Consider the following 142,988-nt stretch of genomic DNA (forward strand, 5'->3'; position numbering starts at 1 on the left):
CAGGCCCGGGGCTGACAGGCTCCCCCTTTCCTAGGGGGCGCTCGGCTGCCACACCCAGCTGACATAGAACCTTTGTGACAATGCCCGCTACCGTGGTGAGGATGCGGGCACTCTGCGGGTGACAGGGACACAGCAGGACTTGGTGTCAGCTCAGCAATTTCTCAGTTCCCCAAAGAAGCTGAATTCTGCAAATTGCTGCTGTTGTTCTTGAAATGACGTCATCAGGTGCGTGTTTTGGTGTAATACACTGAAAACCAGAGCAGAAATGCTGAAATATTCCCATGATATGCATGGTCTTAGGAGCAAAGCACCGTGACTCAGCCTAAGGAGATCTGCCGCTTATTCTTTTGTACTGCCAGCAGATTGTGGAAGTAGAGTATAAAACCCATCCTTATGGAGAGATCTTTGCATTTTAGGCTTAGTCTAAGTGTCTCAAGTAGCCGGGGATTTTGATTGGGCCTAATCCATCAGGTCTGATGGCTTTCCTCCTCGTCTCCAGATGAATGTGGTAGAAAATATAAAACAAGGAAACGTCCTTTGGCCCAGCCTTGCCTTGCCTTATTTCCTTCTCATCCTGTTCTCTGTCCCAGCCTCTCTCACTAAGCCCTCGTCTGGCTGCATGTCTCTTCTTTCCTCTCTCCTTTTCTCAAACTCTCCTGCTTCCTGGGTTTTGTCTTTCCATTCCTCCATTTCATTCCTGCAGCCCGGCACTAGTTATTCCTCTTCCCTCCCTTTGTCTTGCTCCCTTCGCTTTCTCCCTTTGTTCCATATCCTTCTTTCCGACTTGTCTCTTGGAGACTTTTGGCCACGCTGGACCCCAGTCTGGGGATGTTTTGGAAACTTTTCAGGGGCCTCGCTGCTGAGGGGGGAGACAGCAGGCAGTGACAGGCCCGGGGCTGACAGGCTCCCCCTCCCCTAGGGGGCGCTCGGCTGCCACACCCAGCTGACATAGAACCTTTGTCACAATGCCCGCTACCGTGGTGAGGATGTGGGCACTCTGCGGGTGACAGGGACACAGCAGGACTTGGTGTCAGCTCAGCAATTTCTCAGTTCCCCAAAGAAGCTGAATTCTGCAAATTGCTGCTGTTGCTCTTGAAATGATGTCATCAGGTGGGTGTTTTGGTGTAATACACTGAAAACCAGAGCAGAAATGCTGAAATATTCCCATGGTATGCATGGTCTTAGGAGCAAAGCACCGTGACTCAGCCTAAGGAGATCTGCCGCTTATTCTTTTGTACTGCCAGCAGATTGTGGAAGTAGAGTATAAAACCCATCCTTATGGAGAGATCTTTGCATTTTAGGCTTAGTCTAAGTGTCGCAAGTAGCCGGGGTTTTTGATTGGGCCTAATCCATCAGGTCTGATGGCTTTCCTCCTCGTCTCCAGATGAATGTGGTAGAAAATATAAAGCAAGGAAACGTCCTTTGGTGTATTTTGTCTTGCCTTATTTCTTTCTCATCCTGTTCTCTGTGCCAGCCTCTCTCACTAAGCCCTCGTCTGGCTGCATGTCTCTTCTTTCCTCTCTCCTTTTCTCAAACTCTCCTGCTTCCTGGCTTTTGTCTTTCCTCCATTTCAGTCCTGCAGCCCGGCACTAGATTTTCCTCTTCCCTCCCTTTGGCTTGCTCCCTTCGCTTTCTCCCTTTGTTCCATATCCTTCTTTCCGACTTGTCTCTTGGAGACTTTTGGCCACACTCGACCCAAGTCTGGGGATGTTTTGGAAACTTTTCAGGGGCCTCGCTGCTGAGGGGGGAGACAGCAGGCAGTGACAGGCCCGGGGCTGACAGGCTCCCCCTCCCCTAGGGGCGCTCGGCTGCCACACCCATCTGACATAGAACCTTTGTCACAATGCCCGCCGCCGTGGTGAGGATGCGGGCACTCTGCGGGTGACAGGGACACAGCAGGACTTGGTGTCATCTCAGCAATTTCTGAGTTCCCCAAAGAAGCTGAATTCTACAAATTGCTGCTGTTGCTCTTGAAATGACGTCATCAGGTGGGTGGTTTTGTATAATAAACTGAAAACCAGAGCAGAAATGCTGAAATATTCCCATGGTATGCATGGTCTTAGGAGCAAAGCACCGTGACTCAGCCTAAGGAGATCTGCCGCTTATTCTTTTGTACTGCCAGCAGATTGTGGAAGTAGAGTATAAAACCCATCCTTATGGAGAGATCTTTGCATTTTAGGCTTAGTCTAAGTGTCTCAAGTAGCCGGGGTTTTTGATTGGGCCTAATCCATCAGGTCTGATGGCTTTCCTCCTTGTCTCCAGATGAATGTGGTAGGAAATATAAAGCACGGAAACGTCCTTTGGCATATTTTGCCTTGCCTTATTTCCTTCTCATCCTGTTCTCTGTGCCAGCCTGTCTCACTAAGCCCTCGTCTGGCTGCATGTCTCTTCTTTCCTCTCTCCTTTTCTCAAACTCTCCTGCTTCCTGGCTTTTGTCTTTCCATTCCTCCATTTCAGTCCTGCAGCCCGGCACTAGATTTTCCTCTTCTCTCCCTTTGGCTTGCTCCCTTCGCTTTTTCCCTTTGTTCCATATCCTTCTTTCCGACTTGTCTCTTGGAGACTTTTGGCCACGCTGGACCCAAGTCTGGGGATGTTTTGGAAACTTTTCAGAGGCCTCGCTGGTGACAGGGGAGACAACAGGCAGTGACAGGCCCGGGGCTGACAGGCTCCCCCTCCCCTAGGGGGCGCTCGGCTGCCACACCCAGCTGACATAGAACCTTTGTCACAATGCCCGCCACCGTGGTGAGGATGCGGGCACTCTGCGGGTGACAGGGACACAGCAGGACTTGGTGTCAGCTCAGCAATTTCTCAGTTCCCCAAAGAAGCTGAATTCTGCAAATTGCTGCTGTTGCTCTTGAAATGATGTCATCAGGTGGGTGTTTTGGTGTAATACACTGAAAACCAGAGCAGAAATGCTGAAATATTCCCATGGTATGCATGGTCTTAGGAGCAAAGCACCGTGACTCAGCCTAAGTAGATCTGCCGCTTATTCTTTTGTACTGCCAGCAGATTGTGGAAGTAGAGTATAAAACCCATCCTTATGGAGAGATCTTTGCATTTTAGGCTTAGTCTAAGTGTCGCAAGTAGCCGGGGTTTTTGATTGGGCCTAATCCATCAGGTCTGATGGCTTTCCTCCTCGTCTCCAGATGAATGTGGTAGAAAATATAAAGCAAGGAAACGTCCTTTGGCGTATTTTGTCTTGCCTTATTTTCTTCTCATCCTGTTCTCTGTCCCAGCCTCTCTCACTAACCCCTCGTCTGGCTGCATGTCTCTTCTTTCCTCTCTCCTTTTCTCAAACTCTCCTGCTTCCTGGCTTTTGTCTTTCCATTCCTCCATTTCAGTCCTGCAGCCCGGCACTAGATTTTCCTCTTCCGTCCCTTTGGCTTGCTCCCTTCGCTTTCTCCCTTTGTTCCATATCCTTCTTTCCGACTTGTCTCTTGGAGACTTTTGGCCATGCTGGACCCAAGTCTGGGGATGTTTTGGAAACTTTTCAGAGGCCTCGCTGCTGAGGGGGGAGACAGCAGGCAGTGACAGGCCCGGGGCTGACAGGCTCCCCCTCCCCTAGGGGGCGCTCGGCTGCCACACCCAGCTGACATAGAACCTTTGTCACAATGCCCGCTACCGTGGTGACGATGCGGGCACTCTGTGGGTGACAGGGACACAGCAGGACTTGGTGTCAGCTCAGCAATTTCTCAGTTCCCCAAAGAAGCTGAATTCTGCAAATTGCTGCTGTTGCTCTTGAAATGACGTCATCAGGTGGGTGTTTTGGTGTAATACACTGAAAACCAGAGCAGAAATGCTGAAATATTCCCATGGTATGCATGGTCTTAGGAGCAAAGCACCGTGACTCAGCCTAAGGAGATCTGCCGCTTATTCTTTTGTACTGCCAGCAGATTGTGGAAGTAGAGTATAAAACCCATCCTTATGGAGAGATCTTTGCATTTTAGGCTTAGTCTAAGTGTTTCAAGTAGCCGGGGTTTTTGATTGGGCCTAATCCATCAGGTCTGATGGCTTTCCTCCTCGTCTCCAGATGAATGTGGTAGAAAATATAAAGCAAGGAAACGTCCTTTGGCCCAGCCTTGCCTTGCCTTATTTCCTTCTCATCCTGTTCTCTGTCCCAGCCTCTCTCACTAAGCCCTCGTCTGGCTGCATGTCTCCTCTTTCCTCTCTCCTTTTCTCAAACTCTCCTGCTTCCTGGCTTTTGTCTTTCCATTCCTCCATTTCAGTCCTGCAGCCCGGCACTAGATTTTCCTCTTCCCTCCCTTTGGCTTGCTCCCTTCGCTTTCTCCCTTTGTTCCATATCCTTCTTTCCGACTTGTCTCTTGGAGACTTTTGGCCACGCTGGACCCAAGTCTGGGGATGTTTTGGAAACTTTTCAGAGGCCTCGCTGCTGAGGGGGGAGACAGCAGGCAGTGACAGGCCCGGGGCTGACAGGCTCCCCCTCCCCTAGGGGGCGCTCGGCTGTCACACCGACCTGACATAGAACCTTTGTCACAATGTGCGCTACCGTGGTGAGGATGCGGGCACTCCGTGGGTGACAGAGACACAGCAGGACTTGGTGTCAGCTCAGCAATTTCTCAGTTCCCCAAAGAAGCTGAATTCTGCAAATTGCTGCTGTTGCTCTTGAAATGATGTCATCAGGTGGGTGTTTTGGTGTAATACACTGAAAACCAGAGCAGAAATGCTGAAATATTCCCATGGTATGCATGGTCTTAGGAGCAAAGCACCGTGACTCAGCCTAAGTAGATCTGCCGCTTATTCTTTTGTACTGCCAGCAGATTGTGGAAGTAGAGTATAAAACCCATCCTTATGGAGAGATCTTTGCATTTTAGGCTTAGTCTAAGTGTCTCAAGTAGCCGGGATTTTTGATTGGGCCTAATCCATCAGGTCTGATGGCTTTTCTCCTCGTCTCCAGATGAATGTGGTAGAAAATATAAAGCAAGGAAACGTCCTTTGGCCCAGCCTTGCCTTGCCTTATTTCCTTCTCATCCTGTTCTCTGTGCCAGCCTCTCTCACTAAGCCCTCGTCTGGCTGCATGTCTCTTCTTTCCTCTCTCCTTTTCTCAAACTCTCCTGCTTCCTGGCTTTTGTCTTTGCATTCCTCCATTTCAGTCCTGCAGCTCAGCACTAGATTTTCCTCTTCCCTCCCTTTGGCTTGCTCCCTTCCCTTTCTCCCTTTGTTCCATATCCTTCTTTCCGACTTGTCTCTTGGAGACTTTTGGCCACGCTGGACCCAAGTCTGGGGATCTTTTGGAAACTTTTCAGAGGCCTCGCTGCCGAGGGGGGAGACAGCAGGCAGTGACAGGCCCAGGGCTGACAGGCTCCCTTACCCCTAGGGGGCGCTCGGCTGCCACACCCAGCTGACATAGAACCTTTGTCACAATGCCCGCTACAGTGGTGAGGATGTGGGCACTCTGCGGGTGACAGGGACACAGCAGGACTTGGTGTCAGCTCAGCAATTTCTCAGTTCCCCAAAGAAGCTGAATTCTGCCAGTTGCTGCTGTTGCTCTTGAAATGACGTCATCAGGTGGGTGTTTTTGTGTAATACACTGAAAACCAGAGCAGAAATGCTGAAATATTCCCATGGTATGCATGGTCTTAGGAGCAAAGCACCGTGACTCAGCCTAAGGAGATCTGCCGCTTATTCTTTTGTACTGCCAGCAGATTGTGGAAGTAGAGTATAAAATCCATCCTTATGGAGAGATCTTTGCATTTTAGGCTTAGTCTAAGTGTCTCAAGTAGCCGGGGTTTTTGATTGGGCCTAATCCATCAGGTCTGATGGCTTTCCTCCTCGTCTCCAGATGAATGTGGTAGAAAATATAAAGCAAGGAAACGTCCTTTGGCGTATTTTGTCTTGCCTTATTTCCTTCTCATCCTGTTCTCTGTCCCAGCCTCTCTCACTAAGCCCTCATCTGGCTGCATGTCTCTTCTTTCCTCTCTCCTTTTCTCAAACTCTCCTGCTTCCTGGCTTTTGTCTTTCCATTCCTCCATTTCAGTCCTGCAGCCCGGCACTAGATTTTCCTCTTCCCTCCCTTTGGCTTGCTCCCTTCGCTTTTTCCCTTTGTTCCATATCCTTCTTTCCGACTTGTCTCTTGGAGACTTTTGGCCACGCTGGACCCAAGTCTGGGGATGTTTTGGAAACTTTTCAGAGGCCTCGCTGGTGACAGGGGAGACAACAGGCAGTGACAGGCCCGGGGCTGACAGGCTCCCCCTCCCCTAGGGGGCGCTCGGCTGCCACACCCAGCTGACATAGAACCTTTGTGACAATGCCCGCTACCGTGGTGAGGATGCGGGCACTCTGCGGGTGACAGGGACACAGCAGGACTTGGTGTCAGCTCAGCAATTTCTCAGTTCCCCAAAGAAGCTGAATTCTGCAAATTGCTGCTGTTGTTCTTGAAATGACGTCATCAGGTGCATGTTTTGGTGTAATACACTGAATACCAGAGCAGAAATGCTGAAATATTCCCATGATATGCATGGTCTTAGGAGCAAACCACCGTGACTCAGCCTAAGGAGATCTGCCGCTTATTCTTTTGTACTGCCAGCAGATTGTGGAAGTAGAGTATAAAACCCATCCTTATGGAGAGATCTTTGCATTTTAGGCTTAGTCTAAGTGTCTCAAGTAGCCGGGGATTTTGATTGGGCCTAATCCATCAGGTCTGATGGCTTTCCTCCTCGTCTCCAGATGAATGTGGTAGAAAATATAAAACAAGGAAACGTCCTTTGGCCCAGCCTTGCCTTGCCTTATTTCCTTCTCATCCTGTTCTCTGTCCCAGCCTCTCTCACTAAGCCCTCGTCTGGCTGCATGTCTCTTCTTTCCTCTCTCCTTTTCTCAAACTCTCCTGCTTCCTGGGTTTTGTCTTTCCATTCCTCCATTTCAGTCCTGCAGCCCGGCACTAGTTATTCCTCTTCCCTCCCTTTGTCTTGCTCCCTTCGCTTTCTCCCTTTGTTCCATATCCTTCTTTCCGACTTGTCTCTTGGAGACTTTTGGCCACGCTGGACCCCAGTCTGGGGATGTTTTGGAAACTTTTCAGGGGCCTCGCTGCTGAGGGGGGAGACAGCAGGCAGTGACAGGCCCGGGGCTGACAGGCTCCCCCTCCCCTAGGGGGCGCTCGGCTGCCACACCCAGCTGACATAGAACCTTTGTCACAATGCCCGCTACCGTGGTGAGGATGTGGGCACTCTGCGGGTGACAGGGACACAGCAGGACTTGGTGTCAGCTCAGCAATTTCTCAGTTCCCCAAAGAAGCTGAATTCTGCAAATTGCTCCTGTTGCTCTTGAAATGATGTCATCAGGTGGGTGTTTTGGTGTAATACACTGAAAACCAGAGCAGAAATTCTGAAATATTCCCATGGTATGCATGGTGTTAGGAGCAAAGCACCGTGACTCAGCCTAAGTAGATCTGCCGCTTATTCTTTTGTACTGCCAGCAGATTGTGGAAGTAGAGTATAAAACCCATCCTTATGGAGAGATCTTTGCATTTTAGGCTTGGTCTAAGTGTCGCAAGTAGCCGGGGTTTTTGATTGGGCCTAATCCATCAGGTCTGATGGCTTTCCTCCTCGTCTCCAGATGAATGTGGTAGAAAATATAAAGCAAGGAAACGTCCTTTGGCCCAGCCTTGCCTTGCCTTATTTCCTTCTCATCCTGTTCTCTGTGCCAGCCTCTCTCACTAAGCCCTCGTCTGGCTGCATGTCTCTTCTTTCCTCTCTCCTTTTCTCAAACTCTCCTGCTTCCTGGCTTTTGTCTTTGCATTCCTCCATTTCAGTCCTGCAGCTCAGCACTAGATTTTCCTCTTCCCTCCCTTTGGCTTGCTCCCTTCCCTTTCTCCCTTTGTTCCATATCCTTCTTTCCGACTTGTCTCTTGGAGACTTTTGGCCACGCTGGACCCAAGTCTGGGGATCTTTTGGAAACTTTTCAGAGGCCTCGCTGCCGAGGGGGGAGACAGCAGGCAGTGACAGGCCCAGGGCTGACAGGCTCCCCCACCCCTAGGGGGCGCTCGGCTGCCACACCCAGCTGACATAGAACCTTTGTCACAATGCCCGCTACAGTGGTGAGGATGTGGGCACTCTGCGGGTGACAGGGACACAGCAGGACTTGGTGTCAGCTCAGCAATTTCTCAGTTCCCCAAAGAAGCTGAATTCTGCCAGTTGCTGCTGTTGCTCTTGAAATGACGTCATCAGGTGGGTGTTTTTGTGTAATACACTGAAAACCAGAGCAGAAATGCTGAAATATTCCCATGGTATGCATGGTCTTAGGAGCAAAGCACCGTGACTCAGCCTAAGGAGATCTGCCGCTTATTCTTTTGTACTGCCAGCAGATTGTGGAAGTAGAGTATAAAACCCATCCTTATGGAGAGATCTTTGCATTTTAGGCTTAGTCTAAGTGTCTCAAGTAGCCGGGGTTTTTGATTGGGCCTAATCCATCAGGTCTGATGGCTTTCCTCCTCGTCTCCAGATGAATGTGGTAGAAAATATAAAGCAAGGAAACGTCCTTTGGCGTATTTTGTCTTGCCTTATTTCCTTCTCATCCTGTTCTCTGTCCCAGCCTCTCTCACTAAGCCCTCATCTGGCTGCATGTCTCTTCTTTCCTCTCTCCTTTTCTCAAACTCTCCTGCTTCCTGGCTTTTGTCTTTCCATTCCTCCATTTCAGTCCTGCAGCCCGGCACTAGATTTTCCTCTTCCCTCCCTTTGGCTTGCTCCCTTCGCTTTTTCCCTTTGTTCCATATCCTTCTTTCCGACTTGTCTCTTGGAGACTTTTGGCCACGCTGGACCCAAGTCTGGGGATGTTTTGGAAACTTTTCAGAGGCCTCGCTGGTGACAGGGGAGACAACAGGCAGTGACAGGCCCGGGGCTGACAGGCTCCCCCTCCCCTAGGGGGCGCTCGGCTGCCACACCCAGCTGACATAGAACCTTTGTGACAATGCCCGCTACCGTGGTGAGGATGCGGGCACTCTGCGGGTGACAGGGACACAGCAGGACTTGGTGTCAGCTCAGCAATTTCTCAGTTCCCCAAAGAAGCTGAATTCTGCAAATTGCTGCTGTTGTTCTTGAAATGACGTCATCAGGTGGGTGTTTTGGTGTAATACACTGAAAACCAGAGCAGAAATGCTGAAATATTCCCATGGTATGCATGGTCTTAGGAGCAAAGCACCGTGACTCAGCCTAAGGAGATCTGCCGCTTATTCTTTTGTACTGCCAGCAGATTGTGGAAGTAGAGTATAAAACCCATCCTTATGGAGAGATCTTTGCATTTTAGGCTTGGTCTAAGTGTCGCAAGTAGCCGGGGTTTTTGATTGGGCCTAATCCATCAGGTATGATGGCTTTCCTCCTCGTCTCCAGATGAATGTGGTAGAAAATATAAAGCAAGGAAACGTCCTTTGGCCCAGCCTTGCCTTGCCTTATTTTCTTCTCATCCTGTTCACTGTGCCAGCCTCTCTCACTAACCCCTCGTCTGGCTGCATGTCTCCTCTTTCCTCTCTCCTTTTCTCAAACTCTCCTGCTTCCTGGCTTTTGTCTTTCCATTCCTCCATTTCAGTCCTGCAGCCCGGCACTAGATATTCCTCTTCCCTCCCTTTGGCTTGCTCCCTTCGCTTTCTCCCTTTGTTCCATATCCTTTTTTCCGACTTGTCTCTTGGAGACTTTTGGCCACGCTGGACCCCAGTCTGGGGATGTTTTGGAAACTTTTCAGAGGCCTTGCTGCTGAGGGGGGAGACAGCAGGCAGTGACAGGCCCGCGGCTGACAGGCTCCCACACCCCTAGGGGACGCTCGGCTGCCACACCCACCTGACATAGAACCTTTGTCACAATGCCCGCCGCCGTGGTGAGGATGCGGGCACTCTGCGGGTGACAGGGACACAGCAGGACTTGGTGTCAGCTCAGCAATTTCTCAGTTCCCCAAAGAAGCTGAATTCTGCAAATTGCTGCTGTTGCTCTTGAAATGACGTCATCAGGTGCGTGTTTTGGTGTAATACACTGAAAACCAGAGCAGAAATGCTGAAATATTCCCATGGTATGCATGGTCTTAGGAGCAAAGCACCGTGACTCAGCCTAAGGAGATCTGCCGCTTATTCTTTTGTACTGCCAGCAGATTGTGGAAGTAGAGTATAAAACCCATCCTTATGGAGAGATCTTTGCATTTTAGGCTTAGTCTAAGTGTCGCAAGTAGCCGGGGTTTTTGATTGGGCCTAATCCATCAGGGCTGATGGCTTTCCTCCTTGTCTCCAGATGAATGTGGTAGGAAATATAAAGCACGGAAACGTCCTTTGGCGTATTTTGCCTTGCCTTATTTCCTTCTCATCCTGTTCTCTCTCCCAGCCTCTCTCACTAAGCCCTCGTCTGGCTGCATGTCTCTTCCTTCCTCTCTCCTTTTCTCAAACTCTCCTGCTTCCTGGCTTTTGTCTTTCCATTCCTCCATTTCAGTCCTGCAGCCCGGCACTAGATTTTCCTCTTCCCTCCCTTTGGCTTGCTCCCTTCGCTTTCTCCCTTTGTTCCATATCCTTCTTTCCGACTTGTCTCTTGGAGACTTTTAGCCATGCTGGACCCAAGTCTGGGGATGTTTTGGAAACTTTTCCGAGGCCTCGCTGGTGACAGGGGGGACAGCAGGCAGTGACAGGCCCGGGGCTGACAGGCTCCCCCTCCCCTAGGGGGCGCTCCGCTGCCACACCCAGCTGACATAGAACCTTTGTCACAATGCCCGCTACCCTGGTGAGGATGCGGGCACTCTGCGGGTGACAGGGACACAGCAGGACTTGGTGTCAGCTCAGCAATTTCTCAGTTCCCCAAAGAAGCTGAATTCTGCAAATTGCTGCTGTTGCTCTTGAAATGACGTAATCAGGTGGTTGTTTTGGTGTAATACACTGAAAACCAGAGCAGAAATGCTGAAATATTCCCATGGCATGCATGGTCTTAGGAGCAAAGCACCGTGACTCAGCCTAAGTAGATCTGCCGCTTATTCTTTTGTACTGCCAGCAGATTGTGGAAGTAGAGTATAAAACCCATCCTTATGGAGAGATCTTTGCATTTTAGGCTTAGTCTAAGTGTCTCAAGTAGCCGGGGTTTTTGATTGGGCCTAATCCATTCAGGCCTGATGGCTTTCCTCCTCGTCTCCAGATGAATGTGGTAGAAAATATAAAGATGTCAATCCTGCCTCGCTTTTGCTTTGTTGCCTCTACCAAGATAATTTCCCGTTTCTCTCTTCACTGGAGCACGCAGACACAGCCAACGCACATCAAGTGTCAAGAGACACACTCTGCTGAGCTCAACGCTTGTGCAGATGCACATGTGCGACGAAGTCAACACACGTGCTTGTGGAGAGAAAGAAAGGGACTCCCAGGCGTGTGGAGCGACGGGGAGAAAGAGCGGGCGCTGAGGAACACAGTTTCAAACAGACTGTCTCCACACAAACAGGCACCTGTCTGCAGGTATCCTAGATCTTGATTCTTGAACTTGAGGAAACACGCGTCTGAGCAAAACTCCCAAACGCTTCCAGGAAAGACACACGCTCTCCCACAAGCACACAAGTGTTTGCCCTCAGCTATAGATCAGGGACAAGCTTGTGAAGAGATGCCCTGCTATTCTTTCGCCTTATGGCATCATGTGTTTCGTTTCTCTTGGAGATCGATTGTTAAACGTCTTTCCTCGGGCGACTGTGAAGCATTTGCCAGCGGAGGAGAAGTAGCACGGAGCAGCATTCAGTACTGCCTACGAGTGTCTTTGCTACCCTACTAGCGGAGCTCCAAGAACAGGCACACATCTTCAGGTACCTTCCAAATGTGGATTCCCCTGCAGCCCCGTAGGCGGGCGTGCAGTACGCCAACCATCAACGGACGTTTTTCCCCTCAAGCCTGTCAGGACGTTGCTCGTCCGTCTTTCCCTCAATAGATGGGAGTAGGCGCGCTTGCGGATGTGTGCGTGTGTGTGGCCACGCGTTTGCTTAGGCATCAGTGTGTGAAAAGGTAGGTGCTTTTCTCTAGCTGCGTGTGCGTGCACGTGGTGCTGGGTGCACATCCCTGGGTGCTCGAGGTAAGGTTTCTGCATGGTTTTCGCTGAGGAATCGTGTGTGTGCACATGGACAAAGAGAAGGCGCAGCAACCAGGTTCCAGCACCAAAGAAGGCAAAAGGCAAGGTTTCCGGCGCTATCTCCTTCTCTCCGCAGACCTAGTCGCGCAAAGCAAGTCGCTAAGCCGGCGACCGGCAAGAGAGCTACAACGAAGCATGCCGAACGGAGAAAATAGCAGCAGCGCATCTGTTCACACCTTGTTTCTGCCATGTGCTTGAACGCCAAGACATTCGTGCTTCTGTGAGATGAAAGACGTCCTTCTGCATATGTGGTTGCTCACACCGGTGCACTTGTTAGTGTATCCATTCAGTCCTGGGCTGCGGGGCATTCAGAAGTGGCTCTGTGGAGACGTCTGCATAGAGGCAGCTGTCAGAACACGCACACTCGATTGTTCACCAAAACATATGCAGACGCGTCCTTAGCCTGTAGATTTGGATGCACAGAGTTCCCTGTGTTCGCAAGAGACAAGGGAATCGCGTCTGTACGCACAGAAGCAATAGCGGACCGTTTCCCTTGGAGTGAACGCGGAAGAGCCGTCTATGTACTCGGAGACATGGGAACGTGCCTCAATGCGGTCACAGAGGCAGCAGCTTTTGCACAGATGCTCTGGTGATTCTGGCACTTTCCAGGCACACTCCTGAAAGTCGCGCACACTGCTGTTCACTCGCTAAACGACCTCTTGGGAAACACGTCTCCGGTCGATGGACCGCTCAGATTGCTTCTCGTGTAACTGTGAACTGTGTCAGCGCAGGGAATCCGTCTCTGTTGAGCAGATGTCAATCCTGCCTCGCTTTTGCTTTGTTGCCTCTACCAAGATGATTTCCCGTTTCTCTCTTCACTGGAGCACGCAGACACAGCCAACGCACATCAAGTGTCAAGAGACACACTCTGCTGAGCTCAACGCTTGTGCAGATGCACATGTGCGACGAAGTCAACACACGTGCTTGTGGAGAGAAAGAAAGGGACTCCCAGGCGTGTGAAGCGACGGGGAGAAAGAGCGGGCGCTGAGGAACACAGTTTCAAACAGACTGTCTCCACACAAACAGGCACCTGTCTGCAGGTATCCTAGATCTTGATTCTTGAACTTGAGGAAACACGCGTCTGAGCAAAACTCCCAAACGCTTCCAGGAAAGACACAGGCTCTCCCACAAGCACACAAGTGTTTGCCCTCAGCTATAGATCAGGGACAAGCTTGTGAAGAGATGCCCTGCCATTCTTTCGCCTTATGGCATCATGTGTTTCGTTTCTCTTGGAGATCGATTGTTAAACGTCTTTCCTCGGGCGACTGTGAAGCATTTGCCAGCGGAGGAGAAGTAGCACGGAGCAGCATTCAGTACTGCCTACGAGTGTCTTTGCTACCCTACTAGCGGAGCTCCAAGAACAGGCACACATCTTCAGGTACCTTCCAAATGTGGATTCCCCTGCAGCCCCGTAGGCAGGCGTGCAGTACGCCAACCATCAACGGACGTTTTTCCCCTCAAGCCTGTCAGGACGTTGCTCGTCCGTCTTTCCCTCAATAGATGGGAGTAGGCGCGCTTGCGGATGTGTGCGTGTGTGTGGCCACGCGTTTGCTTAGGCATCAGTGTGTGAAAAGGTAGGTGCTTTTCTCTAGCTGCGTGTGCGTGCACGTGGTGCTGGGTGCACATCCCTGGGTGCTCGAGGTAAGGTTTCTGCATGGTTTCGCTGAGGAATCGTGTGTGTGCACATGGACAAAGAGAAGGCGCAGCAACCAGGTTCCAGCGCCGAAGAAGGCAAAAGGCAAGGTTTCCGGCGCTATCTCCTTCTCTCCCCAGACCTAGTCGCGCAAAGGAAGCCGCTAAGCCGGCGACCGGCAAGAGAGCTACAACGAAGCATGCCGAACGGAGAAAATAGCAGCAGCGCATCTGTTCACACCTTGTTTCTGCCATGTGCTTGAACGCCAAGACGTTCGCGCTTCTGTGAGATGAAAGACGTCCTTCTGCATATGTGGTTGCTCACACCGGTGCACTTGTTAATGTATCCATTCAGTCCTGGGCTGCGGGGCATTCAGAAGTGGCTCTGTGGAGACGTCTGCATAGAGGCAGCTGTCAGAACACGCACACTCGATTGTTCACCAAAACATATGCAGACGCGTCCTTAGCCTGTAGATTTGGATGCACAGAGTTCCCTGTGTTCGCAAGAGACAAGGGAATCGCGTCTGTACGCACAGAAGCAATAGCGGACCGTTTCCCTCGGAGTGAACGCGGAAGAGCCGTCTATGTACTCGGAGACACGGGAACGTGCCTCAATGCGGTCACAGAGGCAGCAGCTTTTGCACAGGTGCTCTGGTGATTCTGGCACTTTCCAGGCACACTCCTGAAAGTCGCGCACACTGCTGTTCACTCGCTAAACGACCTCTTGGGAAACACGTCTCCGGTCGATGGACCGCTCAGATTGCTTCTCGTGTAACTGTGAACTGTGTCAGCGCAGGGAATCCGTCTCTGTTGAGCAGATGTCAATCCTGCCTCGCTTTTGCTTTGTTGCCTCTACCAAGATGATTTCCCGTTTCTCTCTTCACTGGAGCACGCAGACACAGCCAACGCACATCAAGTGTCAAGAGACACACTCTGCTGAGCTCAACGCTTGTGCAGATGCACATGTGCGACGAAGTCAACACACGTGCTTGTGGAGAGAAAGAAAGGGACTCCCAGGCGTGTGGAGCGACGGGGAGAAAGAGCGGGCGCTGAGGAACACAGTTTCAAACAGACTGTCTCCACACAAACAGGCACCTGTCTGCAGGTATCCTAGATCTTGATTCTTGAACTTGAGGAAACACGCGTCTGAGCAAAACTCCCAAACGCTTCCAGGAAAGACACAGGCTCTCCCACAAGCACACAAGTGTTTGCCCTCAGCTATAGATCAGGGACAAGCTTGTGAAGAGATGCCCTGCTATTCTTTCGCCTTATGGCATCATGTGTTTCGTTTCTCTTGGAGATCGATTGTTAAACGTCTTTCCTCGGGCGACTGTGAAGCATTTGCCAGCGGAGGAGAAGTAGCACGGAGCAGCATTCAGTACTGCCTACGAGTGTCTTTGCTACCCTACTAGCGGAGCTCCAAGAACAGGCACACATCTTCAGGTACCTTCCAAATGTGGATTCCCCTGCAGCCCCGTAGGCGGGCGTGCAGTACGCCAACCATCAACGGACGTTTTTCCCCTCAAGCCTGTCAGGACGTTGCTCGTCTGTCTTTCCCTCAATAGATGGGAGTAGGCGCGCTTGCGGATGTGTGCGTGTGTGTGGCCACGCGTTTGCTTAGGCATCAGTGTGTGAAAAGGTAGGTGCTTTTCTCTAGCTGCGTGTGCGTGCACGTGGTGCTGGGTGCACATCCCTGGGTGCTCGAGGTAAGGTTTCTGCATGGTTTTCGCTGAGGAATCGTGTGTGTGCACATGGACAAAGAGAAGGCGCAGCAACCAGGTTCCAGCGCCGAAGAAGGCAAAAGGCAAGGTTTCCGGCGCTATCTCCTTCTCTCCCCAGACCTAGTCGCGCAAAGGAAGCCGCTAAGCCGGCGACCGGCAAGAGAGCTACAACGAAGCATGCCGAACGGAGAAAATAGCAGCAGCTCATCTGTTCACACCTTGTTTCTGCCATGTGCTTGGACGCCAAGACGTTCGCGCTTCTGTGAGATGAAAGACGTCCTTCTGCATATGTGGTTGCTCACACCGGTGCACTTGTTAGTGTATCCATTCAGTCCTGGGCTGCGGGGCATTCAGAAGTGGCTCTGTGGAGACGTCTGCATAGAGGCAGCTGTCAGAACACGCACACTCGATTGTTCACCAAAACATATGCAGACGCGTCCTTAGCCTGTAGATTTGGATGCACAGAGTTCCCTGTGTTCGCAAGAGACAAGGGAATCGCGTCTGTACGCACAGAAGCAATAGCGGACCGTTTCCCTCGGAGTGAACGCGGAAGAGCCGTCTATATACTCGGAGACACGGGAACGTGCCTCAATGCGGTCACAGAGGCAGCAGCTTTTGCACAGATGCTCTGGTGATTCTGGCACTTTCCAGGCACACTCCTGAAAGTCGCGCACACTGCTGTTCACTCGCTAAACGACCTCTTGGGAAACACGTCTCCGGTCGATGGACCGCTCAGATTGCTTCTCGTGTAACTGTGAACTGTGTCAGCGCAGGGAATCCGTCTCTGTTGAGCAGATGTCAATCCTGCCTCGGTTTTGCTTTGTTGCCTCTACCAAGATGATTTCCCGTTTCTCTCTTCACTGGAGCAGGCAGACACAGCCAACGCACATCAAGTGTCAAGAGACACACTCTGCTGAGCTCAACGCTTGTGCAGATGCACATGTGCGACGAAGTCAACACACGTGCTTGTGGAGAGAAAGAAAGGGACTCCCAGGCGTGTGGAGCGACGGGGAGAAAGAGCGGGCGCTGAGGAACACAGTTTCAAACAGACTGTCTCCACACAAACAGGCACCTGTCTGCAGGTATCCTAGATCTTGATTCTTGAACTTGAGGAAACACGCGTCTGAGCAAAACTCCCAAACGCTTCCAGGAAAGACACAGGCTCTCCCACAAGCACACAAGTGTTTGCCCTCAGCTATAGATCAGGGACAAGCTTGTGAAGAGATGCCCTGCTATTCTTTCGCCTTATGGCATCATGTGTTTCGTTTCTCTTGGAGATCGATTGTTAAACGTCTTTCCTCGGGCGACTGTGAAGCATTTGCCAGCGGAGGAGAAGTAGCACGGAGCAGCATTCAGTACTGCCTACGAGTGTCTTTGCTACCCTACTAGCGGAGCTCCAAGAACAGGCACACATCTTCAGGTACCTTCCAAATGTGGATTCCCCTGCAGCCCCGTAGGCGGGCGTGCAGTACGCCAGCCATCAACGGACGTTTTTCCCCTCAAGCCTGTCAGGACGTTGCTCGTCCGTCTTTCCCTCAATAGATGGGAGTAGGCGCGCTTGCGGATGTGTGCGTGTGTGTGGCCACGCGTTTGCTTAGGCATCAGTGTGTGAAAAGGTAGGTGCTTTTCTCTAGCTGCGTGTGCGTGCACGTGGTGCTGGGTGCACATCCCTGGGTGCTCGAGGTAAGGTTTCTGCATGGTTTTCGCTGAGGAATCGTGTGTGTGCACATGGACAAAGAGAAGGCGCAGCAACCAGGTTCCAGCGCCGAAGAAGGCAAAAGGCAAGGTTTCCGGCGCTATCTCCTTCTCTCCCCAGACCTAGTCGTGCAAAGGAAGCCGCTAAGCCGGCGACCGGCAAGAGAGCTACAACGAAGCATGCCGAACGGAGAAAATAGCAGCAGCGCATCTGTTCACACCTTGTTTCTGCCATGTGCTTGGACGCCAAGACGTTCGCGCTTCTGTGAGATGAAAGACGTCCTTCTGCATATGTGGTTGCTCACACCGGTGCACTTGTTAGTGTATCCATTCAGTCCTGGGCTGCGGGGCATTCAGAAGTGGCTCTGTGGAGACGTCTGCATAGAGGCAGCTGTCAGAACACGCACACTCGATTGTTCACCAAAACATATGCAGACGCGTCCTTAGCCTGTAGATTTGGATGCACAGAGTTCCCTGTGTTCGCAAGAGACAAGGGAATCGCGTCTGTACGCACAGAAGCAATAGCGGACCGTTTCCCTCGGAGTGAACGCGGAAGAGCCGTCTATATACTCGGAGACACGGGAACGTGCCTCAATGCGGTCACAGAGGCAGCAGCTTTTGCACAGATGCTCTGGTGATTCTGGCACTTTCCAGGCACACTCCTGAAAGTCGCGCACACTGCTGTTCACTCGCTAAACGACCTCTTGGGAAACACGTCTCCGGTCGATGGACCGCTCAGATTGCTTCTCGTGTAACTGTGAACTGTGTCAGCGCAGGGAATCCGTCTCTGTTGAGCAGATGTCAATCCTGCCTCGCTTTTGCTTTGTTGCCTCTACCAAGATGATTTCCCGTTTCTCTCTTCACTGGAGCACGCAGACACAGCCAACGCACATCAAGTGTCAAGAGACACACTCTGCTGAGCTCAACGCTTGTGCAGATGCACATGTGCGACGAAGTCAACACACGTGCTTGTGGAGAGAAAGAAAGGGACTCCCAGGCGTGTGGAGCGACGGGGAGAAAGAGCGGGCGCTGAGGAACACAGTTTCAAACAGACTGTCTCCACACAAACAGGCACCTGTCTGCAGGTATCCTAGATCTTGATTCTTGAACTTGAGGAAACACGCGTCTGAGCAAAACTCCCAAACGCTTCCAGGAAAGACACAGGCTCTCCCACAAGCACACAAGTGTTTGCCCTCAGCTATAGATCAGGGACAAGCTTGTGAAGAGATGCCCTGCCATTCTTTCGCCTTATGGCATCATGTGTTTCGTTTCTCTTGGAGATCGATTGTTAAACGTCTTTCCTCGGGCGACTGTGAAGCATTTGCCAGCGGAGGAGAAGTAGCACGGAGCAGCATTCAGTACTGCCTACGAGTGTCTTTGCTACCCTACTAGCGGAGCTCCAAGAACAGGCACACATCTTCAGGTACCTTCCAAATGTGGATTCCCCTGCAGCCCCGTAGGCGGGCGTGCAGTACGCCAACCATCAACGGACGTTTTTCCCCTCAAGCCTGTCAGGACGTTGCTCGTCCGTCTTTCCCTCAATAGATGGGAGTAGGCGCGCTTGCGGATGTGTGCGTGTGTGTGGCCACGCGTTTGCTTAGGCATCAGTGTGTGAAAAGGTAGGTGCTTTTCTCTAGCTGCGTGTGCGTGCACGTGGTGCTGGGTGCACATCCCTGGGTGCTCGTGGAAAGGTTTCTGCATGGTTTTCGCTGAGGAATCGTGTGTGTGCACATGGACAAAGAGAAGGCGCAGCAACCAGGTTCCAGCGCCGAAGAAGGCAAAAGGCAAGGTTTCCGGCGCTATCTCCTTCTCTCCCCAGACCTAGTCGCGCAAAGGAAGCCGCTAAGCCGGCGACCGGCAAGAGAGCTACAACGAAGCATGCCGAACGGAGAAAATAGCAGCAGCGCATCTGTTCACACCTTGTTTCTGCCATGTGCTTGGACGCCAAGACGTTCGCGCTTCTGTGAGATGAAAGACGTCCTTCTGCATATGTGGTTGCTCACACCGGTGCACTTGTTAGTGTATCCATTCAGTCCTGGGCTGCGGGGCATTCAGAAGTGGCTCTGTGGAGACGTCTGCATAGAGGCAGCTGTCAGAACACGCACACTCGATTGTTCACCAAAACATATGCAGACGCGTCCTTAGCCTGTAGATTTGGATGCACAGAGTTCCCTGTGTTCGCAAGAGACAAGGGAATCGCGTCTGTACGCACAGAAGCAATAGCGGACCGTTTCCCTCGGAGTGAACGCGGAAGAGCCGTCTATATACTCGTAGACACGGGAACGTGCCTCAATGCGGTCACAGAGGCAGCAGCTTTTGCACAGATGCTCTGGTGATTCTGGCACTTTCCAGGCACACTCCTGAAAGTCGCGCACACTGCTGTTCACTCGCTAAACGACCTCTTGGGAAACACGTCTCCGGTCGATGGACCGCTCAGATTGCTTCTCGTGTAACTGTGAACTGTGTCAGCGCAGGGAATCCTTCTCTGTTGAGCAGATGTCAATCCTGCCTCGGTTTTGCTTTGTTGCCTCTACCAAGATGATTTCCCGTTTCTCTCTTCACTGGAGCACGCAGACACAGCCAACGCACATCAAGTGTCAAGAGACACACTCTGCTGAGCTCAACGCTTGTGCAGATGCACATGTGCGACGAAGTCAGCACACGTGCTTGTGGAGAGAAAGAAAGGGACTCCCAGGCGTGTGGAGCGACGGGGAGAAAGAGCGGGCGCTGAGGAACACAGTTTCAAACAGACTGTCTCCACACAAACAGGCACCTGTCTGCAGGTATCCTAGATCTTGATTCTTGAACTTGAGGAAACACGCGTCTGAGCAAAACTCCCAAACGCTTCCAGGAAAGACACAGGCTCTCCCACAAGCACACAAGTGTTTGCCCTCAGCTATAGATCAGGGACAAGCTTGTGAAGAGATGCCCTGCTATTCTTTCGCCTTATGGCATCATGTGTTTCGTTTCTCTTGGAGATCGATTGTTAAACGTCTTTCCTCGGGCGACTGTGAAGCATTTGCCAGCGGAGGAGAAGTAGCACGGAGCAGCATTCAGTACTGCCTACGAGTGTCTTTGCTACCCTACTAGCGGAGCTCCAAGAACAGGCACACATCTTCAGGTACCTTCCAAATGTGGATTCCCCTGCAGCCCCGTAGGCGGGCGTGCAGTACGCCAACCATCAACGGACGTTTTTCCCCTCAAGCCTGTCAGGACGTTGCTCGTCTGTCTTTCCCTCAATAGATGGGAGTAGGCGCGCTTGCGGATGTGTGCGTGTGTGTGGCCACGCGTTTGCTTAGGCATCAGTGTGTGAAAAGGTAGGTGCTTTTCTCTAGCTGCGTGTGCGTGCACGTGGTGCTGGGTGCACATCCCTGGGTGCTCGAGGTAAGGTTTCTGCATGGTTTTCGCTGAGGAATCGTGTGTGTGCACATGGACAAAGAGAAGGCGCAGCAACCAGGTTCCAGCGCCGAAGAAGGCAAAAGGCAAGGTTTCCGGCGCTATCTCCTTCTCTCCCCAGACCTAGTCGCGCAAAGGAAGCCGCTAAGCCGGCGACCGGCAAGAGAGCTACAACGAAGCATGCCGAACGGAGAAAATAGCAGCAGCTCATCTGTTCACACCTTGTTTCTGCCATGTGCTTGGACGCCAAGACGTTCGCGCTTCTGTGAGATGAAAGACGTCCTTCTGCATATGTGGTTGCTCACACCGGTGCACTTGTTAGTGTATCCATTCAGTCCTGGGCTGCGGGGCATTCAGAAGTGGCTCTGTGGAGACGTCTGCATAGAGGCAGCTGTCAGAACACGCACACTCGATTGTTCACCAAAACATATGCAGACGCGTCCTTAGCCTGTAGATTTGGATGCACAGAGTTCCCTGTGTTCGCAAGAGACAAGGGAATCGCGTCTGTACGCACAGAAGCAATAGCGGACCGTTTCCCTCGGAGTGAACGCGGAAGAGCCGTCTATATACTCGGAGACACGGGAACGTGCCTCAATGCGGTCACAGAGGCAGCAGCTTTTGCACAGATGCTCTGGTGATTCTGGCACTTTCCAGGCACACTCCTGAAAGTCGCGCACACTGCTGTTCACTCGCTAAACGACCTCTTGGGAAACACGTCTCCGGTCGATGGACCGCTCAGATTGCTTCTCGTGTAACTGTGAACTGTGTCAGCGCAGGGAATCCTTCTCTGTTGAGCAGATGTCAATCCTGCCTCGGTTTTGCTTTGTTGCCTCTACCAAGATGATTTCCCGTTTCTCTCTTCACTGGAGCACGCAGACACAGCCAACGCACATCAAGTGTCAAGAGACACACTCTGCTGAGCTCAACGCTTGTGCAGATGCACATGTGCGACGAAGTCAACACACGTGCTTGTGGAGAGAAAGAAAGGGACTCCCAGGCGTGTGGAGCGACGGGGAGAAAGAGCGGGCGCTGAGGAACACAGTTTCAAACAGACTGTCTCCACACAAACAGGCACCTGTCTGCAGGTATCCTAGATCTTGATTCTTGAACTTGAGGAAACACGCGTCTGAGCAAAACTCCCAAACGCTTCCAGGAAAGACACAGGCTCTCCCACAAGCACACAAGTGTTTGCCCTCAGCTATAGATCAGGGACAAGCTTGTGAAGAGATGCCCTGCCATTCTTTCGCCTTATGGCATCATGTGTTTCGTTTCTCTTGGAGATCGATTGTTAAACGTCTTTCCTCGGGCGACTGTGAAGCATTTGCCAGCGGAGGAGAAGTAGCACGGAGCAGCATTCAGTACTGCCTACGAGTGTCTTTGCTACCCTACTAGCGGAGCTCCAAGAACAGGCACACATCTTCAGGTACCTTCCAAATGTGGATTCCCCTGCAGCCCCGTAGGCGGGCGTGCAGTACGCCAGCCATCAACGGACGTTTTTCCCCTCAAGCCTGTCAGGACGTTGCTCGTCCGTCTTTCCCTCAATAGATGGGAGTAGGCGCGCTTGCGGATGTGTGCGTGTGTGTGGCCACGCGTTTGCTTAGGCATCAGTGTGTGAAAAGGTAGGTGCTTTTCTCTAGCTGCGTGTGCGTGCACGTGGTGCTGGGTGCACATCCCTGGGTGCTCGAGGTAAGGTTTCTGCATGGTTTTCGCTGAGGAATCGTGTGTGTGCACATGGACAAAGAGAAGGCGCAGCAACCAGGTTCCAGCGCCGAAGAAGGCAAAAGGCAAGGTTTCCGGCGCTATCTCCTTCTCTCCCCAGACCTAGTCGCGCAAAGGAAGCCGCTAAGCCGGCGACCGGCAAGAGAGCTACAACGAAGCATGCCGAACGGAGAAAATAGCAGCAGCGCATCTGTTCACACCTTGTTTCTGCCATGTGCTTGGACGCCAAGACGTTCGCGCTTCTGTGAGATGAAAGACGTCCTTCTGCATATGTGGTTGCTCACACCGGTGCACTTGTTAGTGTATCCATTCAGTCCTGGGCTGCGGGGCATTCAGAAGTGGCTCTGTGGAGACGTCTGCATAGAGGCAGCTGTCAGAACACGCACACTCGATTGTTCACCAAAACATATGCAGACGCGTCCTTAGCCTGTAGATTTGGATGCACAGAGTTCCCTGTGTTCGCAAGAGACAAGGGAATCGCGTCTGTACGCACAGAAGCAATAGCGGACCGTTTCCCTCGGAGTGAACGCGGAAGAGCCGTCTATATACTCGGAGACACGGGAACGTGCCTCAATGCGGTCACAGAGGCAGCAGCTTTTGCACAGATGCTCTGGTGATTCTGGCACTTTCCAGGCACACTCCTGAAAGTCGCGCACACTGCTGTTCACTCGCTAAACGACCTCTTGGGAAACACGTCTCCGGTCGATGGACCGCTCAGATTGCTTCTCGTGTAACTGTGAACTGTGTCAGCGCAGGGAATCCTTCTCTGTTGAGCAGATGTCAATCCTGCCTCGCTTTTGCTTTGTTGCCTCTACCAAGATGATTTCCCGTTTCTCTCTTCACTGGAGCACGCAGACACAGCCAACGCACATCAAGTGTCAAGAGACACACTCTGCTGAGCTCAACGCTTGTGCAGATGCACATGTGCGACGAAGTCAACACACGTGCTTGTGGAGAGAAAGAAAGGGACTCCCAGGCGTGTGGAGCGACGGGGAGAAAGAGCGGGCGCTGAGGAACACAGTTTCAAACAGACTGTCTCCACACAAACAGGCACCTGTCTGCAGGTATCCTAGATCTTGATTCTTGAACTTGAGGAAACACGCGTCTGAGCAAAACTCCCAAACGCTTCCAGGAAAGACACAGGCTCTCCCACAAGCACACAAGTGTTTGCCCTCAGCTATAGATCAGGGACAAGCTTGTGAAGAGATGCCCTGCCATTCTTTCGCCTTATGGCATCATGTGTTTCGTTTCTCTTGGAGATCGATTGTTAAACGTCTTTCCTCGGGCGACTGTGAAGCATTTGCCAGCGGAGGAGAAGTAGCACGGAGCAGCATTCAGTACTGCCTACGAGTGTCTTTGCTACCCTACTAGCGGAGCTCCAAGAACAGGCACACATCTTCAGGTACCTTCCAAATGTGGATTCCCCTGCAGCCCCGTAGGCGGGCGTGCAGTACGCCAACCATCAACGGACGTTTTTCCCCTCAAGCCTGTCAGGACGTTGCTCGTCCGTCTTTCCCTCAATAGATGGGAGTAGGCGCGCTTGCGGATGTGTGCGTGTGTGTGGCCACGCGTTTGCTTAGGCATCAGTGTGTGAAAAGGTAGGTGCTTTTCTCTAGCTGCGTGTGCGTGCACGTGGTGCTGGGTGCACATCCCTGGGTGCTCGTGGAAAGGTTTCTGCATGGTTTTCGCTGAGGAATCGTGTGTGTGCACATGGACAAAGAGAAGGCGCAGCAACCAGGTTCCAGCGCCGAAGAAGGCAAAAGGCAAGGTTTCCGGCGCTATCTCCTTCTCTCCGCAGACCTAGTCGCGCAAAGCAAGCCGCTAAGCCGGCGACCGGCAAGAGAGCTACAACGAAGCATGCCGAACGGAGAAAATAGCAGCAGCGCATCTGTTCACACCTTGTTTCTGCCATGTGCTTGAACGCCAAGACGTTCGCGCTTCTGTGAGATGAAAGACGTCCTTCTGCATATGTGGTTGCTCACACCGGTGCACTTGTTAGTGTATCCATTCAGTCCTGGGCTGCGGGGCATTCAGAAGTGGCTCTGTGGAGACGTCTGCATAGAGGCAGCTGTCAGAACACGCACACTCGATTGTTCACCAAAACATATGCAGACGCGTCCTTAGCCTGTAGATTTGGATGCACAGAGTTCCCTGTGTTCGCAAGAGACAAGGGAATCGCGTCTGTACGCACAGAAGCAATAGCGGACCGTTTCCCTCGGAGTGAACGCGAAAGAGCCGTCTATGTACTCGGAGACACGGGAACGTGCCTCAATGCGGTCACAGAGGCAGCAGCTTTTGCACAGGTGCTCTGGTGATTCTGGCACTTTCCAGGCACACTCCTGAAAGTCGCGCACACTGCTGTTCACTCGCTAAACGACCTCTTGGGAAACACGTCTCCGGTCGATGGACTGCTCAGATTGCTTCTCGTGTAACTGTGAACTGTGTCAGCGCAGGGAATCCGTCTCTGTTGAGCAGATGTCAATCCTGCCTCGCTTTTGCTTTGTTGCCTCTACCAAGATGATTTCCCGTTTCTCTCTTCACTGGAGCACGCAGACACAGCCAACGCACATCAAGTGTCAAGAGACACACTCTGCTGAGCTCAACGCTTGTGCAGATGCACATGTGCGACGAAGTCAACACACGTGCTTGTGGAGAGAAAGAAAGGGACTCCCAGGCGTGTGGAGCGACGGGGAGAAAGAGCGGGCGCTGAGGAACACAGTTTCAAACAGACTGTCTCCACACAAACAGGCACCTGTCTGCAGGTATCCTAGATCTTGATTCTTGAACTTGAGGAAACACGCGTCTGAGCAAAACTCCCAAACGCTTCCAGGAAAGACACAGGCTCTCCCACAAGCACACAAGTGTTTGCCCTCAGCTATAGATCAGGGACAAGCTTGTGAAGAGATGCCCTGCTATTCTTTCGCCTTATGGCATCATGTGTTTCGTTTCTCTTGGAGATCGATTGTTAAACGTCTTTCCTCGGGCGACTGTGAAGCATTTGCCAGCGGAGGAGAAGTAGCACGGAGCAGCATTCAGTACTGCCTACGAGTGTCTTTGCTACCCTACTAGCGGAGCTCCAAGAACAGGCACACATCTTCAGGTACCTTCCAAATGTGGATTCCCCTGCAGCCCCGTAGGCGGGCGTGCAGTACGCCAACCATCAACGGACGTTTTTCCCCTCAAGTCTGTCAGGACGTTGCTCGTCTGTCTTTCCCTCAATAGATGGGAGTAGGCGCGCTTGCGGATGTGTGCGTGTGTGTGGCCACGCGTTTGCTTAGGCATCAGTGTGTGAAAAGGTAGGTGCTTTTCTCTAGCTGCGTGTGCGTGCACGTGGTGCTGGGTGCACATCCCTGGGTGCTCGAGGTAAGGTTTCTGCATGGTTTTCGCTGAGGAATCGTGTGTGTGCACATGGACAAAGAGAAGGCGCAGCAACCAGGTTCCAGCGCCGAAGAAGGCAAAAGGCAAGGTTTCCGGCGCTATCTCCTTCTCTCCCCAGACCTAGTCGCGCAAAGGAAGCCGCTAAGCCGGCGACCGGCAAGAGAGCTACAACGAAGCATGCCGAACGGAGAAAATAGCAGCAGCGCATCTGTTCACACCTTGTTTCTGCCATGTGCTTGGACGCCAAGACGTTCGCGCTTCTGTGAGATGAAAGACGTCCTTCTGCATATGTGGTTGCTCACACCGGTGCACTTGTTAGTGTATCCATTCAGTCCTGGGCTGCGGGGCATTCAGAAGTGGCTCTGTGGAGACGTCTGCATAGAGGCAGCTGTCAGAACACGCACACTCGATTGTTCACCAAAACATATGCAGACGCGTCCTTAGCCTGTAGATTTGGATGCACAGAGTTCCCTGTGTTCGCAAGAGACAAGGGAATCGCGTCTGTACGCACAGAAGCAATAGCGGACCGTTTCCCTCGGAGTGAACGCGGAAGAGCCGTCTATATACTCGTAGACACGGGAACGTGCCTCAATGCGGTCACAGAGGCAGCAGCTTTTGCACAGATGCTCTGGTGATTCTGGCACTTTCCAGGCACACTCCTGAAAGTCGCGCACACTGCTGTTCACTCGCTAAACGACCTCTTGGGAAACACGTCTCCGGTCGATGGACCGCTCAGATTGCTTCTCGTGTAACTGTGAACTGTGTCAGCGCAGGGAATCCTTCTCTGTTGAGCAGATGTCAATCCTGCCTCGGTTTTGCTTTGTTGCCTCTACCAAGATGATTTCCCGTTTCTCTCTTCACTGGAGCATGCAGACACAGCCAACGCACATCAAGTGTCAAGAGACACACTCTGCTGAGCTCAACGCTTGTGCAGATGCACATGTGCGACGAAGTCAGCACACGTGCTTGTGGAGAGAAAGAAAGGGACTCCCAGGCGTGTGGAGCGACGGGGAGAAAGAGCGGGCGCTGAGGAACACAGTTTCAAACAGACTGTCTCCACACAAACAGGCACCTGTCTGCAGGTATCCTAGATCTTGATTCTTGAACTTGAGGAAACACGCGTCTGAGCAAAACTCCCAAACGCTTCCAGGAAAGACACAGGCTCTCCCACAAGCACACAAGTGTTTGCCCTCAGCTATAGATCAGGGACAAGCTTGTGAAGAGATGCCCTGCTATTCTTTCGCCTTATGGCATCATGTGTTTCGTTTCTCTTGGAGATCGATTGTTAAACGTCTTTCCTCGGGCGACTGTGAAGCATTTGCCAGCGGAGGAGAAGTAGCACGGAGCAGCATTCAGTACTGCCTACGAGTGTCTTTGCTACCCTACTAGCGGAGCTCCAAGAACAGGCACACATCTTCAGGTACCTTCCAAATGTGGATTCCCCTGCAGCCCCGTAGGCGGGCGTGCAGTACGCCAAACATCAACGGACGTTTTTCCCCTCAAGCCTGTCAGGACGTTGCTCGTCTGTCTTTCCCTCAATAGATGGGAGTAGGCGCGCTTGCGGATGTGTGCGTGTGTGTGGCCACGCGTTTGCTTAGGCATCAGTGTGTGAAAAGGTAGGTGCTTTTCTCTAGCTGCGTGTGCGTGCACGTGGTGCTGGGTGCACATCCCTGGGTGCTCGAGGTAAGGTTTCTGCATGGTTTTCGCTGAGGAATCGTGTGTGTGCACATGGACAAAGAGAAGGCGCAGCAACCAGGTTCCAGCGCCGAAGAAGGCAAAAGGCAAGGTTTCCGGCGCTATCTCCTTCTCTCCCCAGACCTAGTCGCGCAAAGGAAGCCGCTAAGCCGGCGACCGGCAAGAGAGCTACAACGAAGCATGCCGAACGGAGAAAATAGCAGCAGCGCATCTGTTCACACCTTGTTTCTGCCATGTGCTTGGACGCCAAGACGTTCGCGCTTCTGTGAGATGAAAGACGTCCTTCTGCATATGTGGTTGCTCACACCGGTGCACTTGTTAGTGTATCCATTCAGTCCTGGGCTGCGGGGCATTCAGAAGTGGCTCTGTGGAGACGTCTGCATAGAGGCAGCTGTCAGAACACGCACACTCGATTGTTCACCAAAACATATGCAGACGCGTCCTTAGCCTGTAGATTTGGATGCACAGAGTTCCCTGTGTTCGCAAGAGACAAGGGAATCGCGTCTGTACGCACAGAAGCAATAGCGGACCGTTTCCCTCGGAGTGAACGCGGAAGAGCCGTCTATATACTCGTAGACACGGGAACGTGCCTCAATGCGGTCACAGAGGCAGCAGCTTTTGCACAGATGCTCTGGTGATTCTGGCACTTTCCAGGCACACTCCTGAAAGTCGCGCACACTGCTGTTCACTCGCTAAACGACCTCTTGGGAAACACGTCTCCGGTCGATGGACCGCTCAGATTGCTTCTCGTGTAACTGTGAACTGTGTCAGCGCAGGGAATCCTTCTCTGTTGAGCAGATGTCAATCCTGCCTCGGTTTTGCTTTGTTGCCTCTACCAAGATGATTTCCCGTTTCTCTCTTCACTGGAGCACGCAGACACAGCCAACGCACATCAAGTGTCAAGAGACACACTCTGCTGAGCTCAACGCTTGTGCAGATGCACATGTGCGACGAAGTCAACACACGTGCTTGTGGAGAGAAAGAAAGGGACTCCCAGGCGTGTGGAGCGACGGGGAGAAAGAGCGGGCGCTGAGGAACACAGTTTCAAACAGACTGTCTCCACACAAACAGGCACCTGTCTGCAGGTATCCTAGATCTTGATTCTTGAACTTGAGGAAACACGCGTCTGAGCAAAACTCCCAAACGCTTCCAGGAAAGACACAGGCTCTCCCACAAGCACACAAGTGTTTGCCCTCAGCTATAGATCAGGGACAAGCTTGTGAAGAGATGCCCTGCTATTCTTTCGCCTTATGGCATCATGTGTTTCGTTTCTCTTGGAGATCGATTGTTAAACGTCTTTCCTCGGGCGACTGTGAAGCATTTGCCAGCGGAGGAGAAGTAGCACGGAGCAGCATTCAGTACTGCCTACGAGTGTCTTTGCTACCCTACTAGCGGAGCTCCAAGAACAGGCACACATCTTCAGGTACCTTCCAAATGTGGATTCCCCTGCAGCCCCGTAGGCGGGCGTGCAGTACGCCAACCATCAACGGACGTTTTTCCCCTCAAGCCTGTCAGGACGTTGCTCGTCTGTCTTTCCCTCAATAGATGGGAGTAGGCGCGCTTGCGGATGTGTGCGTGTGTGTGGCCACGCGTTTGCTTAGGCATCAGTGTGTGAAAAGGTAGGTGCTTTTCTCTAGCTGCGTGTGCGTGCACGTGGTGCTGGGTGCACATCCCTGGGTGCTCGAGGTAAGGTTTCTGCATGGTTTTCGCTGAGGAATCGTGTGTGTGCACATGGACAAAGAGAAGGCGCAGCAACCAGGTTCCAGCGCCGAAGAAGGCAAAAGGCAAGGTTTCCGGCGCTATCTCCTTCTCTCCCCAGACCTAGTCGCGCAAAGGAAGCCGCTAAGCCGGCGACCGGCAAGAGAGCTACAACGAAGCATGCCGAACGGAGAAAATAGCAGCAGCGCATCTGTTCACACCTTGTTTCTGCCATGTGCTTGGACGCCAAGACGTTCGCGCTTCTGTGAGATGAAAGACGTCCTTCTGCATATGTGGTTGCTCACACCGGTGCACTTGTTAGTGTATCCATTCAGTCCTGGGCTGCGGGGCATTCAGAAGTGGCTCTGTGGAGACGTCTGCATAGAGGCAGCTGTCAGAACACGCACACTCGATTGTTCACCAAAACATATGCAGACGCGTCCTTAGCCTGTAGATTTGGATGCACAGAGTTCCCTGTGTTCGCAAGAGACAAGGGAATCGCGTCTGTACGCACAGAAGCAATAGCGGACCGTTTCCCTCGGAGTGAACGCGGAAGAGCCGTCTATATACTCGGAGACACGGGAACGTGCCTCAATGCGGTCACAGAGGCAGCAGCTTTTGCACAGATGCTCTGGTGATTCTGGCACTTTCCAGGCACACTCCTGAAAGTCGCGCACACTGCTGTTCACTCGCTAAACGACCTCTTGGGAAACACGTCTCCGGTCGATGGACCGCTCAGATTGCTTCTCGTGTAACTGTGAACTGTGTCAGCGCAGGGAATCCTTCTCTGTTGAGCAGATGTCAATCCTGCCTCGCTTTTGCTTTGTTGCCTCTACCAAGATGATTTCCCGTTTCTCTCTTCACTGGAGCACGCAGACACAGCCAACGCACATCAAGTGTCAAGAGACACACTCTGCTGAGCTCAACGCTTGTGCAGATGCACATGTGCGACGAAGTCAACACACGTGCTTGTGGAGAGAAAGAAAGGGACTCCCAGGCGTGTGGAGCGACGGGGAGAAAGAGCGGGCGCTGAGGAACACAGTTTCAAACAGACTGTCTCCACACAAACAGGCACCTGTCTGCAGGTATCCTAGATCTTGATTCTTGAACTTGAGGAAACACGCGTCTGAGCAAAACTCCCAAACGCTTCCAGGAAAGACACAGGCTCTCCCACAAGCACACAAGTGTTTGCCCTCAGCTATAGATCAGGGACAAGCTTGTGAAGAGATGCCCTGCCATTCTTTCGCCTTATGGCATCATGTGTTTCGTTTCTCTTGGAGATCGATTGTTAAACGTCTTTCCTCGGGCGACTGTGAAGCATTTGCCAGCGGAGGAGAAGTAGCACGGAGCAGCATTCAGTACTGCCTACGAGTGTCTTTGCTACCCTACTAGCGGAGCTCCAAGAACAGGCACACATCTTCAGGTACCTTCCAAATGTGGATTCCCCTGCAGCCCCGTAGGCGGGCGTGCAGTACGCCAGCCATCAACGGACGTTTTTCCCCTCAAGCCTGTCAGGACGTTGCTCGTCCGTCTTTCCCTCAATAGATGGGAGTAGGCGCGCTTGCGGATGTGTGCGTGTGTGTGGCCACGCGTTTGCTTAGGCATCAGTGTGTGAAAAGGTAGGTGCTTTTCTCTAGCTGCGTGTGCGTGCACGTGGTGCTGGGTGCACATCCCTGGGTGCTCGAGGTAAGGTTTCTGCATGGTTTTCGCTGAGGAATCGTGTGTGTGCACATGGACAAAGAGAAGGCGCAGCAACCAGGTTCCAGCGCCGAAGAAGGCAAAAGGCAAGGTTTCCGGCGCTATCTCCTTCTCTCCCCAGACCTAGTCGCGCAAAGGAAGCCGCTAAGCCGGCGACCGGCAAGAGAGCTACAACGAAGCATGCCGAACGGAGAAAATAGCAGCAGCGCATCTGTTCACACCTTGTTTCTGCCATGTGCTTGGACGCCAAGACGTTCGCGCTTCTGTGAGATGAAAGACGTCCTTCTGCATATGTGGTTGCTCACACCGGTGCACTTGTTAGTGTATCCATTCAGTCCTGGGCTGCGGGGCATTCAGAAGTGGCTCTGTGGAGACGTCTGCATAGAGGCAGCTGTCAGAACACGCACACTCGATTGTTCACCAAAACATATGCAGACGCGTCCTTAGCCTGTAGATTTGGATGCACAGAGTTCCCTGTGTTCGCAAGAGACAAGGGAATCGCGTCTGTACGCACAGAAGCAATAGCGGACCGTTTCCCTCGGAGTGAACGCGGAAGAGCCGTCTATATACTCGGAGACACGGGAACGTGCCTCAATGCGGTCACAGAGGCAGCAGCTTTTGCACAGATGCTCTGGTGATTCTGGCACTTTCCAGGCACACTCCTGAAAGTCGCGCACACTGCTGTTCACTCGCTAAACGACCTCTTGGGAAACACGTCTCCGGTCGATGGACCGCTCAGATTGCTTCTCGTGTAACTGTGAACTGTGTCAGCGCAGGGAATCCTTCTCTGTTGAGCAGATGTCAATCCTGCCTCGCTTTTGCTTTGTTGCCTCTACCAAGATGATTTCCCGTTTCTCTCTTCACTGGAGCACGCAGACACAGCCAACGCACATCAAGTGTCAAGAGACACACTCTGCTGAGCTCAACGCTTGTGCAGATGCACATGTGCGACGAAGTCAACACACGTGCTTGTGGAGAGAAAGAAAGGGACTCCCAGGCGTGTGGAGCGACGGGGAGAAAGAGCGGGCGCTGAGGAACACAGTTTCAAACAGACTGTCTCCACACAAACAGGCACCTGTCTGCAGGTATCCTAGATCTTGATTCTTGAACTTGAGGAAACACGCGTCTGAGCAAAACTCCCAAACGCTTCCAGGAAAGACACAGGCTCTCCCACAAGCACACAAGTGTTTGCCCTCAGCTATAGATCAGGGACAAGCTTGTGAAGAGATGCCCTGCCATTCTTTCGCCTTATGGCATCATGTGTTTCGTTTCTCTTGGAGATCGATTGTTAAACGTCTTTCCTCGGGCGACTGTGAAGCATTTGCCAGCGGAGGAGAAGTAGCACGGAGCAGCATTCAGTACTGCCTACGAGTGTCTTTGCTACCCTACTAGCGGAGCTCCAAGAACAGGCACACATCTTCAGGTACCTTCCAAATGTGGATTCCCCTGCAGCCCCGTAGGCGGGCGTGCAGTACGCCAGCCATCAATGGACGTTTTTCCCCTCAAGCCTGTCAGGACGTTGCTCGTCCGTCTTTCCCTCAATAGATGGGAGTAGGCGCGCTTGCGGATGTGTGCGTGTGTGTGGCCACGCGTTTGCTTAGGCATCAGTGTGTGAAAAGGTAGGTGCTTTTCTCTAGCTGCGTGTGCGTGCACGTGGTGCTGGGTGCACATCCCTGGGTGCTCGAGGTAAGGTTTCTGCATGGTTTTCGCTGAGGAATCGTGTGTGTGCACATGGACAAAGAGAAGGCGCAGCAACCAGGTTCCAGCGCCGAAGAAGGCAAAAGGCAAGGTTTCCGGCGCTATCTCCTTCTCTCCCCAGACCTAGTCGCGCAAAGGAAGCCGCTAAGCCGGCGACCGGCAAGAGAGCTACAACGAAGCATGCCGAACGGAGAAAATAGCAGCAGCGCATCTGTTCACACCTTGTTTCTGCCATGTGCTTGAACGCCAAGACGTTCGCGCTTCTGTGAGATGAAAGACGTCCTTCTGCATATGTGGTTGCTCACACCGGTGCACTTGTTAATGTATCCATTCAGTCCTGGGCTGCGGGGCATTCAGAAGTGGCTCTGTGGAGACGTCTGCATAGAGGCAGCTGTCAGAACACGCACACTCGATTGTTCACCAAAACATATGCAGACGCGTCCTTAGCCTGTAGATTTGGATGCACAGAGTTCCCTGTGTTCGCAAGAGACAAGGGAATCGCGTCTGTACGCACAGAAGCAATAGCGGACCGTTTCCCTCGGAGTGAACGCGGAAGAGCCGTCTATATACTCGGAGACACGGGAACGTGCCTCAATGCGGTCACAGAGGCAGCAGCTTTTGCACAGATGCTCTGGTGATTCTGGCACTTTCCAGGCACACTCCTGAAAGTCGCGCACACTGCTGTTCACTCGCTAAACGACCTCTTGGGAAACACGTCTCCGGTCGATGGACCGCTCAGATTGCTTCTCGTGTAACTGTGAACTGTGTCAGCGCAGGGAATCCGTCTCTGTTGAGCAGATGTCAATCCTGCCTCGCTTTTGCTTTGTTGCCTCTACCAAGATGATTTCCCGTTTCTCTCTTCACTGGAGCAGGCAGACACAGCCAACGCACATCAAGTGTCAAGAGACACACTCTGCTGAGCTCAACGCTTGTGCAGATGCACATGTGCGACGAAGTCAACACACGTGCTTGTGGAGAGAAAGAAAGGGACTCCCAGGCGTGTGGAGCGACGGGGAGAAAGAGCGGGCGCTGAGGAACACAGTTTCAAACAGACTGTCTCCACACAAACAGGCACCTGTCTGCAGGTATCCTAGATCTTGATTCTTGAACTTGAGGAAACACGCGTCTGAGCAAAACTCCCAAACGCTTCCAGGAAAGACACAGGCTCTCCCACAAGCACACAAGTGTTTGCCCTCAGCTATAGATCAGGGACAAGCTTGTGAAGAGATGCCCTGCTATTCTTTCGCCTTATGGCATCATGTGTTTCGTTTCTCTTGGAGATCGATTGTTAAACGTCTTTCCTCGGGCGACTGTGAAGCATTTGCCAGCGGAGGAGAAGTAGCACGGAGCAGCATTCAGTACTGCCTACGAGTGTCTTTGCTACCCTACTAGCGGAGCTCCAAGAACAGGCACACATCTTCAGGTACCTTCCAAATGTGGATTCCCCTGCAGCCCCGTAGGCGGGCGTGCAGTACGCCAACCATCAACGGACGTTTTTCCCCTCAAGCCTGTCAGGACGTTGCTCGTCCGTCTTTCCCTCAATAGATGGGAGTAGGCGCGCTTGCGGATGTGTGCGTGTGTGTGGCCACGCGTTTGCTTAGGCATCAGTGTGTGAAAAGGTAGGTGCTTTTCTCTAGCTGCGTGTGCGTGCACGTGGTGCTGGGTGCACATCCCTGGGTGCTCGAGGTAAGGTTTCTGCATGGTTTTCGCTGAGGAATCGTGTGTGTGCACATGGACAAAGAGAAGGCGCAGCAACCAGGTTCCAGCGCCGAAGAAGGCAAAAGGCAAGGTTTCCGGCGCTATCTCCTTCTCTCCGCAGACCTAGTCGCGCAAAGCAAGCCGCTAAGCCGGCGACCGGCAAGAGAGATACAACGAAGCATGCCGAACGGAGAAAATAGCAGCAGCTCATCTGTTCACACCTTGTTTCTGCCATGTGCTTGAATGCCAAGACGTTCGCGCTTCTGTGAGATGAAAGACGTCCTTCTGCATATGTGGTTGCTCACACCGGTGCACTTGTTAGTGTATCCATTCAGTCCTGGGCTGCGGGGCATTCAGAAGTGGCTCTGTGGAGACGTCTGCATAGAGGCAGCTGTCAGAACACGCACACTCGATTGTTCACCAAAACATATGCAGACGCGTCCTTAGCCTGTAGATTTGGATGCACAGAGTTCCCTGTGTTCGCAAGAGACAAGGGAATCGCGTCTGTACGCACAGAAGCAATAGCGGACCGTTTCCCTCGGAGTGAACGCGGAAGAGCCGTCTATGTACTCGGAGACACGGGAACGTGCCTCAATGCGGTCACAGAGGCAGCAGCTTTTGCACAGATGCTCTGGTGATTCTGGCACTTTCCAGGCACACTCCTGAAAGTCGCGCACACTGCTGTTCACTCGCTAAACGACCTCTTGGGAAACACGTCTCCGGTCGATGGACCGCTCAGATTGCTTCTCGTGTAACTGTGAACTGTGTCAGCGCAGGGAATCCGTCTCTGTTGAGCAGATGTCAATCCTGCCTCGCTTTTGCTTTGTTGCCTCTACCAAGATGATTTCCCGTTTCTCTCTTCACTGGAGCACGCAGACACAGCCAACGCACATCAAGTGTCAAGAGACACACTCTGCTGAGCTCAACGCTTGTGCAGATGCACATGTGCGACGAAGTCAACACACGTGCTTGTGGAGAGAAAGAAAGGGACTCCCAGGCGTGTGGAGCGACGGGGAGAAAGAGCGGGCGCTGAGGAACACAGTTTCAAACAGACTGTCTCCACACAAACAGGCACCTGTCTGCAGGTATCCTAGATCTTGATTCTTGAACTTGAGGAAACACGCGTCTGAGCAAAACTCCCAAACGCTTCCAGGAAAGACACAGGCTCTCCCACAAGCACACAAGTGTTTGCCCTCAGCTATAGATCAGGGACAAGCTTGTGAAGAGATGCCCTGCTATTCTTTCGCCTTATGGCATCATGTGTTTCGTTTCTCTTGGAGATCGATTGTTAAACGTCTTTCCTCGGGCGACTGTGAAGCATTTGCCAGCGGAGGAGAAGTAGCACGGAGCAGCATTCAGTACTGCCTACGAGTGTCTTTGCTACCCTACTAGCGGAGCTCCAAGAACAGGCACACATCTTCAGGTACCTTCCAAATGTGGATTCCCCTGCAGCCCCGTAGGCGGGCGTGCAGTACGCCAACCATCAACGGACGTTTTTCCCCTCAAGCCTGTCAGGACGTTGCTCGTCCGTCTTTCCCTCAATAGATGGGAGTAGGCGCGCTTGCGGATGTGTGCGTGTGTGTGGCCACGCGTTTGCTTAGGCATCAGTGTGTGAAAAGGTAGGTGCTTTTCTCTAGCTGCGTGTGCGTGCACGTGGTGCTGGGTGCACATCCCTGGGTGCTCGAGGTAAGGTTTCTGCATGGTTTTCGCTGAGGAATCGTGTGTGTGCACATGGACAAAGAGAAGGCGCAGCAACCAGGTTCCAGCGCCGAAGAAGGCAAAAGGCAAGGTTTCCGGCGCTATCTCCTTCTCTCCGCAGACCTAGTCGCGCAAAGCAAGCCGCTAAGCCGGCGACCGGCAAGAGAGATACAACGAAGCATGCCGAACGGAGAAAATAGCAGCAGCTCATCTGTTCACACCTTGTTTCTGCCATGTGCTTGAACGCCAAGACGTTCGCGCTTCTGTGAGATGAAAGACGTCCTTCTGCATATGTGGTTGCTCACACCGGTGCACTTGTTAGTGTATCCATTCAGTCCTGGGCTGCGGGGCATTCAGAAGTGGCTCTGTGGAGACGTCTGCATAGAGGCAGCTGTCAGAACACGCACACTCGATTGTTCACCAAAACATATGCAGACGCGTCCTTAGCCTGTAGATTTGGATGCACAGAGTTCCCTGTGTTCGCAAGAGACAAGGGAATCGCGTCTGTACGCACAGAAGCAATAGCGGACCGTTTCCCTCGGAGTGAACGCGGAAGAGCCGTCTATGTACTCGGAGACACGGGAACGTGCCTCAATGCGGTCACAGAGGCAGCAGCTTTTGCACAGATGCTCTGGTGATTCTGGCACTTTCCAGGCACACTCCTGAAAGTCGCGCACACTGCTGTTCACTCGCTAAACGACCTCTTGGGAAACACGTCTCCGGTCGATGGACCGCTCAGATTGCTTCTCGTGTAACTGTGAACTGTGTCAGCGCAGGGAATCCGTCTCTGTTGAGCAGATGTCAATCCTGCCTCGCTTTTGCTTTGTTGCCTCTACCAAGATGATTTCCCGTTTCTCTCTTCACTGGAGCACGCAGACACAGCCAACGCACATCAAGTGTCAAGAGACACACTCTGCTGAGCTCAACGCTTGTGCAGATGCACATGTGCGACGAAGTCAACACACGTGCTTGTGGAGAGAAAGAAAGGGACTCCCAGGCGTGTGGAGCGACGGGGAGAAAGAGCGGGCGCTGAGGAACACAGTTTCAAACAGACTGTCTCCACACAAACAGGCACCTGTCTGCAGGTATCCTAGATCTTGATTCTTGAACTTGAGGAAACACGCGTCTGAGCAAAACTCCCAAACGCTTCCAGGAAAGACACAGGCTCTCCCACAAGCACACAAGTGTTTGCCCTCAGCTATAGATCAGGGACAAGCTTGTGAAGAGATGCCCTGCTATTCTTTCGCCTTATGGCATCATGTGTTTCGTTTCTCTTGGAGATCGATTGTTAAACGTCTTTCCTCGGGCGACTGTGAAGCATTTGCCAGCGGAGGAGAAGTAGCACGGAGCAGCATTCAGTACTGCCTACGAGTGTCTTTGCTACCCTACTAGCGGAGCTCCAAGAACAGGCACACATCTTCAGGTACCTTCCAAATGTGGATTCCCCTGCAGCCCCGTAGGCGGGCGTGCAGTACGCCAACCATCAACGGACGTTTTTCCCCTCAAGCCTGTCAGGACGTTGCTCGTCCGTCTTTCCCTCAATAGATGGGAGTAGGCGCGCTTGCGGATGTGTGCGTGTGTGTGGCCACGCGTTTGCTTAGGCATCAGTGTGTGAAAAGGTAGGTGCTTTTCTCTAGCTGCGTGTGCGTGCACGTGGTGCTGGGTGCACATCCCTGGGTGCTCGAGGTAAGGTTTCTGCATGGTTTTCGCTGAGGAATCGTGTGTGTGCACATGGACAAAGAGAAGGCGCAGCAACCAGGTTCCAGCGCCGAAGAAGGCAAAAGGCAAGGTTTCCGGCGCTATCTCCTTCTCTCCGCAGACCTAGTCGCGCAAAGCAAGCCGCTAAGCCGGCGACCGGCAAGAGAGCTACAACGAAGCATGCCGAACGGAGAAAATAGCAGCAGCTCATCTGTTCACACCTTGTTTCTGCCATGTGCTTGAATGCCAAGACGTTCGCGCTTCTGTGAGATGAAAGACGTCCTTCTGCATATGTGGTTGCTCACACCGGTGCACTTGTTAGTGTATCCATTCAGTCCTGGGCTGCGGGGCATTCAGAAGTGGCTCTGTGGAGACGTCTGCATAGAGGCAGCTGTCAGAACACGCACACTCGATTGTTCACCAAAACATATGCAGACGCGTCCTTAGCCTGTAGATTTGGATGCACAGAGTTCCCTGTGTTCGCAAGAGACAAGGGAATCGCGTCTGTACGCACAGAAGCAATAGCGGACCGTTTCCCTCGGAGTGAACGCGGAAGAGCCGTCTATGTACTCGGAGACACGGGAACGTGCCTCAATGCGGTCACAGAGGCAGCAGCTTTTGCACAGGTGCTCTGGTGATTCTGGCACTTTCCAGGCACACTCCTGAAAGTCGCGCACACTGCTGTTCACTCGCTAAACGACCTCTTGGGAAACACGTCTCCGGTCGATGGACCGCTCAGATTGCTTCTCGTGTAACTGTGAACTGTGTCAGCGCAGGGAATCCGTCTCTGTTGAGCAGATGTCAATCCTGCCTCGCTTTTGCTTTGTTGCCTCTACCAAGATGATTTCCCGTTTCTCTCTTCACTGGAGCACGCAGACACAGCCAACGCACATCAAGTGTCAAGAGACACACTCTGCTGAGCTCAACGCTTGTGCAGATGCACATGTGCGACGAAGTCAACACACGTGCTTGTGGAGAGAAAGAAAGGGACTCCCAGGCGTGTGGAGCGACGGGGAGAAAGAGCGGGCGCTGAGGAACACAGTTTCAAACAGACTGTCTCCACACAAACAGGCACCTGTCTGCAGGTATCCTAGATCTTGATTCTTGAACTTGAGGAAACACGCGTCTGAGCAAAACTCCCAAACGCTTCCAGGAAAGACACAGGCTCTCCCACAAGCACACAAGTGTTTGCCCTCAGCTATAGATCAGGGACAAGCTTGTGAAGAGATGCCCTGCTATTCTTTCGCCTTATGGCATCATGTGTTTCGTTTCTCTTGGAGATCGATTGTTAAACGTCTTTCCTCGGGCGACTGTGAAGCATTTGCCAGCGGAGGAGAAGTAGCACGGAGCAGCATTCAGTACTGCCTACGAGTGTCTTTGCTACCCTACTAGCGGAGCTCCAAGAACAGGCACACATCTTCAGGTACCTTCCAAATGTGGATTCCCCTGCAGCCCCGTAGGCGGGCGTGCAGTACGCCAACCATCAACGGACGTTTTTCCCCTCAAGCCTGTCAGGACGTTGCTCGTCCGTCTTTCCCTCAATAGATGGGAGTAGGCGCGCTTGCGGATGTGTGCGTGTGTGTGGCCACGCGTTTGCTTAGGCATCAGTGTGTGAAAAGGTAGGTGCTTTTCTCTAGCTGCGTGTGCGTGCACGTGGTGCTGGGTGCACATCCCTGGGTGCTCGTGGAAAGGTTTCTGCATGGTTTTCGCTGAGGAATCGTGTGTGTGCACATGGACAAAGAGAAGGCGCAGCAACCAGGTTCCAGCGCCGAAGAAGGCAAAAGGCAAGGTTTCCGGCGCTATCTCCTTCTCTCCGCAGACCTAGTCGCGCAAAGCAAGCCGCTAAGCCGGCGACCGGCAAGAGAGATACAACGAAGCATGCCGAACGGAGAAAATAGCAGCAGCTCATCTGTTCACACCTTGTTTCTGCCATGTGCTTGAATGCCAAGACGTTCGCGCTTCTGTGAGATGAAAGACGTCCTTCTGCATATGTGGTTGCTCACACCGGTGCACTTGTTAGTGTATCCATTCAGTCCTGGGCTGCGGGGCATTCAGAAGTGGCTCTGTGGAGACGTCTGCATAGAGGCAGCTGTCAGAACACGCACACTCGATTGTTCACCAAAACATATGCAGACGCGTCCTTAGCCTGTAGATTTGGATGCACAGAGTTCCCTGTGTTCGCAAGAGACAAGGGAATCGCGTCTGTACGCACAGAAGCAATAGCGGACCGTTTCCCTCGGAGTGAACGCGGAAGAGCCGTCTATGTACTCGGAGACACGGGAACGTGCCTCAATGCGGTCACAGAGGCAGCAGCTTTTGCACAGATGCTCTGGTGATTCTGGCACTTTCCAGGCACACTCCTGAAAGTCGCGCACACTGCTGTTCACTCGCTAAACGACCTCTTGGGAAACACGTCTCCGGTCGATGGACCGCTCAGATTGCTTCTCGTGTAACTGTGAACTGTGTCAGCGCAGGGAATCCGTCTCTGTTGAGCAGATGTCAATCCTGCCTCGCTTTTGCTTTGTTGCCTCTACCAAGATGATTTCCCGTTTCTCTCTTCACTGGAGCACGCAGACACAGCCAACGCACATCAAGTGTCAAGAGACACACTCTGCTGAGCTCAACGCTTGTGCAGATGCACATGTGCGACGAAGTCAACACACGTGCTTGTGGAGAGAAAGAAAGGGACTCCCAGGCGTGTGGAGCGACGGGGAGAAAGAGCGGGCGCTGAGGAACACAGTTTCAAACAGACTGTCTCCACACAAACAGGCACCTGTCTGCAGGTATCCTAGATCTTGATTCTTGAACTTGAGGAAACACGCGTCTGAGCAAAACTCCCAAACGCTTCCAGGAAAGACACAGGCTCTCCCACAAGCACACAAGTGTTTGCCCTCAGCTATAGATCAGGGACAAGCTTGTGAAGAGATGCCCTGCTATTCTTTCGCCTTATGGCATCATGTGTTTCGTTTCTCTTGGAGATCGATTGTTAAACGTCTTTCCTCGGGCGACTGTGAAGCATTTGCCAGCGGAGGAGAAGTAGCACGGAGCAGCATTCAGTACTGCCTACGAGTGTCTTTGCTACCCTACTAGCGGAGCTCCAAGAACAGGCACACATCTTCAGGTACCTTCCAAATGTGGATTCCCCTGCAGCCCCGTAGGCGGGCGTGCAGTACGCCAACCATCAACGGACGTTTTTCCCCTCAAGCCTGTCAGGACGTTGCTCGTCCGTCTTTCCCTCAATAGATGGGAGTAGGCGCGCTTGCGGATGTGTGCGTGTGTGTGGCCACGCGTTTGCTTAGGCATCAGTGTGTGAAAAGGTAGGTGCTTTTCTCTAGCTGCGTGTGCGTGCACGTGGTGCTGGGTGCACATCCCTGGGTGCTCGAGGTAAGGTTTCTGCATGGTTTTCGCTGAGGAATCGTGTGTGTGCACATGGACAAAGAGAAGGCGCAGCAACCAGGTTCCAGCGCCGAAGAAGGCAAAAGGCAAGGTTTCCGGCGCTATCTCCTTCTCTCCGCAGACCTAGTCGCGCAAAGCAAGCCGCTAAGCCGGCGACCGGCAAGAGAGCTACAACGAAGCATGCCGAACGGAGAAAATAGCAGCAGCTCATCTGTTCACACCTTGTTTCTGCCATGTGCTTGAATGCCAAGACGTTCGCGCTTCTGTGAGATGAAAGACGTCCTTCTGCATATGTGGTTGCTCACACCGGTGCACTTGTTAGTGTATCCATTCAGTCCTGGGCTGCGGGGCATTCAGAAGTGGCTCTGTGGAGACGTCTGCATAGAGGCAGCTGTCAGAACACGCACACTCGATTGTTCACCAAAACATATGCAGACGCGTCCTTAGCCTGTAGATTTGGATGCACAGAGTTCCCTGTGTTCGCAAGAGACAAGGGAATCGCGTCTGTACGCACAGAAGCAATAGCGGACCGTTTCCCTCGGAGTGAACGCGGAAGAGCCGTCTATGTACTCGGAGACACGGGAACGTGCCTCAATGCGGTCACAGAGGCAGCAGCTTTTGCACAGGTGCTCTGGTGATTCTGGCACTTTCCAGGCACACTCCTGAAAGTCGCGCACACTGCTGTTCACTCGCTAAACGACCTCTTGGGAAACACGTCTCCGGTCGATGGACCGCTCAGATTGCTTCTCGTGTAACTGTGAACTGTGTCAGCGCAGGGAATCCGTCTCTGTTGAGCAGATGTCAATCCTGCCTCGCTTTTGCTTTGTTGCCTCTACCAAGATGATTTCCCGTTTCTCTCTTCACTGGAGCACGCAGACACAGCCAACGCACATCAAGTGTCAAGAGACACACTCTGCTGAGCTCAACGCTTGTGCAGATGCACATGTGCGACGAAGTCAACACACGTGCTTGTGGAGAGAAAGAAAGGGACTCCCAGGCGTGTGGAGCGACGGGGAGAAAGAGCGGGCGCTGAGGAACACAGTTTCAAACAGACTGTCTCCACACAAACAGGCACCTGTCTGCAGGTATCCTAGATCTTGATTCTTGAACTTGAGGAAACACGCGTCTGAGCAAAACTCCCAAACGCTTCCAGGAAAGACACAGGCTCTCCCACAAGCACACAAGTGTTTGCCCTCAGCTATAGATCAGGGACAAGCTTGTGAAGAGATGCCCTGCTATTCTTTCGCCTTATGGCATCATGTGTTTCGTTTCTCTTGGAGATCGATTGTTAAACGTCTTTCCTCGGGCGACTGTGAAGCATTTGCCAGCGGAGGAGAAGTAGCACGGAGCAGCATTCAGTACTGCCTACGAGTGTCTTTGCTACCCTACTAGCGGAGCTCCAAGAACAGGCACACATCTTCAGGTACCTTCCAAATGTGGATTCCCCTGCAGCCCCGTAGGCGGGCGTGCAGTACGCCAACCATCAACGGACGTTTTTCCCCTCAAGCCTGTCAGGATGTTGCTCGTCCGTCTTTCCCTCAATAGATGGGAGTAGGCGCGCTTGCGGATGTGTGCGTGTGTGTGGCCACGCGTTTGCTTAGGCATCAGTGTGTGAAAAGGTAGGTGCTTTTCTCTAGCTGCGTGTGCGTGCACGTGGTGCTGGGTGCACATCCCTGGGTGCTCGAGGTAAGGTTTCTGCATGGTTTTCGCTGAGGAATCGTGTGTGTGCACATGGACAAAGAGAAGGCGCAGCAACCAGGTTCCAGCGCCGAAGAAGGCAAAAGGCAAGGTTTCCGGCGCTATCTCCTTCTCTCCGCAGACCTAGTCGCGCAAAGCAAGCCGCTAAGCCGGCGACCGGCAAGAGAGATACAACGAAGCATGCCGAACGGAGAAAATAGCAGCAGCTCATCTGTTCACACCTTGTTTCTGCCATGTGCTTGAACGCCAAGACGTTCGCGCTTCTGTGAGATGAAAGACGTCCTTCTGCATATGTGGTTGCTCACACCGGTGCACTTGTTAGTGTATCCATTCAGTCCTGGGCTGCGGGGCATTCAGAAGTGGCTCTGTGGAGACGTCTGCATAGAGGCAGCTGTCAGAACACGCACACTCGATTGTTCACCAAAACATATGCAGACGCGTCCTTAGCCTGTAGATTTGGATGCACAGAGTTCCCTGTGTTCGCAAGAGACAAGGGAATCGCGTCTGTACGCACAGAAGCAATAGCGGACCGTTTCCCTCGGAGTGAACGCGGAAGAGCCGTCTATGTACTCGGAGACACGGGAACGTGCCTCAATGCGGTCACAGAGGCAGCAGCTTTTGCACAGATGCTCTGGTGATTCTGGCACTTTCCAGGCACACTCCTGAAAGTCGCGCACACTGCTGTTCACTCGCTAAACGACCTCTTGGGAAACACGTCTCCGGTCGATGGACCGCTCAGATTGCTTCTCGTGTAACTGTGAACTGTGTCAGCGCAGGGAATCCGTCTCTGTTGAGCAGATGTCAATCCTGCCTCGCTTTTGCTTTGTTGCCTCTACCAAGATGATTTCCCGTTTCTCTCTTCACTGGAGCACGCAGACACAGCCAACGCACATCAAGTGTCAAGAGACACACTCTGCTGAGCTCAACGCTTGTGCAGATGCACATGTGCGACGAAGTCAACACACGTGCTTGTGGAGAGAAAGAAAGGGACTCCCAGGCGTGTGGAGCGACGGGGAGAAAGAGCGGGCGCTGAGGAACACAGTTTCAAACAGACTGTCTCCACACAAACAGGCACCTGTCTGCAGGTATCCTAGATCTTGATTCTTGAACTTGAGGAAACACGCGTCTGAGCAAAACTCCCAAACGCTTCCAGGAAAGACACAGGCTCTCCCACAAGCACACAAGTGTTTGCCCTCAGCTATAGATCAGGGACAAGCTTGTGAAGAGATGCCCTGCTATTCTTTCGCCTTATGGCATCATGTGTTTCGTTTCTCTTGGAGATCGATTGTTAAACGTCTTTCCTCGGGCGACTGTGAAGCATTTGCCAGCGGAGGAGAAGTAGCACGGAGCAGCATTCAGTACTGCCTACGAGTGTCTTTGCTACCCTACTAGCGGAGCTCCAAGAACAGGCACACATCTTCAGGTACCTTCCAAATGTGGATTCCCCTGCAGCCCCGTAGGCGGGCGTGCAGTACGCCAACCATCAACGGACGTTTTTCCCCTCAAGCCTGTCAGGATGTTGCTCGTCCGTCTTTCCCTCAATAGATGGGAGTAGGCGCGCTTGCGGATGTGTGCGTGTGTGTGGCCACGCGTTTGCTTAGGCATCAGTGTGTGAAAAGGTAGGTGCTTTTCTCTAGCTGCGTGTGCGTGCACGTGGTGCTGGGTGCACATCCCTGGGTGCTCGAGGTAAGGTTTCTGCATGGTTTTCGCTGAGGAATCGTGTGTGTGCACATGGACAAAGAGAAGGCGCAGCAACCAGGTTCCAGCGCCGAAGAAGGCAAAAGGCAAGGTTTCCGGCGCTATCTCCTTCTCTCCGCAGACCTAGTCGCGCAAAGCAAGCCGCTAAGCCGGCGACCGGCAAGAGAGATACAACGAAGCATGCCGAACGGAGAAAATAGCAGCAGCTCATCTGTTCACACCTTGTTTCTGCCATGTGCTTGAACGCCAAGACGTTCGCGCTTCTGTGAGATGAAAGACGTCCTTCTGCATATGTGGTTGCTCACACCGGTGCACTTGTTAGTGTATCCATTCAGTCCTGGGCTGCGGGGCATTCAGAAGTGGCTCTGTGGAGACGTCTGCATAGAGGCAGCTGTCAGAACACGCACACTCGATTGTTCACCAAAACATATGCAGACGCGTCCTTAGCCTGTAGATTTGGATGCACAGAGTTCCCTGTGTTCGCAAGAGACAAGGGAATCGCGTCTGTACGCACAGAAGCAATAGCGGACCGTTTCCCTCGGAGTGAACGCGGAAGAGCCGTCTATGTACTCGGAGACACGGGAACATGCCTCAATGCGGTCACAGAGGCAGCAGCTTTTGCACAGATGCTCTGGTGATTCTGGCACTTTCCAGGCACACTCCTGAAAGTCGCGCACACTGCTGTTCACTCGCTAAACGACCTCTTGGGAAACACGTCTCCGGTCGATGGACCGCTCAGATTGCTTCTCGTGTAACTGTGAACTGTGTCAGCGCAGGGAATCCGTCTCTGTTGAGCAGATGTCAATCCTGCCTCGCTTTTGCTTTGTTGCCTCTACCAAGATGATTTCCCGTTTCTCTCTTCACTGGAGCACGCAGACACAGCCAACGCACATCAAGTGTCAAGAGACACACTCTGCTGAGCTCAACGCTTGTGCAGATGCACATGTGCGACGAAGTCAACACACGTGCTTGTGGAGAGAAAGAAAGGGACTCCCAGGCGTGTGGAGCGACGGGGAGAAAGAGCGGGCGCTGAGGAACACAGTTTCAAACAGACTGTCTCCACACAAACAGGCACCTGTCTGCAGGTATCCTAGATCTTGATTCTTGAACTTGAGGAAACACGCGTCTGAGCAAAACTCCCAAACGCTTCCAGGAAAGACACAGGCTCTCCCACAAGCACACAAGTGTTTGCCCTCAGCTATAGATCAGGGACAAGCTTGTGAAGAGATGCCCTGCTATTCTTTCGCCTTATGGCATCATGTGTTTCGTTTCTCTTGGAGATCGATTGTTAAACGTCTTTCCTCGGGCGACTGTGAAGCATTTGCCAGCGGAGGAGAAGTAGCACGGAGCAGCATTCAGTACTGCCTACGAGTGTCTTTGCTACCCTACTAGCGGAGCTCCAAGAACAGGCACACATCTTCAGGTACCTTCCAAATGTGGATTCCCCTGCAGCCCCGTAGGCGGGCGTGCAGTACGCCAACCATCAACGGACGTTTTTCCCCTCAAGCCTGTCAGGACGTTGCTCGTCCGTCTTTCCCTCAATAGATGGGAGTAGGCGCGCTTGCGGATGTGTGCGTGTGTGTGGCCACGCGTTTGCTTAGGCATCAGTGTGTGAAAAGGTAGGTGCTTTTCTCTAGCTGCGTGTGCGTGCACGTGGTGCTGGGTGCACATCCCTGGGTGCTCGAGGTAAGGTTTCTGCATGGTTTTCGCTGAGGAATCGTGTGTGTGCACATGGACAAAGAGAAGGCGCAGCAACCAGGTTCCAGCGCCGAAGAAGGCAAAAGGCAAGGTTTCCGGCGCTATCTCCTTCTCTCCGCAGACCTAGTCGCGCAAAGCAAGCCGCTAAGCCGGCGACCGGCAAGAGAGCTACAACGAAGCATGCCGAACGGAGAAAATAGCAGCAGCTCATCTGTTCACACCTTGTTTCTGCCATGTGCTTGAATGCCAAGACGTTCGCGCTTCTGTGAGATGAAAGACGTCCTTCTGCATATGTGGTTGCTCACACCGGTGCACTTGTTAGTGTATCCATTCAGTCCTGGGCTGCGGGGCATTCAGAAGTGGCTCTGTGGAGACGTCTGCATAGAGGCAGCTGTCAGAACACGCACACTCGATTGTTCACCAAAACATATGCAGACGCGTCCTTAGCCTGTAGATTTGGATGCACAGAGTTCCCTGTGTTCGCAAGAGACAAGGGAATCGCGTCTGTACGCACAGAAGCAATAGCGGACCGTTTCCCTCGGAGTGAACGCGGAAGAGCCGTCTATGTACTCGGAGACACGGGAACGTGCCTCAATGCGGTCACAGAGGCAGCAGCTTTTGCACAGGTGCTCTGGTGATTCTGGCACTTTCCAGGCACACTCCTGAAAGTCGCGCACACTGCTGTTCACTCGCTAAACGACCTCTTGGGAAACACGTCTCCGGTCGATGGACCGCTCAGATTGCTTCTCGTGTAACTGTGAACTGTGTCAGCGCAGGGAATCCGTCTCTGTTGAGCAGATGTCAATCCTGCCTCGCTTTTGCTTTGTTGCCTCTACCAAGATGATTTCCCGTTTCTCTCTTCACTGGAGCACGCAGACACAGCCAACGCACATCAAGTGTCAAGAGACACACTCTGCTGAGCTCAACGCTTGTGCAGATGCACATGTGCGACGAAGTCAACACACGTGCTTGTGGAGAGAAAGAAAGGGACTCCCAGGCGTGTGGAGCGACGGGGAGAAAGAGCGGGCGCTGAGGAACACAGTTTCAAACAGACTGTCTCCACACAAACAGGCACCTGTCTGCAGGTATCCTAGATCTTGATTCTTGAACTTGAGGAAACACGCGTCTGAGCAAAACTCCCAAACGCTTCCAGGAAAGACACAGGCTCTCCCACAAGCACACAAGTGTTTGCCCTCAGCTATAGATCAGGGACAAGCTTGTGAAGAGATGCCCTGCTATTCTTTCGCCTTATGGCATCATGTGTTTCGTTTCTCTTGGAGATCGATTGTTAAACGTCTTTCCTCGGGCGACTGTGAAGCATTTGCCAGCGGAGGAGAAGTAGCACGGAGCAGCATTCAGTACTGCCTACGAGTGTCTTTGCTACCCTACTAGCGGAGCTCCAAGAACAGGCACACATCTTCAGGTACCTTCCAAATGTGGATTCCCCTGCAGCCCCGTAGGCGGGCGTGCAGTACGCCAACCATCAACGGACGTTTTTCCCCTCAAGCCTGTCAGGACGTTGCTCGTCCGTCTTTCCCTCAATAGATGGGAGTAGGCGCGCTTGCGGATGTGTGCGTGTGTGTGGCCACGCGTTTGCTTAGGCATCAGTGTGTGAAAAGGTAGGTGCTTTTCTCTAGCTGCGTGTGCGTGCACGTGGTGCTGGGTGCACATCCCTGGGTGCTCGTGGAAAGGTTTCTGCATGGTTTTCGCTGAGGAATCGTGTGTGTGCACATGGACAAAGAGAAGGCGCAGCAACCAGGTTCCAGCGCCGAAGAAGGCAAAAGGCAAGGTTTCCGGCGCTATCTCCTTCTCTCCGCAGACCTAGTCGCGCAAAGCAAGCCGCTAAGCCGGCGACCGGCAAGAGAGATACAACGAAGCATGCCGAACGGAGAAAATAGCAGCAGCTCATCTGTTCACACCTTGTTTCTGCCATGTGCTTGAATGCCAAGACGTTCGCGCTTCTGTGAGATGAAAGACGTCCTTCTGCATATGTGGTTGCTCACACCGGTGCACTTGTTAGTGTATCCATTCAGTCCTGGGCTGCGGGGCATTCAGAAGTGGCTCTGTGGAGACGTCTGCATAGAGGCAGCTGTCAGAACACGCACACTCGATTGTTCACCAAAACATATGCAGACGCGTCCTTAGCCTGTAGATTTGGATGCACAGAGTTCCCTGTGTTCGCAAGAGACAAGGGAATCGCGTCTGTACGCACAGAAGCAATAGCGGACCGTTTCCCTCGGAGTGAACGCGGAAGAGCCGTCTATGTACTCGGAGACACGGGAACGTGCCTCAATGCGGTCACAGAGGCAGCAGCTTTTGCACAGATGCTCTGGTGATTCTGGCACTTTCCAGGCACACTCCTGAAAGTCGCGCACACTGCTGTTCACTCGCTAAACGACCTCTTGGGAAACACGTCTCCGGTCGATGGACCGCTCAGATTGCTTCTCGTGTAACTGTGAACTGTGTCAGCGCAGGGAATCCGTCTCTGTTGAGCAGATGTCAATCCTGCCTCGCTTTTGCTTTGTTGCCTCTACCAAGATGATTTCCCGTTTCTCTCTTCACTGGAGCACGCAGACACAGCCAACGCACATCAAGTGTCAAGAGACACACTCTGCTGAGCTCAACGCTTGTGCAGATGCACATGTGCGACGAAGTCAACACACGTGCTTGTGGAGAGAAAGAAAGGGACTCCCAGGCGTGTGGAGCGACGGGGAGAAAGAGCGGGCGCTGAGGAACACAGTTTCAAACAGACTGTCTCCACACAAACAGGCACCTGTCTGCAGGTATCCTAGATCTTGATTCTTGAACTTGAGGAAACACGCGTCTGAGCAAAACTCCCAAACGCTTCCAGGAAAGACACAGGCTCTCCCACAAGCACACAAGTGTTTGCCCTCAGCTATAGATCAGGGACAAGCTTGTGAAGAGATGCCCTGCTATTCTTTCGCCTTATGGCATCATGTGTTTCGTTTCTCTTGGAGATCGATTGTTAAACGTCTTTCCTCGGGCGACTGTGAAGCATTTGCCAGCGGAGGAGAAGTAGCACGGAGCAGCATTCAGTACTGCCTACGAGTGTCTTTGCTACCCTACTAGCGGAGCTCCAAGAACAGGCACACATCTTCAGGTACCTTCCAAATGTGGATTCCCCTGCAGCCCCGTAGGCGGGCGTGCAGTACGCCAACCATCAACGGACGTTTTTCCCCTCAAGCCTGTCAGGACGTTGCTCGTCCGTCTTTCCCTCAATAGATGGGAGTAGGCGCGCTTGCGGATGTGTGCGTGTGTGTGGCCACGCGTTTGCTTAGGCATCAGTGTGTGAAAAGGTAGGTGCTTTTCTCTAGCTGCGTGTGCGTGCACGTGGTGCTGGGTGCACATCCCTGGGTGCTCGAGGTAAGGTTTCTGCATGGTTTTCGCTGAGGAATCGTGTGTGTGCACATGGACAAAGAGAAGGCGCAGCAACCAGGTTCCAGCGCCGAAGAAGGCAAAAGGCAAGGTTTCCGGCGCTATCTCCTTCTCTCCGCAGACCTAGTCGCGCAAAGCAAGCCGCTAAGCCGGCGACCGGCAAGAGAGCTACAACGAAGCATGCCGAACGGAGAAAATAGCAGCAGCTCATCTGTTCACACCTTGTTTCTGCCATGTGCTTGAATGCCAAGACGTTCGCGCTTCTGTGAGATGAAAGACGTCCTTCTGCATATGTGGTTGCTCACACCGGTGCACTTGTTAGTGTATCCATTCAGTCCTGGGCTGCGGGGCATTCAGAAGTGGCTCTGTGGAGACGTCTGCATAGAGGCAGCTGTCAGAACACGCACACTCGATTGTTCACCAAAACATATGCAGACGCGTCCTTAGCCTGTAGATTTGGATGCACAGAGTTCCCTGTGTTCGCAAGAGACAAGGGAATCGCGTCTGTACGCACAGAAGCAATAGCGGACCGTTTCCCTCGGAGTGAACGCGGAAGAGCCGTCTATGTACTCGGAGACACGGGAACGTGCCTCAATGCGGTCACAGAGGCAGCAGCTTTTGCACAGGTGCTCTGGTGATTCTGGCACTTTCCAGGCACACTCCTGAAAGTCGCGCACACTGCTGTTCACTCGCTAAACGACCTCTTGGGAAACACGTCTCCGGTCGATGGACCGCTCAGATTGCTTCTCGTGTAACTGTGAACTGTGTCAGCGCAGGGAATCCGTCTCTGTTGAGCAGATGTCAATCCTGCCTCGCTTTTGCTTTGTTGCCTCTACCAAGATGATTTCCCGTTTCTCTCTTCACTGGAGCACGCAGACACAGCCAACGCACATCAAGTGTCAAGAGACACACTCTGCTGAGCTCAACGCTTGTGCAGATGCACATGTGCGACGAAGTCAACACACGTGCTTGTGGAGAGAAAGAAAGGGACTCCCAGGCGTGTGGAGCGACGGGGAGAAAGAGCGGGCGCTGAGGAACACAGTTTCAAACAGACTGTCTCCACACAAACAGGCACCTGTCTGCAGGTATCCTAGATCTTGATTCTTGAACTTGAGGAAACACGCGTCTGAGCAAAACTCCCAAACGCTTCCAGGAAAGACACAGGCTCTCCCACAAGCACACAAGTGTTTGCCCTCAGCTATAGATCAGGGACAAGCTTGTGAAGAGATGCCCTGCTATTCTTTCGCCTTATGGCATCATGTGTTTCGTTTCTCTTGGAGATCGATTGTTAAACGTCTTTCCTCGGGCGACTGTGAAGCATTTGCCAGCGGAGGAGAAGTAGCACGGAGCAGCATTCAGTACTGCCTACGAGTGTCTTTGCTACCCTACTAGCGGAGCTCCAAGAACAGGCACACATCTTCAGGTACCTTCCAAATGTGGATTCCCCTGCAGCCCCGTAGGCGGGCGTGCAGTACGCCAACCATCAACGGACGTTTTTCCCCTCAAGCCTGTCAGGACGTTGCTCGTCCGTCTTTCCCTCAATAGATGGGAGTAGGCGCGCTTGCGGATGTGTGCGTGTGTGTGGCCACGCGTTTGCTTAGGCATCAGTGTGTGAAAAGGTAGGTGCTTTTCTCTAGCTGCGTGTGCGTGCACGTGGTGCTGGGTGCACATCCCTGGGTGCTCGAGGTAAGGTTTCTGCATGGTTTTCGCTGAGGAATCGTGTGTGTGCACATGGACAAAGAGAAGGCGCAGCAACCAGGTTCCAGCGCCGAAGAAGGCAAAAGGCAAGGTTTCCGGCGCTATCTCCTTCTCTCCGCAGACCTAGTCGCGCAAAGCAAGCCGCTAAGCCGGCGACCGGCAAGAGAGATACAACGAAGCATGCCGAACGGAGAAAATAGCAGCAGCTCATCTGTTCACACCTTGTTTCTGCCATGTGCTTGAATGCCAAGACGTTCGCGCTTCTGTGAGATGAAAGACGTCCTTCTGCATATGTGGTTGCTCACACCGGTGCACTTGTTAGTGTATCCATTCAGTCCTGGGCTGCGGGGCATTCAGAAGTGGCTCTGTGGAGACGTCTGCATAGAGGCAGCTGTCAGAACACGCACACTCGATTGTTCACCAAAACATATGCAGACGCGTCCTTAGCCTGTAGATTTGGATGCACAGAGTTCCCTGTGTTCGCAAGAGACAAGGGAATCGCGTCTGTACGCACAGAAGCAATAGCGGACCGTTTCCCTCGGAGTGAACGCGGAAGAGCCGTCTATGTACTCGGAGACACGGGAACGTGCCTCAATGCGGTCACAGAGGCAGCAGCTTTTGCACAGATGCTCTGGTGATTCTGGCACTTTCCAGGCACACTCCTGAAAGTCGCGCACACTGCTGTTCACTCGCTAAACGACCTCTTGGGAAACACGTCTCCGGTCGATGGACCGCTCAGATTGCTTCTCGTGTAACTGTGAACTGTGTCAGCGCAGGGAATCCGTCTCTGTTGAGCAGATGTCAATCCTGCCTCGCTTTTGCTTTGTTGCCTCTACCAAGATGATTTCCCGTTTCTCTCTTCACTGGAGCACGCAGACACAGCCAACGCACATCAAGTGTCAAGAGACACACTCTGCTGAGCTCAACGCTTGTGCAGATGCACATGTGCGACGAAGTCAACACATGTGCTTGTGGAGAGAAAGAAAGGGACTCCCAGGCATGTGGAGCGACGGGGAGAAAGAGCGGGCGCTGAGGAACACAGTTTCAAACAGACTGTCTCCACACAAACAGGCACCTGTCTGCAGGTATCCTAGATCTTGATTCTTGAACTTGAGGAAACACGCGTCTGAGCAAAACTCCCAAACGCTTCCAGGAAAGACACAGGCTCTCCCACAAGCACACAAGTGTTTGCCCTCAGCTATAGATCAGGGACAAGCTTGTGAAGAGATGCCCTGCTATTCTTTCGCCTTATGGCATCATGTGTTTCGTTTCTCTTGGAGATCGATTGTTAAACGTCTTTCCTCGGGCGACTGTGAAGCATTTGCCAGCGGAGGAGAAGTAGCACGGAGCAGCATTCAGTACTGCCTACGAGTGTCTTTGCTACCCTACTAGCGGAGCTCCAAGAACAGGCACACATCTTCAGGTACCTTCCAAATGTGGATTCCCCTGCAGCCCCGTAGGCGGGCGTGCAGTACGCCAACCATCAACGGACGTTTTTCCCCTCAAGCCTGTCAGGACGTTGCTCGTCCGTCTTTCCCTCAATAGATGGGAGTAGGCGCGCTTGCGGATGTGTGCGTGTGTGTGGCCACGCGTTTGCTTAGGCATCAGTGTGTGAAAAGGTAGGTGCTTTTCTCTAGCTGCGTGTGCGTGCACGTGGTGCTGGGTGCACATCCCTGGGTGCTCGAGGTAAGGTTTCTGCATGGTTTTCGCTGAGGAATCGTGTGTGTGCACATGGACAAAGAGAAGGCGCAGCAACCAGGTTCCAGCGCCGAAGAAGGCAAAAGGCAAGGTTTCCGGCGCTATCTCCTTCTCTCCGCAGACCTAGTCGCGCAAAGCAAGCCGCTAAGCCGGCGACCGGCAAGAGAGATACAACGAAGCATGCCGAACGGAGAAAATAGCAGCAGCTCATCTGTTCACACCTTGTTTCTGCCATGTGCTTGAATGCCAAGACGTTCGCGCTTCTGTGAGATGAAAGACGTCCTTCTGCATATGTGGTTGCTCACACCGGTGCACTTGTTAGTGTATCCATTCAGTCCTGGGCTGCGGGGCATTCAGAAGTGGCTCTGTGGAGACGTCTGCATAGAGGCAGCTGTCAGAACACGCACACTCGATTGTTCACCAAAACATATGCAGACGCGTCCTTAGCCTGTAGATTTGGATGCACAGAGTTCCCTGTGTTCGCAAGAGACAAGGGAATCGCGTCTGTACGCACAGAAGCAATAGCGGACCGTTTCCCTCGGAGTGAACGCGGAAGAGCCGTCTATGTACTCGGAGACACGGGAACGTGCCTCAATGCGGTCACAGAGGCAGCAGCTTTTGCACAGATGCTCTGGTGATTCTGGCACTTTCCAGGCACACTCCTGAAAGTCGCGCACACTGCTGTTCACTCGCTAAACGACCTCTTGGGAAACACGTCTCCGGTCGATGGACCGCTCAGATTGCTTCTCGTGTAACTGTGAACTGTGTCAGCGCAGGGAATCCGTCTCTGTTGAGCAGATGTCAATCCTGCCTCGCTTTTGCTTTGTTGCCTCTACCAAGATGATTTCCCGTTTCTCTCTTCACTGGAGCACGCAGACACAGCCAACGCACATCAAGTGTCAAGAGACACACTCTGCTGAGCTCAACGCTTGTGCAGATGCACATGTGCGACGAAGTCAACACATGTGCTTGTGGAGAGAAAGAAAGGGACTCCCAGGCATGTGGAGCGACGGGGAGAAAGAGCGGGCGCTGAGGAACACAGTTTCAAACAGACTGTCTCCACACAAACAGGCACCTGTCTGCAGGTATCCTAGATCTTGATTCTTGAACTTGAGGAAACACGCGTCTGAGCAAAACTCCCAAACGCTTCCAGGAAAGACACAGGCTCTCCCACAAGCACACAAGTGTTTGCCCTCAGCTATAGATCAGGGACAAGCTTGTGAAGAGATGCCCTGCTATTCTTTCGCCTTATGGCATCATGTGTTTCGTTTCTCTTGGAGATCGATTGTTAAACGTCTTTCCTCGGGCGACTGTGAAGCATTTGCCAGCGGAGGAGAAGTAGCACGGAGCAGCATTCAGTACTGCCTACGAGTGTCTTTGCTACCCTACTAGCGGAGCTCCAAGAACAGGCACACATCTTCAGGTACCTTCCAAATGTGGATTCCCCTGCAGCCCCGTAGGCGGGCGTGCAGTACGCCAACCATCAACGGACGTTTTTCCCCTCAAGCCTGTCAGGACGTTGCTCGTCCGTCTTTCCCTCAATAGATGGGAGTAGGCGCGCTTGCGGATGTGTGCGTGTGTGTGGCCACGCGTTTGCTTAGGCATCAGTGTGTGAAAAGGTAGGTGCTTTTCTCTAGCTGCGTGTGCGTGCACGTGGTGCTGGGTGCACATCCCTGGGTGCTCGAGGTAAGGTTTCTGCATGGTTTTCGCTGAGGAATCGTGTGTGTGCACATGGACAAAGAGAAGGCGCAGCAACCAGGTTCCAGCGCCGAAGAAGGCAAAAGGCAAGGTTTCCGGCGCTATCTCCTTCTCTCCGCAGACCTAGTCGCGCAAAGCAAGCCGCTAAGCCGGCGACCGGCAAGAGAGCTACAACGAAGCATGCCGAACGGAGAAAATAGCAGCAGCTCATCTGTTCACACCTTGTTTCTGCCATGTGCTTGAATGCCAAGACGTTCGCGCTTCTGTGAGATGAAAGACGTCCTTCTGCATATGTGGTTGCTCACACCGGTGCACTTGTTAGTGTATCCATTCAGTCCTGGGCTGCGGGGCATTCAGAAGTGGCTCTGTGGAGACGTCTGCATAGAGGCAGCTGTCAGAACACGCACACTCGATTGTTCACCAAAACATATGCAGACGCGTCCTTAGCCTGTAGATTTGGATGCACAGAGTTCCCTGTGTTCGCAAGAGACAAGGGAATCGCGTCTGTACGCACAGAAGCAATAGCGGACCGTTTCCCTCGGAGTGAACGCGGAAGAGCCGTCTATGTACTCGGAGACACGGGAACGTGCCTCAATGCGGTCACAGAGGCAGCAGCTTTTGCACAGGTGCTCTGGTGATTCTGGCACTTTCCAGGCACACTCCTGAAAGTCGCGCACACTGCTGTTCACTCGCTAAACGACCTCTTGGGAAACACGTCTCCGGTCGATGGACCGCTCAGATTGCTTCTCGTGTAACTGTGAACTGTGTCAGCGCAGGGAATCCGTCTCTGTTGAGCAGATGTCAATCCTGCCTCGCTTTTGCTTTGTTGCCTCTACCAAGATGATTTCCCGTTTCTCTCTTCACTGGAGCACGCAGACACAGCCAACGCACATCAAGTGTCAAGAGACACACTCTGCTGAGCTCAACGCTTGTGCAGATGCACATGTGCGACGAAGTCAACACACGTGCTTGTGGAGAGAAAGAAAGGGACTCCCAGGCGTGTGGAGCGACGGGGAGAAAGAGCGGGCGCTGAGGAACACAGTTTCAAACAGACTGTCTCCACACAAACAGGCACCTGTCTGCAGGTATCCTAGATCTTGATTCTTGAACTTGAGGAAACACGCGTCTGAGCAAAACTCCCAAACGCTTCCAGGAAAGACACAGGCTCTCCCACAAGCACACAAGTGTTTGCCCTCAGCTATAGATCAGGGACAAGCTTGTGAAGAGATGCCCTGCTATTCTTTCGCCTTATGGCATCATGTGTTTCGTTTCTCTTGGAGATCGATTGTTAAACGTCTTTCCTCGGGCGACTGTGAAGCATTTGCCAGCGGAGGAGAAGTAGCACGGAGCAGCATTCAGTACTGCCTACGAGTGTCTTTGCTACCCTACTAGCGGAGCTCCAAGAACAGGCACACATCTTCAGGTACCTTCCAAATGTGGATTCCCCTGCAGCCCCGTAGGCGGGCGTGCAGTACGCCAACCATCAACGGACGTTTTTCCCCTCAAGCCTGTCAGGACGTTGCTCGTCCGTCTTTCCCTCAATAGATGGGAGTAGGCGGGCTTGCGGATGTGTGCGTGTGTGTGGCCACGCGTTTGCTTAGGCATCAGTGTGTGAAAAGGTAGGTGCTTTTCTCTAGCTGCGTGTGCGTGCACGTGGTGCTGGGTGCACATCCCTGGGTGCTCGAGGTAAGGTTTCTGCATGGTTTTCGCTGAGGAATCGTGTGTGTGCACATGGACAAAGAGAAGGCGCAGCAACCAGGTTCCAGCGCCGAAGAAGGCAAAAGGCAAGGTTTCTGGCGCTATCTCCTTCTCTCCCCAGACCTAGTCGCGCAAAGGAAGCCGCTAAGCCGGCGACCGGCAAGAGAGCTACAACGAAGCATGCCGAACGGAGAAAATAGCAGCAGCTCATCTGTTCACACCTTGTTTCTGCCATGTGCTTGAACGCCAAGACGTTCGCGCTTCTGTGAGATGAAAGACGTCCTTCTGCATATGTGGTTGCTCACACCGGTGCACTTGTTAGTGTATCCATTCAGTCCTGGGCTGCGGGGCATTCAGAAGTGGCTCTGTGGAGACGTCTGCATAGAGGCAGCTGTCAGAACACGCACACTCGATTGTTCACCAAAACATATGCAGACGCGTCCTTAGCCTGTAGATTTGGATGCACAGAGTTCCCTGTGTTCGCAAGAGACAAGGGAATCGCGTCTGTACGCACAGAAGCAATAGCGGACCGTTTCCCTCGGAGTGAACGCGAAAGAGCCGTCTATATACTCGCAGACACGGGAACGTGCCTCAATGCGGTCACAGAGGCAGCAGCTTTTGCACAGGTGCTCTGGTGATTCTGGCACTTTCCAGGCACACTCCTGAAAGTCGCGCACACTGCTGTTCACTCGCTAAACGACCTCTTGGGAAACACGTCTCCGGTCGATGGACCGCTCAGATTGCTTCTCGTGTAACTGTGAACTGTGTCAGCGCAGGGAATCCGTCTCTGTTGAGCAGATGTCAATCCTGCCTCGCTTTTGCTTTGTTGCCTCTACCAAGATGATTTCCCGTTTCTCTCTTCACTGGAGCACGCAGACACAGCCAACGCACATCAAGTGTCAAGAGACACACTCTGCTGAGCTCAACGCTTGTGCAGATGCACATGTGCGACGAAGTCAACACACGTGCTTGTGGAGAGAAAGAAAGGGACTCCCAGGCGTGTGGAGCGACGGGGAGAAAGAGCGGGCGCTGAGGAACACAGTTTCAAACAGACTGTCTCCACACAAACAGGCACCTGTCTGCAGGTATCCTAGATCTTGATTCTTGAACTTGAGGAAACACGCGTCTGAGCAAAACTCCCAAACGCTTCCAGGAAAGACACAGGCTCTCCCACAAGCACACAAGTGTTTGCCCTCAGCTATAGATCAGGGACAAGCTTGTGAAGAGATGCCCTGCTATTCTTTCGCCTTATGGCATCATGTGTTTCGTTTCTCTTGGAGATCGATTGTTAAACGTCTTTCCTCGGGCGACTGTGAAGCATTTGCCAGCGGAGGAGAAGTAGCACGGAGCAGCATTCAGTACTGCCTACGAGTGTCTTTGCTACCCTACTAGCGGAGCTCCAAGAACAGGCACACATCTTCAGGTACCTTCCAAATGTGGATTCCCCTGCAGCCCCGTAGGCGGGCGTGCAGTACGCCAACCATCAACGGACGTTTTTCCCCTCAAGCCTGTCAGGACGTTGCTCGTCCGTCTTTCCCTCAATAGATGGGAGTAGGCGCGCTTGCGGATGTGTGCGTGTGTGTGGCCACGCGTTTGCTTAGGCATCAGTGTGTGAAAAGGTAGGTGCTTTTCTCTAGCTGCGTGTGCGTGCACGTGGTGCTGGGTGCACATCCCTGGGTGCTCGAGGTAAGGTTTCTGCATGGTTTTCGCTGAGGAATCGTGTGTGTGCACATGGACAAAGAGAAGGCGCAGCAACCAGGTTCCAGCGCCGAAGAAGGCAAAAGGCAAGGTTTCCGGCGCTATCTCCTTCTCTCCCCAGACCTAGTCGCGCAAAGCAAGCCGCTAAGCCGGCGACCGGCAAGAGAGCTACAACGAAGCATGCCGAACGGAGAAAATAGCAGCAGCGCATCTGTTCACACCTTGTTTCTGCCATGTGCTTGAACGCCAAGACGTTCGCGCTTCTGTGAGATGAAAGACGTCCTTCTGCATATGTGGTTGCTCACACCGGTGCACTTGTTAGTGTATCCATTCAGTCCTGGGCTGCGGGGCATTCAGAAGTGGCTCTGTGGAGACGTCTGCATAGAGGCAGCTGTCAGAACACGCACACTCGATTGTTCACCAAAACATATGCAGACGCGTCCTTAGCCTGTAGATTTGGATGCACAGAGTTCCCTGTGTTCGCAAGAGACAAGGGAATCGCGTCTGTACGCACAGAAGCAATAGCGGACCGTTTCCCTCGGAGTGAACGCGGAAGAGCCGTCTATATACTCGGAGACACGGGAACGTGCCTCAATGCGGTCACAGAGGCAGCAGCTTTTGCACAGATGCTCTGGTGATTCTGGCACTTTCCAGGCACACTCCTGAAAGTCGCGCACACTGCTGTTCACTCGCTAAACGACCTCTTGGGAAACACGTCTCCGGTCGATGGACCGCTCAGATTGCTTCTCGTGTAACTGTGAACTGTGTCAGCGCAGGGAATCCGTCTCTGTTGAGCAGATGTCAATCCTGCCTCGCTTTTGCTTTGTTGCCTCTACCAAGATGATTTCCCGTTTCTCTCTTCACTGGAGCACGCAGACACAGCCAACGCACATCAAGTGTCAAGAGACACACTCTGCTGAGCTCAACGCTTGTGCAGATGCACATGTGCGACGAAGTCAACACACGTGCTTGTGGAGAGAAAGAAAGGGACTCCCAGGCGTGTGGAGCGACGGGGAGAAAGAGCGGGCGCTGAGGAACACAGTTTCAAACAGACTGTCTCCACACAAACAGGCACCTGTCTGCAGGTATCCTAGATCTTGATTCTTGAACTTGAGGAAACACGCGTCTGAGCAAAACTCCCAAACGCTTCCAGGAAAGACACAGGCTCTCCCACAAGCACACAAGTGTTTGCCCTCAGCTATAGATCAGGGACAAGCTTGTGAAGAGATGCCCTGCTATTCTTTCGCCTTATGGCATCATGTGTTTCGTTTCTCTTGGAGATCGATTGTTAAACGTCTTTCCTCGGGCGACTGTGAAGCATTTGCCAGCGGAGGAGAAGTAGCACGGAGCAGCATTCAGTACTGCCTACGAGTGTCTTTGCTACCCTACTAGCGGAGCTCCAAGAACAGGCACACATCTTCAGGTACCTTCCAAATGTGGATTCCCCTGCAGCCCCGTAGGCGGGCGTGCAGTACGCCAACCATCAACGGACGTTTTTCCCCTCAAGCCTGTCAGGACGTTGCTCGTCCGTCTTTCCCTCAATAGATGGGAGTAGGCGCGCTTGCGGATGTGTGCGTGTGTGTGGCCACGCGTTTGCTTAGGCATCAGTGTGTGAAAAGGTAGGTGCTTTTCTCTAGCTGCGTGTGCGTGCACGTGGTGCTGGGTGCACATCCCTGGGTGCTCGAGGTAAGGTTTCTGCATGGTTTTCGCTGAGGAATCGTGTGTGTGCACATGGACAAAGAGAAGGCGCAGCAACCAGGTTCCAGCGCCGAAGAAGGCAAAAGGCAAGGTTTCCGGCGCTATCTCCTTCTCTCCCCAGACCTAGTCGCGCAAAGGAAGCCGCTAAGCCGGCGACCGGCAAGAGAGCTAGAATGAAGCATGCCGAACGGAGAAAATAGCAGCAGCTCATCTGTTCACACCTTGTTTCTGCCATGTGCTTGAACGCCAAGACGTTCGCGCTTCTGTGAGATGAAAGACGTCCTTCTGCATATGTGGTTGCTCACACCGGTGCACTTGTTAGTGTATCCATTCAGTCCTGGGCTGCGGGGCATTCAGAAGTGGCTCTGTGGAGACGTCTGCATAGAGGCAGCTGTCAGAACACGCACACTCGATTGTTCACCAAAACATATGCAGACGCGTCCTTAGCCTGTAGATTTGGATGCACAGAGTTCCCTGTGTTCGCAAGAGACAAGGGAATCGCGTCTGTACGCACAGAAGCAATAGCGGACCGTTTCCCTCGGAGTGAACGCGGAAGAGCCGTCTATGTACTCGGAGACACGGGAACGTGCCTCAATGCGGTCACAGAGGCAGCAGCTTTTGCACAGATGCTCTGGTGATTCTGGCACTTTCCAGGCACACTCCTGAAAGTCGCGCACACTGCTGTTCACTCGCTAAACGACCTCTTGGGAAACACGTCTCCGGTCGATGGACCGCTCAGATTGCTTCTCGTGTAACTGTGAACTGTGTCAGCGCAGGGAATCCGTCTCTGTTGAGCAGATGTCAATCCTGCCTCGCTTTTGCTTTGTTGCCTCTACCAAGATGATTTCCCGTTTCTCTCTTCACTGGAGCACGCAGACACAGCCAACGCACATCAAGTGTCAAGAGACACACTCTGCTGAGCTCAACGCTTGTGCAGATGCACATGTGCGACGAAGTCAACACACGTGCTTGTGGAGAGAAAGAAAGGGACTCCCAGGCGTGTGGAGCGACGGGGAGAAAGAGCGGGCGCTGAGGAACACAGTTTCAAACAGACTGTCTCCACACAAACAAGCACCTGTCTGCAGGTATCCTAGATCTTGATTCTTGAACTTGAGGAAACACGCGTCTGAGCAAAACTCCCAAACGCTTCCAGGAAAGACACAGGCTCTCCCACAAGCACACAAGTGTTTGCCCTCAGCTATAGATCAGGGACAAGCTTGTGAAGAGATGCCCTGCTATTCTTTCGCCTTATGGCATCATGTGTTTCGTTTCTCTTGGAGATCGATTGTTAAACGTCTTTCCTCCGGCGACTGTGAAGCATTTGCCAGCGGAGGAGAAGTAGCACGGAGCAGCATTCAGTACTGCCTACGAGTGTCTTTGCTACCCTACTAGCGGAGCTCCAAGAACAGGCACACATCTTCAGGTACCTTCCAAATGTGGATTCCCCTGCAGCCCCGTAGGCGGGCGTGCAGTACGCCAACCATCAACGGACGTTTTTCCCCTCAAGCCTGTCAGGACGTTGCTCGTCCGTCTTTCCCTCAATAGATGGGAGTAGGCGCGCTTGCGGATGTGTGCGTGTGTGTGGCCACGCGTTTGCTTAGGCATCAGTGTGTGAAAAGGTAGGTGCTTTTCTCTAGCTGCGTGTGCGTGCACGTGGTGCTGGGTGCACATCCCTGGGTGCTCGTGGAAAGGTTTCTGCATGGTTTTCGCTGAGGAATCGTGTGTGTATACATGGACAAAGAGAAGGCGCAGCAACCAGGTTCCAGCGCCGAAGAAGGCAAAAGGCAAGGTTTCCGGCGCTATCTCCTTCTCTCCGCAGACCTAGTCGCGCAAAGCAAGTCGCTAAGCCGGCGACCGGCAAGAGAGCTACAACGAAGCATGCCGAACGGAGAAAATAGCAGCAGCTCATCTGTTCACACCTTGTTTCTGCCATGTGCTTGAACGCCAAGACGTTCGCGCTTCTGTGAGATGAAAGACGTCCTTCTGCATATGTGGTTGCTCACACCGGTGCACTTGTTAGTGTATCCATTCAGTCCTGGGCTGCGGGGCATTCAGAAGTGGCTCTGTGGAGACGTCTGCATAGAGGCAGCTGTCAGAACACGCACACTCGATTGTTCACCAAAACATATGCAGACGCGTCCTTAGCCTGTAGATTTGGATGCACAGAGTTCCCTGTGTTCGCAAGAGACAAGGGAATCGCGTCTGTACGCACAGAAGCAATAGCGGACCGTTTCCCTCGGAGTGAACGCGGAAGAGCCGTCTATATACTCGGAGACACGGGAACGTGCCTCAATGCGGTCACAGAGGCAGCAGCTTTTGCACAGATGCTCTGGTGATTCTGGCACTTTCCAGGCACACTCCTGAAAGTCGCGCACACTGCTGTTCACTCGCTAAACGACCTCTTGGGAAACACGTCTCCGGTCGATGGACCGCTCAGATTGCTTCTCGTGTAACTGTGAACTGTGTCAGCGCAGGGAATCCGTCTCTGTTGAGCAGATGTCAATCCTGCCTCGCTTTTGCTTTGTTGCCTCTACCAAGATGATTTCCCGTTTCTCTCTTCACTGGAGCACGCAGACACAGCCAACGCACATCAAGTGTCAAGAGACACGCTCTGCTGAGCTCAACGCTTGTGCAGATGCACATGTGCGACGAAGTCAACACACGTGCTTGTGGAGAGAAAGAAAGGGACTCCCAGGCGCGTGGAGCGACGGGGAGAAAGAGCGGGCGCTGAGGAACACAGTTTCAAACAGACTGTCTCCACACAAACAGGCACCTGTCTGCAGGTATCCTAGATCTTGATTCTTGAACTTGAGGAAACACGCGTCTGAGCAAAACTCCCAAACGCTTCCAGGAAAGACACAGGCTCTCCCACAAGCACACAAGTGTTTGCCCTCAGCTATAGATCAGGGACAAGCTTGTGAAGAGATGCCCTGCTATTCTTTCGCCTTATGGCATCATGTGTTTCGTTTCTCTTGGAGATCGATTGTTAAACGTCTTTCCTCGGGCGACTGTGAAGCATTTGCCAGCGGAGGAGAAGTAGCACGGAGCAGCATTCAGTACTGCCTACGAGTGTCTTTGCTACCCTACTAGCGGAGCTCCAAGAACAGGCACACATCTTCAGGTACCTTCCAAATGTGGATTCCCCTGCAGCCCCGTAGGCGGGCGTGCAGTACGCCAACCATCAACGGACGTTTTTCCCCTCAAGCCTGTCAGGACGTTGCTCGTCCGTCTTTCCCTCAATAGATGGGAGTAGGCGCGCTTGCGGATGTGTGCGTGTGTGTGGCCACGCGTTTGCTTAGGCATCAGTGTGTGAAAAGGTAGGTGCTTTTCTCTAGCTGCGTGTGCGTGCACGTGGTGCTGGGTGCACATCCCTGGGTGCTCGAGGTAAGGTTTCTGCATGGTTTTCGCTGAGGAATCGTGTGTGTGCACATGGACAAAGAGAAGGCGCAGCAACCAGGTTCCAGCGCCGAAGAAGGCAAAAGGCAAGGTTTCCGGCGCTATCTCCTTCTCTCCCCAGACCTAGTCGCGCAAAGGAAGCCGCTAAGCCGGCGACCGGCAAGAGAGCTACAACGAAGCATGCCGAACGGAGAAAATAGCAGCAGCGCATCTGTTCACACCTTGTTTCTGCCATGTGCTTGAACGCCAAGACGTTCGCGCTTCTGTGAGATGAAAGACGTCCTTCTGCATATGTGGTTGCTCACACCGGTGCACTTGTTAGTGTATCCATTCAGTCCTGGGCTGCGGGGCATTCAGAAGTGGCTCTGTGGAGACGTCTGCATAGAGGCAGCTGTCAGAACACGCACACTCGATTGTTCACCAAAACATATGCAGACGCGTCCTTAGCCTGTAGATTTGGATGCACAGAGTTCCCTGTGTTCGCAAGAGACAAGGGAATCGCGTCTGTACGCACAGAAGCAATAGCGGACCGTTTCCCTCGGAGTGAACGCGGAAGAGCCGTCTATATACTCGGAGACACGGGAACGTGCCTCAATGCGGTCACAGAGGCAGCAGCTTTTGCACAGATGCTCTGGTGATTCTGGCACTTTCCAGGCACACTCCTGAAAGTCGCGCACACTGCTGTTCACTCGCTAAACGACCTCTTGGGAAACACGTCTCCGGTCGATGGACCGCTCAGATTGCTTCTCGTGTAACTGTGAACTGTGTCAGCGCAGGGAATCCGTCTCTGTTGAGCAGATGTCAATCCTGCCTCGCTTTTGCTTTGTTGCCTCTACCAAGATGATTTCCCGTTTCTCTCTTCACTGGAGCACGCAGACACAGCCAACGCACATCAAGTGTCAAGAGACACACTCTGCTGAGCTCAACGCTTGTGCAGATGCACATGTGCGACGAAGTCAACACACGTGCTTGTGGAGAGAAAGAAAGGGACTCCCAGGCGTGTGGAGCGACGGGGAGAAAGAGCGGGCGCTGAGGAACACAGTTTCAAACAGACTGTCTCCACACAAACAGGCACCTGTCTGCAGGTATCCTAGATCTTGATTCTTGAACTTGAGGAAACACGCGTCTGAGCAAAACTCCCAAACGCTTCCAGGAAAGACACAGGCTCTCCCACAAGCACACAAGTGTTTGCCCTCAGCTATAGATCAGGGACAAGCTTGTGAAGAGATGCCCTGCTATTCTTTCGCCTTATGGCATCATGTGTTTCGTTTCTCTTGGAGATCGATTGTTAAACGTCTTTCCTCGGGCGACTGTGAAGCATTTGCCAGCGGAGGAGAAGTAGCACGGAGCAGCATTCAGTACTGCCTACGAGTGTCTTTGCTACCCTACTAGCGGAGCTCCAAGAACAGGCACACATCTTCAGGTACCTTCCAAATGTGGATTCCCCTGCAGCCCCGTAGGCGGGCGTGCAGTACGCCAACCATCAACGGACGTTTTTCCCCTCAAGCCTGTCAGGACGTTGCTCGTCCGTCTTTCCCTCAATAGATGGGAGTAGGCGCGCTTGCGGATGTGTGCGTGTGTGTGGCCACGCGTTTGCTTAGGCATCAGTGTGTGAAAAGGTAGGTGCTTTTCTCTAGCTGCGTGTGCGTGCACGTGGTGCTGGGTGCACATCCCTGGGTGCTCGAGGTAAGGTTTCTGCATGGTTTTCGCTGAGGAATCGTGTGTGTGCACATGGACAAAGAGAAGGCGCAGCAACCAGGTTCCAGCGCCGAAGAAGGCAAAAGGCAAGGTTTCCGGCGCTATCTCCTTCTCTCCCCAGACCTAGTCGCGCAAAGGAAGCCGCTAAGCCGGCGACCGGCAAGAGAGCTACAACGAAGCATGCCGAACGGAGAAAATAGCAGCAGCTCATCTGTTCACACCTTGTTTCTGCCATGTGCTTGAACGCCAAGACGTTCGCGCTTCTGTGAGATGAAAGACGTCCTTCTGCATATGTGGTTGCTCACACCGGTGCACTTGTTAGTGTATCCATTCAGTCCTGGGCTGCGGGGCATTCAGAAGTGGCTCTGTGGAGACGTCTGCATAGAGGCAGCTGTCAGAACACGCACACTCGATTGTTCACCAAAACATATGCAGACGCGTCCTTAGCCTGTAGATTTGGATGCACAGAGTTCCCTGTGTTCGCAAGAGACAAGGGAATCGCGTCTGTACGCACAGAAGCAATAGCGGACCGTTTCCCTCGAAGTGAACGCGGAAGAGCCGTCTATGTACTCGGAGACACGGGAACGTGCCTCAATGCGGTCACAGAGGCAGCAGCTTTTGCACAGGTGCTCTGGTGATTCTGGCACTTTCCAGGCACACTCCTGAAAGTCGCGCACACTGCTGTTCACTCGCTAAACGACCTCTTGGGAAACACGTCTCCGGTCGATGGACCGCTCAGATTGCTTCTCATGTAACTGTGAACTGTGTCAGCGCAGGGAATCCCTCTCTGTTGAGCAGATGTCAATCCTGCCTCGCTTTTGCTTTGTTGCCTCTACCAAGATGATTTCCCGTTTCTCTCTTCACTGGAGCACGCAGACACAGCCAACGCACATCAAGTGTCAAGAGACACACTCTGCTGAGCTCAACGCTTGTGCAGATGCACATGTGCGACGAAGTCAACACACGTGCTTGTGGAGAGAAAGAAAGGGACTCCCAGGCGTGTGGAGCGACGGGGAGAAAGAGCGGGCGCTGAGGAACACAGTTTCAAACAGACTGTCTCCACACAAACAGGCACCTGTCTGCAGGTATCCTAGATCTTGATTCTTGAACTTGAGGAAACACGCGTCTGAGCAAAACTCCCAAACGCTTCCAGGAAAGACACAGGCTCTCCCACAAGCACACAAGTGTTTGCCCTCAGCTATAGATCAGGGACAAGCTTGTGAAGAGATGCCCTGCTATTCTTTCGCCTTATGGCATCATGTGTTTCGTTTCTCTTGGAGATCGATTGTTAAACGTCTTTCCTCGGGCGACTGTGAAGCATTTGCCAGCGGAGGAGAAGTAGCACGGAGCAGCATTCAGTACTGCCTACGAGTGTCTTTGCTACCCTACTAGCGGAGCTCCAAGAACAGGCACACATCTTCAGGTACCTTCCAAATGTGGATTCCCCTGCAGCCCCGTAGGCGGGCGTGCAGTACACCAACCATCAACGGACGTTTTTCCCCTCAAGCCTGTCAGGACGTTGCTCGTCCGTCTTTCCCTCAATAGATGGGAGTAGGCGCGCTTGCGGATGTGTGCGTGTGTGTGGCCACGCGTTTGCTTAGGCATCAGTGTGTGAAAAGGTAGGTGCTTTTCTCTAGCTGCGTGTGCGTGCACGTGGTGCTGGGTGCACATCCCTGGGTGCTCGTGGAAAGGTTTCTGCATGGTTTTCGCTGAGGAATCGTGTGTGTGCACATGGACAAAGAGAAGGCGCAGCAACCAGGTTCCAGCGCCGAAGGCGGCAAAAGGCAAGGTTTCCGGCGCTATCTCCTTCTCTCCCCAGAGCTAGTCGCGCAAAGGAAGCCGCTAAGCCGGCGACCGGCAAGAGAGCTACAACGAAGCATGCCGAACGGAGAAAATAGCAGCAGCGCATCTGTTCACACCTTGTTTCTGCCATGTGCTTGAACGCCAAGACGTTCGCGCTTCTGTGAGATGAAAGACGTCCTTCTGCATATGTGGTTGCTCACACCGGTGCACTTGTTAGTGTATCCATTCAGTCCTGGGCTGCGGGGCATTCAGAAGTGGCTCTGTAGAGACGTCTGCATAGAGGCAGCTGTCAGAACACGCACACTCGATTGTTCACCAAAACATATGCAGACGCGTCCTTAGCCTGTAGATTTGGATGCACAGAGTTCCCTGTGTTCGCAAGAGACAAGGGAATCGCGTCTGTACGCACAGAAGCAATAGCGGACCGTTTCCCTCGGAGTGAACGCGGAAGAGCCGTCTATGTACTCGGAGACACGGGAACGTGCCTCAATGCGGTCACAGAGGCAGCAGCTTTTGCACAGGTGCTCTGGTGATTCTGGCACTTTCCAGGCACACTCCTGAAAGTCGCGCACACTGCTGTTCACTCGCTAAACGACCTCTTGGGAAACACGTCTCCGGTCGATGGACCGCTCAGATTGCTTCTCGTGTAACTGTGAACTGTGTCAGCGCAGGGAATCCGTCTCTGTTGAGCAGATGTCAATCCTGCCTCGCTTTTGCTTTGTTGCCTCTACCAAGATGATTTCCCGTTTCTCTCTTCACTGGAGCACGCAGACACAGCCAACGCACATCAAGTGTCAAGAGACACACTCTGCTGAGCTCAACGCTTGTGCAGATGCACATGTGCGACGAAGTCAACACACGTGCTTGTGGAGAGAAAGAAAGGGACTCCCAGGCGTGTGGAGCGACGGGGAGAAAGAGCGGGCGCTGAGGAACACAGTTTCAAACAGACTGTCTCCACACAAACAGGCACCTGTCTGCAGGTATCCTAGATCTTGATTCTTGAACTTGAGGAAACACGCGTCTGAGCAAAACTCCCAAACGCTTCCAGGAAAGACACAGGCTCTCCCACAAGCACACAAGTGTTTGCCCTCAGCTATACATCAGGGACAAGCTTGTGAAGAGATGCCCTGCTATTCTTTCGCCTTATGGCATCATGTGTTTCGTTTCTCTTGGAGATCGATTGTTAAACATCTTTCCTCCGGCGACTGTGAAGCATTTGCCACCGGCGGAGAAGCAGCACGGAGCAGCATTCAGTACTGCCTACGAGTGTCTTTGCTACCCTACTAGCGGAGCTCCAAGAACAGGCACACATCTTCAGGTACCTTCCAAATGTGGATTCCCCTGCAGCCCCGTAGGCGGGCGTGCAGTACGCCAACCATCAACGGACGTTTTTCCCCTCAAGCCTGTCAGGACGTTGCTCGTCCGTCTTTCCCTCAATAGATGGGAGTAGGCGCGCTTGCGGATGTGTGCGTGTGTGTGGCCACGCGTTTGCTTAGGCATCAGTGTGTGAAAAGGTAGGTGCTTTTCTCTAGCTGCGTGTGCGTGCACGTGGTGCTGGGTGCACATCCCTGGGTGCTCGAGGTAAGGTTTCTGCATGGTTTTCGCTGAGGAATCGTGTGTGTGCACATGGACAAAGAGAAGGCGCAGCAACCAGGTTCCAGCGCCGAAGAAGGCAAAAGGCAAGGTTTCCGGCGCTATCTCCTCTCCGCAGACCTAGTCGCGCAAAGCAAGCTGCTAAGCCGGCGACCGGCAAGAGAGCTACAACGAAGCATGCCGAACGGAGAAAATAGCAGCAGCGCATCTGTTCACACCTTGTTTCTGCCATGTGCTTGAACGCCAAGACGTTCGCGCTTCTGTGAGATGAAAGACGTCCTTCTGCATATGTGGTTGCTCACACCGGTGCACTTGTTAGTGTATCCATTCAGTCCTGGGCTGCGGGGCATTCAGAAGTGGCTCTGTGGAGACGTCTGCATAGAGGCAGCTGTCAGAACACGCACACTCGATTGTTCACCAAAACATATGCAGACGCGTCCTTAGCCTGTAGATTTGGATGCACAGAGTTCCCTGTGTTCGCAAGAGACAAGGGAATCGCGTCTGTACGCACAGAAGCAATAGCGGACCGTTTCCCTCGGAGTGAACGCGAAAGAGCCGTCTATATACTCGCAGACACGGGAACGTGCCTCAATGCGGTCACAGAGGCAGCAGCTTTTGCACAGATGCTCTGGTGATTCTGGCACTTTCCAGGCACACTCCTGAAAGTCGCGCACACTGCTGTTCACTCGCTAAACGACCTCTTGGGAAACACGTCTCCGGTCGATGGACCGCTCAGATTGCTTCTCATGTAACTGTGAACTGTGTCAGCGCAGGGAATCCCTCTCTGTTGAGCAGATGTCAATCCTGCCTCGCTTTTGCTTTGTTGCCTCTACCAAGATGATTTCCCGTTTCTCTCTTCACTGGAGCATGCAGACACAGCCAACGCACATCAAGTGTCAAGAGACACACTCTGCTGAGCTCAACGCTTGTGCAGATGCACATGTGCGACGAAGTCAACACACGTGCTTGTGGAGAGAAAGAAAGGGACTCCCAGGCGTGTGGAGCGACGGGGAGAAAGAGCGGGCGCTGAGGAACACAGTTTCAAACAGACTGTCTCCACACAAACAGGCACCTGTCTGCAGGTATCCTAGATCTTGATTCTTGAACTTGAGGAAACACGCGTCTGAGCAAAACTCCCAAACGCTTCCAGGAAAGACACAGGCTCTCCCACAAGCACACAAGTGTTTGCCCTCAGCTATAGATCAGGGACAAGCTTGTGAAGAGATGCCCTGCTATTCTTTCGCCTTATGGCATCATGTGTTTCGTTTCTCTTGGAGATCGATTGTTAAACGTCTTTCCTCGGGCGACTGTGAAGCATTTGCCACCGGCGGAGAAGTAGCACGGAGCAGCATTCAGTACTGCCTACGAGTGTCTTTGCTACCCTACTAGCGGAGCTCCAAGAACAGGCACACATCTTCAGGTACCTTCCAAATGTGGATTCCCCTGCAGCCCCGTAGGCGGGCGTGCAGTACGCCAACCATCAACGGACGTTTTTCCCCTCAAGCCTGTCAGGACGTTGCTCGTCCGTCTTTCCCTCAATAGATGGGAGTAGGCGCGCTTGCGGATGTGTGCGTGTGTGTGGCCACGCGTTTGCTTAGGCATCAGTGTGTGAAAAGGTAGGTGCTTTTCTCTAGCTGCGTGTGCGTGCACGTGGTGCTGGGTGCACATCCCTGGGTGCTCGTGGAAAGGTTTCTGCATGGTTTTCGCTGAGGAATCGTGTGTGTGCACATGGACAAAGAGAAGGCGCAGCAACCAGGTTCCAGCGCCGAAGAAGGCAAAAGGCAAGGTTTCCGGTGCTATCTCCTTCTCTCCCCAGACCTAGTCGCGCAAAGGAAGCCGCTAAGCCGGCGACCGGCAAGAGAGCTACAACGAAGCATGCCGAACGGAGAAAATAGCAGCAGCGCATCTGTTCACACCTTGTTTCTGCCATGTGCTTGAACGCCAAGACGTTCGCGCTTCTGTGAGATGAAAGACGTCCTTCTGCATATGTGGTTGCTCACACCGGTGCACTTGTTAGTGTATCCATTCAGTCCTGGGCTGCGGGGCATTCAGAAGTGGCTCTGTGGAGACGTCTGCATAGAGGCAGCTGTCAGAACACGCACACTCGATTGTTCACCAAAACATATGCAGACGCGTCCTTAGCCTGTAGATTTGGATGCACAGAGTTCCCTGTGTTCGCAAGAGACAAGGGAATCGCGTCTGTACGCACAGAAGCAATAGCGGACCGTTTCCCTCGGAGTGAACGCGAAAGAGCCGTCTAGATACTCGCAGACACGGGAACGTGCCTCAATGCGGTCACAGAGGCAGCAGCTTTTGCACAGGTGCTCTGGTGATTCTGGCACTTTCCAGGCACACTCCTGAAAGTCGCGCACACTGCTGTTCACTCGCTAAACGACCTCTTGGGAAACACGTCTCCGGTCGATGGACCGCTCAGATTGCTTCTCGTGTAACTGTGAACTGTGTCAGCGCAGGGAATCCCTCTCTGTTGAGCAGATGTCAATCCTGCCTCGCTTTTGCTTTGTTGCCTCTACCAAGATGATTTCCCGTTTCTCTCTTCACTGGAGCAGGCAGACACAGCCAACGCACATCAAGTGTCAAGAGACACACTCTGCTGAGCTCAACGCTTGTGCAGATGCACATGTGCGACGAAGTCAACACACGTGCTTGTGGAGAGAAAGAAAGGGACTCCCAGGCGTGTGGAGCGACGGGGAGAAAGAGCGGGCGCTGAGGAACACAGTTTCAAACAGACTGTCTCCACACAAACAGGCACCTGTCTGCAGGTATCCTAGATCTTGATTCTTGAACTTGAGGAAACACGCGTCTGAGCAAAACTCCCAAACGCTTCCAGGAAAGACACAGGCTCTCCCACAAGCACACAAGTGTTTGCCCTCAGCTATAGATCAGGGACAAGCTTGTGAAGAGATGCCCTGCTATTCTTTCGCCTTATGGCATCATGTGTTTCGTTTCTCTTGGAGATCGATTGTTAAACGTCTTTCCTCGGGCGACTGTGAAGCATTTGCCACCGGCGGAGAAGTAGCACGGAGCAGCATTCAGTACTGCCTACGAGTGTCTTTGCTACCCTACTAGCGGAGCTCCAAGAACAGGCACACATCTTCAGGTACCTTCCAAATGTGGATTCCCCTGCAGCCCCGTAGGCGGGCGTGCAGTACGCCAACCATCAACGGACGTTTTTCCCCTCAAGCCTGTCAGGACGTTGCTCGTCCGTCTTTCCCTCAATAGATGGGAGTAGGCGCGCTTGCGGATGTGTGCGTGTGTGTGGCCACGCGTTTGCTTAGGCATCAGTGTGTGAAAAGGTAGGTGCTTTTCTCTAGCTGCGTGTGCGTGCACGTGGTGCTGGGTGCACATCCCTGGGTACTCGTGGAAAGGTTTCTGCATGGTTTTCGCTGAGGAATCGTGTGTGTGCACATGGACAAAGAGAAGGCGCAGCAACCAGGTTCCAGCGCCGAAGAAGGCAAAAGGCAAGGTTTCCGGCGCTATCTCCTTCTCTCCGCAGACCTAGTCGCGCAAAGCAAGCCGCTAAGCCGGCGACCGGCAAGAGAGCTACAACGAAGCATGCCGAACGGAGAAAATAGCAGCAGCGCATCTGTTCACACCTTGTTTCTGCCATGTGCTTGAACGCCAAGACGTTCGCGCTTCTGTGAGATGAAAGACGTCCTTCTGCATATGTGGTTGCTCACACCGGTGCACTTGTTAGTGTATCCATTCAGTCCTGGGCTGCGGGGCATTCAGAAGTGGCTCTGTGGAGACGTCTGCATAGAGGCAGCTGTCAGAACACGCACACTCGATTGTTCACCAAAACATATGCAGACGCGTCCTTAGCCTGTAGATTTGGATGCACAGAGTTCCCTGTGTTCGCAAGAGACAAGGGAATCGCGTCTGTACGCACAGAAGCAATAGCGGACCGTTTCCCTCGGAGTGAACGCGAAAGAGCCGTCTATGTACTCGGAGACACGGGAACGTGCCTCAATGCGGTCACAGAGGCAGCAGCTTTTGCACAGATGCTCTGGTGATTCTGGCACTTTCCAGGCACACTCCTGAAAGTCGCGCACACTGCTGTTCACTCGCTAAACGACCTCTTGGGAAACACGTCTCCGGTCGATGGACCGCTCAGATTGCTTCTCGTGTAACTGTGAACTGTGTCAGCGCATGGAATCCGTCTCTGTTGAGCAGATGTCAATCCTGCCTCGCTTTTGCTTTGTTGCCTCTACCAAGATGATTTCCCGTTTCTCTCTTCACTGGAGCACGCAGACACAGCCAACGCACATCAAGTGTCAAGAGACACACTCTGCTGAGCTCAACGCTTGTGCAGATGCACATGTGCGACGAAGTCAACACACGTGCTTGTGGAGAGAAAGAAAGGGACTCCCAGGCGTGTGGAGCGACGGGGAGAAAGAGCGGGCGCTGAGGAACACAGTTTCAAACAGACTGTCTCCACACAAACAGGCACCTGTCTGCAGGTATCCTAGATCTTGATTCTTGAACTTGAGGAAACACGCGTCTGAGCAAAACTCCCAAACGCTTCCAGGAAAGACACAGGCTCTCCCACAAGCACACAAGTGTTTGCCCTCAGCTATAGATCAGGGACAAGCTTGTGAAGAGATGCCCTGCTATTCTTTCGCCTTATGGCATCATGTGTTTCGTTTCTCTTGGAGATCGATTGTTAAACGTCTTTCCTCCGGCGACTGTGAAGCATTTGCCACCGGCGGAGAAGTAGCACGGAGCAGCATTCAGTACTGCCTACGAGTGTCTTTGCTACCCTACTAGCGGAGCTCCAAGAACAGGCACACATCTTCAGGTACCTTCCAAATGTGGATTCCCCTGCAGCCCCGTAGGCGGGCGTGCAGTACGCCAACCATCAACGGACGTTTTTCCCCTCAAGCCTGTCAGGACGTTGCTCGTCCGTCTTTCCCTCAATAGATGGGAGTAGGCGCGCTTGCGGATGTGTGCGTGTGTGTGGCCACGCGTTTGCTTAGGCATCAGTGTGTGAAAAGGTAGGTGCTTTTCTCTAGCTGCGTGTGCGTGCACGTGGTGCTGGGTGCACATCCCTGGGTGCTCGAGGTAAGGTTTCTGCATGGTTTTCGCTGAGGAATCGTGTGTGTGCACATGGACAAAGAGAAGGCGCAGCAACCAGGTTCCAGCGCCGAAGAAGGCAAAAGGCAAGGTTTCCGGCGCTATCTCCTCTCCCCAGAGCTAGTCGCGCAAAGCAAGCCGCTAAGCCGGCGACCGGCAAGAGAGCTACAACGAAGCATGCCAAACGGAGAAAATAGCAGCAGCGCATCTGTTCACACCTTGTTTCTGCCATGTGCTTGAACGCCAAGACGTTCGCGCTTCTGTGAGATGAAAGACGTCCTTCTGCATATGTGGTTGCTCACACCGGTGCACTTGTTAGTGTATCCATTCAGTCCTGGGCTGCGGGGCATTCAGAAGTGGCTCTGTGGAGACGTCTGCATAGAGGCAGCTGTCAGAACACGCACACTCGATTGTTCACCAAAACATATGCAGACGCGTCCTTAGCCTGTAGATTTGGATGCACAGAGTTCCCTGTGTTCGCAAGAGACAAGGGAATCGCGTCTGTACGCACAGAAGCAATAGCGGACCGTTTCCCTCGGAGTGAACGCGAAAGAGCCGTCTATGTACTCGGAGACACGGGAACGTGCCTCAATGCGGTCACAGAGGCAGCAGCTTTTGCACAGGTGCTCTGGTGATTCTGGCACTTTCCAGGCACACTCCTGAAAGTCGCGCACACTGCTGTTCACTCGCTAAACGACCTCTTGGGAAACACGTCTCCGGTCGATGGACCGCTCAGATTGCTTCTCGTGTAACTGTGAACTGTGTCAGCGCAGGGAATCCCTCTCTGTTGAGCAGATGTCAATCCTGCCTCGCTTTTGCTTTGTTGCCTCTACCAAGATGATTTCCCGTTTCTCTCTTCACTGGAGCACGCAGACACAGCCAACGCACATCAAGTGTCAAGAGACACACTCTGCTGAGCTCAACGCTTGTGCAGATGCACATGTGCGACGAAGTCAACACACGTGCTTGTGGAGAGAAAGAAAGGGACTCCCAGGCGTGTGGAGCGACGGGGAGAAAGAGCGGGCGCTGAGGAACACAGTTTCAAACAGACTGTCTCCACACAAACAGGCACCTGTCTGCAGGTATCCTAGATCTTGATTCTTGAACTTGAGGAAACACGCGTCTGAGCAAAACTCCCAAACGCTTCCAGGAAAGACACAGGCTCTCCCACAAGCACACAAGTGTTTGCCCTCAGCTATAGATCAGGGACAAGCTTGTGAAGAGATGCCCTGCTATTCTTTCGCCTTATGGCATCATGTGTTTCGTTTCTCTTGGAGATCGATTGTTAAACGTCTTTCCTCGGGCGACTGTGAAGCATTTGCCACCGGCGGAGAAGTAGCACGGAGCAGCATTCAGTACTGCCTACGAGTGTCTTTGCTACCCTACTAGCGGAGCTCCAAGAACAGGCACACATCTTCAGGTACCTTCCAAATGTGGATTCCCCTGCAGCCCCGTAGGCGGGCGTGCAGTACGCCAACCATCAACGGACGTTTTTCCCCTCAAGCCTGTCAGGACGTTGCTCGTCCGTCTTTCCCTCAATAGATGGGAGTAGGCGCGCTTGCGGATGTGTGCGTGTGTGTGGCCACGCGTTTGCTTAGGCATCAGTGTGTGAAAAGGTAGGTGCTTTTCTCTAGCTGCGTGTGCGTGCACGTGGTGCTGGGTGCACATCCCTGGGTGCTCGTGGAAAGGTTTCTGCATGGTTTTCGCTGAGGAATCGTGTGTGTGCACATGGACAAAGAGAAGGCGCAGCAACCAGGTTCCAGCGCCGAAGAAGGCAAAAGGCAAGGTTTCCGGCGCTATCTCCTCTCCGCAGACCTAGTCGCGCAAAGCAAGCCGCTAAGCCGGCGACCGGCAAGAGAGCTACAACGAAGCATGCCGAACGGAGAAAATAGCAGCAGCGCATCTGTTCACACCTTGTTTCTGCCATGTGCTTGAACGCCAAGACGTTCGCGCTTCTGTGAGATGAAAGACGTCCTTCTGCATATGTGGTTGCTCACACCGGTGCACTTGTTAGTGTATCCATTCAGTCCTGGGCTGCGGGGCATTCAGAAGTGGCTCTGTGGAGACGTCTGCATAGAGGCAGCTGTCAGAACACGCACACTCGATTGTTCACCAAAACATATGCAGACGCGTCCTTAGCCTGTAGATTTGGATGCACAGAGTTCCCTGTGTTCGCAAGAGACAAGGGAATCGCGTCTGTACGCACAGAAGCAATAGCGGACCGTTTCCCTCGGAGTGAACGCGAAAGAGCCGTCTATATACTCGCAGACACGGGAACGTGCCTCAATGCGGTCACAGAGGCAGCAGCTTTTGCACAGGTGCTCTGGTGATTCTGGCACTTTCCAGGCACACTCCTGAAAGTCGCGCACACTGCTGTTCACTCGCTAAACGACCTCTTGGGAAACACGTCTCCGGTCGATGGACCGCTCAGATTGCTTCTCGTGTAACTGTGAACTGTGTCAGCGCAGGGAATCCGTCTCTGTTGAGCAGATGTCAATCCTGCCTCGCTTTTGCTTTGTTGCCTCTACCAAGATGATTTCCCGTTTCTCTCTTCACTGGAGCACGCAGACACAGCCAACGCACATCAAGTGTCAAGAGACACACTCTGCTGAGCTCAACGCTTGTGCAGATGCACATGTGCGACGAAGTCAACACACGTGCTTGTGGAGAGAAAGAAAGGGACTCCCAGGCGTGTGGAGCGACGGGGAGAAAGAGCGGGCGCTGAGGAACACAGTTTCAAACAGACTGTCTCCACACAAACAGGCACCTGTCTGCAGGTATCCTAGATCTTGATTCTTGAACTTGAGGAAACACGCGTCTGAGCAAAACTCCCAAACGCTTCCAGGAAAGACACAGGCTCTCCCACAAGCACACAAGTGTTTGCCCTCAGCTATAGATCAGGGACAAGCTTGTGAAGAGATGCCCTGCTATTCTTTCGCCTTATGGCATCATGTGTTTCGTTTCTCTTGGAGATCGATTGTTAAACGTCTTTCCTCCGGCGACTGTGAAGCATTTGCCACCGGCGGAGAAGTAGCACGGAGCAGCATTCAGTACTGCCTACGAGTGTCTTTGCTACCCTACTAGCGGAGCTCCAAGAACAGGCACACATCTTCAGGTACCTTCCAAATGTGGATTCCCCTGCAGCCCCGTAGGCGGGCGTGCAGTACGCCAACCATCAACGGACGTTTTTCCCCTCAAGCCTGTCAGGACGTTGCTCGCCCGTCTTTCCCTCAATAGATGGGAGTAGGCGCGCTTGCGGATGTGTGCGTGTGTGTGGCCACGCGTTTGCTTAGGCATCAGTGTGTGAAAAGGTAGGTGCTTTTCTCTAGCTGCGTGTGCGTGCACGTGGTGCTGGGTGCACATCCCTGGGTGCTCGTGGAAAGGTTTCTGCATGGTTTTCGCTGAGGAATCGTGTGTGTGCACATGGACAAAGAGAAGGCGCAGCAACCAGGTTCCAGCGCCGAAGAAGGCAAAAGGCAAGGTTTCCGGCGCTATCTCCTCTCCGCAGACCTAGTCGCGCAAAGCAAGCCGCTAAGCCGGCGACCGGCAAGAGAGCTACAACGAAGCATGCCGAACGGAGAAAATAGCAGCAGCGCATCTGTTCACACCTTGTTTCTGCCATGTGCTTGAACGCCAAGACGTTCGCGCTTCTGTGAGATGAAAGACGTCCTTCTGCATATGTGGTTGCTCACACCGGTGCACTTGTTAGTGTATCCATTCAGTCCTGGGCTGCGGGGCATTCAGAAGTGGCTCTGTGGAGACGTCTGCATAGAGGCAGCTGTCAGAACACGCACACTCGATTGTTCACCAAAACATATGCAGACGCGTCCTTAGCCTGTAGATTTGGATGCACAGAGTTCCCTGTGTTCGCAAGAGACAAGGGAATCGCGTCTGTACGCACAGAAGCAATAGCGGACCGTTTCCCTCGGAGTGAACGCGAAAGAGCCGTCTATGTACTCGGAGACACGGGAACGTGCCTCAATGCGGTCACAGAGGCAGCAGCTTTTGCACAGATGCTCTGGTGATTCTGGCACTTTCCAGGCACACTCCTGAAAGTCGCGCACACTGCTGTTCACTCGCTAAACGACCTCTTGGGAAACACGTCTCCGGTCGATGGACCGCTCAGATTGCTTCTCGTGTAACTGTGAACTGTGTCAGCGCAGGGAATCCGTCTCTGTTGAGCAGATGTCAATCCTGCCTCGGTTTAGCTTTGTTGCCTCTACCAAGATGATTTCCCGTTTCTCTCTTCACTGGAGCAGGCAGACACAGCCAACGCACATCAAGTGTCAAGAGACACACTCTGCTGAGCTCAACGCTTGTGCAGATGCACATGTGCGACGATGTCAACACACGTGCTTGTGGAGAGAAAGAAAGGGACTCCCAGGCGTGTGGAGCGACGGGGAGAAAGAGCGGGCGCTGAGGAACACAGTTTCAAACAGACTGTCTCCACACAAACAGGCACCTGTCTGCAGGTATCCTAGATCTTGATTCTTGAACTTGAGGAAACACGCGTCTGAGCAAAACTCCCAAACGCTTCCAGGAAAGACACAGGCTCTCCCACAAGCACACAAGTGTTTGCCCTCAGCTATAGATCAGGGACAAGCTTGTGAAGAGATGCCCTGCTATTCTTTCGCCTTATGGCATCATGTGTTTCGTTTCTCTTGGAGATCGATTGTTAAACGTCTTTCCTCGGGCGACTGTGAAGCATTTGCCAGCGGAGGAGAAGTAGCACGGAGCAGCATTCAGTACTGCCTACGAGTGTCTTTGCTACCCTACTAGCGGAGCTCCAAGAACAGGCACACATCTTCAGGTACCTTCCAAATGTGGATTCCCCTGCAGCCCCGTAGGCGGGCGTGCAGTACGCCAACCATCAACGGACGTTTTTCCCCTCAAGCCTGTCAGGACGTTGCTCGTCCGTCTTTCCCTCAATAGATGGGAGTAGGCGCGCTTGCGGATGTGTGCGTGTGTGTGGCCACGCGTTTGCTTAGGCATCAGTGTGTGAAAAGGTAGGTGCTTTTCTCTAGCTGCGTGTGCGTGCACGTGGTGCTGGGTGCACATCCCTGGGTGCTCGAGGTAAGGTTTCTGCATGGTTTTCGCTGAGGAATCGTGTGTGTGCACATGGACAAAGAGAAGGCGCAGCAACCAGGTTCCAGCGCCGAAGAAGGCAAAAGGCAAGGTTTCCGGCGCTATCTCCTCTCCGCAGAGCTAGTCGCGCAAAGCAAGCCGCTAAGCCGGCGACCGGCAAGAGAGCTACAACGAAGCATGCCGAACGGAGAAAATAGCAGCAGCGCATCTGTTCACACCTTGTTTCTGCCATGTGCTTGAACGCCAAGACGTTCGCGCTTCTGTGAGATGAAAGACGTCCTTCTGCATATGTGGTTGCTCACACCGGTGCACTTGTTAGTGTATCCATTCAGTCCTGGGCTGCGGGGCATTCAGAAGTGGCTCTGTGGAGACGTCTGCATAGAGGCAGCTGTCAGAACACGCACACTCGATTGTTCACCAAAACATATGCAGACGCGTCCTTAGCCTGTAGATTTGGATGCACAGAGTTCCCTGTGTTCGCAAGAGACAAGGGAATCGCGTCTGTACGCACAGAAGCAATAGCGGACCGTTTCCCTCGGAGTGAACGCGAAAGAGCCGTCTATATACTCGCAGACACGGGAACGTGCCTCAATGCGGTCACAGAGGCAGCAGCTTTTGCACAGGTGCTCTGGTGATTCTGGCACTTTCCAGGCACACTCCTGAAAGTCGCGCACACTGCTGTTCACTCGCTAAACGACCTCTTGGGAAACACGTCTCCGGTCGATGGACCGCTCAGATTGCTTCTCGTGTAACTGTGAACTGTGTCAGCGCAGGGAATCCCTCTCTGTTGAGCAGATGTCAATCCTGCCTCGCTTTTGCTTTGTTGCCTCTACCAAGATGATTTCCCGTTTCTCTCTTCACTGGAGCACGCAGACACAGCCAACGCACATCAAGTGTCAAGAGACACACTCTGCTGAGCTCAACGCTTGTGCAGATGCACATGTGCGACGAAGTCAACACACGTGCTTGTGGAGAGAAAGAAAGGGACTCCCAGGCGTGTGGAGCGACGGGGAGAAAGAGCGGGCGCTGAGGAACACAGTTTCAAACAGACTGTCTCCACACAAACAGGCACCTGTCTGCAGGTATCCTAGATCTTGATTCTTGAACTTGAGGAAACACGCGTCTGAGCAAAACTCCCAAACGCTTCCAGGAAAGACACAGGCTCTCCCACAAGCACACAAGTGTTTGCCCTCAGCTATAGATCAGGGACAAGCTTGTGAAGAGATGCCCTGCTATTCTTTCGCCTTATGGCATCATGTGTTTCGTTTCTCTTGGAGATCGATTGTTAAACGTCTTTCCTCGGGCGACTGTGAAGCATTTGCCAGCGGCGGAGAAGTAGCACGGAGCAGCATTCAGTACTGCCTACGAGTGTCTTTGCTACCCTACTAGCGGAGCTCCAAGAACAGGCACACATCTTCAGGTACCTTCCAAATGTGGATTCCCCTGCAGCCCCGTAGGCGGGCGTGCAGTACGCCAACCATCAACGGACGTTTTTCCCCTCAAGCCTGTCAGGACGTTGCTCGTCCGTCTTTCCCTCAATAGATGGGAGTAGGCGCGCTTGCGGATGTGTGCGTGTGTGTGGCCACGCGTTTGCTTAGGCATCAGTGTGTGAAAAGGTAGGTGCTTTTCTCTAGCTGCGTGTGCGTGCACGTGGTGCTGGGTGCACATCCCTGGGTGCTCGTGGAAAGGTTTCTGCATGGTTTTCGCTGAGGAATCGTGTGTGTGCACATGGACAAAGAGAAGGCGCAGCAACCAGGTTCCAGCGCCGAAGAAGGCAAAAGGCAAGGTTTCCGGCGCTATCTCCTTCTCTCCGCAGACCTAGTCGCGCAAAGCAAGCCGCTAAGCCGGCGACCGGCAAGAGAGCTACAACGAAGCATGCCGAACGGAGAAAATAGCAGCAGCGCATCTGTTCACACCTTGTTTCTGCCATGTGCTTGAACGCCAAGACGTTCGCGCTTCTGTGAGATGAAAGACGTCCTTCTGCATATGTGGTTGCTCACACCGGTGCACTTGTTAGTGTATCCATTCAGTCCTGGGCTGCGGGGCATTCAGAAGTGGCTCTGTGGAGACGTCTGCATAGAGGCAGCTGTCAGAACACGCACACTCGATTGTTCACCAAAACATATGCAGACGCGTCCTTAGCCTGTAGATTTGGATGCACAGAGTTCCCTGTGTTCGCAAGAGACAAGGGAATCGCGTCTGTACGCACAGAAGCAATAGCGGACCGTTTCCCTCGGAGTGAACGCGAAAGAGCCGTCTATGTACTCGGAGACACGGGAACGTGCCTCAATGCGGTCACAGAGGCAGCAGCTTTTGCACAGATGCTCTGGTGATTCTGGCACTTTCCAGGCACACTCCTGAAAGTCGCGCACACTGCTGTTCACTCGCTAAACGACCTCTTGGGAAACACGTCTCCGGTCGATGGACCGCTCAGATTGCTTCTCGTGTAACTGTGAACTGTGTCAGCGCAGGGAATCCGTCTCTGTTGAGCAGATGTCAATCCTGCCTCGGTTTAGCTTTGTTGCCTCTACCAAGATGATTTCCCGTTTCTCTCTTCACTGGAGCAGGCAGACACAGCCAACGCACATCAAGTGTCAAGAGACACACTCTGCTGAGCTCAACGCTTGTGCAGATGCACATGTGCGACGATGTCAACACACGTGCTTGTGGAGAGAAAGAAAGGGACTCCCAGGCGTGTGGAGCGACGGGGAGAAAGAGCGGGCGCTGAGGAACACAGTTTCAAACAGACTGTCTCCACACAAACAGGCACCTGTCTGCAGGTATCCTAGATCTTGATTCTTGAACTTGAGGAAACACGCGTCTGAGCAAAACTCCCAAACGCTTCCAGGAAAGACACAGGCTCTCCCACAAGCACACAAGTGTTTGCCCTCAGCTATAGATCAGGGACAAGCTTGTGAAGAGATGCCCTGCTATTCTTTCGCCTTATGGCATCATGTGTTTCGTTTCTCTTGGAGATCGATTGTTAAACGTCTTTCCTCCGGCGACTGTGAAGCATTTGCCAGCGGAGGAGAAGTAGCACGGAGCAGCATTCAGTACTGCCTACGAGTGTCTTTGCTACCCTACTAGCGGAGCTCCAAGAACAGGCACACATCTTCAGGTACCTTCCAAATGTGGATTCCCCTGCAGCCCCGTAGGCGGGCGTGCAGTACGCCAACCATCAACGGACGTTTTTCCCCTCAAGCCTGTCAGGACGTTGCTCGTCCGTCTTTCCCTCAATAGATGGGAGTAGGCGCGCTTGCGGATGTGTGCGTGTGTGTGGCCACGCGTTTGCTTAGGCATCAGTGTGTGAAAAGGTAGGTGCTTTTCTCTAGCTGCGTGTGCGTGCACGTGGTGCTGGGTGCACATCCCTGGGTACTCGTGGAAAGGTTTCTGCATGGTTTTCGCTGAGGAATCGTGTGTGTGCACATGGACAAAGAGAAGGCGCAGCAACCAGGTTCCAGCGCCGAAGAAGGCAAAAGGCAAGGTTTCCGGCGCTATCTCCTTCTCTCCGCAGACCTAGTCGCGCAAAGCAAGCCGCTAAGCCGGCGACCGGCAAGAGAGCTACAACGAAGCATGCCGAACGGAGAAAATAGCAGCAGCGCATCTGTTCACACCTTGTTTCTGCCATGTGCTTGAACGCCAAGACGTTCGCGCTTCTGTGAGATGAAAGACGTCCTTCTGCATATGTGGTTGCTCACACCGGTGCACTTGTTAGTGTATCCATTCAGTCCTGGGCTGCGGGGCATTCAGAAGTGGCTCTGTGGAGACGTCTGCATAGAGGCAGCTGTCAGAACACGCACACTCGATTGTTCACCAAAACATATGCAGACGCGTCCTTAGCCTGTAGATTTGGATGCACAGAGTTCCCTGTGTTCGCAAGAGACAAGGGAATCGCGTCTGTACGCACAGAAGCAATAGCGGACCGTTTCCCTCGGAGTGAACGCGAAAGAGCCGTCTATGTACTCGGAGACACGGGAACGTGCCTCAATGCGGTCACAGAGGCAGCAGCTTTTGCACAGATGCTCTGGTGATTCTGGCACTTTCCAGGCACACTCCTGAAAGTCGCGCACACTGCTGTTCACTCGCTAAACGACCTCTTGGGAAACACGTCTCCGGTCGATGGACCGCTCAGATTGCTTCTCGTGTAACTGTGAACTGTGTCAGCGCAGGGAATCCCTCTCTGTTGAGCAGATGTCAATCCTGCCTCGGTTTAGCTTTGTTGCCTCTACCAAGATGATTTCCCGTTTCTCTCTTCACTGGAGCAGGCAGACACAGCCAACGCACATCAAGTGTCAAGAGACACACTCTGCTGAGCTCAACGCTTGTGCAGATGCACATGTGCGACGATGTCAACACACGTGCTTGTGGAGAGAAAGAAAGGGACTCCCAGGCGTGTGGAGCGACGGGGAGAAAGAGCGGGCGCTGAGGAACACAGTTTCAAACAGACTGTCTCCACACAAACAGGCACCTGTCTGCAGGTATCCTAGATCTTGATTCTTGAACTTGAGGAAACACGCGTCTGAGCAAAACTCCCAAACGCTTCCAGGAAAGACACAGGCTCTCCCACAAGCACACAAGTGTTTGCCCTCAGCTATAGATCAGGGACAAGCTTGTGAAGAGATGCCCTGCTATTCTTTCGCCTTATGGCATCATGTGTTTCGTTTCTCTTGGGGATCGATTGTTAAACGTCTTTCCTCCGGCGACTGTGAAGCATTTGCCACCGGCGGAGAAGTAGCACGGAGCAGCATTCAGTACTGCCTACGAGTGTCTTTGCTACCCTACTAGCGGAGCTCCAAGAACAGGCACACATCTTCAGGTACCTTCCAAATGTGGATTCCCCTGCAGCCCCGTAGGCGGGCGTGCAGTACGCCAACCATCAACGGACGTTTTTCCCCTCAAGCCTGTCAGGACGTTGCTCGTCCGTCTTTCCCTCAATAGATGGGAGTAGGCGCGCTTGCGGATGTGTGCGTGTGTGTGGCCACGCGTTTGCTTAGGCATCAGTGTGTGAAAAGGTAGGTGCTTTTCTCTAGCTGCGTGTGCGTGCACGTGGTGCTGGGTGCACATCCCTGGGTGCTCGTGGAAAGGTTTCTGCATGGTTTTCGCTGAGGAATCGTGTGTGTGCACATGGACAAAGAGAAGGCGCAGCAACCAGGTTCCAGCGCCGAAGAAGGCAAAAGGCAAGGTTTCCGGCGCTATCTCCTTCTCTCCGCAGACCTAGTCGCGCAAAGCAAGCCGCTAAGCCGGCGACCGGCAAGAGAGCTACAACGAAGCATGCCGAACGGAGAAAATAGCAGCAGCGCATCTGTTCACACCTTGTTTCTGCCATGTGCTTGAACGCCAAGACGTTCGCGCTTCTGTGAGATGAAAGACGTCCTTCTGCATATGTGGTTGCTCACACCGGTGCACTTGTTAGTGTATCCATTCAGTCCTGGGCTGCGGGGCATTCAGAAGTGGCTCTGTGGAGACGTCTGCATAGAGGCAGCTGTCAGAACACGCACACTCGATTGTTCACCAAAACATATGCAGACGCGTCCTTAGCCTGTAGATTTGGATGCACAGAGTTCCCTGTGTTCGCAAGAGACAAGGGAATCGCGTCTGTACGCACAGAAGCAATAGCGGACCGTTTCCCTCGGAGTGAACGCGAAAGAGCCGTCTATGTACTCGGAGACACGGGAACGTGCCTCAATGCGGTCACAGAGGCAGCAGCTTTTGCACAGATGCTCTGGTGATTCTGGCACTTTCCAGGCACACTCCTGAAAGTCGCGCACACTGCTGTTCACTCGCTAAACGACCTCTTGGGAAACACGTCTCCGGTCGATGGACCGCTCAGATTGCTTCTCGTGTAACTGTGAACTGTGTCAGCGCAGGGAATCCGTCTCTGTTGAGCAGATGTCAATCCTGCCTCGGTTTAGCTTTGTTGCCTCTACCAAGATGATTTCCCGTTTCTCTCTTCACTGGAGCAGGCAGACACAGCCAACGCATATCAAGTGTCAAGAGACACACTCTGCTGAGCTCAACGCTTGTGCAGATGCACATGTGCGACGATGTCAACACACGTGCTTGTGGAGAGAAAGAAAGGGACTCCCAGGCGTGTGGAGCGACGGGGAGAAAGAGCGGGCGCTGAGGAACACAGTTTCAAACAGACTGTCTCCACACAAACAGGCACCTGTCTGCAGGTATCCTAGATCTTGATTCTTGAACTTGAGGAAACACGCGTCTGAGCAAAACTCCCAAACGCTTCCAGGAAAGACACAGGCTCTCCCACAAGCACACAAGTGTTTGCCCTCAGCTATAGATCAGGGACAAGCTTGTGAAGAGATGCCCTGCTATTCTTTCGCCTTATGGCATCATGTGTTTCGTTTCTCTTGGGGATCGATTGTTAAACGTCTTTCCTCCGGCGACTGTGAAGCATTTGCCACCGGCGGAGAAGTAGCACGGAGCAGCATTCAGTACTGCCTACGAGTGTCTTTGCTACCCTACTAGCGGAGCTCCAAGAACAGGCACACATCTTCAGGTACCTTCCAAATGTGGATTCCCCTGCAGCCCCGTAGGCGGGCGTGCAGTACGCCAACCATCAACGGACGTTTTTCCCCTCAAGCCTGTCAGGACGTTGCTCGTCCGTCTTTCCCTCAATAGATGGGAGTAGGCGCGCTTGCGGATGTGTGCGTGTGTGTGGCCACGCGTTTGCTTAGGCATCAGTGTGTGAAAAGGTAGGTGCTTTTCTCTAGCTGCGTGTGCGTGCACGTGGTGCTGGGTGCACATCCCTGGGTGCTCGAGGTAAGGTTTCTGCATGGTTTTCGCTGAGGAATCGTGTGTGTGCACATGGACAAAGAGAAGGCGCAGCAACCAGGTTCCAGCGCCGAAGAAGGCAAAAGGCAAGGTTTCCGGCGCTATCTCCTTCTCTCCGCAGACCTAGTCGCGCAAAGCAAGCCGCTAAGCCGGCGACCGGCAAGAGAGCTACAACGAAGCATGCCGAACGGAGAAAATAGCAGCAGCGCATCTGTTCACACCTTGTTTCTGCCATGTGCTTGAACGCCAAGACGTTCGCGCTTCTGTGAGATGAAAGACGTCCTTCTGCATATGTGGTTGCTCACACCGGTGCACTTGTTAGTGTATCCATTCAGTCCTGGGCTGCGGGGCATTCAGAAGTGGCTCTGTGGAGACGTCTGCATAGAGGCAGCTGTCAGAACACGCACACTCGATTGTTCACCAAAACATATGCAGACGCGTCCTTAGCCTGTAGATTTGGATGCACAGAGTTCCCTGTGTTCGCAAGAGACAAGGGAATCGCGTCTGTACGCACAGAAGCAATAGCGGACCGTTTCCCTCGGAGTGAACGCGAAAGAGCCGTCTATGTACTCGGAGACACGGGAACGTGCCTCAATGCGGTCACAGAGGCAGCAGCTTTTGCACAGATGCTCTGGTGATTCTGGCACTTTCCAGGCACACTCCTGAAAGTCGCGCACACTGCTGTTCACTCGCTAAACGACCTCTTGGGAAACACGTCTCCGGTCGATGGACCGCTCAGATTGCTTCTCGTGTAACTGTGAACTGTGTCAGCGCAGGGAATCCCTCTCTGTTGAGCAGATGTCAATCCTGCCTCGGTTTAGCTTTGTTGCCTCTACCAAGATGATTTCCCGTTTCTCTCTTCACTGGAGCAGGCAGACACAGCCAACGCACATCAAGTGTCAAGAGACACACTCTGCTGAGCTCAACGCTTGTGCAGATGCACATGTGCGACGATGTCAACACACGTGCTTGTGGAGAGAAAGAAAGGGACTCCCAGGCGTGTGGAGCGACGGGGAGAAAGAGCGGGCGCTGAGGAACACAGTTTCAAACAGACTGTCTCCACACAAACAGGCACCTGTCTGCAGGTATCCTAGATCTTGATTCTTGAACTTGAGGAAACACGCGTCTGAGCAAAACTCCCAAACGCTTCCAGGAAAGACACAGGCTCTCCCACAAGCACACAAGTGTTTGCCCTCAGCTATAGATCAGGGACAAGCTTGTGAAGAGATGCCCTGCTATTCTTTCGCCTTATGGCATCATGTGTTTCGTTTCTCTTGGGGATCGATTGTTAAACGTCTTTCCTCCGGCGACTGTGAAGCATTTGCCACCGGCGGAGAAGTAGCACGGAGCAGCATTCAGTACTGCCTACGAGTGTCTTTGCTACCCTACTAGCGGAGCTCCAAGAACAGGCACACATCTTCAGGTACCTTCCAAATGTGGATTCCCCTGCAGCCCCGTAGGCGGGCGTGCAGTACGCCAACCATCAACGGACGTTTTTCCCCTCAAGCCTGTCAGGACGTTGCTCGTCCGTCTTTCCCTCAATAGATGGGAGTAGGCGCGCTTGCGGATGTGTGCGTGTGTGTGGCCACGCGTTTGCTTAGGCATCAGTGTGTGAAAAGGTAGGTGCTTTTCTCTAGCTGCGTGTGCGTGCACGTGGTGCTGGGTGCACATCCCTGGGTGCTCGTGGAAAGGTTTCTGCATGGTTTTCGCTGAGGAATCGTGTGTGTGCACATGGACAAAGAGAAGGCGCAGCAACCAGGTTCCAGCGCCGAAGAAGGCAAAAGGCAAGGTTTCCGGCGCTATCTCCTTCTCTCCGCAGACCTAGTCGCGCAAAGCAAGCCGCTAAGCCGGCGACCGGCAAGAGAGCTACAACGAAGCATGCCGAACGGAGAAAATAGCAGCAGCGCATCTGTTCACACCTTGTTTCTGCCATGTGCTTGAACGCCAAGACGTTCGCGCTTCTGTGAGATGAAAGACGTCCTTCTGCATATGTGGTTGCTCACACCGGTGCACTTGTTAGTGTATCCATTCAGTCCTGGGCTGCGGGGCATTCAGAAGTGGCTCTGTGGAGACGTCTGCATAGAGGCAGCTGTCAGAACACGCACACTCGATTGTTCACCAAAACATATGCAGACGCGTCCTTAGCCTGTAGATTTGGATGCACAGAGTTCCCTGTGTTCGCAAGAGACAAGGGAATCGCGTCTGTACGCACAGAAGCAATAGCGGACCGTTTCCCTCGGAGTGAACGCGAAAGAGCCGTCTATATACTCGCAGACACGGGAACGTGCCTCAATGCGGTCACAGAGGCAGCAGCTTTTGCACAGATGCTCTGGTGATTCTGGCACTTTCCAGGCACACTCCTGAAAGTCGCGCACACTGCTGTTCACTCGCTAAACGACCTCTTGGGAAACACGTCTCCGGTCGATGGACCGCTCAGATTGCTTCTCGTGTAACTGTGAACTGTGTCAGCGCAGGGAATCCGTCTCTGTTGAGCAGATGTCAATCCTGCCTCGGTTTAGCTTTGTTGCCTCTACCAAGATGATTTCCCGTTTCTCTCTTCACTGGAGCAGGCAGACACAGCCAACGCACATCAAGTGTCAAGAGACACACTCTGCTGAGCTCAACGCTTGTGCAGATGCACATGTGCGACGATGTCAACACACGTGCTTGTGGAGAGAAAGAAAGGGACTCCCAGGCGTGTGGAGCGACGGGGAGAAAGAGCGGGCGCTGAGGAACACAGTTTCAAACAGACTGTCTCCACACAAACAGGCACCTGTCTGCAGGTATCCTAGATCTTGATTCTTGAACTTGAGGAAACACGCGTCTGAGCAAAACTCCCAAACGCTTCCAGGAAAGACACAGGCTCTCCCACAAGCACACAAGTGTTTGCCCTCAGCTATAGATCAGGGACAAGCTTGTGAAGAGATGCCCTGCTATTCTTTCGCCTTATGGCATCATGTGTTTCGTTTCTCTTGGGGATCGATTGTTAAACGTCTTTCCTCCGGCGACTGTGAAGCATTTGCCACCGGCGGAGAAGTAGCACGGAGCAGCATTCAGTACTGCCTACGAGTGTCTTTGCTACCCTACTAGCGGAGCTCCAAGAACAGGCACACATCTTCAGGTACCTTCCAAATGTGGATTCCCCTGCAGCCCCGTAGGCGGGCGTGCAGTACGCCAACCATCAACGGACGTTTTTCCCCTCAAGCCTGTCAGGACGTTGCTCGTCCGTCTTTCCCTCAATAGATGGGAGTAGGCGCGCTTGCGGATGTGTGCGTGTGTGTGGCCACGCGTTTGCTTAGGCATCAGTGTGTGAAAAGGTAGGTGCTTTTCTCTAGCTGCGTGTGCGTGCACGTGGTGCTGGGTGCACATCCCTGGGTGCTCGTGGAAAGGTTTCTGCATGGTTTTCGCTGAGGAATCGTGTGTGTGCACATGGACAAAGAGAAGGCGCAGCAACCAGGTTCCAGCGCCGAAGAAGGCAAAAGGCAAGGTTTCCGGCGCTATCTCCTTCTCTCCGCAGACCTAGTCGCGCAAAGCAAGCCGCTAAGCCGGCGACCGGCAAGAGAGCTACAACGAAGCATGCCGAACGGAGAAAATAGCAGCAGCGCATCTGTTCACACCTTGTTTCTGCCATGTGCTTGAACGCCAAGACGTTCGCGCTTCTGTGAGATGAAAGACGTCCTTCTGCATATGTGGTTGCTCACACCGGTGCACTTGTTAGTGTATCCATTCAGTCCTGGGCTGCGGGGCATTCAGAAGTGGCTCTGTGGAGACGTCTGCATAGAGGCAGCTGTCAGAACACGCACACTCGATTGTTCACCAAAACATATGCAGACGCGTCCTTAGCCTGTAGATTTGGATGCACAGAGTTCCCTGTGTTCGCAAGAGACAAGGGAATCGCGTCTGTACGCACAGAAGCAATAGCGGACCGTTTCCCTCGGAGTGAACGCGAAAGAGCCGTCTATATACTCGCAGACACGGGAACGTGCCTCAATGCGGTCACAGAGGCAGCAGCTTTTGCACAGGTGCTCTGGTGATTCTGGCACTTTCCAGGCACACTCCTGAAAGTCGCGCACACTGCTGTTCACTCGCTAAACGACCTCTTGGGAAACACGTCTCCGGTCGATGGACCGCTCAGATTGCTTCTCGTGTAACTGTGAACTGTGTCAGCGCAGGGAATCCCTCTCTGTTGAGCAGATGTCAATCCTGCCTCGCTTTTGCTTTGTTGCCTCTACCAAGATGATTTCCCGTTTCTCTCTTCACTGGAGCACGCAGACACAGCCAACGCACATCAAGTGTCAAGAGACACACTCTGCTGAGCTCAACGCTTGTGCAGATGCACATGTGCGACGAAGTCAACACACGTGCTTGTGGAGAGAAAGAAAGGGACTCCCAGGCGTGTGGAGCGACGGGGAGAAAGAGCGGGCGCTGAGGAACACAGTTTCAAACAGACTGTCTCCACACAAACAGGCACCTGTCTGCAGGTATCCTAGATCTTGATTCTTGAACTTGAGGAAACACGCGTCTGAGCAAAACTCCCAAACGCTTCCAGGAAAGACACAGGCTCTCCCACAAGCACACAAGTGTTTGCCCTCAGCTATAGATCAGGGACAAGCTTGTGAAGAGATGCCCTGCTATTCTTTCGCCTTATGGCATCATGTGTTTCGTTTCTCTTGGAGATCGATTGTTAAACGTCTTTCCTCGGGTGACTGTGAAGCATTTGCCAGCGGCGGAGAAGTAGCACGGAGCAGCATTCAGTACTGCCTACGAGTGTCTTTGCTACCCTACTAGCGGAGCTCCAAGAACAGGCACACATCTTCAGGTACCTTCCAAATGTGGATTCCCCTGCAGCCCCGTAGGCGGGCGTGCAGTACGCCAACCATCAACGGACGTTTTTCCCCTCAAGCCTGTCAGGACGTTGCTCGTCCGTCTTTCCCTCAATAGATGGGAGTAGGCGCGCTTGCGGATGTGTGCGTGTGTGTGGCCACGCGTTTGCTTAGGCATCAGTGTGTGAAAAGGTAGGTGCTTTTCTCTAGCTGCGTGTGCGTGCACGTGGTGCTGGGTGCACATCCCTGGGTGCTCGTGGAAAGGTTTCTGCATGGTTTTCGCTGAGGAATCGTGTGTGTGCACATGGACAAAGAGAAGGCGCAGCAACCAGGTTCCAGCGCCGAAGAAGGCAAAAGGCAAGGTTTCCGGCGCTATCTCCTTCTCTCCGCAGACCTAGTCGCGCAAAGCAAGCCGCTAAGCCGGCGACCGGCAAGAGAGCTACAACGAAGCATGCCGAACGGAGAAAATAGCAGCAGCGCATCTGTTCACACCTTGTTTCTGCCATGTGCTTGAACGCCAAGACGTTCGCGCTTCTGTGAGATGAAAGACGTCCTTCTGCATATGTGGTTGCTCACACCGGTGCACTTGTTAGTGTATCCATTCAGTCCTGGGCTGCGGGGCATTCAGAAGTGGCTCTGTGGAGACGTCTGCATAGAGGCAGCTGTCAGAACACGCACACTCGATTGTTCACCAAAACATATGCAGACGCGTCCTTAGCCTGTAGATTTGGATGCACAGAGTTCCCTGTGTTCGCAAGAGACAAGGGAATCGCGTCTGTACGCACAGAAGCAATAGCGGACCGTTTCCCTCGGAGTGAACGCGAAAGAGCCGTCTATGTACTCGGAGACACGGGAACGTGCCTCAATGCGGTCACAGAGGCAGCAGCTTTTGCACAGATGCTCTGGTGATTCTGGCACTTTCCAGGCACACTCCTGAAAGTCGCGCACACTGCTGTTCACTCGCTAAACGACCTCTTGGGAAACACGTCTCCGGTCGATGGACCACTCAGATTGCTTCTCGTGTAACTGTGAACTGTGTCAGCGCAGGGAATCCGTCTCTGTTGAGCAGATGTCAATCCTGCCTCGGTTTAGCTTTGTTGCCTCTACCAAGATGATTTCCCGTTTCTCTCTTCACTGGAGCAGGCAGACACAGCCAACGCACATCAAGTGTCAAGAGACACACTCTGCTGAGCTCAACGCTTGTGCAGATGCACATGTGCGACGATGTCAACACACGTGCTTGTGGAGAGAAAGAAAGGGACTCCCAGGCGTGTGGAGCGACGGGGAGAAAGAGCGGGCGCTGAGGAACACAGTTTCAAACAGACTGTCTCCACACAAACAGGCACCTGTCTGCAGGTATCCTAGATCTTGATTCTTGAACTTGAGGAAACACGCGTCTGAGCAAAACTCCCAAACGCTTCCAGGAAAGACACAGGCTCTCCCACAAGCACACAAGTGTTTGCCCTCAGCTATAGATCAGGGACAAGCTTGTGAAGAGATGCCCTGCTATTCTTTCGCCTTATGGCATCATGTGTTTCGTTTCTCTTGGAGATCGATTGTTAAACGTCTTTCCTCCGGCGACTGTGAAGCATTTGCCAGCGGAGGAGAAGTAGCACGGAGCAGCATTCAGTACTGCCTACGAGTGTCTTTGCTACCCTACTAGCGGAGCTCCAAGAACAGGCACACATCTTCAGGTACCTTCCAAATGTGGATTCCCCTGCAGCCCCGTAGGCGGGCGTGCAGTACGCCAACCATCAACGGACGTTTTTCCCCTCAAGCCTGTCAGGACGTTGCTCGTCCGTCTTTCCCTCAATAGATGGGAGTAGGCGCGCTTGCGGATGTGTGCGTGTGTGTGGCCACGCGTTTGCTTAGGCATCAGTGTGTGAAAAGGTAGGTGCTTTTCTCTAGCTGCGTGTGCGTGCACGTGGTGCTGGGTGCACATCCCTGGGTGCTCGAGGTAAGGTTTCTGCATGGTTTTCGCTGAGGAATCGTGTGTGTGCACATGGACAAAGAGAAGGCGCAGCAACCAGGTTCCAGCGCCGAAGAAGGCAAAAGGCAAGGTTTCCGGCGCTATTTCCTCTCCCCAGAGCTAGTCGCGCAAAGCAAGCCGCTAAGCCGGCGACCGGCAAGAGAGCTACAACGAAGCATGCCGAACGGAGAAAATAGCAGCAGCGCATCTGTTCACACCTTGTTTCTGCCATGTGCTTGAACGCCAAGACGTTCGCGCTTCTGTGAGATGAAAGACGTCCTTCTGCATATGTGGTTGCTCACACCGGTGCACTTGTTAGTGTATCCATTCAGTCCTGGGCTGCGGGGCATTCAGAAGTGGCTCTGTGGAGACGTCTGCATAGAGGCAGCTGTCAGAACACGCACACTCGATTGTTCACCAAAACATATGCAGACGCGTCCTTAGCCTGTAGATTTGGATGCACAGAGTTCCCTGTGTTCGCAAGAGACAAGGGAATCGCGTCTGTACGCACAGAAGCAATAGCGGACCGTTTCCCTCGGAGTGAACGCGAAAGAGCCGTCTATGTACTCGGAGACACGGGAACGTGCCTCAATGCGGTCACAGAGGCAGCAGCTTTTGCACAGATGCTCTGGTGATTCTGGCACTTTCCAGGCACACTCCTGAAAGTCGCGCACACTGCTGTTCACTCGCTAAACGACCTCTTGGGAAACACGTCTCCGGTCGATGGACCGCTCAGATTGCTTCTCGTGTAACTGTGAACTGTGTCAGCGCAGGGAATCCGTCTCTGTTGAGCAGATGTCAATCCTGCCTCGGTTTAGCTTTGTTGCCTCTACCAAGATGATTTCCCGTTTCTCTCTTCACTGGAGCAGGCAGACACAGCCAACGCACATCAAGTGTCAAGAGACACACTCTGCTGAGCTCAACGCTTGTGCAGATGCACATGTGCGACGATGTCAACACACGTGCTTGTGGAGAGAAAGAAAGGGACTCCCAGGCGTGTGGAGCGACGGGGAGAAAGAGCGGGCGCTGAGGAACACAGTTTCAAACAGACTGTCTCCACACAAACAGGCACCTGTCTGCAGGTATCCTAGATCTTGATTCTTGAACTTGAGGAAACACGCGTCTGAGCAAAACTCCCAAACGCTTCCAGGAAAGACACAGGCTCTCCCACAAGCACACAAGTGTTTGCCCTCAGCTATAGATCAGGGACAAGCTTGTGAAGAGATGCCCTGCTATTCTTTCGCCTTATGGCATCATGTGTTTCGTTTCTCTTGGAGATCGATTGTTAAACGTCTTTCCTCCGGCGACTGTGAAGCATTTGCCACCGGCGGAGAAGTAGCACGGAGCAGCATTCAGTACTGCCTACGAGTGTCTTTGCTACCCTACTAGCGGAGCTCCAAGAACAGGCACACATCTTCAGGTACCTTCCAAATGTGGATTCCCCTGCAGCCCCGTAGGCGGGCGTGCAGTACGCCAACCATCAACGGACGTTTTTCCCCTCAAGCCTGTCAGGACGTTGCTCGTCCGTCTTTCCCTCAATAGATGGGAGTAGGCACGCTTGCGGATGTGTGCGTGTGTGTGGCCACGCGTTTGCTTAGGCATCAGTGTGTGAAAAGGTAGGTGCTTTTCTCTAGCTGCGTGTGCGTGCACGTGGTGCTGGGTGCACATCCCTGGGTGCTCGTGGAAAGGTTTCTGCATGGTTTTCGCTGAGGAATCGTGTGTGTGCACATGGACAAAGAGAAGGCGCAGCAACCAGGTTCCAGCGCCGAAGAAGGCAAAAGGCAAGGTTTCCGGCGCTATCTCCTTCTCTCCGCAGACCTAGTCGCGCAAAGCAAGCCGCTAAGCCGGCGACCGGCAAGAGAGCTACAACGAAGCATGCCGAACGGAGAAAATAGCAGCAGCGCATCTGTTCACACCTTGTTTCTGCCATGTGCTTGAACGCCAAGACGTTCGCGCTTCTGTGAGATGAAAGACGTCCTTCTGCATATGTGGTTGCTCACACCGGTGCACTTGTTAGTGTATCCATTCAGTCCTGGGCTGCGGGGCATTCAGAAGTGGCTCTGTGGAGACGTCTGCATAGAGGCAGCTGTCAGAACACGCACACTCGATTGTTCACCAAAACATATGCAGACGCGTCCTTAGCCTGTAGATTTGGATGCACAGAGTTCCCTGTGTTCGCAAGAGACAAGGGAATCGCGTCTGTACGCACAGAAGCAATAGCGGACCGTTTCCCTCGGAGTGAACGCGAAAGAGCCGTCTATGTACTCGGAGACACGGGAACGTGCCTCAATGCGGTCACAGAGGCAGCAGCTTTTGCACAGATGCTCTGGTGATTCTGGCACTTTCCAGGCACACTCCTGAAAGTCGCGCACACTGCTGTTCACTCGCTAAACGACCTCTTGGGAAACACGTCTCCGGTCGATGGACCGCTCAGATTGCTTCTCGTGTAACTGTGAACTGTGTCAGCGCAGGGAATCCGTCTCTGTTGAGCAGATGTCAATCCTGCCTCGGTTTAGCTTTGTTGCCTCTACCAAGATGATTTCCCGTTTCTCTCTTCACTGGAGCAGGCAGACACAGCCAACGCACATCAAGTGTCAAGAGACACACTCTGCTGAGCTCAACGCTTGTGCAGATGCACATGTGCGACGATGTCAACACACGTGCTTGTGGAGAGAAAGAAAGGGACTCCCAGGCGTGTGGAGCGACGGGGAGAAAGAGCGGGCGCTGAGGAACACAGTTTCAAACAGACTGTCTCCACACAAACAGGCACCTGTCTGCAGGTATCCTAGATCTTGATTCTTGAACTTGAGGAAACACGCGTCTGAGCAAAACTCCCAAACGCTTCCAGGAAAGACACAGGCTCTCCCACAAGCACACAAGTGTTTGCCCTCAGCTATAGATCAGGGACAAGCTTGTGAAGAGATGCCCTGCTATTCTTTCGCCTTATGGCATCATGTGTTTCGTTTCTCTTGGAGATCGATTGTTAAACGTCTTTCCTCCGGCGACTGTGAAGCATTTGCCAGCGGAGGAGAAGTAGCACGGAGCAGCATTCAGTACTGCCTACGAGTGTCTTTGCTACCCTACTAGCGGAGCTCCAAGAACAGGCACACATCTTCAGGTACCTTCCAAATGTGGATTCCCCTGCAGCCCCGTAGGCGGGCGTGCAGTACGCCAACCATCAACGGACGTTTTTCCCCTCAAGCCTGTCAGGACGTTGCTCGTCCGTCTTTCCCTCAATAGATGGGAGTAGGCGCGCTTGCGGATGTGTGCGTGTGTGTGGCCACGCGTTTGCTTAGGCATCAGTGTGTGAAAAGGTAGGTGCTTTTCTCTAGCTGCGTGTGCGTGCACGTGGTGCTGGGTGCACATCCCTGGGTGCTCGAGGTAAGGTTTCTGCATGGTTTTCGCTGAGGAATCGTGTGTGTGCACATGGACAAAGAGAAGGCGCAGCAACCAGGTTCCAGCGCCGAAGAAGGCAAAAGGCAAGGTTTCCGGCGCTATTTCCTCTCCCCAGAGCTAGTCGCGCAAAGCAAGCCACTAAGCCGGCGACCGGCAAGAGAGCTACAACGAAGCATGCCGAACGGAGAAAATAGCAGCAGCGCATCTGTTCACACCTTGTTTCTGCCATGTGCTTGAACGCCAAGACGTTCGCGCTTCTGTGAGATGAAAGACGTCCTTCTGCATATGTGGTTGCTCACACCGGTGCACTTGTTAGTGTATCCATTCAGTCCTGGGCTGCGGGGCATTCAGTAGTGGCTCTGTGGAGACGTCTGCATAGAGGCAGCTGTCAGAACACGCACACTCGATTGTTCACCAAAACATATGCAGACGCGTCCTTAGCCTGTAGATTTGGATGCACAGAGTTCCCTGTGTTCGCAAGAGACAAGGGAATCGCGTCTGTACGCACAGAAGCAATAGCGGACCGTTTCCCTCGGAGTGAACGCGAAAGAGCCGTCTATGTACTCGGAGACACGGGAACGTGCCTCAATGCGGTCACAGAGGCAGCAGCTTTTGCACAGATGCTCTGGTGATTCTGGCACTTTCCAGGCACACTCCTGAAAGTCGCGCACACTGCTGTTCACTCGCTAAACGACCTCTTGGGAAACACGTCTCCGGTCGATGGACCGCTCAGATTGCTTCTCGTGTAACTGTGAACTGTGTCAGCGCAGGGAATCCCTCTCTGTTGAGCAGATGTCAATCCTGCCTCGCTTTTGCTTTGTTGCCTCTACCAAGATGATTTCCCGTTTCTCTCTTCACTGGAGCACGCAGACACAGCCAACGCACATCAAGTGTCAAGAGACACACTCTGCTGAGCTCAACGCTTGTGCAGATGCACATGTGCGACGAAGTCAACACACGTGCTTGTGGAGAGAAAGAAAGGGACTCCCAGGCGTGTGGAGTGACGGGGAGAAAGAGCGGGCGCTGAGGAACACAGTTTCAAACAGACTGTCTCCACACAAACAGGCACCTGTCTGCAGGTATCCTAGATCTTGATTCTTGAACTTGAGGAAACACGCGTCTGAGCAAAACTCCCAAACGCTTCCAGGAAAGACACAGGCTCTCCCACAAGCACACAAGTGTTTGCCCTCAGCTATAGATCAGGGACAAGCTTGTGAAGAGATGCCCTGCTATTCTTTCGCCTTATGGCATCATGTGTTTCGTTTCTCTTGGAGATCGATTGTTAAACGTCTTTCCTCCGGCGACTGTGAAGCATTTGCCACCGGCGGAGAAGTAGCACGGAGCAGCATTCAGTACTGCCTACGAGTGTCTTTGCTACCCTACTAGCGGAGCTCCAAGAACAGGCACACATCTTCAGGTACCTTCCAAATGTGGATTCCCCTGCAGCCCCGTAGGCGGGCGTGCAGTACGCCAACCATCAACGGACGTTTTTCCCCTCAAGCCTGTCAGGACGTTGCTCGTCCGTCTTTCCCTCAATAGATGGGAGTAGGCGCGCTTGCGGATGTGTGCGTGTGTGTGGCCACGCGTTTGCTTAGGCATCAGTGTGTGAAAAGGTAGGTGCTTTTCTCTAGCTGCGTGTGCGTGCACGTGGTGCTGGGTGCACATCCCTGGGTGCTCGAGGTAAGGTTTCTGCATGGTTTTCGCTGAGGAATCGTGTGTGTGCACATGGACAAAGAGAAGGCGCAGCAACCAGGTTCCAGCGCCGAAGAAGGCAAAAGGCAAGGTTTCCGGCGCTATCTCCTCTCCCCAGAGCTAGTCGCGCAAAGCAAGCCGCTAAGCCGGCGACCGGCAAGAGAGCTACAACGAAGCATGCCGAACGGAGAAAATAGCAGCAGCGCATCTGTTCACACCTTGTTTCTGCCATGTGCTTGAACGCCAAGACGTTCGCGCTTCTGTGAGATGAAAGACGTCCTTCTGCATATGTGGTTGCTCACACCGGTGCACTTGTTAGTGTATCCATTCAGTCCTGGGCTGCGGGGCATTCAGAAGTGGCTCTGTGGAGACGTCTGCATAGAGGCAGCTGTCAGAACACGCACACTCGATTGTTCACCAAAACATATGCAGACGCGTCCTTAGCCTGTAGATTTGGATGCACAGAGTTCCCTGTGTTCGCAAGAGACAAGGGAATCGCGTCTGTACGCACAGAAGCAATAGCGGACCGTTTCCCTCGGAGTGAACGCGAAAGAGCCGTCTATGTACTCGGAGACACGGGAACGTGCCTCAATGCGGTCACAGAGGCAGCAGCTTTTGCACAGATGCTCTGGTGATTCTGGCACTTTCCAGGCACACTCCTGAAAGTCGCGCACACTGCTGTTCACTCGCTAAACGACCTCTTGGGAAACACGTCTCCGGTCGATGGACCGCTCAGATTGCTTCTCGTGTAACTGTGAACTGTGTCAGCGCAGGGAATCCGTCTCTGTTGAGCAGATGTCAATCCTGCCTCGGTTTAGCTTTGTTGCCTCTACCAAGATGATTTCCCGTTTCTCTCTTCACTGGAGCAGGCAGACACAGCCAACGCACATCAAGTGTCAAGAGACACACTCTGCTGAGCTCAACGCTTGTGCAGATGCACATGTGCGACGATGTCAACACACGTGCTTGTGGAGAGAAAGAAAGGGACTCCCAGGCGTGTGGAGCGACGGGGAGAAAGAGCGGGCGCTGAGGAACACAGTTTCAAACAGACTGTCTCCACACAAACAGGCACCTGTCTGCAGGTATCCTAGATCTTGATTCTTGAACTTGAGGAAACACGCGTCTGAGCAAAACTCCCAAACGCTTCCAGGAAAGACACAGGCTCTCCCACAAGCACACAAGTGTTTGCCCTCAGCTATAGATCAGGGACAAGCTTGTGAAGAGATGCCCTGCTATTCTTTCGCCTTATGGCATCATGTGTTTCGTTTCTCTTGGAGATCGATTGTTAAACGTCTTTCCTCCGGCGACTGTGAAGCATTTGCCACCGGCGGAGAAGTAGCACGGAGCAGCATTCAGTGCTGCCTACGAGTGTCTTTGCTACCCTACTAGCGGAGCTCCAAGAACAGGCACACATCTTCAGGTACCTTCCAAATGTGGATTCCCCTGCAGCCCCGTAGGCGGGCGTGCAGTACGCCAACCATCAACGGACGTTTTTCCCCTCAAGCCTGTCAGGACGTTGCTCGTCCGTCTTTCCCTCAATAGATGGGAGTAGGCGCGCTTGCGGATGTGTGCGTGTGTGTGGCCACGCGTTTGCTTCGGCATCAGTGTGTGAAAAGGTAGGTGCTTTTCTCTAGCTGCGTGTGCGTGCACGTGGTGCTGGGTGCACATCCCTGGGTGCTCGTGGAAAGGTTTCTGCATGGTTTTCGCTGAGGAATCGTGTGTGTGCACATGGACAAAGAGAAGGCGCAGCAACCAGGTTCCAGCGCCGAAGAAGGCAAAAGGCAAGGTTTCCGGATCTATCTCCTTCTCTCCGCAGACCTAGTCGCGCAAAGCAAGCCGCTAAGCCGGCGACCGGCAAGAGAGCTACAACGAAGCATGCCGAACGGAGAAAATAGCAGCAGCGCATCTGTTCACACCTTGTTTCTGCCATGTGCTTGAACGCCAAGACGTTCGTGCTTCTGTGAGATGAAAGACGTCCTTCTGCATATGTGGTTGCTCACACCGGTGCACTTGTTAGTGTATCCATTCAGTCCTGGGCTGCGGGGCATTCAGAAGTGGCTCTGTGGAGACGTCTGCATAGAGGCAGCTGTCAGAACACGCACACTCGATTGTTCACCAAAACATATGCAGACGCGTCCTTAGCCTGTAGATTTGGATGCACAGAGTTCCCTGTGTTCGCAAGAGACAAGGGAATCGCGTCTGTACGCACAGAAGCAATAGCGGACCGTTTCCCTCGGAGTGAACGCGAAAGAGCCGTCTATGTACTCGGAGACACGGGAACGTGCCTCAATGCGGTCACAGAGGCAGCAGCTTTTGCACAGATGCTCTGGTGATTCTGGCACTTTCCAGGCACACTCCTGAAAGTCGCGCACACTGCTGTTCACTCGCTAAACGACCTCTTGGGAAACACGTCTCCGGTCGATGGACCGCTCAGATTGCTTCTCGTGTAACTGTGAACTGTGTCAGCGCAGGGAATCCGTCTCTGTTGAGCAGATGTCAATCCTGCCTCGGTTTAGCTTTGTTGCCTCTACCAAGATGATTTCCCGTTTCTCTCTTCACTGGAGCAGGCAGACACAGCCAACGCACATCAAGTGTCAAGAGACACACTCTGCTGAGCTCAACGCTTGTGCAGATGCACATGTGCGACGATGTCAACACACGTGCTTGTGGAGAGAAAGAAAGGGACTCCCAGGCGTGTGGAGCGACGGGGAGAAAGAGCGGGCGCTGAGGAACACAGTTTCAAACAGACTGTCTCCACACAAACAGGCACCTGTCTGCAGGTATCCTAGATCTTGATTCTTGAACTTGAGGAAACACGCGTCTGAGCAAAACTCCCAAACGCTTCCAGGAAAGACACAGGCTCTCCCACAAGCACACAAGTGTTTGCCCTCAGCTATAGATCAGGGACAAGCTTGTGAAGAGATGCCCTGCTATTCTTTCGCCTTATGGCATCATGTGTTTCGTTTCTCTTGGAGATCGATTGTTAAACGTCTTTCCTCCGGCGACTGTGAAGCATTTGCCACCGGCGGAGAAGTAGCACGGAGCAGCATTCAGTGCTGCCTACGAGTGTCTTTGCTACCCTACTAGCGGAGCTCCAAGAACAGGCACACATCTTCAGGTACCTTCCAAATGTGGATTCCCCTGCAGCCCCGTAGGCGGGCGTGCAGTACGCCAACCATCAACGGACGTTTTTCCCCTCAAGCCTGTCAGGACGTTGCTCGTCCGTCTTTCCCTCAATAGATGGGAGTAGGCGCGCTTGCGGATGTGTGCGTGTGTGTGGCCACGCGTTTGCTTCGGCATCAGTGTGTGAAAAGGTAGGTGCTTTTCTCTAGCTGCGTGTGCGTGCACGTGGTGCTGGGTGCACATCCCTGGGTGCTCGTGGAAAGGTTTCTGCATGGTTTTCGCTGAGGAATCGTGTGTGTGCACATGGACAAAGAGAAGGCGCAGCAACCAGGTTCCAGCGCCGAAGAAGGCAAAAGGCAAGGTTTCCGGATCTATCTCCTTCTCTCCGCAGACCTAGTCGCGCAAAGCAAGCCGCTAAGCCGGCGACCGGCAAGAGAGCTACAACGAAGCATGCCGAACGGAGAAAATAGCAGCAGCGCATCTGTTCACACCTTGTTTCTGCCATGTGCTTGAACGCCAAGACGTTCGTGCTTCTGTGAGATGAAAGACGTCCTTCTGCATATGTGGTTGCTCACACCGGTGCACTTGTTAGTGTATCCATTCAGTCCTGGGCTGCGGGGCATTCAGAAGTGGCTCTGTGGAGACGTCTGCATAGAGGCAGCTGTCAGAACACGCACACTCGATTGTTCACCAAAACATATGCAGACGCGTCCTTAGCCTGTAGATTTGGATGCACAGAGTTCCCTGTGTTCGCAAGAGACAAGGGAATCGCGTCTGTACGCACAGAAGCAATAGCGGACCGTTTCCCTCGGAGTGAACGCGAAAGAGCCGTCTATGTACTCGGAGACACGGGAACGTGCCTCAATGCGGTCACAGAGGCAGCAGCTTTTGCACAGATGCTCTGGTGATTCTGGCACTTTCCAGGCACACTCCTGAAAGTCGCGCACACTGCTGTTCACTCGCTAAACGACCTCTTGGGAAACACGTCTCCGGTCGATGGACCGCTCAGATTGCTTCTCGTGTAACTGTGAACTGTGTCAGCGCAGGGAATCCGTCTCTGTTGAGCAGATGTCAATCCTGCCTCGGTTTAGCTTTGTTGCCTCTACCAAGATGATTTCCCGTTTCTCTCTTCACTGGAGCAGGCAGACACAGCCAACGCACATCAAGTGTCAAGAGACACACTCTGCTGAGCTCAACGCTTGTGCAGATGCACATGTGCGACGATGTCAACACACGTGCTTGTGGAGAGAAAGAAAGGGACTCCCAGGCGTGTGGAGCGACGGGGAGAAAGAGCGGGCGCTGAGGAACACAGTTTCAAACAGACTGTCTCCACACAAACAGGCACCTGTCTGCAGGTATCCTAGATCTTGATTCTTGAACTTGAGGAAACACGCGTCTGAGCAAAACTCCCAAACGCTTCCAGGAAAGACACAGGCTCTCCCACAAGCACACAAGTGTTTGCCCTCAGCTATAGATCAGGGACAAGCCTGTGAAGAGATGCCCTGCTATTCTTTCGCCTTATGGCATCATGTGTTTCGTTCCTCTTGGAGATCGATTGTTAAACGTCTTTCCTCGGGCGACTGTGAAGCATTTGCCAGCGGAGGAGAAGTAGCACGGAGCAGCATTCAGTACTGCCTACGAGTGTCTTTGCTACCCTACTAGCGGAGCTCCAAGAACAGGCACACATCTTCAGGTACCTTCCAAATGTGGATTCCCCTGCAGCCCCGTAGGCGGGCGTGCAGTACGCCAACCGTCAACGGACGTTTTTCCCCTCAAGCCTGTCAGGACGTTGCTCGTCCGTCTTTCCCTCAATAGATGGGAGTAGGCGCGCTTGCGGATGTGTGCGTGTGTGTGGCCACGCGTTTGCTTAGGCATCAGTGTGTGAAAAGGTAGGTGCTTTTCTCTAGCTGCGTGTGCGTGCACGTGGTGCTGGGTGCACATCCCTGGGTGCTCGTGGAAAGGTTTCTGCATGGTTTTCGCTGAGGAATCGTGTGTGTGCACATGGACAAAGAGAAGGCGCAGCAACCAGGTTCCAGCGCCGAAGAAGGCAAAAGGCAAGGTTTCCGGCGCTATCTCCTCTCCGCAGACCTAGTCGCGCAAAGCAAGCCGCTAAGCCGGCGACCGGCAAGAGAGCTACAACGAAGCATGCCGAACGGAGAAAATAGCAGCAGCGCATCTGTTCACACCTTGTTTCTGCCATGTGCTTGAACGCCAAGACGTTCGCGCTTCTGTGAGATGAAAGACGTCCTTCTGCATATGTGGTTGCTCACACCGGTGCACTTGTTAGTGTATCCATTCAGTCCTGGGCTGCGGGGCATTCAGAAGTGGCTCTGTGGAGACGTCTGCATAGAGGCAGCTGTCAGAACACGCACACTCGATTGTTCACCAAAACATATGCAGACGCGTCCTTAGCCTGTAGATTTGGATGCACAGAGTTCCCTGTGTTCGCAAGAGACAAGGGAATCGCGTCTGTACGCACAGAAGCAATAGCGGACCGTTTCCCTCGGAGTGAACGCGAAAGAGCCGTCTATGTACTCGGAGACACGGGAACGTGCCTCAATGCGGTCACAGAGGCAGCAGCTTTTGCACAGATGCTCTGGTGATTCTGGCACTTTCCAGGCACACTCCTGAAAGTCGCGCACACTGCTGTTCACTCGCTAAACGACCTCTTGGGAAACACGTCTCCGGTCGATGGACCGCTCAGATTGCTTCTCGTGTAACTGTGAACTGTGTCAGCGCAGGGAATCCGTCTCTGTTGAGCAGATGTCAATCCTGCCTCGGTTTAGCTTTGTTGCCTCTACCAAGATGATTTCCCGTTTCTCTCTTCACTGGAGCAGGCAGACACAGCCAACGCACATCAAGTGTCAAGAGACACACTCTGCTGAGCTCAACGCTTGTGCAGATGCACATGTGCGACGATGTCAACACACGTGCTTGTGGAGAGAAAGAAAGGGACTCCCAGGCGTGTGGAGCGACGGGGAGAAAGAGCGGGCGCTGAGGAACACAGTTTCAAACAGACTGTCTCCACACAAACAGGCACCTGTCTGCAGGTATCCTAGATCTTGATTCTTGAACTTGAGGAAACACGCGTCTGAGCAAAACTCCCAAACGCTTCCAGGAAAGACACAGGCTCTCCCACAAGCACACAAGTGTTTGCCCTCAGCTATAGATCAGGGACAAGCTTGTGAAGAGATGCCCTGCTATTCTTTCGCCTTATGGCATCATGTGTTTCGTTTCTCTTGGAGATCGATTGTTAAACGTCTTTCCTCCGGCGACTGTGAAGCATTTGCCACCGGCGGAGAAGTAGCACGGAGCAGCATTCAGTGCTGCCTACGAGTGTCTTTGCTACCCTACTAGCGGAGCTCCAAGAACAGGCACACATCTTCAGGTACCTTCCAAATGTGGATTCCCCTGCAGCCCCGTAGGCGGGCGTGCAGTACGCCAACCATCAACGGACGTTTTTCCCCTCAAGCCTGTCAGGACGTTGCTCGTCCGTCTTTCCCTCAATAGATGGGAGTAGGCGCGCTTGCGGATGTGTGCGTGTGTGTGGCCACGCGTTTGCTTAGGCATCAGTGTGTGAAAAGGTAGGTGCTTTTCTCTAGCTGCGTGTGCGTGCACGTGGTGCTGGGTGCACATCCCTGGGTGCTCGTGGAAAGGTTTCTGCATGGTTTTCGCTGAGGAATCGTGTGTGTGCACATGGACAAAGAGAAGGCGCAGCAACCAGGTTCCAGCGCCGAAGAAGGCAAAAGGCAAGGTTTCCGGCGCTATCTCCTTCTCTCCGCAGACCTAGTCGCGCAAAGCAAGCCGCTAAGCCGGCGACCGGCAAGAGAGCTACAACGAAGCATGCCGAACGGAGAAAATAGCAGCAGCGCATCTGTTCACACCTTGTTTCTGCCATGTGCTTGAACGCCAAGACGTTCGTGCTTCTGTGAGAAGAAAGACGTCCGTGCTTCTGTGAGATGAAAGACGTCCTTCTGCATATGTGGTTGCTCACACCGGTGCACTTGTTAGTGTATCCATTCAGTCCTGGGCTGCGGGGCATTCAGAAGTGGCTCTGTGGAGACGTCTGCATAGAGGCAGCTGTCAGAACACGCACACTCGATTGTTCACCAAAACATATGCAGACGCGTCCTTAGCCTGTAGATTTGGATGCACAGAGTTCCCTGTGTTCGCAAGAGACAAGGGAATCGCGTCTGTACGCACAGAAGCAATAGCGGACCGTTTCCCTCGGAGTGAACGCGAAAGAGCCGTCTATGTACTCGGAGACACGGGAACGTGCCTCAATGCGGTCACAGAGGCAGCAGCTTTTGCACAGATGCTCTGGTGATTCTGGCACTTTCCAGGCACACTCCTGAAAGTCGCGCACACTGCTGTTCACTCGCTAAACGACCTCTTGGGAAACACGTCTCCGGTCGATGGACCGCTCAGATTGCTTCTCGTGTAACTGTGAACTGTGTCAGCGCAGGGAATCCCTCTCTGTTGAGCAGATGTCAATCCTGCCTCGGTTTAGCTTTGTTGCCTCTACCAAGATGATTTCCCGTTTCTCTCTTCACTGGAGCAGGCAGACACAGCCAACGCACATCAAGTGTCAAGAGACACACTCTGCTGAGCTCAACGCTTGTGCAGATGCACATGTGCGACGATGTCAACACACGTGCTTGTGGAGAGAAAGAAAGGGACTCCCAGGCGTGTGGAGCGACGGGGAGAAAGAGCGGGCGCTGAGGAACACAGTTTCAAACAGACTGTCTCCACACAAACAGGCACCTGTCTGCAGGTATCCTAGATCTTGATTCTTGAACTTGAGGAAACACGCGTCTGAGCAAAACTCCCAAACGCTTCCAGGAAAGACACAGGCTCTCCCACAAGCACACAAGTGTTTGCCCTCAGCTATACATCAGGGACAAGCTTGTGAAGAGATGCCCTGCTATTCTTTCGCCTTATGGCATCATGTGTTTCGTTTCTCTTGGAGATCGATTGTTAAACGTCTTTCCTCGGGCGACTGTGAAGCATTTGCCAGCGGAGGAGAAGTAGCACGGAGCAGCATTCAGTACTGCCTACGAGTGTCTTTGCTACCCTACTAGCGGAGCTCCAAGAACAGGCACACATCTTCAGGTACCTTCCAAATGTGGATTCCCCTGCAGCCCCGTAGGCGGGCGTGCAGTACGCCAACCATCAACGGACGTTTTTCCCCTCAAGCCTGTCAGGACGTTGCTCGTCCGTCTTTCCCTCAATAGATGGGAGTAGGCGCGCTTGCGGATGTGTGCGTGTGTGTGGCCACGCGTTTGCTTAGGCATCAGTGTGTGAAAAGGTAGGTGCTTTTCTCTAGCTGCGTGTGCGTGCACGTGGTGCTGGGTGCACATCCCTGGGTGCTCGTGGAAAGGTTTCTGCATGGTTTTCGCTGAGGAATCGTGTGTGTGCACATGGACAAAGAGAAGGCGCAGCAACCAGGTTCCAGCGCCGAAGAAGGCAAAAGGCAAGGTTTCCGGCGCTATCTCCTTCTCTCCGCAGACCTAGTCGCGCAAAGCAAGCCGCTAAGCCGGCGACCGGCAAGAGAGCTACAACGAAGCATGCCGAACGGAGAAAATAGCAGCAGCGCATCTGTTCACACCTTGTTTCTGCCATGTGCTTGAACGCCAAGACGTTCGTGCTTCTGTGAGATGAAAGACGTCCTTCTGCATATGTGGTTGCTCACACCGGTGCACTTGTTAGTGTATCCATTCAGTCCTGGGCTGCGGGGCATTCAGAAGTGGCTCTGTGGAGACGTCTGCATAGAGGCAGCTGTCAGAACACGCACACTCGATTGTTCACCAAAACATATGCAGACGCGTCCTTAGCCTGTAGATTTGGATGCACAGAGTTCCCTGTGTTCGCAAGAGACAAGGGAATCGCGTCTGTACGCACAGAAGCAATAGCGGACCGTTTCCCTCGGAGTGAACGCGAAAGAGCCGTCTATGTACTCGGAGACACGGGAACGTGCCTCAATGCGGTCACAGAGGCAGCAGCTTTTGCACAGATGCTCTGGTGATTCTGGCACTTTCCAGGCACACTCCTGAAAGTCGCGCACACTGCTGTTCACTCGCTAAACGACCTCTTGGGAAACACGTCTCCGGTCGATGGACCGCTCAGATTGCTTCTCGTGTAACTGTGAACTGTGTCAGCGCAGGGAATCCGTCTCTGTTGAGCAGATGTCAATCCTGCCTCGGTTTAGCTTTGTTGCCTCTACCAAGATGATTTCCCGTTTCTCTCTTCACTGGAGCAGGCAGACACAGCCAACGCACATCAAGTGTCAAGAGACACACTCTGCTGAGCTCAACGCTTGTGCAGATGCACATGTGCGACGATGTCAACACACGTGCTTGTGGAGAGAAAGAAAGGGACTCCCAGGCGTGTGGAGCGACGGGGAGAAAGAGCGGGCGCTGAGGAACACAGTTTCAAACAGACTGTCTCCACACAAACAGGCACCTGTCTGCAGGTATCCTAGATCTTGATTCTTGAACTTGAGGAAACACGCGTCTGAGCAAAACTCCCAAACGCTTCCAGGAAAGACACAGGCTCTCCCACAAGCACACAAGTGTTTGCCCTCAGCTATAGATCAGGGACAAGCCTGTGAAGAGATGCCCTGCTATTCTTTCGCCTTATGGCATCATGTGTTTCGTTCCTCTTGGAGATCGATTGTTAAACGTCTTTCCTCGGGCGACTGTGAAGCATTTGCCAGCGGAGGAGAAGTAGCACGGAGCAGCATTCAGTACTGCCTACGAGTGTCTTTGCTACCCTACTAGCGGAGCTCCAAGAACAGGCACACATCTTCAGGTACCTTCCAAATGTGGATTCCCCTGCAGCCCCGTAGGCGGGCGTGCAGTACGCCAACCGTCAACGGACGTTTTTCCCCTCAAGCCTGTCAGGACGTTGCTCGTCCGTCTTTCCCTCAATAGATGGGAGTAGGCGCGCTTGCGGATGTGTGCGTGTGTGTGGCCACGCGTTTGCTTAGGCATCAGTGTGTGAAAAGGTAGGTGCTTTTCTCTAGCTGCGTGTGCGTGCACGTGGTGCTGGGTGCACATCCCTGGGTGCTCGTGGAAAGGTTTCTGCATGGTTTTCGCTGAGGAATCGTGTGTGTGCACATGGACAAAGAGAAGGCGCAGCAACCAGGTTCCAGCGCCGAAGAAGGCAAAAGGCAAGGTTTCCGGCGCTATCTCCTCTCCGCAGACCTAGTCGCGCAAAGCAAGCCGCTAAGCCGGCGACCGGCAAGAGAGCTACAACGAAGCATGCCGAACGGAGAAAATAGCAGCAGCGCATCTGTTCACACCTTGTTTCTGCCATGTGCTTGAACGCCAAGACGTTCGCGCTTCTGTGAGATGAAAGACGTCCTTCTGCATATGTGGTTGCTCACACCGGTGCACTTGTTAGTGTATCCATTCAGTCCTGGGCTGCGGGGCATTCAGAAGTGGCTCTGTGGAGACGTCTGCATAGAGGCAGCTGTCAGAACACGCACACTCGATTGTTCACCAAAACATATGCAGACGCGTCCTTAGCCTGTAGATTTGGATGCACAGAGTTCCCTGTGTTCGCAAGAGACAAGGGAATCGCGTCTGTACGCACAGAAGCAATAGCGGACCGGTTCCCTCGGAGTGAACGCGAAAGAGCCGTCTATGTACTCGGAGACACGGGAACGTGCCTCAATGCGGTCACAGAGGCAGCAGCTTTTGCACAGATGCTCTGGTGATTCTGGCACTTTCCAGGCACACTCCTGAAAGTCGCGCACACTGCTGTTCACTCGCTAAACGACCTCTTGGGAAACACGTCTCCGGTCGATGGACCGCTCAGATTGCTTCTCGTGTAACTGTGAACTGTGTCAGCGCAGGGAATCCGTCTCTGTTGAGCAGATGTCAATCCTGCCTCGGTTTAGCTTTGTTGCCTCTACCAAGATGATTTCCCGTTTCTCTCTTCACTGGAGCAGGCAGACACAGCCAACGCACATCAAGTGTCAAGAGACACACTCTGCTGAGCTCAACGCTTGTGCAGATGCACATGTGCGACGATGTCAACACACGTGCTTGTGGAGAGAAAGAAAGGGACTCCCAGGCGTGTGGAGCGACGGGGAGAAAGAGCGGGCGCTGAGGAACACAGTTTCAAACAGACTGTCTCCACACAAACAGGCACCTGTCTGCAGGTATCCTAGATCTTGATTCTTGAACTTGAGGAAACACGCGTCTGAGCAAAACTCCCAAACGCTTCCAGGAAAGACACAGGCTCTCCCACAAGCACACAAGTGTTTGCCCTCAGCTATAGATCAGGGACAAGCTTGTGAAGAGATGCCCTGCTATTCTTTCGCCTTATGGCATCATGTGTTTCGTTTCTCTTGGAGATCGATTGTTAAACGTCTTTCCTCCGGCGACTGTGAAGCATTTGCCACCGGCGGAGAAGTAGCACGGAGCAGCATTCAGTGCTGCCTACGAGTGTCTTTGCTACCCTACTAGCGGAGCTCCAAGAACAGGCACACATCTTCAGGTACCTTCCAAATGTGGATTCCCCTGCAGCCCCGTAGGCGGGCGTGCAGTACGCCAACCATCAACGGACGTTTTTCCCCTCAAGCCTGTCAGGACGTTGCTCGTCCGTCTTTCCCTCAATAGATGGGAGTAGGCGCGCTTGCGGATGTGTGCGTGTGTGTGGCCACGCGTTTGCTTCGGCATCAGTGTGTGAAAAGGTAGGTGCTTTTCTCTAGCTGCGTGTGCGTGCACGTGGTGCTGGGTGCACATCCCTGGGTGCTCGTGGAAAGGTTTCTGCATGGTTTTCGCTGAGGAATCGTGTGTGTGCACATGGACAAAGAGAAGGCGCAGCAACCAGGTTCCAGCGCCGAAGAAGGCAAAAGGCAAGGTTTCCGGATCTATCTCCTTCTCTCCGCAGACCTAGTCGCGCAAAGCAAGCCGCTAAGCCGGCGACCGGCAAGAGAGCTACAACGAAGCATGCCGAACGGAGAAAATAGCAGCAGCGCATCTGTTCACACCTTGTTTCTGCCATGTGCTTGAACGCCAAGACGTTCGTGCTTCTGTGAGATGAAAGACGTCCTTCTGCATATGTGGTTGCTCACACCGGTGCACTTGTTAGTGTATCCATTCAGTCCTGGGCTGCGGGGCATTCAGAAGTGGCTCTGTGGAGACGTCTGCATAGAGGCAGCTGTCAGAACACGCACACTCGATTGTTCACCAAAACATATGCAGACGCGTCCTTAGCCTGTAGATTTGGATGCACAGAGTTCCCTGTGTTCGCAAGAGACAAGGGAATCGCGTCTGTACGCACAGAAGCAATAGCGGACCGTTTCCCTCGGAGTGAACGCGAAAGAGCCGTCTATGTACTCGGAGACACGGGAACGTGCCTCAATGCGGTCACAGAGGCAGCAGCTTTTGCACAGATGCTCTGGTGATTCTGGCACTTTCCAGGCACACTCCTGAAAGTCGCGCACACTGCTGTTCACTCGCTAAACGACCTCTTGGGAAACACGTCTCCGGTCGATGGACCGCTCAGATTGCTTCTCGTGTAACTGTGAACTGTGTCAGCGCAGGGAATCCGTCTCTGTTGAGCAGATGTCAATCCTGCCTCGGTTTAGCTTTGTTGCCTCTACCAAGATGATTTCCCGTTTCTCTCTTCACTGGAGCAGGCAGACACAGCCAACGCACATCAAGTGTCAAGAGACACACTCTGCTGAGCTCAACGCTTGTGCAGATGCACATGTGCGACGATGTCAACACACGTGCTTGTGGAGAGAAAGAAAGGGACTCCCAGGCGTGTGGAGCGACGGGGAGAAAGAGCGGGCGCTGAGGAACACAGTTTCAAACAGACTGTCTCCACACAAACAGGCACCTGTCTGCAGGTATCCTAGATCTTGATTCTTGAACTTGAGGAAACACGCGTCTGAGCAAAACTCCCAAACGCTTCCAGGAAAGACACAGGCTCTCCCACAAGCACACAAGTGTTTGCCCTCAGCTATAGATCAGGGACAAGCTTGTGAAGAGATGCCCTGCTATTCTTTCGCCTTATGGCATCATGTGTTTCGTTTCTCTTGGAGATCGATTGTTAAACGTCTTTCCTCCGGCGACTGTGAAGCATTTGCCACCGGCGGAGAAGTAGCACGGAGCAGCATTCAGTGCTGCCTACGAGTGTCTTTGCTACCCTACTAGCGGAGCTCCAAGAACAGGCACACATCTTCAGGTACCTTCCAAATGTGGATTCCCCTGCAGCCCCGTAGGCGGGCGTGCAGTACGCCAACCATCAACGGACGTTTTTCCCCTCAAGCCTGTCAGGACGTTGCTCGTCCGTCTTTCCCTCAATAGATGGGAGTAGGCGCGCTTGCGGATGTGTGCGTGTGTGTGGCCACGCGTTTGCTTAGGCATCAGTGTGTGAAAAGGTAGGTGCTTTTCTCTAGCTGCGTGTGCGTGCACGTGGTGCTGGGTGCACATCCCTGGGTGCTCGTGGAAAGGTTTCTGCATGGTTTTCGCTGAGGAATCGTGTGTGTGCACATGGACAAAGAGAAGGCGCAGCAACCAGGTTCCAGCGCCGAAGAAGGCAAAAGGCAAGGTTTCCGGCGCTATCTCCTTCTCTCCGCAGACCTAGTCGCGCAAAGCAAGCCGCTAAGCCGGCGACCGGCAAGAGAGCTACAACGAAGCATGCCGAACGGAGAAAATAGCAGCAGCGCATCTGTTCACACCTTGTTTCTGCCATGTGCTTGAACGCCAAGACGTTCGTGCTTCTGTGAGAAGAAAGACGTCCGTGCTTCTGTGAGATGAAAGACGTCCTTCTGCATATGTGGTTGCTCACACCGGTGCACTTGTTAGTGTGTCCATTCAGTCCTGGGCTGCGGGGCATTCAGAAGTGGCTCTGTGGAGACGTCTGCATAGAGGCAGCTGTCAGAACACGCACACTCGATTGTTCACCAAAACATATGCAGACGCGTCCTTAGCCTGTAGATTTGGATGCACAGAGTTCCCTGTGTTCGCAAGAGACAAGGGAATCGCGTCTGTACGCACAGAAGCAATAGCGGACCGTTTCCCTCGGAGTGAACGCGAAAGAGCCGTCTATGTACTCGGAGACACGGGAACGTGCCTCAATGCGGTCACAGAGGCAGCAGCTTTTGCACAGATGCTCTGGTGATTCTGGCACTTTCCAGGCACACTCCTGAAAGTCGCGCACACTGCTGTTCACTCGCTAAACGACCTCTTGGGAAACACGTCTCCGGTCGATGGACCGCTCAGATTGCTTCTCGTGTAACTGTGAACTGTGTCAGCGCAGGGAATCCCTCTCTGTTGAGCAGATGTCAATCCTGCCTCGGTTTAGCTTTGTTGCCTCTACCAAGATGATTTCCCGTTTCTCTCTTCACTGGAGCAGGCAGACACAGCCAACGCACATCAAGTGTCAAGAGACACACTCTGCTGAGCTCAACGCTTGTGCAGATGCACATGTGCGACGATGTCAACACACGTGCTTGTGGAGAGAAAGAAAGGGACTCCCAGGCGTGTGGAGCGACGGGGAGAAAGAGCGGGCGCTGAGGAACACAGTTTCAAACAGACTGTCTCCACACAAACAGGCACCTGTCTGCAGGTATCCTAGATCTTGATTCTTGAACTTGAGGAAACACGCGTCTGAGCAAAACTCCCAAACGCTTCCAGGAAAGACACAGGCTCTCCCACAAGCACACAAGTGTTTGCCCTCAGCTATACATCAGGGACAAGCTTGTGAAGAGATGCCCTGCTATTCTTTCGCCTTATGGCATCATGTGTTTCGTTTCTCTTGGAGATCGATTGTTAAACGTCTTTCCTCGGGCGACTGTGAAGCATTTGCCAGCGGAGGAGAAGTAGCACGGAGCAGCATTCAGTACTGCCTACGAGTGTCTTTGCTACCCTACTAGCGGAGCTCCAAGAACAGGCACACATCTTCAGGTACCTTCCAAATGTGGATTCCCCTGCAGCCCCGTAGGCGGGCGTGCAGTACGCCAACCATCAACGGACGTTTTTCCCCTCAAGCCTGTCAGGACGTTGCTCGTCCGTCTTTCCCTCAATAGATGGGAGTAGGCGCGCTTGCGGATGTGTGCGTGTGTGTGGCCACGCGTTTGCTTAGGCATCAGTGTGTGAAAAGGTAGGTGCTTTTCTCTAGCTGCGTGTGCGTGCACGTGGTGCTGGGTGCACATCCCTGGGTGCTCGTGGAAAGGTTTCTGCATGGTTTTCGCTGAGGAATCGTGTGTGTGCACATGGACAAAGAGAAGGCGCAGCAACCAGGTTCCAGCGCCGAAGAAGGCAAAAGGCAAGGTTTCCGGCGCTATCTCCTTCTCTCCGCAGACCTAGTCGCGCAAAGCAAGCCGCTAAGCCGGCGACCGGCAAGAGAGCTACAACGAAGCATGCCGAACGGAGAAAATAGCAGCAGCGCATCTGTTCACACCTTGTTTCTGCCATGTGCTTGAACGCCAAGACGTTCGCGCTTCTGTGAGATGAAAGACGTCCTTCTGCATATGTGGTTGCTCACACCGGTGCACTTGTTAGTGTATCCATTCAGTCCTGGGCTGCGGGGCATTCAGAAGTGGCTCTGTGGAGACGTCTGCATAGAGGCAGCTGTCAGAACACGCACACTCGATTGTTCACCAAAACATATGCAGACGCGTCCTTAGCCTGTAGATTTGGATGCACAGAGTTCCCTGTGTTCGCAAGAGACAAGGGAATCGCGTCTGTACGCACAGAAGCAATAGCGGACCGTTTCCCTCGGAGTGAACGCGAAAGAGCCGTCTATGTACTCGGAGACACGGGAACGTGCCTCAATGCGGTCACAGAGGCAGCAGCTTTTGCACAGGTGCTCTGGTGATTCTGGCACTTTCCAGGCACACTCCTGAAAGTCGCGCACACTGCTGTTCACTCGCTAAACGACCTCTTGGGAAACACGTCTCCGGTCGATGGACCGCTCAGATTGCTTCTCGTGTAACTGTGAACTGTGTCAGCGCAGGGAATCCCTCTCTGTTGAGCAGATGTCAATCCTGCCTCGGTTTAGCTTTGTTGCCTCTACCAAGATGATTTCCCGTTTCTCTCTTCACTGGAGCAGGCAGACACAGCCAACGCACATCAAGTGTCAAGAGACACACTCTGCTGAGCTCAACGCTTGTGCAGATGCACATGTGCGACGATGTCAACACACGTGCTTGTGGAGAGAAAGAAAGGGACTCCCAGGCGTGTGGAGCGACGGGGAGAAAGAGCGGGCGCTGAGGAACACAGTTTCAAACAGACTGTCTCCACACAAACAGGCACCTGTCTGCAGGTATCCTAGATCTTGATTCTTGAACTTGAGGAAACACGCGTCTGAGCAAAACTCCCAAACGCTTCCAGGAAAGACACAGGCTCTCCCACAAGCACACAAGTGTTTGCCCTCAGCTATACATCAGGGACAAGCTTGTGAAGAGATGCCCTGCTATTCTTTCGCCTTATGGCATCATGTGTTTCGTTTCTCTTGGAGATCGATTGTTAAACGTCTTTCCTCGGGCGACTGTGAAGCATTTGCCAGCGGAGGAGAAGTAGCACGGAGCAGCATTCAGTACTGCCTACGAGTGTCTTTGCTACCCTACTAGCGGAGCTCCAAGAACAGGCACACATCTTCAGGTACCTTCCAAATGTGGATTCCCCTGCAGCCCCGTAGGCGGGCGTGCAGTACGCCAACCATCAACGGACGTTTTTCCCCTCAAGCCTGTCAGGACGTTGCTCGTCCGTCTTTCCCTCAATAGATGGGAGTAGGCGCGCTTGCGGATGTGTGCGTGTGTGTGGCCACGCGTTTGCTTAGGCATCAGTGTGTGAAAAGGTAGGTGCTTTTCTCTAGCTGCGTGTGCGTGCACGTGGTGCTGGGTGCACATCCCTGGGTGCTCGTGGAAAGGTTTCTGCATGGTTTTCGCTGAGGAATCGTGTGTGTGCACATGGACAAAGAGAAGGCGCAGCAACCAGGTTCCAGCGCCGAAGAAGGCAAAAGGCAAGGTTTCCGGCGCTATCTCCTTCTCTCCGCAGACCTAGTCGCGCAAAGCAAGCCGCTAAGCCGGCGACCGGCAAGAGAGCTACAACGAAGCATGCCGAACGGAGAAAATAGCAGCAGCGCATCTGTTCACACCTTGTTTCTGCCATGTGCTTGAACGCCAAGACGTTCGTGCTTCTGTGAGATGAAAGACGTCCTTCTGCATATGTGGTTGCTCACACCGGTGCACTTGTTAGTGTATCCATTCAGTCCTGGGCTGCGGGGCATTCAGAAGTGGCTCTGTGGAGACGTCTGCATAGAGGCAGCTGTCAGAACACGCACACTCGATTGTTCACCAAAACATATGCAGACGCGTCCTTAGCCTGTAGATTTGGATGCACAGAGTTCCCTGTGTTCGCAAGAGACAAGGGAATCGCGTCTGTACGCACAGAAGCAATAGCGGACCGTTTCCCTCGGAGTGAACGCGAAAGAGCCGTCTATGTACTCGGAGACACGGGAACGTGCCTCAATGCGGTCACAGAGGCAGCAGCTTTTGCACAGGTGCTCTGGTGATTCTGGCACTTTCCAGGCACACTCCTGAAAGTCGCGCACACTGCTGTTCACTCGCTAAACGACCTCTTGGGAAACACGTCTCCGGTCGATGGACCGCTCAGATTCCTTCTCGTGTAACTGTGAACTGTGTCAGCGCAGGGAATCCCTCTCTGTTGAGCAGATGTCAATCCTGCCTCGCTTTTGCTTTGTTGCCTCTACCAAGATGATTTCCCGTTTCTCTCTTCACTGGAGCACGCAGACACAGCCAACGCACATCAAGTGTCAAGAGACACACTCTGCTGAGCTCAACGCTTGTGCAGATGCACATGTGCGACGAAGTCAACACACGTGCTTGTGGAGAGAAAGAAAGGGACTCCCAGGCGTGTGGAGCGACGGGGAGAAAGAGCGGGCGCTGAGGAACACAGTTTCAAACAGACTGTCTCCACACAAACAGGCACCTGTCTGCAGGTATCCTAGATCTTGATTCTTGAACTTGAGGAAACACGCGTCTGAGCAAAACTCCCAAACGCTTCCAGGAAAGACACAGGCTCTCCCACAAGCACACAAGTGTTTGCCCTCAGCTATAGATCAGGGACAAGCTTGTGAAGAGATGCCCTGCTATTCTTTCGCCTTATGGCATCATGTGTTTCGTTTCTCTTGGAGATCGATTGTTAAACGTCTTTCCTCGGGCGACTGTGAAGCATTTGCCAGCGGAGGAGAAGTAGCACGGAGCAGCATTCAGTACTGCCTACGAGTGTCTTTGCTACCCTACTAGCGGAGCTCCAAGAACAGGCACACATCTTCAGGTACCTTCCAAATGTGGATTCCCCTGCAGCCCCGTAGGCGGGCGTGCAGTACGCCAACCATCAACGGACGTTTTTCCCCTCAAGCCTGTCAGGACGTTGCTCGTCCGTCTTTCCCTCAATAGATGGGAGTAGGCGCGCTTGCGGATGTGTGCGTGTGTGTGGCCACGCGTTTGCTTAGGCATCAGTGTGTGAAAAGGTAGGTGCTTTTCTCTAGCTGCGTGTGCGTGCACGTGGTGCTGGGTGCACATCCCTGGGTGCTCGTGGAAAGGTTTCTGCATGGTTTTCGCTGAGGAATCGTGTGTGTGCACATGGACAAAGAGAAGGCGCAGCAACCAGGTTCCAGCGCCGAAGAAGGCAAAAGGCAAGGTTTCCGGCGCTATCTCCTTCTCTCCGCAGACCTAGTCGCGCAAAGCAAGCCGCTAAGCCGGCGACCGGCAAGAGAGCTACAACGAAGCATGCCGAACGGAGAAAATAGCAGCAGCGCATCTGTTCACACCTTGTTTCTGCCATGTGCTTGAACCCCAAGACGTTCGTGCTTCTGTGAGATGAAAGACGTCCTTCTGCATATGTGGTTGCTCACACCGGTGCACTTGTTAGTGTATCCATTCAGTCCTGGGCTGCGGGGCATTCAGAAGTGGCTCTGTGGAGACGTCTGCATAGAGGCAGCTGTCAGAACACGCACACTCGATTGTTCACCAAAACATATGCAGACGCGTCCTTAGCCTGTAGATTTGGATGCACAGAGTTCCCTGTGTTCGCAAGAGACAAGGGAATCGCGTCTGTACGCACAGAAGCAATAGCGGACCGTTTCCCTCGGAGTGAACGCGAAAGAGCCGTCTATGTACTCGGAGACACGGGAACGTGCCTCAATGCGGTCACAGAGGCAGCAGCTTTTGCACAGATGCTCTGGTGATTCTGGCACTTTCCAGGCACACTCCTGAAAGTCGCGCACACTGCTGTTCACTCGCTAAACGACCTCTTGGGAAACACGTCTCCGGTCGATGGACCGCTCAGATTGCTTCTCGTGTAACTGTGAACTGTGTCAGCGCAGGGAATCCCTCTCTGTTGAGCAGATGTCAATCCTGCCTCGCTTTTGCTTTGTTGCCTCTACCAAGATGATTTCCCGTTTCTCTCTTCACTGGAGCACGCAGACACAGCCAACGCACATCAAGTGTCAAGAGACACACTCTGCTGAGCTCAACGCTTGTGCAGATGCACATGTGCGACGAAGTCAACACACGTGCTTGTGGAGAGAAAGAAAGGGACTCCCAGGCGTGTGGAGCGACGGGGAGAAAGAGCGGGCGCTGAGGAACACAGTTTCAAACAGACTGTCTCCACACAAACAGGCACCTGTCTGCAGGTATCCTAGATCTTGATTCTTGAACTTGAGGAAACACGCGTCTGAGCAAAACTCCCAAACGCTTCCAGGAAAGACACAGGCTCTCCCACAAGCACACAAGTGTTTGCCCTCAGCTATAGATCAGGGACAAGCTTGTGAAGAGATGCCCTGCTATTCTTTCGCCTTATGGCATCATGTGTTTCGTTTCTCTTGGAGATCGATTGTTAAACGTCTTTCCTCGGGCGACTGTGAAGCATTTGCCAGCGGAGGAGAAGTAGCACGGAGCAGCATTCAGTACTGCCTACGAGTGTCTTTGCTACCCTACTAGCGGAGCTCCAAGAACAGGCACACATCTTCAGGTACCTTCCAAATGTGGATTCCCCTGCAGCCCCGTAGGCGGGCGTGCAGTATGCCAACCATCAACGGACGTTTTTCCCCTCAAGCCTGTCAGGACGTTGCTCGTCCGTCTTTCCCTCAATAGATGGGAGTAGGCGCGCTTGCGGATGTGTGCGTGTGTGTGGCCACGCGTTTGCTTCGGCATCAGTGTGTGAAAAGGTAGGTGCTTTTCTCTAGCTGCGTGTGCGTGCACGTGGTGCTGGGTGCACATCCCTGGGTGCTCGTGGAAAGGTTTCTGCATGGTTTTCGCTGAGGAATCGTGTGTGTGCACATGGACAAAGAGAAGGCGCAGCAACCAGGTTCCAGCGCCGAAGAAGGCAAAAGGCAAGGTTTCCGGCGCTATCTCCTCTCCCCAGAGCTAGTCGCGCAAAGCAAGCCGCTAAGCCGGCGACCGGCAAGAGAGCTACAACGAAGCATGCCGAACGGAGAAAATAGCAGCAGCGCATCTGTTCACACCTTGTTTCTGCCATGTGCTTGAACCCTAAGACGTTCGCGCTTCTGTGAGATGAAAGACGTCCTTCTGCATATGTGGTTGCTCACACCGGTGCACTTGTTAGTGTATCCATTCAGTCCTGGGCTGCGGGGCATTCAGAAGTGGCTCTGTGGAGACGTCTGCATAGAGGCAGCTGTCAGAACACGCACACTCGATTGTTCACCAAAACATATGCAGACGCGTCCTTAGCCTGTAGATTTGGATGCACAGAGTTCCCTGTGTTCGCAAGAGACAAGGGAATCGCGTCTGTACGCACAGAAGCAATAGCGGACCGTTTCCCTCGGAGTGAACGCGAAAGAGCCGTCTATATACTCGCAGACACGGGAACGTGCCTCAATGCGGTCACAGAGGCAGCAGCTTTTGCACAGGTGCTCTGGTGATTCTGGCACTTTCCAGGCACACTCCTGAAAGTCGCGCACACTGCTGTTCACTCGCTAAACGACCTCTTGGGAAACACGTCTCCGGTCGATGGACCGCTCAGATTGCTTCTCGTGTAACTGTGAACTGTGTCAGCGCAGGGAATCCCTCTCTGTTGAGCAGATGTCAATCCTGCCTCGCTTTTGCTTTGTTGCCTCTACCAAGATGATTTCCCGTTTCTCTCTTCACTGGAGCACGCAGACACAGCCAACGCACATCAAGTGTCAAGAGACACACTCTGCTGAGCTCAACGCTTGTGCAGATGCACATGTGCGACGAAGTCAACACACGTGCTTGTGGAGAGAAAGAAAGGGACTCCCAGGCGTGTGGAGCGACGGGGAGAAAGAGCGGGCGCTGAGGAACACAGTTTCAAACAGACTGTCTCCACACAAACAGGCACCTGTCTGCAGGTATCCTAGATCTTGATTCTTGAACTTGAGGAAACACGCGTCTGAGCAAAACTCCCAAACGCTTCCAGGAAAGACACAGGCTCTCCCACAAGCACACAAGTGTTTGCCCTCAGCTATAGATCAGGGACAAGCCTGTGAAGAGATGCCCTGCTATTCTTTCGCCTTATGGCATCATGTGTTTCGTTTCTCTTGGAGATCGATTGTTAAACGTCTTTCCTCGGGCGACTGTGAAGCATTTGCCAGCGGAGGAGAAGTAGCACGGAGCAGCATTCAGTACTGCCTACGAGTGTCTTTGCTACCCTACTAGCGGAGCTCCAAGAACAGGCACACATCTTCAGGTACCTTCCAAATGTGGATTCCCCTGCAGCCCCGTAGGCGGGCGTGCAGTACGCCAACCATCAACGGACGTTTTTCCCCTCAAGCCTGTCAGGACGTTGCTCGTCCGTCTTTCCCTCAATAGATGGGAGTAGGCGCGCTTGCGGATGTGTGCGTGTGTGTGGCCACGCGTTTGCTTAGGCATCAGTGTGTGAAAAGGTAGGTGCTTTTCTCTAGCTGCGTGTGCGTGCACGTGGTGCTGGGTGCACATCCCTGGGTGCTCGTGGAAAGGTTTCTGCATGGTTTTCGCTGAGGAATCGTGTGTGTGCACATGGACAAAGAGAAGGCGCAGCAACCAGGTTCCAGCGCCGAAGAAGGCAAAAGGCAAGGTTTCCGGCGCTATCTCCTTCTCTCCGCAGACCTAGTCGCGCAAAGCAAGCCGCTAAGCCGGCGACCGGCAAGAGAGCTACAACGAAGCATGCCGAACGGAGAAAATAGCAGCAGCGCATCTGTTCACACCTTGTTTCTGCCATGTGCTTGAACGCCAAGACGTTCGCGCTTCTGTGAGATGAAAGACGTCCTTCTGCATATGTGGTTGCTCACACCGGTGCACTTGTTAGTGTATCCATTCAGTCCTGGGCTGCGGGGCATTCAGAAGTGGCTCTGTGGAGACGTCTGCATAGAGGCAGCTGTCAGAACACGCACACTCGATTGTTCACCAAAACATATGCAGACGCGTCCTTAGCCTGTAGATTTGGATGCACAGAGTTCCCTGTGTTCGCAAGAGACAAGGGAATCGCGTCTGTACGCACAGAAGCAATAGTGGACCGTTTCCCTCGGAGTGAACGCGAAAGAGCCGTCTATATACTCGCAGACACGGGAACGTGCCTCAATGCGGTCACAGAGGCAGCAGCTTTTGCACAGGTGCTCTGGTGATTCTGGCACTTTCCAGGCACACTCCTGAAAGTCGCGCACACTGCTGTTCACTCGCTAAACGACCTCTTGGGAAACACGTCTCCGGTCGATGGACCGCTCAGATTGCTTCTCGTGTAACTGTGAACTGTGTCAGCGCAGGGAATCCCTCTCTGTTGAGCAGATGTCAATCCTGCCTCGCTTTTGCTTTGTTGCCTCTACCAAGATGATTTCCCGTTTCTCTCTTCACTGGAGCACGCAGACACAGCCAACGCACATCAAGTGTCAAGAGACACACTCTGCTGAGCTCAACGCTTGTGCAGATGCACATGTGCGACGAAGTCAACACACGTGCTTGTGGAGAGAAAGAAAGGGACTCCCAGGCGTGTGGAGCGACGGGGAGAAAGAGCGGGCGCTGAGGAACACAGTTTCAAACAGACTGTCTCCACACAAACAGGCACCTGTCTGCAGGTATCCTAGATCTTGATTCTTGAACTTGAGGAAACACGCGTCTGAGCAAAACTCCCAAACGCTTCCAGGAAAGACACAGGCTCTCCCACAAGCACACAAGTGTTTGCCCTCAGCTATAGATCAGGGACAAGCTTGTGAAGAGATGCCCTGCTATTCTTTCGCCTTATGGCATCATGTGTTTCGTTTCTCTTGGAGATCGATTGTTAAACGTCTTTCCTCGGGCGACTGTGAAGCATTTGCCAGCGGAGGAGAAGTAGCACGGAGCAGCATTCAGTACTGCCTACGAGTGTCTTTGCTACCCTACTAGCGGAGCTCCAAGAACAGGCACACATCTTCAGGTACCTTCCAAATGTGGATTCCCCTGCAGCCCCGTAGGCGGGCGTGCAGTACGCCAACCATCAACGGACGTTTTTCCCCTCAAGCCTGTCAGGACGTTGCTCGTCCGTCTTTCCCTCAATAGATGGGAGTAGGCGCGCTTGCGGATGTGTGCGTGTGTGTGGCCACGCGTTTGCTTCGGCATCAGTGTGTGAAAAGGTAGGTGCTTTTCTCTAGCTGCGTGTGCGTGCACGTGGTGCTGGGTGCACATCCCTGGGTGCTCGTGGAAAGGTTTCTGCATGGTTTTCGCTGAGGAATCGTGTGTGTGCACATGGACAAAGAGAAGGCGCAGCAACCAGGTTCCAGCGCCGAAGAAGGCAAAAGGCAAGGTTTCCGGCGCTATCTCCTTCTCTCCGCAGACCTAGTCGCGCAAAGCAAGCCGCTAAGCCGGCGACCGGCAAGAGAGCTACAACGAAGCATGCCGAACGGAGAAAATAGCAGCAGCTCATCTGTTCACACCTTGTTTCTGCCATGTGCTTGAACGCCAAGACGTTCGCGCTTCTGTGAGATGAAAGACGTCCTTCTGCATATGTGGTTGCTCACACCGGTGCACTTGTTAGTGTATCCATTCAGTCCTGGGCTGCGGGGCATTCAGAAGTGGCTCTGTGGAGACGTCTGCATAGAGGCAGCTGTCAGAACACGCACACTCGATTGTTCACCAAAACATATGCAGACGCGTCCTTAGCCTGTAGATTTGGATGCACAGAGTTCCCTGTGTTCGCAAGAGACAAGGGAATCGCGTCTGTACGCACAGAAGCAATAGTGGACCGTTTCCCTCGGAGTGAACGCGAAAGAGCCGTCTATATACTCGCAGACACGGGAACGTGCCTCAATGCGGTCACAGAGGCAGCAGCTTTTGCACAGGTGCTCTGGTGATTCTGGCACTTTCCAGGCACACTCCTGAAAGTCGCGCACACTGCTGTTCACTCGCTAAACGACCTCTTGGGAAACACGTCTCCGGTCGATGGACCGCTCAGATTGCTTCTCGTGTAACTGTGAACTGTGTCAGCGCAGGGAATCCGTCTCTGTTGAGCAGATGTCAATCCTGCCTCGCTTTTGCTTTGTTGCCTCTACCAAGATGATTTCCCGTTTCTCTCTTCACTGGAGCACGCAGACACAGCCAACGCACATCAAGTGTCAAGAGACACACTCTGCTGAGCTCAACGCTTGTGCAGATGCACATGTGCGACGAAGTCAACACACGTGCTTGTGGAGAGAAAGAAAGGGACTCCCAGGCGTGTGGAGCGACGGGGAGAAAGAGCGGGCGCTGAGGAACACAGTTTCAAACAGACTGTCTCCACACAAACAGGCACCTGTCTGCAGGTATCCTAGATCTTGATTCTTGAACTTGAGGAAACACGCGTCTGAGCAAAACTCCCAAACGCTTCCAGGAAAGACACAGACTCTCCCACAAGCACACAAGTGTTTGCCCTCAGCTATAGATCAGGGACAAGCTTGTGAAGAGATGCCCTGCTATTCTTTCGCCTTATGGCATCGTGTGTTTCGTTTCTCTTGGAGATCGATTGTTAAACGTCTTTCCTCCGGCGACTGTGAAGCATTTGCCAGCGGAGGAGAAGTAGCACGGAGCAGCATTCAGTACTGCCTACGAGTGTCTTTGCTACCCTACTAGCGGAGCTCCAAGAACAGGCACACATCTTCAGGTACCTTCCAAATGTGGATTCCCCTGCAGCCCCGTAGGCGGGCGTGCAGTACGCCAACCATCAACGGACGTTTTTCCCCTCAAGCCTGTCAGGACGTTGCTCGTCCGTCTTTCCCTCAATAGATGGGAGTAGGCGCGCTTGCGGATGTGTGCGTGTGTGTGGCCACGCGTTTGCTTAGGCATCAGTGTGTGAAAAGGTAGGTGCTTTTCTCTAGCTGCGTGTGCGTGCACGTGGTGCTGGGTGCACATCCCTGGGTGCTCGTGGAAAGGTTTCTGCATGGTTTTCGCTGAGGAATCGTGTGTGTGCACATGGACAAAGAGAAGGCGCAGCAACCAGGTTCCAGCGCCGAAGAAGGCAAAAGGCAAGGTTTCCGGCGCTATCTCCTTCTCTCCGCAGACCTAGTCGCGCAAAGCAAGCCGCTAAGCCGGCGACCGGCAAGAGAGCTACAACGAAGCATGCCGAACGGAGAAAATAGCAGCAGCGCATCTGTTCACACCTTGTTTCTGCCATGTGCTTGAACGCCAAGACGTTCGTGCTTCTGTGAGATGAAAGACGTCCTTCTGCATATGTGGTTGCTCACACCGGTGCACTTGTTAGTGTATCCATTCAGTCCTGGGCTGCGGGGCATTCAGAAGTGGCTCTGTGGAGACGTCTGCATAGAGGCAGCTGTCAGAACACGCACACTCGATTGTTCACCAAAACATATGCAGACGCGTCCTTAGCCTGTAGATTTGGATGCACAGAGTTCCCTGTGTTCGCAAGAGACAAGGGAATCGCGTCTGTACGCACAGAAGCAATAGCGGACCGTTTCCCTCGGAGTGAACGCGAAAGAGCCGTCTATGTACTCGGAGACACGGGAACGTGCCTCAATGCGGTCACAGAGGCAGCAGCTTTTGCACAGATGCTCTGGTGATTCTGGCACTTTCCAGGCACACTCCTGAAAGTCGCGCACACTGCTGTTCACTCGCTAAACGACCTCTTGGGAAACACGTCTCCGGTCGATGGACCGCTCAGATTGCTTCTCGTGTAACTGTGAACTGTGTCAGCGCAGGGAATCCCTCTCTGTTGAGCAGATGTCAATCCTGCCTCGCTTTTGCTTTGTTGCCTCTACCAAGATGATTTCCCGTTTCTCTCTTCACTGGAGCACGCAGACACAGCCAACGCACATCAAGTGTCAAGAGACACACTCTGCTGAGCTCAACGCTTGTGCAGATGCACATGTGCGACGAAGTCAACACACGTGCTTGTGGAGAGAAAGAAAGGGACTCCCAGGCGTGTGGAGCGACGGGGAGAAAGAGCGGGCGCTGAGGAACACAGTTTCAAACAGACTGTCTCCACACAAACAGGCACCTGTCTGCAGGTATCCTAGATCTTGATTCTTGAACTTGAGGAAACACGCGTCTGAGCAAAACTCCCAAACGCTTCCAGGAAAGACACAGACTCTCCCACAAGCACACAAGTGTTTGCCCTCAGCTATAGATCAGGGACAAGCTTGTGAAGAGATGCCCTGCTATTCTTTCGCCTTATGGCATCGTGTGTTTCGTTTCTCTTGGAGATCGATTGTTAAACGTCTTTCCTCCGGCGACTGTGAAGCATTTGCCACCGGCGGAGAAGTAGCACGGAGCAGCATTCAGTACTGCCTACGAGTGTCTTTGCTACCCTACTAGCGGAGCTCCAAGAACAGGCACACATCTTCAGGTACCTTCCAAATGTGGATTCCCCTGCAGCCCCGTAGGCGGGCGTGCAGTACGCCAACCATCAACGGACGTTTTTCCCCTCAAGCCTGTCAGGACGTTGCTCGTCCGTCTTTCCCTCAATAGATGGGAGTAGGCGCGCTTGCGGATGTGTGCGTGTGTGTGGCCACGCGTTTGCTTCGGCATCAGTGTGTGAAAAGGTAGGTGCTTTTCTCTAGCTGCGTGTGCGTGCACGTGGTGCTGGGTGCACATCCCTGGGTGCTCGAGGTAAGGTTTCTGCATGGTTTTCGCTGAGGAATCGTGTGTGTGCACATGGACAAAGAGAAGGCGCAGCAACCAGGTTCCAGCGCCGAAGAAGGCAAAAGGCAAGGTTTCCGGCGCTATCTCCTTCTCTCCGCAGACCTAGTCGCGCAAAGCAAGCCGCTAAGCCGGCGACCGGCAAGAGAGCTACAACGAAGCATGCCGAACGGAGAAAATAGCAGCAGCGCATCTGTTCACACCTTGTTTCTGCCATGTGCTTGAACGCCAAGACGTTCGTGCTTCTGTGAGATGAAAGACGTCCTTCTGCATATGTGGTTGCTCACACCGGTGCACTTGTTAGTGTATCCATTCAGTCCTGGGCTGCGGGGCATTCAGAAGTGGCTCTGTGGAGACGTCTGCATAGAGGCAGCTGTCAGAACACGCACACTCGATTGTTCACCAAAACATATGCAGACGCGTCCTTAGCCTGTAGATTTGGATGCACAGAGTTCCCTGTGTTCGCAAGAGACAAGGGAATCGCGTCTGTACGCACAGAAGCAATAGTGGACCGTTTCCCTCGGAGTGAACGCGAAAGAGCCGTCTATATACTCGCAGACACGGGAACGTGCCTCAATGCGGTCACAGAGGCAGCAGCTTTTGCACAGGTGCTCTGGTGATTCTGGCACTTTCCAGGCACACTCCTGAAAGTCGCGCACACTGCTGTTCACTCGCTAAACGACCTCTTGGGAAACACGTCTCCGGTCGATGGACCGCTCAGATTGCTTCTCGTGTAACTGTGAACTGTGTCAGCGCAGGGAATCCGTCTCTGTTGAGCAGATGTCAATCCTGCCTCGCTTTTGCTTTGTTGCCTCTACCAAGATGATTTCCCGTTTCTCTCTTCACTGGAGCACGCAGACACAGCCAACGCACATCAAGTGTCAAGAGACACACTCTGCTGAGCTCAACGCTTGTGCAGATGCACATGTGCGACGAAGTCAACACACGTGCTTGTGGAGAGAAAGAAAGGGACTCCCAGGCGTGTGGAGCGACGGGGAGAAAGAGCGGGCGCTGAGGAACACAGTTTCAAACAGACTGTCTCCACACAAACAGGCACCTGTCTGCAGGTATCCTAGATCTTGATTCTTGAACTTGAGGAAACACGCGTCTGAGCAAAACTCCCAAACGCTTCCAGGAAAGACACAGACTCTCCCACAAGCACACAAGTGTTTGCCCTCAGCTATAGATCAGGGACAAGCTTGTGAAGAGATGCCCTGCTATTCTTTCGCCTTATGGCATCGTGTGTTTCGTTTCTCTTGGAGATCGATTGTTAAACGTCTTTCCTCCGGCGACTGTGAAGCATTTGCCAGCGGAGGAGAAGTAGCACGGAGCAGCATTCAGTACTGCCTACGAGTGTCTTTGCTACCCTACTAGCGGAGCTCCAAGAACAGGCACACATCTTCAGGTACCTTCCAAATGTGGATTCCCCTGCAGCCCCGTAGGCGGGCGTGCAGTACGCCAACCATCAACGGACGTTTTTCCCCTCAAGCCTGTCAGGACGTTGCTCGTCCGTCTTTCCCTCAATAGATGGGAGTAGGCGCGCTTGCGGATGTGTGCGTGTGTGTGGCCACGCGTTTGCTTAGGCATCAGTGTGTGAAAAGGTAGGTGCTTTTCTCTAGCTGCGTGTGCGTGCACGTGGTGCTGGGTGCACATCCCTGGGTGCTCGTGGAAAGGTTTCTGCATGGTTTTCGCTGAGGAATCGTGTGTGTGCACATGGACAAAGAGAAGGCGCAGCAACCAGGTTCCAGCGCCGAAGAAGGCAAAAGGCAAGGTTTCCGGCGCTATCTCCTTCTCTCCGCAGACCTAGTCGCGCAAAGCAAGCCGCTAAGCCGGCGACCGGCAAGAGAGCTACAACGAAGCATGCCGAACGGAGAAAATAGCAGCAGCGCATCTGTTCACACCTTGTTTCTGCCATGTGCTTGAACGCCAAGACGTTCGTGCTTCTGTGAGATGAAAGACGTCCTTCTGCATATGTGGTTGCTCACACCGGTGCACTTGTTAGTGTATCCATTCAGTCCTGGGCTGCGGGGCATTCAGAAGTGGCTCTGTGGAGACGTCTGCATAGAGGCAGCTGTCAGAACACGCACACTCGATTGTTCACCAAAACATATGCAGACGCGTCCTTAGCCTGTAGATTTGGATGCACAGAGTTCCCTGTGTTCGCAAGAGACAAGGGAATCGCGTCTGTACGCACAGAAGCAATAGCGGACCGTTTCCCTCGGAGTGAACGCGAAAGAGCCGTCTATGTACTCGGAGACACGGGAACGTGCCTCAATGCGGTCACAGAGGCAGCAGCTTTTGCACAGATGCTCTGGTGATTCTGGCACTTTCCAGGCACACTCCTGAAAGTCGCGCACACTGCTGTTCACTCGCTAAACGACCTCTTGGGAAACACGTCTCCGGTCGATGGACCGCTCAGATTGCTTCTCGTGTAACTGTGAACTGTGTCAGCGCAGGGAATCCCTCTCTGTTGAGCAGATGTCAATCCTGCCTCGCTTTTGCTTTGTTGCCTCTACCAAGATGATTTCCCGTTTCTCTCTTCACTGGAGCACGCAGACACAGCCAACGCACATCAAGTGTCAAGAGACACACTCTGCTGAGCTCAACGCTTGTGCAGATGCACATGTGCGACGAAGTCAACACACGTGCTTGTGGAGAGAAAGAAAGGGACTCCCAGGCGTGTGGAGCGACGGGGAGAAAGAGCGGGCGCTGAGGAACACAGTTTCAAACAGACTGTCTCCACACAAACAGGCACCTGTCTGCAGGTATCCTAGATCTTGATTCTTGAACTTGAGGAAACACGCGTCTGAGCAAAACTCCCAAACGCTTCCAGGAAAGACACAGACTCTCCCACAAGCACACAAGTGTTTGCCCTCAGCTATAGATCAGGGACAAGCTTGTGAAGAGATGCCCTGCTATTCTTTCGCCTTATGGCATCGTGTGTTTCGTTTCTCTTGGAGATCGATTGTTAAACGTCTTTCCTCCGGCGACTGTGAAGCATTTGCCACCGGCGGAGAAGTAGCACGGAGCAGCATTCAGTACTGCCTACGAGTGTCTTTGCTACCCTACTAGCGGAGCTCCAAGAACAGGCACACATCTTCAGGTACCTTCCAAATGTGGATTCCCCTGCAGCCCCGTAGGCGGGCGTGCAGTACGCCAACCATCAACGGACGTTTTTCCCCTCAAGCCTGTCAGGACGTTGCTCGTCCGTCTTTCCCTCAATAGATGGGAGTAGGCGCGCTTGCGGATGTGTGCGTGTGTGTGGCCACGCGTTTGCTTAGGCATCAGTGTGTGAAAAGGTAGGTGCTTTTCTCTAGCTGCGTGTGCGTGCACGTGGTGCTGGGTGCACATCCCTGGGTGCTCGTGGAAAGGTTTCTGCATGGTTTTCGCTGAGGAATCGTGTGTGTGCACATGGACAAAGAGAAGGCGCAGCAACCAGGTTCCAGCGCCGAAGAAGGCAAAAGGCAAGGTTTCCGGCGCTATCTCCTTCTCTCCGCAGACCTAGTCGCGCAAAGCAAGCCGCTAAGCCGGCGACCGGCAAGAGAGCTACAACGAAGCATGCCGAACGGAGAAAATAGCAGCAGCGCATCTGTTCACACCTTGTTTCTGCCATGTGCTTGAACGCCAAGACGTTCGCGCTTCTGTGAGATGAAAGACGTCCTTCTGCATATGTGGTTGCTCACACCGGTGCACTTGTTAGTGTATCCATTCAGTCCTGGGCTGCGGGGCATTCAGAAGTGGCTCTGTGGAGACGTCTGCATAGAGGCAGCTGTCAGAACACGCACACTCGATTGTTCACCAAAACATATGCAGACGCGTCCTTAGCCTGTAGATTTGGATGCACAGAGTTCCCTGTGTTCGCAAGAGACAAGGGAATCGCGTCTGTACGCACAGAAGCAATAGCGGACCGTTTCCCTCGGAGTGAACGCGAAAGAGCCGTCTATGTACTCGGAGACACGGGAACGTGCCTCAATGCGGTCACAGAGGCAGCAGCTTTTGCACAGATGCTCTGGTGATTCTGGCACTTTCCAGGCACACTCCTGAAAGTCGCGCACACTGCTGTTCACTCGCTAAACGACCTCTTGGGAAACACGTCTCCGGTCGATGGACCGCTCAGATTGCTTCTCGTGTAACTGTGAACTGTGTCAGCGCAGGGAATCCCTCTCTGTTGAGCAGATGTCAATCCTGCCTCGCTTTTGCTTTGTTGCCTCTACCAAGATGATTTCCCGTTTCTCTCTTCACTGGAGCACGCAGACACAGCCAACGCACATCAAGTGTCAAGAGACACACTCTGCTGAGCTCAACGCTTGTGCAGATGCACATGTGCGACGAAGTCAACACACGTGCTTGTGGAGAGAAAGAAAGGGACTCCCAGGCGTGTGGAGCGACGGGGAGAAAGAGCGGGCGCTGAGGAACACAGTTTCAAACAGACTGTCTCCACACAAACAGGCACCTGTCTGCAGGTATCCTAGATCTTGATTCTTGAACTTGAGGAAACACGCGTCTGAGCAAAACTCCCAAACGCTTCCAGGAAAGACACAGACTCTCCCACAAGCACACAAGTGTTTGCCCTCAGCTATAGATCAGGGACAAGCTTGTGAAGAGATGCCCTGCTATTCTTTCGCCTTATGGCATCGTGTGTTTCGTTTCTCTTGGAGATCGATTGTTAAACGTCTTTCCTCCGGCGACTGTGAAGCATTTGCCAGCGGAGGAGAAGTAGCACGGAGCAGCATTCAGTACTGCCTACGAGTGTCTTTGCTACCCTACTAGCGGAGCTCCAAGAACAGGCACACATCTTCAGGTACCTTCCAAATGTGGATTCCCCTGCAGCCCCGTAGGCGGGCGTGCAGTACGCCAACCATCAACGGACGTTTTTCCCCTCAAGCCTGTCAGGACGTTGCTCGTCCGTCTTTCCCTCAATAGATGGGAGTAGGCGCGCTTGCGGATGTGTGCGTGTGTGTGGCCACGCGTTTGCTTAGGCATCAGTGTGTGAAAAGGTAGGTGCTTTTCTCTAGCTGCGTGTGCGTGCACGTGGTGCTGGGTGCACATCCCTGGGTGCTCGAGGTAAGGTTTCTGCATGGTTTTCGCTGAGGAATCGTGTGTGTGCACATGGACAAAGAGAAGGCGCAGCAACCAGGTTCCAGCGCCGAAGAAGGCAAAAGGCAAGGTTTCCGGCGCTATCTCCTTCTCTCCGCAGACCTAGTCGCGCAAAGCAAGCCGCTAAGCCGGCGACCGGCAAGAGAGCTACAACGAAGCATGCCGAACGGAGAAAATAGCAGCAGCGCATCTGTTCACACCTTGTTTCTGCCATGTGCTTGAACGCCAAGACGTTCGTGCTTCTGTGAGATGAAAGACGTCCTTCTGCATATGTGGTTGCTCACACCGGTGCACTTGTTAGTGTATCCATTCAGTCCTGGGCTGCGGGGCATTCAGAAGTGGCTCTGTGGAGACGTCTGCATAGAGGCAGCTGTCAGAACACGCACACTCGATTGTTCACCAAAACATATGCAGACGCGTCCTTAGCCTGTAGATTTGGATGCACAGAGTTCCCTGTGTTCGCAAGAGACAAGGGAATCGCGTCTGTACGCACAGAAGCAATAGCGGACCGTTTCCCTCGGAGTGAACGCGAAAGAGCCGTCTATGTACTCGGAGACACGGGAACGTGCCTCAATGCGGTCACAGAGGCAGCAGCTTTTGCACAGATGCTCTGGTGATTCTGGCACTTTCCAGGCACACTCCTGAAAGTCGCGCACACTGCTGTTCACTCGCTAAACGACCTCTTGGGAAACACGTCTCCGGTCGATGGACCGCTCAGATTGCTTCTCGTGTAACTGTGAACTGTGTCAGCGCAGGGAATCCCTCTCTGTTGAGCAGATGTCAATCCTGCCTCGCTTTTGCTTTGTTGCCTCTACCAAGATGATTTCCCGTTTCTCTCTTCACTGGAGCACGCAGACACAGCCAACGCACATCAAGTGTCAAGAGACACACTCTGCTGAGCTCAACGCTTGTGCAGATGCACATGTGCGACGAAGTCAACACACGTGCTTGTGGAGAGAAAGAAAGGGACTCCCAGGCGTGTGGAGCGACGGGGAGAAAGAGCGGGCGCTGAGGAACACAGTTTCAAACAGACTGTCTCCACACAAACAGGCACCTGTCTGCAGGTATCCTAGATCTTGATTCTTGAACTTGAGGAAACACGCGTCTGAGCAAAACTCCCAAACGCTTCCAGGAAAGACACAGGCTCTCCCACAAGCACACAAGTGTTTGCCCTCAGCTATACATCAGGGACAAGCTTGTGAAGAGATGCCCTGCTATTCTTTCGCCTTATGGCATCATGTGTTTCGTTTCTCTTGGAGATCGATTGTTAAACGTCTTTCCTCGGGCGACTGTGAAGCATTTGCCAGCGGAGGAGAAGTAGCACGGAGCAGCATTCAGTACTGCCTACGAGTGTCTTTGCTACCCTACTAGCGGAGCTCCAAGAACAGGCACACATCTTCAGGTACCTTCCAAATGTGGATTCCCCTGCAGCCCCGTAGGCGGGCGTGCAGTACGCCAACCATCAACGGACGTTTTTCCCCTCAAGCCTGTCAGGACGTTGCTCGTCCGTCTTTCCCTCAATAGATGGGAGTAGGCGCGCTTGCGGATGTGTGCGTGTGTGTGGCCACGCGTTTGCTTCGGCATCAGTGTGTGAAAAGGTAGGTGCTTTTCTCTAGCTGCGTGTGCGTGCACGTGGTGCTGGGTGCACATCCCTGGGTGCTCGAGGTAAGGTTTCTGCATGGTTTTCGCTGAGGAATCGTGTGTGTGCACATGGACAAAGAGAAGGCGCAGCAACCAGGTTCCAGCGCCGAAGAAGGCAAAAGGCAAGGTTTCCGGCGCTATCTCCTCTCCCCAGAGCTAGTCGCGCAAAGCAAGCCGCTAAGCCGGCGACCGGCAAGAGAGCTACAACGAAGCATGCCGAACGGAGAAAATAGCAGCAGCGCATCTGTTCACACCTTGTTTCTGCCATGTGCTTGAACGCCAAGACGTTCGCGCTTCTGTGAGATGAAAGACGTCCTTCTGCATATGTGGTTGCTCACACCGGTGCACTTGTTAGTGTATCCATTCAGTCCTGGGCTGCGGGGCATTCAGAAGTGGCTCTGTGGAGACGTCTGCATAGAGGCAGCTGTCAGAACACGCACACTCGATTGTTCACCAAAACATATGCAGACGCGTCCTTAGCCTGTAGATTTGGATGCACAGAGTTCCCTGTGTTCGCAAGAGACAAGGGAATCGCGTCTGTACGCACAGAAGCAATAGCGGACCGTTTCCCTCGGAGTGAACGCGAAAGAGCCGTCTATGTACTCGCAGACACGGGAACGTGCCTCAATGCGGTCACAGAGGCAGCAGCTTTTGCACAGGTGCTCTGGTGATTCTGGCACTTTCCAGGCACACTCCTGAAAGTCGCGCACACTGCTGTTCACTCGCTAAACGACCTCTTGGGAAACACGTCTCCGGTCGATGGACCGCTCAGATTGCTTCTCGTGTAACTGTGAACTGTGTCAGCGCAGGGAATCCCTCTCTGTTGAGCAGATGTCAATCCTGCCTCGCTTTTGCTTTGTTGCCTCTACCAAGATGATTTCCCGTTTCTCTCTTCACTGGAGCACGCAGACACAGCCAACGCACATCAAGTGTCAAGAGACACACTCTGCTGAGCTCAACGCTTGTGCAGATGCACATGTGCGACGAAGTCAACACACGTGCTTGTGGAGAGAAAGAAAGGGACTCCCAGGCGTGTGGAGCGACGGGGAGAAAGAGCGGGCGCTGAGGAACACAGTTTCAAACAGACTGTCTCCACACAAACAGGCACCTGTCTGCAGGTATCCTAGATCTTGATTCTTGAACTTGAGGAAACACGCGTCTGAGCAAAACTCCCAAACGCTTCCAGGAAAGACACAGGCTCTCCCACAAGCACACAAGTGTTTGCCCTCAGCTATACATCAGGGACAAGCTTGTGAAGAGATGCCCTGCTATTCTTTCGCCTTATGGCATCATGTGTTTCATTTCTCTTGGAGATCGATTGTTAAACGTCTTTCCTCGGGCGACTGTGAAGCATTTGCCAGCGGAGGAGAAGTAGCACGGAGCAGCATTCAGTACTGCCTACGAGTGTCTTTGCTACCCTACTAGCGGAGCTCCAAGAACAGGCACACATCTTCAGGTACCTTCCAAATGTGGATTCCCCTGCAGCCCCGTAGGCGGGCGTGCAGTACGCCAACCATCAACGGACGTTTTTCCCCTCAAGCCTGTCAGGACGTTGCTCGTCCGTCTTTCCCTCAATAGATGGGAGTAGGCGCGCTTGCGGATGTGTGCGTGTGTGTGGCCACGCGTTTGCTTAGGCATCAGTGTGTGAAAAGGTAGGTGCTTTTCTCTAGCTGCGTGTGCGTGCACGTGGTGCTGGGTGCACATCCCTGGGTGCTCGTGGAAAGGTTTCTGCATGGTTTTCGCTGAGGAATCGTGTGTGTGCACATGGACAAAGAGAAGGCGCAGCAACCAGGTTCCAGCGCCGAAGAAGGCAAAAGGCAAGGTTTCCGGCGCTATCTCCTTCTCTCCGCAGACCTAGTCGCGCAAAGCAAGCCGCTAAGCCGGCGACCGGCAAGAGAGCTACAACGAAGCATGCCGAACGGAGAAAATAGCAGCAGCGCATCTGTTCACACCTTGTTTCTGCCATGTGCTTGAACGCCAAGACGTTCGCGCTTCTGTGAGATGAAAGACGTCCTTCTGCATATGTGGTTGCTCACACCGGTGCACTTGTTAGTGTATCCATTCAGTCCTGGGCTGCGGGGCATTCAGAAGTGGCTCTGTGGAGACGTCTGCATAGAGGCAGCTGTCAGAACACGCACACTCGATTGTTCACCAAAACATATGCAGACGCGTCCTTAGCCTGTAGATTTGGATGCACAGAGTTCCCTGTGTTCGCAAGAGACAAGGGAATCGCGTCTGTACGCACAGAAGCAAAAGCGGACCGTTTCCCTCGGAGTGAACGCGAAAGAGCCGTCTATGTACTCGGAGACACGGGAACGTGCCTCAATGCGGTCACAGAGGCAGCAGCTTTTGCACAGATGCTCTGGTGATTCTGGCACTTTCCAGGCACACTCCTGAAAGTCGCGCACACTGCTGTTCACTCGCTAAACGACCTCTTGGGAAACACGTCTCCGGTCGATGGACCGCTCAGATTGCTTCTCGTGTAACTGTGAACTGTGTCAGCGCAGGGAATCCGTCTCTGTTGAGCAGATGTCAATCCTGCCTCGCTTTTGCTTTGTTGCCTCTACCAAGATGATTTCCCGTTTCTCTCTTCACTGGAGCACGCAGACACAGCCAACGCACATCAAGTGTCAAGAGACACACTCTGCTGAGCTCAACGCTTGTGCAGATGCACATGTGCGACGAAGTCAACACACGTGCTTGTGGAGAGAAAGAAAGGGACTCCCAGGCGTGTGGAGCGACGGGGAGAAAGAGCGGGCGCTGAGGAACACAGTTTCAAACAGACTGTCTCCACACAAACAGGCACCTGTCTGCAGGTATCCTAGATCTTGATTCTTGAACTTGAGGAAACACGCGTCTGAGCAAAACTCCCAAACGCTTCCAGGAAAGACACAGACTCTCCCACAAGCACACAAGTGTTTGCCCTCAGCTATAGATCAGGGACAAGCTTGTGAAGAGATGCCCTGCTATTCTTTCGCCTTATGGCATCGTGTGTTTCGTTTCTCTTGGAGATCGATTGTTAAACGTCTTTCCTCCGGCGACTGTGAAGCATTTGCCAGCGGAGGAGAAGTAGCACGGAGCAGCATTCAGTACTGCCTACGAGTGTCTTTGCTACCCTACTAGCGGAGCTCCAAGAACAGGCACACATCTTCAGGTACCTTCCAAATGTGGATTCCCCTGCAGCCCCGTAGGCGGGCGTGCAGTACGCCAACCATCAACGGACGTTTTTCCCCTCAAGCCTGTCAGGACATTGCTCGTCCGTCTTTCCCTCAATAGATGGGAGTAGGCGCGCTTGCGGATGTGTGCGTGTGTGTGGCCACGCGTTTGCTTCGGCATCAGTGTGTGAAAAGGTAGGTGCTTTTCTCTAGCTGCGTGTGCGTGCACGTGGTGCTGGGTGCACATCCCTGGGTGCTCGTGGAAAGGTTTCTGCATGGTTTTCGCTGAGGAATCGTGTGTGTGCACATGGACAAAGAGAAGGCGCAGCAACCAGGTTCCAGCGCCGAAGAAGGCAAAAGGCAAGGTTTCCGGCGCTATCTCCTTCTCTCCGCAGACCTAGTCGCGCAAAGCAAGCCGCTAAGCCGGCGACCGGCAAGAGAGCTACAACGAAGCATGCCGAACGGAGAAAATAGCAGCAGCGCATCTGTTCACACCTTGTTTCTGCCATGTGCTTGAACGCCAAGACGTTCGTGCTTCTGTGAGATGAAAGACGTCCTTCTGCATATGTGGTTGCTCACACCGGTGCACTTGTTAGTGTATCCATTCAGTCCTGGGCTGCGGGGCATTCAGAAGTGGCTCTGTGGAGACGTCTGCATAGAGGCAGCTGTCAGAACACGCACACTCGATTGTTCACCAAAACATATGCAGACGCGTCCTTAGCCTGTAGATTTGGATGCACAGAGTTCCCTGTGTTCGCAAGAGACAAGGGAATCGCGTCTGTACGCACAGAAGCAATAGCGGACCGTTTCCCTCGGAGTGAACGCGAAAGAGCCGTCTATGTACTCGGAGACACGGGAACGTGCCTCAATGCGGTCACAGAGGCAGCAGCTTTTGCACAGATGCTCTGGTGATTCTGGCACTTTCCAGGCACACTCCTGAAAGTCGCGCACACTGCTGTTCACTCGCTAAACGACCTCTTGGGAAACACGTCTCCGGTCGATGGACCGCTCAGATTGCTTCTCGTGTAACTGTGAACTGTGTCAGCGCAGGGAATCCCTCTCTGTTGAGCAGATGTCAATCCTGCCTCGCTTTTGCTTTGTTGCCTCTACCAAGATGATTTCCCGTTTCTCTCTTCACTGGAGCACGCAGACACAGCCAACGCACATCAAGTGTCAAGAGACACACTCTGCTGAGCTCAACGCTTGTGCAGATGCACATGTGCGACGAAGTCAACACACGTGCTTGTGGAGAGAAAGAAAGGGACTCCCAGGCGTGTGGAGCGACGGGGAGAAAGAGCGGGCGCTGAGGAACACAGTTTCAAACAGACTGTCTCCACACAAACAGGCACCTGTCTGCAGGTATCCTAGATCTTGATTCTTGAACTTGAGGAAACACGCGTCTGAGCAAAACTCCCAAACGCTTCCAGGAAAGACACAGGCTCTCCCACAAGCACACAAGTGTTTGCCCTCAGCTATAGATCAGGGACAAGCTTGTGAAGAGATGCCCTGCTATTCTTTCGCCTTATGGCATCATGTGTTTCGTTTCTCTTGGAGATCGATTGTTAAACGTCTTTCCTCCGGCGACTGTGAAGCATTTGCCAGCGGAGGAGAAGTAGCACGGAGCAGCATTCAGTACTGCCTACGAGTGTCTTTGCTACCCTACTAGCGGAGCTCCAAGAACAGGCACACATCTTCAGGTACCTTCCAAATGTGGATTCCCCTGCAGCCCCGTAGGCGGGCGTGCAGTACGCCAACCATCAACGGACGTTTTTCCCCTCAAGCCTGTCAGGACGTTGCTCGTCCGTCTTTCCCTCAATAGATGGGAGTAAGAGCGCTTGCGGATGTGTGCGTGTGTGTGGCCACGCGTTTGCTTCGGCATCAGTGTGTGAAAAGGTAGGTGCTTTTCTCTAGCTGCGTGTGCGTGCACGTGGTGCTGGGTGCACATCCCTGGGTGCTCGAGGTAAGGTTTCTGCATGGTTTTCGCTGAGGAATCGTGTGTGTGCACATGGACAAAGAGAAGGCGCAGCAACCAGGTTCCAGCGCCGAAGAAGGCAAAAGGCAAGGTTTCCGGCGCTATCTCCTCTCCCCAGAGCTAGTCGCGCAAAGCAAGCCGCTAAGCCGGCGACCGGCAAGAGAGCTACAACGAAGCATGCCGAACGGAGAAAATAGCAGCAGCGCATCTGTTCACACCTTGTTTCTGCCATGTGCTTGAACGCCAAGACGTTCGCGCTTCTGTGAGATGAAAGACGTCCTTCTGCATATGTGGTTGCTCACACCGGTGCACTTGTTAGTGTATCCATTCAGTCCTGGGCTGCGGGGCATTCAGAAGTGGCTCTGTGGAGACGTCTGCATAGAGGCAGCTGTCAGAACACGCACACTCGATTGTTCACCAAAACATATGCAGACGCGTCCTTAGCCTGTAGATTTGGATGCACAGAGTTCCCTGTGTTCGCAAGAGACAAGGGAATCGCGTCTGTACGCACAGAAGCAATAGCGGACCGTTTCCCTCGGAGTGAACGCGAAAGAGCCGTCTATGTACTCGCAGACACGGGAACGTGCCTCAATGCGGTCACAGAGGCAGCAGCTTTTGCACAGGTGCTCTGGTGATTCTGGCACTTTCCAGGCACACTCCTGAAAGTCGCGCACACTGCTGTTCACTCGCTAAACGACCTCTTGGGAAACACGTCTCCGGTCGATGGACCGCTCAGATTGCTTCTCGTGTAACTGTGAACTGTGTCAGCGCAGGGAATCCCTCTCTGTTGAGCAGATGTCAATCCTGCCTCGCTTTTGCTTTGTTGCCTCTACCAAGATGATTTCCCGTTTCTCTCTTCACTGGAGCACGCAGACACAGCCAACGCACATCAAGTGTCAAGAGACACACTCTGCTGAGCTCAACGCTTGTGCAGATGCACATGTGCGACGAAGTCAACACACGTGCTTGTGGAGAGAAAGAAAGGGACTCCCAGGCGTGTGGAGCGACGGGGAGAAAGAGCGGGCGCTGAGGAACACAGTTTCAAACAGACTGTCTCCACACAAACAGGCACCTGTCTGCAGGTATCCTAGATCTTGATTCTTGAACTTGAGGAAACACGCGTCTGAGCAAAACTCCCAAACGCTTCCAGGAAAGACACAGGCTCTCCCACAAGCACACAAGTGTTTGCCCTCAGCTATACATCAGGGACAAGCTTGTGAAGAGATGCCCTGCTATTCTTTCGCCTTATGGCATCATGTGTTTCGTTTCTCTTGGAGATCGATTGTTAAACGTCTTTCCTCGGGCGACTGTGAAGCATTTGCCAGCGGAGGAGAAGTAGCACGGAGCAGCATTCAGTACTGCCTACGAGTGTCTTTGCTACCCTACTAGCGGAGCTCCAAGAACAGGCACACATCTTCAGGTACCTTCCAAATGTGGATTCCCCTGCAGCCCCGTAGGCGGGCGTGCAGTACGCCAACCATCAACGGACGTTTTTCCCCTCAAGCCTGTCAGGACGTTGCTCGTCCGTCTTTCCCTCAATAGATGGGAGTAGGCGCGCTTGCGGATGTGTGCGTGTGTGTGGCCACGCGTTTGCTTAGGCATCAGTGTGTGAAAAGGTAGGTGCTTTTCTCTAGCTGCGTGTGCGTGCACGTGGTGCTGGGTGCACATCCCTGGGTGCTCGTGGAAAGGTTTCTGCATGGTTTTCGCTGAGGAATCGTGTGTGTGCACATGGACAAAGAGAAGGCGCAGCAACCAGGTTCCAGCGCCGACGAAGGCAAAAGGCAAGGTTTCCGGCGCTATCTCCTTCTCTCCGCAGACCTAGTCGCGCAAAGCAAGCCGCTAAGCCGGCGACCGGCAAGAGAGCTACAACGAAGCATGCCGAACGGAGAAAATAGCAGCAGCGCATCTGTTCACACCTTGTTTCTGCCATGTGCTTGAACGCCAAGACGTTCGCGCTTCTGTGAGATGAAAGACGTCCTTCTGCATATGTGGTTGCTCACACCGGTGCACTTGTTAGTGTATCCATTCAGTCCTGGGCTGCGGGGCATTCAGAAGTGGCTCTGTGGAGACGTCTGCATAGAGGCAGCTGTCAGAACACGCACACTCGATTGTTCACCAAAACATATGCAGACGCGTCCTTAGCCTGTAGATTTGGATGCACAGAGTTCCCTGTGTTCGCAAGAGACAAGGGAATCGCGTCTGTACGCACAGAAGCAAAAGCGGACCGTTTCCCTCGGAGTGAACGCGAAAGAGCCGTCTATGTACTCGGAGACACGGGAACGTGCCTCAATGCGGTCACAGAGGCAGCAGCTTTTGCACAGATGCTCTGGTGATTCTGGCACTTTCCAGGCACACTCCTGAAAGTCGCGCACACTGCTGTTCACTCGCTAAACGACCTCTTGGGAAACACGTCTCCGGTCGATGGACCGCTCAGATTGCTTCTCGTGTAACTGTGAACTGTGTCAGCGCAGGGAATCCCTCTCTGTTGAGCAGATGTCAATCCTGCCTCGCTTTTGCTTTGTTGCCTCTACCAAGATGATTTCCCGTTTCTCTCTTCACTGGAGCACGCAGACACAGCCAACGCACATCAAGTGTCAAGAGACACACTCTGCTGAGCTCAACGCTTGTGCAGATGCACATGTGCGACGAAGTCAACACACGTGCTTGTGGAGAGAAAGAAAGGGACTCCCAGGCGTGTGGAGCGACGGGGAGAAAGAGCGGGCGCTGAGGAACACAGTTTCAAACAGACTGTCTCCACACAAACAGGCACCTGTCTGCAGGTATCCTAGATCTTGATTCTTGAACTTGAGGAAACACGCGTCTGAGCAAAACTCCCAAACGCTTCCAGGAAAGACACAGACTCTCCCACAAGCACACAAGTGTTTGCCCTCAGCTATAGATCAGGGACAAGCTTGTGAAGAGATGCCCTGCTATTCTTTCGCCTTATGGCATCGTGTGTTTCGTTTCTCTTGGAGATCGATTGTTAAACGTCTTTCCTCCGGCGACTGTGAAGCATTTGCCAGCGGAGGAGAAGTAGCACGGAGCAGCATTCAGTACTGCCTACGAGTGTCTTTGCTACCCTACTAGCGGAGCTCCAAGAACAGGCACACATCTTCAGGTACCTTCCAAATGTGGATTCCCCTGCAGCCCCGTAGGCGGGCGTGCAGTACGCCAACCATCAACGGACGTTTTTCCCCTCAAGCCTGTCAGGACGTTGCTCGTCCGTCTTTCCCTCAATAGATGGGAGTAGGCGCGCTTGCGGATGTGTGCGTGTGTGTGGCCACGCGTTTGCTTCGGCATCAGTGTGTGAAAAGGTAGGTGCTTTTCTCTAGCTGCGTGTGCGTGCACGTGGTGCTGGGTGCACATCCCTGGGTGCTCGTGGAAAGGTTTCTGCATGGTTTTCGCTGAGGAATCGTGTGTGTGCACATGGACAAAGAGAAGGCGCAGCAACCAGGTTCCAGCGCCGAAGAAGGCAAAAGGCAAGGTTTCCGGCGCTATCTCCTTCTCTCCGCAGACCTAGTCGCGCAAAGCAAGCCGCTAAGCCGGCGACCGGCAAGAGAGCTACAACGAAGCATGCCGAACGGAGAAAATAGCAGCAGCGCATCTGTTCACACCTTGTTTCTGCCATGTGCTTGAACGCCAAGACGTTCGTGCTTCTGTGAGATTAAAGACGTCCTTCTGCATATGTGGTTGCTCACACCGGTGCACTTGTTAGTGTATCCATTCAGTCCTGGGCTGCGGGGCATTCAGAAGTGGCTCTGTGGAGACGTCTGCATAGAGGCAGCTGTCAGAACACGCACACTCGATTGTTCACCAAAACATATGCAGACGCGTCCTTAGCCTGTAGATTTGGATGCACAGAGTTCCCTGTGTTCGCAAGAGACAAGGGAATCGCGTCTGTACGCACAGAAGCAATAGCGGACCGTTTCCCTCGGAGTGAACGCGAAAGAGCCGTCTATGTACTCGGAGACACGGGAACGTGCCTCAATGCGGTCACAGAGGCAGCAGCTTTTGCACAGATGCTCTGGTGATTCTGGCACTTTCCAGGCACACTCCTGAAAGTCGCGCACACTGCTGTTCACTCGCTAAACGACCTCTTGGGAAACACGTCTCCGGTCGATGGACCGCTCAGATTGCTTCTCGTGTAACTGTGTACTGTGTCAGCGCAGGGAATCCGTCTCTGTTGAGCAGATGTCAATCCTGCCTCGCTTTTGCTTTGTTGCCTCTACCAAGATGATTTCCCGTTTCTCTCTTCACTGGAGCACGCAGACACAGCCAACGCACATCAAGTGTCAAGAGACACACTCTGCTGAGCTCAACGCTTGTGCAGATGCACATGTGCGACGAAGTCAACACACGTGCTTGTGGAGAGAAAGAAAGGGACTCCCAGGCGTGTGGAGCGACGGGGAGAAAGAGCGGGCGCTGAGGAACACAGTTTCAAACAGACTGTCTCCACACAAACGGGCACCTGTCTGCAGGTATCCTAGATCTTGATTCTTGAACTTGAGGAAACACGCGTCTGAGCAAAACTCCCAAACGCTTCCAGGAAAGACACAGGCTCTCCCACAAGCACACAAGTGTTTGCTCTCAGCTATAGATCAGGGACAAGCTTGTGAAGAGATGCCCTGCTATTCTTTCGCCTTATGGCATCGTGTGTTTCGTTTCTCTTGGAGATCGATTGTTAAACGTCTTTCCTCCGGCGACTGTGAAGCATTTGCCACCGGCGGAGAAGTAGCACGGAGCAGCATTCAGTACTGCCTACGAGTGTCTTTGCTACCCTACTAGCGGAGCTCCAAGAACAGGCACACATCTTCAGGTACCTTCCAAATGTGGATTCCCCTGCAGCCCCGTAGGCGGGCGTGCAGTACGCCAACCGTCAACGGACGTTTTTCCCCTCAAGCCTGTCAGGACGTTGCTCGTCCGTCTTTCCCTCAATAGATGGGAGTAGGCGCGCTTGCGGATGTGTGCGTGTGTGTGGCCACGCGTTTGCTTAGGCATCAGTGTGTGAAAAGGTAGGTGCTTTTCTCTAGCTGCGTGTGCGTGCACGTGGTGCTGGGTGCACATCCCTGGGTGCTCGTGGAAAGGTTTCTGCATGGTTTTCGCTGAGGAATCGTGTGTGTGCACATGGACAAAGAGAAGGCGCAGCAACCAGGTTCCAGCGCCGAAGAAGGCAAAAGGCGAGGTTTCCGGCGCTATCTCCTTCTCTCCCCAGAGCTAGTCGCGCAAAGCAAGCCGCTAAGCCGGCGACCGGCAAGAGAGCTACAACGAAGCATGCCGAACGGAGAAAATAGCAGCAGCTCATCTGTTCACACCTTGTTTCTGCCATGTGCTTGAACGCCAAGACGTTCGCGCTTCTGTGAGATGAAAGACGTCCTTCTGCATATGTGGTTGCTCACACCGGTGCACTTGTTAGTGTATCCATTCAGTCCTGGGCTGCGGGGCATTCAGAAGTGGCTCTGTGGAGACGTCTGCATAGAGGCAGCTGTCAGAACACGCACACTCGATTGTTCACCAAAACATATGCAGACGCGTCCTTAGCCTGTAGATTTGGATGCACAGAGTTCCCTGTGTTCGCAAGAGACAAGGGAATCGCGTCTGTGCGCACAGAAGCAATAGCGGACCGTTTCCCTCGGAGTGAACGCGAAAGAGCCGTCTATATACTCGCAGACACGCGAACGTGCCTCAATGCGGTCACAGAGGCAGCAGCTTTTGCACAGATGCTCCTGGTGATTCTGGCACTTTCCAGGCACACTCCTGAAAGTCGCGCACACTGCTGTTCACTCGCTAAACGACCTCTTGGGAAACACGTCTCCGGTCGACGGACCGCTCAGAATTGCTTCTCGTGTAACTGTGAACTGTGTCAGCGCAGGGAATCCGTCTCTGTTGAGCAGATGTCAATCCTGCCTCGCTTTTGCTTTGTTGCCTCTACCAAGATGATTTCCCGTTTCTCTCTTCACTGGAGCAGGCAGACACAGCCAACGCACATCAAGTGTCAAGAGACACGCTCTGCTGAGCTCAACGCTTGTGCAGATGCACATGTGCGACGAAGTCAACACACGTGCTTGTGGAGAGAAAGAAAGGGACTCCCAGGCATGTGGAGCGACGGGGAGAAAGAGCGGGCGCTGAGGAACACAGTTTCAAACAGACTGTCTCCACACAAACAGGCACCTGTCTGCAGGTATCCTAGATCTTGATTCTTGAACTTGAGGAAACACGCGTCTGAGCAAAACTCCCAAACGCTTCCAGGAAAGACACAGGCTCTCCCACAAGCACACAAGTGTTTGCCCTCAGCTATAGATCAGGGACAAGCCTGTGAAGAGATGCCCTGCTATTCTTTCGCCTTATGGCATCATGTGTTTCGTTCCTCTTGGAGATCGATTGTTAAACGTCTTTCCTCGGGCGACTGTGAAGCATTTGCCAGCGGAGGAGAAGTAGCACGGAGCAGCATTCAGTACTGCCTACGAGTGTCTTTGCTACCCTACTAGCGGAGCTCCAAGAACAGGCACACATCTTCAGGTACCTTCCAAATGTGGATTCCCCTGCAGCCCCGTAGGCGGGCGTGCAGTACGCCAACCGTCAACGGACGTTTTTCCCCTCAAGCCTGTCAGGACGTTGCTCGTCCGTCTTTCCCTCAATAGATGGGAGTAGGCGCGCTTGCGGATGTGTGCGTGTGTGTGGCCACGCGTTTGCTTAGGCATCAGTGTGTGAAAAGGTAGGTGCTTTTCTCTAGCTGCGTGTGCGTGCACGTGGTGCTGGGTGCACATCCCTGGGTGCTCGTGGAAAGGTTTCTGCATGGTTTTCGCTGAGGAATCGTGTGTGTGCACATGGACAAAGAGAAGGCGCAGCAACCAGGTTCCAGCGCCGAAGAAGGCAAAAGGCGAGGTTTCCGGCGCTATCTCCTTCTCTCCCCAGAGCTAGTCGCGCAAAGCAAGCCGCTAAGCCGGCGACCGGCAAGAGAGCTACAACGAAGCATGCCGAACGGAGAAA

This window comes from Patagioenas fasciata, chromosome 11, assembly GCF_037038585.1.
Source record: "Patagioenas fasciata isolate bPatFas1 chromosome 11, bPatFas1.hap1, whole genome shotgun sequence".
Classification (NCBI taxonomy): Eukaryota; Metazoa; Chordata; class Aves; order Columbiformes; family Columbidae; genus Patagioenas; species Patagioenas fasciata.